The following is a 144,179-nucleotide window of genomic DNA, read 5'->3' on the forward strand; positions in this document are numbered from 1 at the left end:
AAAAGATTAGCCAGGATCTTTTACTGATAGGCAATAAATTTTAGGAAACAACAGAGACAGAAGCCAAATCAAGTCAACATAAAGCAGTAATAAAATATAAAAATAAGACATTATTAAACTATAGTGGATGTTATCCTAGGTCTCAAAAATTTGGAAAATGTCTTTTTAAATTAAAATCTTACTTCATCCAAAAATCCAAAGGGAAAAAGTACTAATTTTAGTAAAGATAGCAACAAATATGTAGATATAGATACACATATGAATAATGCAAAATAGATTTACAAAGCTGGTTTTTTTGGCACTTTTACTTGAATTTTTAAGGAAAGTAAATATAGATATCTTAGCAGACAAATTCTGATTCTGGAGAAGCAGGATGCAGAAATAAAAGGTTCAAGCATCTCCCTTCTTAAAAAGAACATTGAAAGAGATGACTTTACCTGTTAAACCTTCCGGTTGGCAACTTTAATAGATCTGGCTTGATTTCTCAAATTCCACAAGTCTGACAAAGTCATTTTAGTTTCTATCAGTGATACCTGGTCATCTACTTTCAGTACCTGTGCCATTCGGCCAGAAGTTCGTAAATAGTAGTCCTAGGAGAGAAATCTTTAAATTTCTGAAGGGAAATACTGCTCAGTAGATAAAATCTCCTGGAATTTCTTGTAGAAAAGTTTCCTCAAATTTAAATCATTTGGAAATGGCCTTCTGCTCCATTTTCTCTTTTTCAGACTGTCTGCATTGTCCTAAAGTATATGAAAAAACTACAATTAACTCCTCTGTTACAACTGGTTTCCGGTTTCTGAGCATCTGAATTACTCTCGGGCACAGAATCGCCTTCCTGGAGGACCTGGGCTTCTTTGGATGCCCCCTTTCAGCTCGAAGGAAGCTTTCCTGAGCCCTGCTCTGTGCTAGCCAGGGGTATTTCAGACACTTTTCATCAGTGGCTTGATCCTCAGTTTCCTTAACTAAAGGTGTCTTGATGAAGTCAGTAGCTGACTCAGACACAACACACCAGATTCCTCCTCAGAATAATTTAAATTCATTCATCTGTGAGATGCTGAGGAACGTTTCTTGTTTATTATCACCTATGAAAGGTGATATTCCTGTCAGCAGGACATATGTTAACTCTCCAATGCCTCACATATCTGTTGTCATGCTGATAGGATCGTAACTAAGAATCTTTGGAGCCACATACTCAGCAGTGCTCATGATCTCCCGAGCTCTTCCGAGCTCTTCACTGCTCTTCATTATTCCTTTTTTTTGGGGGGGAGGGGGCAATATGGAAGTTCGTTCCCAGGCTAGGGATCAAATCAGAGCTCCAGCTGCCAGTCTACACCACAGCCACCACAATGTGGGATCCAAGCCTCAACTGCTACCTACACCACACCTCACAGCAATGCCAGATCCTTAACCCACTGAGAGAGGCCAGGGATCAAACCTGCATCCTCATGACTACTAGTTGGATTGTTTCCACTGCACCACAGCAGGAACTCCTGTTCTTCATTATTCTTCAGAGACCAAAATCAACTAACTTAATGTCACTCAATGGAGATTCACTTGTCAGCAGAATGTTCTGACACTTCAAATCAAGATGAACTGCATCATGAGTGTGTAAAAAGCGAGCACCTTCGAAGATCTGCCTCATGAGTCTCTGAATTTCTTTTTCCTTAAAGGCTTCTCTGTCTGCAACATGCTGGTCAAAGATTTCAGCCCCAGGGGCATATTACAGAACTAAAATAATTTCTGATGGAGTTTCATAGACTTCATGCAAGTTAATGACCCAAGGATTGTCCTATGCTAGTTCAAGTACAGCAGTGTTGTGAATTACTTCCATCTGACAGTCTTGGCCTTTTCTTCTTTCTCTCATGAACCTTGCCACAAATTCTTTTCCAGAGTCTTTCTTTATACATTTCCTCACCACTGCAAATTTCCCCCTGCCCATCTCCTGACCTGGACTTAAGCTGTAGCTGTCCTGGAAGGGCTTGGTGGGCACCCTGCTGCCAATCTCTGTCAGCAACCCGTGGGCTGGGGTGGTGGCCAGAGCAGCAAGCTCAGACCTTGGCTGGCCGGCTTTTCCAAAGGAATCATGGCCTGGTTAATGTAATTTTGACAAATGTACTGCAGTATATTAAGATCTTTACAATAAGGAAAATTGAGAGAGGAGTGCACATCAACACTGTACTACCTTCGCAACCCCTGTGTAACCAAAAATTACTCCAGGAGTTCCTGTTATGACTCAGTGGAAACAAATCTGACTAGTATCCATGAGGATCCAGGTTCGATCCCTGGCCTCGATCAGCGGGTTAAGAGTCTGGCATTGCCGTGAGCTGTGGTATAGGTCGCAGACATGGCTCAGATCCCGTGTTGCTGTGGCTGTGGCATAGGCCAGCGGCTATAGCTCCGATTTGACCTAGGAACCTCCATATGCTTCATGCTAAAATGACAAAAAAAGACAAAAATTACTCCAAAATTTTAAAATTTCCTAAAATATGGAATTTTCAAAGGAAGGGAAAGAGAGCTAGAGAATATATTAGAAGGAAAGATGGCCCAAAATTGTCCAAATGTGGTAAAAGCTATAAACCAACAGATTGAAGAAACTCAAGAAATCCCAAGCACAAGAAACTATAAAATTACATGTAGGCACGTAATTGAATTGCTAGTGATAAAGTCTTAAAAAGCAACCAGAGAAAAAGACACCTTACAAAGAAAGAGGATGCATCACAAGGCTACAGAAGACTTCTTGTCAGAAACAATGTAAGCCCAGAGATAGTGGAGTAATATCCTTAAGATAAGGCATACCTGAGAGATATTGCAGACTTGGTTCCAGACCACTGCAATGAAGCAAATATTGCAATAAAATGAGTCACGTAATTTTTTTGGTTTCCAGTTTATATAAAGTTTATCTATGTTTACACTAAATTATAATCTATTAAGTGTGGTGTGCAATAGCATTATGTCTAAAAAGCAATGTCTATCTCTTAAATCAGTTGACTCTTCCTTTCACAAATGATTTCTCTGTTCTCTACATTCTCTGTCGCATGCAATGCTGTTTGATAGCATTATATGCACAGAACTTCTTTCAAAATAGAAGTCAGTCTTCTCAAGCCCTGCAGCTGCTTTATCAAATAAGTTCACAAAATATATTAAACTCTTAGACTCTTGTGATTTCAAAAACTTCATAGCACCTTCACCAGAAGTAGAGTCCATCAAGAAACCATTTCTTTTGTTTTTTCTTTCTTTTCTTTTCTTTTTCTTTTTTTTTTCTTTTTTTTTTCTTTTTTTTTTTTTTTTGTGCTTTTTAGAGCTGTGCCTTTGGCATATTGAAGTTCCCTGGCCAGGGATTAAATCAGAGCTACAGCTGCCTGCCTATGCCACAGCCACAGCAACGCCAGATTCAAGCTGTGTCTGCAACCCACACCACAGCTCTCACCAACACTGGATCCTTAACTGGCTGAGTGGGGCCAGGGATCGAACCCGTATCCTCAGGGATACTAGTCGGGTTCGTTTCCGCTGAGCCACAATGGGAACTCCAAGAAACCACTTTCTTTACTCATCCCCAAGAAGCAAGTCTTCATCCATTCAAGTTTTATCATGAAATTGGACCAGTTCAGTCACATCTTCAGGCTTCATTTTGAATTCTAGTTCTCTTACTATTTCCATCACATCTGCTTCCACTTAAGTCTTGAACCACTTCCATTAGGGTTGGAATCGACTTCTTCCAAACTACTGTTAATGTTGATATTTTCACCTCTTCCAATGAATCATGAATTTTCTTCACGGCATCTAGAACACTGAGAATCCTTCCCAGAATGTTTTAAATTTACTTTGCCCAGATCCATCAGAGGAATCCATAATTATGGTAACTACAGCCTTACAAAATATATTTCTTGGAGTTCCCATCATGGCTCAGTGGAAACAAATCTGACCAGCATCCATGAAGATGCAGGTTCCACCCCTGGCCTCACTCAGTGGGTTAAGGATCTGGCATTGCTGTGAGCTGTGGTGTAGGCCAGTGGCTACAGCTCTGATTCAACCCCTAGCCTGGGAACTTCCATATGCTGTGGGTGTGGCCCTAAAAAGAGACTGTATATATTTTTTATAATATATGAAAGATTATTCCTTAAATAATAAGACTTAAAAGTCAAAATTACTCCTTGATTCATAGGCTGCAGAATGGATGTTGGGTTAGCAGGCATGAAAACCATGAATCTTACATCTCCATCAGTGGTCTTGGGTGACAAGGTGTATTGTCAATGAGCAGTAACATTTTGAAAGGAACCTTTTTTTTTCCAATAGATTACAACAGTGGGTTTAAGATATTCAATAAACCATGCTATAAACAGATGTGCTATCTTTCAGGCTTTGCTGTTCCAAATATAGAGTAGGCAGAGTCAATTTAGCATAATTCTTTTTTTTTTTTTTTGGCTTTTTAGGGCTGGACCTGTGACATATGGAAGTTCCCAGGTTAGGGGTCAAATCAGAGCTACAGATACTGGCCATAGCCACAGCAACTCAGAATCCAAGCCGCTTCTGCAACCTACAGCTCATGGCAACGCCTGATCCTTAACCCACTGAGGGATGCCAGGCATTGAACCTACATCCTCATGGATGCTAGTCAGGTTCGTTATCACCAAGCCACAATGGGAACTCCTTGCACTTTGATATTATGGAGACAGTTTCTTTCCTTAAACCTCATGACCCACCTTCTGCTAGCTTCAGACTTTTTTTTTCCTGCGGTTTCCACACCTCTCAGCCTTGTTAGAAATGAAGAGAGGGCCTTGCTTTGGATGAGGCTTTGGTTTAAGGGCTTGTTTTATCTGGACCACTCAGACTTTCTTCATAATAGCAATAAGGTTGTTTTGCTTTCTTACCACTTTCTTACCATTCATGCTTTCACTAGAGCAGCACTTGTAATTTCCTTTAAGACCTCTTCATTTGCATTCAAAACTTGTCCAATTCTTTGATGCAAAAGGCCTAGATCTTGGCCTGTCTTGGCTTTTGACATGCCTTCTCCATTAAGTTTAAACATTTCTTACTCTTGCTTAAAGTGAGAGACAAAGCAATTCTTCCTTTCACTTGAACATTTAGAGGCCATTGTAGAGTTACTAATTACTTACACTAATTTTAATATTGTTTTTAATTTTTTTATTTTAAAATGTTTTTCCATTTTATTGTTTGTTTGTTTTGGCCATGCCATGGGATGCAGAAATTCTGCCATGGGATCAAACCATCAACCCATGGTTGTGCTACAGCTGCAACCTAAGCCACAGCAGTGACAGTGCCAGAACCTTAACCACTGCACCACCAGGGAACTCCCTAATTTCAAAATTGTTGTGCCTCAGGTAATAGGGAGGTCCAAGGAGAGAGAGAGATAAGAGAAGGGTTGGTGGAGCTGTCAGAACACACACAGTTAGCAATTAAATTTTCTATCTTATATGGGTGCAGTGCATGGTGCCCCAAAACTATTACAATAATGTCAAAGATCACTTATCACATAATATATGGAAAAAAGTCATGTATATATATATATATGACTGGGTCACTTTTCTGTACAGCAGAAATTGACACAACATTGTAAATCAACTATACTTTAATAAAAAATAAATTAAAAAAAGATCTCTGGTCACAGATTGCCATAACAAATAATAGTGAAAAAGTTTGAAATATTGTGAGAATTACCAAAATGTGACACAGGTGAACTGAGCAATTCCCGTTGGAAAAATAGTGTCAATAGACTTTATTAATGCAGGTTGGCCACATATCTTCAACTTGTAAAAAACACAATCTCTATAATATCTACAAAGTGCAATAAAATGAGGTATGCCTGTACTGAAGAGAAAAACAATGATCAACCTACAGTTTTATATGCTGTGAATATATTTTTCACTATTAAGGAAAAATAAAGATGTTTTTAGATACCCAAAAGTTGGAAGAATTAATCACCAGTAGATTTATTTGTACTTCAAGAAATACTAAAGGAAGTCCTTTAAGCCAAAAATATTCTGAATCTACCTTAAAAGAAAATGGTTAATCTGAGTACATATACAAGACATTTTTCATAGTTTAAAAATCTCTTTACAATGTAACAAAGCAAAAAATAATAACAGTAATTTATTGTTAAGTTTATAACATACAAAAGTAAAGCATATGATACTAACAGCATTAAGGCCAAGAGGAGAGAAATGCAAGTTTAAGGTTTTTCTACTTTATGTAAAGTGGCATAATATGACTTGTGATAAGTTAAAGATGCATTCTATAAAACTCCACTGTCTGCTATTGTAGCTCCTAGCCACAAGTAGCTCTCGAGCACTTGAAATGTGACTAATTTGAAAGGAAATAGCCTACAAGTGTAAAATGCACATCAGATTTCAAAGACATAATGGAAAAAATAATATAAAATTTCTCATTAAGATTTTAATACTGTTATAGGTTAAAATGATAATTTGGGTATATTGCATTAAATTTTAAAAAATTAAAATTAATTTTGCCTGCTTCTTTTAACTTTATTTAAATGGCTGTTAGAAAAAGTATAAATTATATATGTAGCTGACATTTTATATCTATCAGAGTGTTTCTAGAAACTTTAAAGCAGTAAAAAATTCTAAAATCAGTAAAAAGCTAAACATCAAACAAAACTAAAGAAGCAAATAAATAAAAACAAAATTTATGGCTAATCAGTGAACAAAAGAAGAAAAATGAAGATATTCAATTAACCCAAAGGGAAGCAGAAAATCAGGAAAGAAAGAAAAAAACAGATGAAGAAATAGGAAAAAAAGAAAAAAATAGTAGAATTAAATCCACTATGTCAATATACAATTAAGGGTACATAATCAAAACACCCCCTGAAAAAGGTAGAGATTTTCATATTGAACAAAGAAGCATATCACAATTATCTGCTGTCTATGATAAACCCACTTTAACTATGAAGGATAAAAGTAAAAAAAAAAAGGTATAAAAGTTAAAAATATATATATATGTGTGTATATATATATATACCATGCCAACACTGCTAAATACAGAACCAGAAAGATCTAATGTGATAGAGGTCTGTTAAAACAGACCTAAGAGTATTTGATCATCTAGGTAAATGGTCTTTGATCTCTGATCTAAGATATGTTTTGTTTTGTTTTCTTTCAAATTTAATTTTATGGGAGTACAAAATTGTATACTCTCATAAAATTGTATTAGTTGTATTAGTTTCAGGTGTACAGCAAAGGGAACCAGTCATACATATAAATATCTCCATTCTTTTTTCCCATATAGGTTATTACAAACTACTGAGTAAATTTTTCTATGTTATACAGTAGGTTCTCCTTAATCATCTACTTTATACAGTAGTGTGTATATATTATTCCAACCCTCCCCACAGTTTCACCTATGATAACCATCAGATTGGTTCTGAAATCTTTTGAGTTTGTTTCTGTTTTAAAAATAAGTTCTTTTGCATCATTTTATTAGATTCCACATATAGCTGATAACATTTGGTGTTTGTCTTTCTCTGTCTGCTCAATATCACTAATTATTAGAGAAATGCAAGTCAAAACTACTTGAGGTCTCACCTCACACCAGTCAGAATGGCCATCATCAAAAACTCTACAAACAAGAAATGCTGAAGAGGGTGTAGAGAAAAGGGAACATTCCTACACAGTTGGTGGGAGTGTAAATTGGTGCAGCCACTACAGAGAACAGGATGGAGGGTCCTTAAGATCTGTTTTGAAAGTGTCCTCAGACATGGATCCAGAAAGGAGACTTGTTAGAAGTAAGAGTGTCCACTGAAAGTCTAGATCATATGCTTTAAAGTCCAGTTCCAGGTTCTATATCCCAAGTATTTGGACAGCTGTGAAAGCAGGCACTGTTCCTCTCTGATGGTTGAGTCGTAGCTGCCAGCCTACACCACAGCCACAGCCACACAGGATCCAAGCCGTGTCTGCGACCTACACCACAGCTCACAGCAACGCTGGATCCTTAACCCACTGAGCAAGGCCAGGGATCAAACCTGCAACCTCATGGTTCCTAGTCAGATTCGTTTCCATGGCGCCACAACAGGAACTCCAGTCAAGTCATTTTTGACACACATCATAGCAAGACACTGAACACAAAATTTATTAAAACAGTTCAGAGTCACTAGCAACTAAAATGTCTCTGCCAAAACTTCTGGATGAGAAATGAGATTTCATTGGAATAATTTGCTTTACCATTGGAATCATTTAACTACCAGCCCCACTACCATTCACTACGAACTCAGGTCACTGATCCAGAGAGGAGAAGAGGAGGTAAATCAAAAGAGAAAGGAAAATCAACATGTATAACGCTCTCCTGTGATGTACTCTGTTAAGAACTAAGATGACAGCTCTCTGGGTTGACCTAAAGTGATCCAAACTTCAGAGGAACCAAATGAATATGAAGAAGTGTCTTCAGGGTAGAAATGTGTATTATTCAGGAGTTCCTGCTGTGGCACAACAGGACTGGTTGCCTCTCGGGAGGGCTGGGACGCAGGTTCAATCCCTAGCCCAGTGGGTTAAGGATCTGGTATTGCTTCAGCCGCCACTTAAGTCTCAACTGCAGCTTGGATCTGATCCCTGGCTGCCCTGAGGCCAGGGGCAGCAGCCCCCCCCCCCAAAACAAACAAACAAACAAACAAAAATGTGTATTAGTCACCTTGGGCTGCTATAACAAGATGCTGAGTGGCTTAAACAAAAGAAGTTTATTTTCTCACAGCTCTGGAGGCTGGACGTACCACATGAAGATGCCAGCAGAGTTGGTAACTGCTGAAGGGGGATAAAGCTTTGCCTAGGCCTGTGGTAGGAGTGGCAGACTGGTGATCTCTGAATGGGTCTTTCTTTCCTTTTCTTGAAGCATAGTACGTGTTCACAGCTGAATAGCTCTAGTTTTTGTTCTGTAGAATCCTGGAAGCCTAACAGCCTTTCTTCATTTTATCCCATCTTCCCTGTCTCTGCTTCAGCTGACGGTGTTTCTGCTGGTAGAATCTCATCCTTCTTTGACAGAGATGGCTAATTAAAGCTGTGAGTAAGCTCTGTCTGGAATGATTGTCCTGCTACATGCATGGTGTTCTTTTCCAAACATGCTTTCTCATTTTTTGCAGTATGGATGGGCAAGAATTTCCCAAATCTTCAAGTTCTGATTCCTTTTGGCTTACTAATTCCCTCAATTTATCTCTCTCCTCTTGCGTGTTGCTATAAGCAAGAAGAAGGAACCAGGCTTCACCTTCAAAATTTGCTTAGAAATCTCCTCTGCTCAAGGTCATCCCTAGCAAGTTCAACCTTGCACAAGACACGTTTCAGTGTGTTGTCATTTTGTAACAAGGATTGTCTTTCCTGCAGTTTCCAGTAAAATGTTCCTTGTTTCTGTCTGAAATCTCACCAGAAGCACCCCTAATGTTCTTTTTTCTACCAACATCTTTTTCCTGTGATGTACGTATTCTTCTTTTTTTAATTTATTTTTTATTTTTTTGTCTTTTTGCCTTTTCTAAGGCCGCTTCCTGCGGCATATGGAGGTTCCCAGGCTCGGGGTCTAATTGGAGCTGTAGCCACCGGCCTACGCCACAGCCACAGCAACGCAGGGTCCTTAACCCACTGAGCAAGGCCAGGGATCAAACCTGCAACCTCATGGTTCCTAGTGGGATTCGTTAACCACTGTGCCACGACAGGAACTCCATTCTTCTTTTTTTTAAAGAAGTTCCCAGGCCAGGGACTGAATCTAAGCAATAGCTGCAACCTACACCACACTGTGGCAACACGAGATCCCTTACCTACAGCATCAGGCTGGGGATCGAACCCGGGCCGCCACAGAGACAATGCCAGATCCTTAACCTACTGTGCCACAGCAGGAACTCCAGCCTTGCATTTAACTATTAGCAATAAAGAGAAACCAGGCTGCACCTTCACCTCCTCCAAGTTCTGAATTTTTCTTCTTTTCTTTCTCAGTGCTCTTCACAATCATCTCTAACATCCATGTTTCTACCAACATCCCCTTCAAAGCAATTTAGGATTTTTCTTGTGTGCATCTCAAAACTCTTCTAGCCTTATCCATCAAAGCCATTTCCACATTTTAAAAATACTTATTTAGGGAAATGAACCCAACAGTAACTGTGAGGTTGTGGGTCCGATCCTTATCCTCACTCAGTGGGTTAAGGGTCCAGCGTTGCCGTGAACTGTGGTGTAGGTCACAGACACAGCTCAGATCCTGCATTGCTGTGGCTGTGGCGCAGGCTGGCAACTGTAGCTCTAATTCAGCCCCTAGCCTGGGAACCTCCATGTGCCGTGAGAGTGGCCCTAAAATAAAAGGCCAAAAAAACCCACCTTATTTATTTATTGGCTATGCCCATGGCACACAGAAGTTCTCAGCCCAGGGACCAAGCATGCACTACAGCAGTGATATAAGCCATGTCAGTGACATCTATGGATCCTTTAGCCATAAGGCTACAAGGGAACTCCCATTTCCGCATTTTAAGATATAAGTTATGTCAGCATTCTACTTCACGGTGCTAAAATCTGCATTAATCTGCTTGGATTTCCATAACAAAATAACATTGACTGGTTTAAACAACAGAAATTTATTTTCCATGGTTCTGGAGGCTGGAAGTCAGAGATCAAGGTGCCAGCAGGGTTGGTTTTGGGTGCACCCTCTCTGCTTGGCTAGCAGATGCCACCTTTTCAGTGTCTGCACGTGGCCTTTCCTCTGTGTGCAGGCGAGGAAAAACCTCTGGATGCCTCTTCTCTGCTTATAAGGACAAATCACACTGGTGGTTAGGATTTCAACATATGAATCTAGTGGAGTTCCCAACGTGGCTTAGTGGAAACAAATCTGACTAGTACCCATGAGGACACAGGTTTGATCCCTGGCCTCGCTTAGTGGCTTAAGGATCCAGTGTTGCCATGAGCTGTGGTGTAGGTTGCTGACGCAGTTCAGATCCTGTGTGGCTGTGGCTGTGGTGTAAGCTGACAGCTGTAGCTTCAATTCAACCCCTAGCCTGGGAACCTCCATATGCTGCATGTGTGGCTCTAAAAAGACAAAAAAAAAAAAAAAAGAATGTGGGGGCACACAAACATTCAGTGTGTAATCATTGTAATATATATAGATATACATGTATATATAGTGACTCATATGAGTGTATAAAAACAATGGAAGCATATACATTTTTTTAAAATGGTGGGTAAATAGATAAAAGCAAAATAAACATAAATGATTAATCTCATCCAAAAGCCCCAAACATTGTTGAAAATGTTGAGAGGATATTTTGAAAATGGAATGCTGTTCTGTATTTTAGCCTATTTGTGACAGACTCTTCCCAAACTGCTAGTGCAATTTTCTGTTTCTTTGAAAAGTGTACATTCCTCCAATATTTCGGAAACTATCTTGAATTTTCTTATTTCTTTCTCACTCTCTCTCTCTCTCTCTTTTTTTTTTTTTTTTTTTGGTCACACCCATGGCATGCGGAATTTTCCAGGGCAGGGACCAAACCTGTGCCACAGCAGCCAGCAAAGCTGCTGCAATGTCAACACTGGATTCTCAACCCACTGCACCGCAGGAGAACTCCAAGTCCCTTGAGTTTTCATGGACAAGAACATGCAGCAACTACAGAGGATTGTAACTGTCTTCCTTTATCTACTAAAACCAGCCTTCCCAGGTCCTATTTGGGTTGCAGGACACCTCTGCCATATCCCCTGCTGCATCTCTATTCCTGAGACTCTATTAAATCAGGGGTCGGCTTTGCATGTGTGCCAAATCCCTCAACATAGGGCTGTTCTAATGTGAAAAGTAAGCCAGTAGAAGTTTGGCCTCCAGGAACCTCCTGGAAGAGGTAGTTGCTAGATAGCTCATCTTGGTATGGAAATTCTTCAGCAGAGAGGAGGAAACCAAAGCCACCGAGGTGTCTCAGGGAGGGTCCCATTTACTGCCCCTGGGATAGGCAGGAACTAAGCTATTTGAGTCAATGCAGAGGTATCACATATTAATGTCAAGCATGAGTTTTGTGGCAAATCACAGATCTGTGCCACTTTTCTCAGAACCAACTCTAAGGAAATATAAGCTTCTTGGGAACTAGGGGAGAGTGCTGTTAGAAATTAGTAGTTCCCACTGTAGTGCAGTGGGTTTAGGATCTGGTATTTTCTGTGCAATGACTTAGGTCATTGCAGAGGTTGGGTCTGATTCCCCAGCCCAGCACTGTGGGTTAAGGATCTGGTGTTGCTGTGAGCTGTGGTGCAGGTCAGCAGCTGCAGCTCCGATTTGACTCCTAGCCTGGGAACTTCCATATGCCACAGATGTGGCCCTAAAAAGCAGAAAAGGGGGGGGGGCTTGCTTACTATTTGCTATATCTCCACAGGTAGAGGATGTGCTTAATGAAAGTGTGCTGAGTAAAATGAAAGAAAAATAATAAGTCCATTAAAAACCTAAGAGGCTAGGAATTCCCTGGTGGCTCAGTGGGTTAAGGCTCTGGCATTGTCACTGCTGTGGCTTGGGTTGCTGCTGTGGCATGGGTTTGATCTCTGGCCCAGGAGCTTCCACATGCTACAGGTGCAGCAAAAAAACAAAACAAAAAGCAACAACAACAAAAAAACAAACTTATGAGGCTAGGTCTCTTTCTTGACTAGAGAGTAGTATCTAAAGCAGCATCTTCCATCTGTGAGTATGTGAGCCAGCACCTAGATCTGAAGGAAACCCATCAGCTGGCAGGTGCATTCAAGGTCACCTGAAGACCACTCATATCTAGGACTTATCACCCCTAGCTGCCTAATGCTGTCCTCATCCCCTGAGATGTTCCCTTTGTTATTTCTGAAAGTCACATGGATTGTCTTATGTGTCATCGGAAACACATCTAGCCTTACTGAGGGCCACATTTTTCCTTAAAGGGTCACCACTGCTCTCCAAGATCCTGCTGCTCCAAGCATCTCATTCTTGAGCAGCCCAGTGGCTACTCCACTGGGCACAATGGGCTTTGCCACATGCTCTGAGGTTCTTCAAATTTTGCAGCACCAAAACTTGGTGATCTCTGGCAAATTGGGGTTACCTGTTTCCCCTTTGTAAATTTTTGGGGGAGGGAGGCCACACCCATGGCATATGGAAATTTCCAGGCCAGGGACTGAATCCAAGCCACAGTTGTAACCTATACCACAGCTGCAGCAATGCCAGATCCTTAACCCACTGTGCCACTGTGGGAACTCCATCCCCTTTGTAACTTTCAGAAAGAATGCAGTAGGTGTGTGTGCCTCAGTGTTTTATGGAATGTTCAGTGTGCTCTTTAAGTTTTTACTGAGAACTCTCACTTGGTCCAGGCCCCAGACGTGACTGTATGGGACTGGGCTGGGAAGAGATGTGACAGTCACAAAGCTCTACATACACAGACTCTCTTTCCTCTGATGACTCAGTTCCTTGTGCCTCCCTCCTCCTGCCCTTTGATAAGTTCTCTCCAAGAAGATTCTACAGCCTGCCTTCAATCTAACTTCTCTCAGAGCATTTCCCAGTTTTCCCCAAATGCCTACAGCCCAAGCAGGAAAGGGTGCTCACGCTCTTTCCCATAGGCTTGTCAGGCCCCAGGAAAATAGGCCTGAAGTTCCTAGATGTGCTCGGACAGGCCTGAACCTGCATTAGCTGCAGCCCAGGTTTGCTATCCTGATGCACAAGAAAATCTTCATCAACTCAGCTGTGACAAACCTTCAAATCACATCAAGCCACCCCACACCCTTGGCAATAAAGTCAGCCCGCAGCAGCAGAGGCCATGATGTGTCAGCAAGTGCAATTTAATAATTTTTTTTTCTCTTTATAGCCGCACCTGCAGCATATGGAATTTCCCAGGGTAGGGGTTGAATCGGAGCTGCGCTGCCAGCTACACCACAACCACAGCAACATGGAATCCGAGCCATGTCTGTGATCTACACTGCAGCTTGTGGCAACGCTGGATCCTTAGGCCACTAAGTGAGACCAGGTATCAAACCCACATCCTCACAGACACTATGTCAGGTTCTGAAGCTATAGAGCCACAGCAGGAACACCATGCAAGAACAATTTAAACACCACCAAAGGGAACAAGGAGCCAAACATGACACACAATATTCCACCAAGAGCAGGAAGGAATTTGAGCTTTGAACAACTGTGGAAATTCTTCCACGTCACTCCTCACACTGGGGACCTCCAGTTCCTTGTTAATATATAAATGCATTGACTGGGAGACTATATACACAGCATTAAAATGGTTGTTCTCTGGATGGAATCATGCTGCTTTTTCTGAATAATGCATAGTTTTTGTTTTCACGATGAAAGGACAGGAAATCAAACTGAAGGTTGCTCTCCTTATATATCTGTGAGCCTAACTAAGATCATCAGCACAATAACCTTTTGTTCAAACCAAGAATTCACATTTAAGTCTCTCTAATCCCTTGTTAAGTTTGTGAACGTGTATGTTAAAAGCCATGACAAAGAACAGCAGGAGCTCAGGTCACAAACTCAAAAGTCAAGAATCTCTAAGTCACCTGAAATCCAACAGCACAACCCTTTCTTACATGCTGGGAAGACATTCCTTAATAGCAGAGGCTCCGCCCACTCAAGGCTGTACCTTGTGTCCTGAGTACCTTTGAGGCTCTGGAGATGCCCACTCATGGATCATTTGTTCACAGTGGTTCCTGTTGAAGTGCAAAGTCATTTTCAGAGGCTCTGCTGCTTTGGTCCCTATTTGAGGTCCTGGAATCATCAGCTGGGCTGAGAGTGTGGAAGCGCCAGGCTTCTAACCGCCTGCAGAAAGAAACCACCTCCTCTCAGGGTCCTCCCACCTCTTGCCTTGGAAGCAAGGAAATACTGAGGGACTGGTCACCTATTTAGAATAAATAATTCCCAAAAAAGCCATCAACCTGAATTCCTAGAGAACCTTGATAACGACTCAAGCACATACAATTACAATTAGCACCATGATGCTAAACATAATAAGCCCTTTGTAATCCTAAAGCCATTTCTGCAGATTAAATATAAAGCATGGAATGGTTAAAGTCTTTTCCAATTTACTTATTTATCCTATTTTCAATTACTTTCTGGAAGTGCCCTGGTAGCCTAGTGGTGAAAGACTTGGCACTCAGGTTCCATTCCTGTCCTGGGAACATCCACATGCAGTGGGTGTGGACAACAATAAAAAAATTATCTTCTAATTGTATCTCCTATGAGGGGCCTGAATTAATTTATCATCTGAATATATAAAGTAGCTCAAAACCTTCCCGCAGTTAAGAAAAAAGTTTAACACATTATTTTATTCTAATAAAACCTGTTTATGCTAATAATTTAGAATATTCGAATAATTATTTTATTATAATATAAGTTTATTCTAATATATATTTCTTTTTCTTTTTCTTTTTACAGCCTCAACTGTGGCATATGGAAGTTCCTGGGCTGGAAGTACAATCAGAGCTGCAGCTGCCGGATAATGCCACAGCCATGGCAACACTGGATCCAAGCTGCACCTGTGACCTACAACACTGCTTGCGGTGATGCTGGATCCTTAACCCATGAGCAAGGCCAGGGATCAAACCTGCATCCTACAGACACTATGACAAATTCTTAACCACTGAGCCACAATGGGAAATCCTCTAATATATGTAAAACAGTTCTTAAGTAAGTAAATGCGTATCTTTTAGCTAGGAGCAATATCTTAGTGGTTTTCATATTGTTCTCTTTTATTTCAAAGCTTCTTAAGGATTTAGCTCACTCTGAGCACTCAGATGTGGCAAGGCATTCACCTAGGGCAAGGATAAAGTTACCCACCCACAGCCTCTTGCCCAACCACGTGTGTACACTGGTCTGATTAAAGTGCCACCTGCACTCGGGTCATCCAGGATGGTGACAACAGCACCTGGCAGAGGCTCACTCCCAGCTTTGCCTGATAGGACAAGGTTGCACAAGGGTGGGCCAGCCACCCAACTAGTTCTGTCATAGATGCCTGAGAGCCAGAGAAGGGAGCAAGAAGGGTCCCTTTCCTCTAAAATGAGTCAAAATGAGAAAATTAAGAGGCAAATTCCCCAATAAGTTTATAGATGAGTACAGGGAGGAGAGACAGGAGGAAGAAAAGGAGGCATTGCTAGAATGGTAAAGTTGCTTTGACAACATAGGAATCTTATGGAAAATACATCATCTGATTTTTAAAAATGGAGAGGGAAAGAGAAATAGGAATTCAAGGGGACAGATATAACATAGGACCCTTATGTTAGTGGATGTAAATTTCTCTGTACTTTAACACTGTAAAATGTACTTCAGCACTATCAAATTACATCAACAGTATTTTAATGAAATTGGATATTTAATAGCTGCTAATTTCAAATTCTGAATTGTAGTCATTTGGGAAAGAAATATATCCTACTACATAATCACATCAAATAAACCTATACTGATATAAAATGATAAGGGTAATAACAGCAATTGATCTTAACTTCCTGAAGGAAATAGCCAGTGAAACATATGTGTAAATAATAATTTTAGAAGTGCTTTCATTTAAATGATCTCATTTAATCCTCATGTCAGTTTAAGAAAAAGGCAGCACAAATTTTTTTCCCATCAGTTGCAGGCAGAGGATGGAAGCTTAGACCAGTGTGATGATTTGCTCTAGGTTAGACTCTGGGAAATAGCAAAACTAGGAGGAGGACCCTGGTTTTTGCTTCTCAGTTTATTTATTTATTTATTTGGGCTGCTCTGGCAGCATGTGGAAATTCCTAGGCCAGAGATGGAATCCTCGCCACAGCTGTAACCAGAGCCACAGCAGTGACACTGCCGGATCTTCAACCTTCTGAGCCAGCAGGGAACTCCCTTTCTAGTTTATTTTTATTTCTGATGAAATGATCATTCATAGCTCTGCAGTTTCTGTCACTGAGAACAGCCATTCATTTCCAGAGTTGAATCAGGCTTGTCCACAGGTAGTCATAATCTGCAGTCTTTATTTTTATTGGATTGATACAGTTTGTGGTTGTTCCTTTCCACGTACTGTTTAAATAACACGTGAGTCAAGTAAACAACTGAGCTCCCACCTTTCCTTGGGTTCGCCAAGAGCCTCACTCCTCAGACATGGTTCACCAGCCGATGGCTTAGCATACCAACCCAACTTCCATCTACCCCACCCTTTGACCCAGTTTCTACCAACAGTTGGAACCACAGCTGTTAGATGGCATACAGTGCAGAAGTTTGAGTTTGCTTTCAGCTTGCCTCAGCGAATTTCAACCAGGTGATGTTAGTGCCTCTAGAAAGGGCAGGAGTAGGGAGGCACATATGCCAGGACACTGTCATGTTCATTCTCTTCCCTACCTGCTTCCTAGGTCCATCCCTTTCCATCCAGGCCCAAGAGCAAATGTGCAGATGATTCTGACTACAGTCTCTGCTTGGGTCACATAGATCTTGAGAGGGCCGTGGAATATTTTCAGGATCCCTAGAAATTGTGGAAACTCCATATGTGGTGCAGTTCCATGGAGAACACCCTGTTTCACCTAGAACTTTCTGGTTACCAGGTCCTCTTTAAGATTAGAAAAGGTAAAGAGCAAGAGTACAAATAGAGGCCCACATGTCATCTATCTAAATATTTAAATGGTATAGGTCAGCCTAACAAGCTGTAAATGAAATGTATTCTTTCCTCCTACTGCAATAGCAACCAGCAGCGCATCCATCATAATAACAAAGGCAAAATGCATGTTTATATTTTGTTTTGGTTTGGATTTTTTTTTCTTTTTAGGGCACCACCTGAGGCATATGGAAGTTCCCAGGCTAGGGGTCAAATCAGAGCTGCAGCTGCTGGTCTACACCACAGCCACAGCAACTTGGGATCTGAGCCAGGTCTGCGATCTACACCACAGCTCATGGCAAAGGCAGACCCTTAACCTGCTGAGTGAGGCCAGGGATCAAACCCACGTTCTCATGGATACTAGTTGGGTTTGTAACCCACTGAGCCACAATGGGAACTCCCCAGTGTTCTTATTTTCCTTAGAAAAAGATGACACATTATAATGATTTTAATTAAGATTTTTACATTATTTGGGAGTTCCCGTCGTGGCTCAGTGGTTAATGAATCCGACTAGAAACTATGAGGCTGCGGGTTCGGTCCCTGGCCTTGCTCAGTGGGTTAAGGATCCGACGTTGCTGTGAGCTGTGGTGTAGGTCACAGATGTGGCTTGGATCCCGAGTTGCTGTGGCTCTGGAGAAGGCCAGCGGCTACAGCTCAAATTAGACCCCTGGCCTGGGAACCTCCATATGCCACAGGTGCAGCCCTAAAAAGACAAAAAAAAAAAGAAAGAAAAAAAGATTTTTACATAATTTGTGCTCTATTGACAGTAAAGAGCTAAAGATTTAAAAATTATTTGTAACTATACTCAGGGAGTATAAAATGAATATATTTTCAGTAAAAATTAAACATAAAATTAAAATTATTTTACATATACTTCTCCAAGTTATCCTTTCCAAAATATTCAAATGATATATTAAAATTAAAAGTTGGAGTTCCTGCTGCGGCAGAGTGGGTTAATGATCCAGCTTGTCTCTGTGGAGACACAAGTTCAATCCCCGGCCCACCGCAATGGGTTAGGGATCCGCATTGCTGCAGCTGTGCTATAGGTTGCAGCTCTGGCTTGGATTCTATCCCTAGCGTGGGAACTTCCATATGCTGTGGGGGTGGCCGAAAAAGAAAAAAAGTCAAAATACAAACTCTAATTAATACATGTGAAGATTTTAAATCAAACTTATTTAAATAATGTTGACTTCATTTTTTAAAATTTAATTAAATGTTATTAGACATTTTCATAAAAATTAAACTAGCCATCCACTCCTCGAGAGTGTTATACTAAGTGAAATAAATCAGGAGAAAGATACTATGATCTCTCTTGTACATGGAATCTAAAAAAGAAACAATCCAAAGAAAAAAAAACAGAACAGAACTCATAGAGAACAAATTGATAATTGCCAAAGATGGAGACTTAAGGGTGGACAAAATAGGTGACATTGATCAAAAGGTACAAACATCTGATTGATTATAAAGTAACTAAGCATAAAAAATTCATTCTGGGGCAGTTCCCATTGTTGCTCAGTGGTTAACGAACCTGACTAATATCAGTGAGGATGCAGGTTCCATCCCTGGCCTCATTCAGTGGGTTAAGGATCTAGCATTGCCATGAGCTGTGGTGTAGGTCGCAGACGAGGCTCAGATCTGGCGTTGCTGTGGCTGTGGCTGTGGCCAGCAACTACAGCTCCAATTTGACCCCTAGCCTGGGAACTTCCATAAGCTGCACTTTGGCCCTAAAAAGACAAAAGACAAAAAACAAACAAACAAACAAAAAATGCTGGGAATATAAATTACAGTGGGGTGACTATAGTTAATAATACTTTATTATATATTTGAAAATGGCTAAGAGAGTAGATCTCAAACGTTCTCTCTACAAGAAAAAACTTTGGTACCTATGTGTGCTGATGGATGTCAACTAGACTTGTGGTGACCACAGTATATTCGCAGATCAAATTCATTATACTGTACACTTGAAACTAATAAGTCAATTATATATCCATGAAAAAACAATTATTCACAATTCTAGCATTGAATGTCCATTTAATTATTAATGCAAAGAATCAGGGTCACTCTTTATACATTTAAGGTCTAGATCAGCACTGCTGAATAGAAATATAGTGCAAACCACATGCATAACTTTTAAAAAAATATTCTTTTACCTTTTTAACTGAGTAGAAGTTTCAGCTGAAGCAGAGGTTCTATTTTATTTTATTTTTTGCTTTTTAGGGCTGCACCCATGGCATATTGAAGTTCCCAGGCAAGGGGTAGAATTGGAGCTGCACTGCTGGCCTACATACCACAGCCACAGCCACAACAATGTGGGATCCAAGCCACATCTGCAACCTACACCACAGCTAAAGGCAATGCCAGATCCTTAGCCCACTGAGGATCCACGGGGCTGAAGATCAAACACGCACCCCCATGGATACGAGTCAGGTTCATTACAGCTCAGCCATGACGGGACCTTCCATGTGCATAACTTTTAATTTTTTACATTGAAAGTTTTTCTTCCTTAGAAAACTTTAAAAGTAAACATTTAAAACAGTTAAAATTAATTTTAATATTTTATTTAATCCAACACGTTAGAATATCATTCCAACGTGCAATCAATACAGCAATAGTTAATGAGGACACTTGGCATTCCTTTTTCATACTGTGTGTTCAAAATTGGGCATGTATGTTACACTTACTGCACTTCTCTGTTGGGGAAGCTACATTTCAGGTGCCTCAAAAGCTATGGGTGGCTGAGGCTGCCATATTGGAAAGCCACGCCAGCTGTTACAAATACCATACTGATTGCTGAGGACCTGCAAACCTACAAGTTGAAACATGGATGTGGCACACCTCTGAGAAGGATGTTAAGAGAAGACTTGCCATGTTAACCAATTTGTCCTTCCTTTACGCCAACACTTCTACCACCCTTATTCTGTAAATCTGTGTCCACTTCCAGTGTTGGTAGTTGCACAACCCACAAAACTTCACGGCTGCAGGTGCCTTTTGTTTCAAAGGTCATGGAGTAAGAAGTTTGGAGAAGCCCGTCCCGAAGACTTGTGGACTGAATGGGGTTAGAAACAAGAGTGAATCTTTATGATTACAGATCACACTTTTTTTTCTTTTTAGGGACGCACCTGAGGCACATGGAAGCTCCCAGGCTAGGGGTCAAATCGGAGCTACTGCTGCCAGCCTATGCCACAGCCACAGCAACACTGGGTCACATCAGCAACCCATGTCAGAGCTTGCTGCACGGCCAGGTCCTTAATCCACTGAGCTACAATGGATTTTTTATCCATTTTTCTTTCTTTTTCTTTCTTTCTTTTCTTTCTTTCTTTCTTTCTTTCTTTCTTTCTTTCTTTCTTTCTTTCTTTCTTTCTTTCTTTCTTTCTTTCTCTCTCTCTCTCTCTCTCTCTCTCTCTCTCTCTCTCTTTCTTTCTTTCTTTCTTTCTTTCTTTCTTTCTTTTCTATCTTAAAGGAAGTTAAATGGGCCCCTTTGTGTGAGCATAGTAGCATTCTAAGGATTCTAAGTGTGGCAAGGCCAGGTCTAAGGAGTGCATTGGTTTGGTTGCTGACTGCCCTGACTTGGAAGGCTCATACTCTGTTAAGTGTTACTAATTTTCTGATTTCCTTGAGTAGCGAAATATCTAGATACAAAGATGCAGACTCTCTTAGTGGTTATTATTATTATTGTTCTGACTTAGCACCTGGAGATATTTGTGGCATTGCAGTAAATCGGGCTATTTGCTGATATAAAGCCTCAGCATGCAAACACTTATCAAGCATCTGTTTGATGCATCATGTTTGATGTTCTCCTTGGCCAACGCTGACACAAGGCCAAATCCATAGTCATTGTGGAAGGGGACACACCAGAGCATGGATATTGGGAAGAATGATTCATGGGGCATTCATGTGGCATCTAACACAAGATCATTGAAAACTGTAATGTACCATTTTCATAAATAATTTTTAGAATGGGAGCATATTTTGGAAATTAAATATCAATTAAAGATATCATCAACCTCAGTGCATGGATTTTACTTTCCATACTTAGCATTTGCATTTCATTGAATTCATAGATTTTTTTAAAAAAAACAGCACTGTTATTTCTTTTCTTACATTATTCTACTTCTGGATTTCACCTAATGTAATCATTTAACAATATAATCATAAGAATTATATAGAGAGTCAATGTTTTAGTGCTTTAATATTTTTTCTGTAGTAAAAAAAGTCAAGCATGTTAACAGATCAAGGGAAGGTTACTATTTTCAAAGTATTTTTATGGATGAGGTCCTAATTGTCAAATACTATGTCAAACAAACAAACAACAACAACAAATAACATATATGCCACACAAAACACATCTATAGACTGAATTGGGCCCAAGAGCTATCAGTTTGCAAACCCTGGCTCAAATGAAAAGTAAATGCTAAAATTAGTATTTTAGCAGAAGCCCGATTTTTGCTGCATTGCTAAGTGGTCCAGATTGATCCTGAAAGAATTCAGAATGCTAATGTTTTGCACCATCTGCCATTTTCAAAACAAAATCCTCAATCTAATTTGGAAAAAAAGATCAGCCATACAGCAGACTGTTACAGAATTACATGCATATTCATTACTGATAGGCATAAAATCAGTTTAACTTAAGTTATACAGGTACAAATGCTATTCAAGAAAACATGAACATGAGGCTTTTAGCCAGAATATCTTTAATTTCATGCCAATAGATAAAATTTGGCTAAATCAGGCCTGTTGTATGATAACAGGTAATCACTTTGTGGAGGCAGAAACAGGATGTGTAAGAACCCTCAAAATGATGCTCTGCAGACCAATAACATCAGCATCACCTAGGAACTTATTAGAAATGCAGAATCTCAGGTGCCATACTACAAAATTGGAATCAGCAGTCTACAAGATCCCCAGAGGGTTTGCATGCATATTTAAGTTTGAGAAGCACTGGCCCAGGATACGTTTCTTTTACCAAGAAGTGGTGTCACAGTCAAAGCGTCCAGGAAAGACATGACAGTGAAGCATGAGCATCTGAGGGTATGGACTCTGGTCGCAATGACATATAGAAGTTTGAATTGGCCCCAAAGCCCATGGAAATTTTTGCCCAGGGCCCCATGCAAAAATGTTACACTACTGCTCCTCAAGTAGCTGAGAACTGTTTCCACGTACAGAGTGGTTTTCTGAGAGGACATGCAGCCTCCCTGTAATACTTGCTGTCAATACATTTTGCTCAGAATGACTCCTAAAACTTTCACCCACATTTCATTTTATGAGTCAACCTAGTAGCTTCCCTGAGAGCCTTGGGAAGAGGAGCTCCAGAGCCGCTTTCTGCTTGTCTTTTCAGAGACCTGGTGCCATGTGGTGTTACACAGGTGGTGGCCTTTTCAGTGCCCCAAGCCGAAGGCACATGGCATCCGTCCATCCCTTTATTGGGCATGTTAATGTGATCCTTTTGTCAAGGTACTACCTGCTAGTTTTTCCCTTTGTAACTGATGAGGTCTGTGACCAACCTGCTCCTTAAGAATTCTTTACCCTATAAATTTTAGCATCCATGGATAATCTAGCCAGCATCAATTATTACTACGGCAGTTGGAAAATTATGGCTTTTCTACCCCTTTCATTCCTTCATTCATTGGTGAGCATTTGTGTCAAAAGACACAAAAATGTCACTCAATTACCTTTCCTTTATCAAAGTTGTAGGAATTACATTTTGCTACCTCTGATGTAAGCTACCTTCACTCATATCTCCTTATATGTAATTTAGTTTAAAGCCTGTGGAATAGGAAGTGTCACATTAGAAATCACAAAAGAATGGGTATGTTGTCATTAGCTGCTTATTTCCTTGCTGCTCAACTGCAGTTTTACAGGATACCCACAATTTCTTCTGCATAATATAAATGAGAACAGATGCTATGTTATTCATATTCAGTCAGTGCATATAAAGGATATTTCAGACTTGACACATTTTAAGCAGTCATTGCTTGCTTCTGGTTGTTTGGTTATCATAATTTTTTCTTTCTTTTTTTTTCTTTCTTTTTTTTTTTTTTAGGGTCGAACTTGAGGCATATGGAAGTTCGCAGGCTAGGGGTTGAATTCGAGCTGCAGCTGCAAGCCTACACCACAGCCACAGCAACACCAGATCTGAGCCACACCTGTGACCTATGCCACAGATTGTGGCAATGCTGGATCCTTAACCCACTGAGGTAGGTGAGAGATCAAATCCACATCCTCATGGACTTAATGTCGTGTTCTTAACTCACTGAGCCACAACAAGAACGCTACTTTTTTCCTTCTTATTCTTACTGACTTTGTTTTTGTTCAACTTTACTCTGCAGCCCCCACATTCCTACTCCAAGGACATGTCTTCTTGTTACATCTGTAATGCTACAGGATTTGGAAGAAATGCTTAAGTATTAAGTATGGTGAATAGAGATTTTTATAAATATTTATATGCTATAATCTTTTACTTCCTAGCTAGTCAGTAAAGCTCAGTGCATTGTAAATAATCTCCATGGTGCATTGGGCTTATTTATTTTTGCCAAATGACTATCAGGGGAGTGGAGACTGTTATGGGAAATCAGACAAGAGATAGGGGTGTGTGTGTGTGTGTGTGTGTGTGTGTGTGCGCGCGTGTGCGCGCGCACAAGTGGCAAGCTGTTATTCGTGCCCCCATCCTCAAGCCTGCCAAATTAACAAATTCAAAAGAGATTGTAATACATTTAGTCTATATTTTCTAGATAAATTTCTTATACCTTCTATTCATTCATCCACTCATTCAACATTCACCATCTACACTGACAATCTCCTTGCAGTCAGGCACTGTTCTTATTACCACAGACAGAGATGAATAGGCTACAATACCTACCCTTAAATAACTCTCATTATTGTATAAGAATCAATCCTTCTCTAAGGCCCTCCTCCTTGCTTTCCCAGTTATTTCCTCTAGAACGCAATACCTGCTTGTGTTATTTTCCTCAATGCAGCTGCAAATCAAGGCTCTTTTTTTCTCCCCCGCTGTACAGCATGGGGATCAAGTTATTCTTACGTGTATACATTTTTCACCCACCCTTTGTTCTGTTGCAATATGAGTATCTAGACATAGTTCATTTTTTTTTTTTTTGGTCTGTTTGCCATTTCTTGGGCCGCTCTTGCAGCATATTGAGGTTCCCAGGCGGGGTCCAGTTGGAGCTGTATCCACCAGCCTACGCCAGAGGCACAGCAATGCAGGATCCGAGCCGCGTCTGCAACCTACACCACAGTTCACGGCAACTACGGATCCTTAACCCATTGAGCAAGGCCAGGGACGGAACCCGCAACCTCATGGTTCCTAGTCGGATTCGTTAACCACTACGCCACAACGGGAACTACTAGACATAGTTTTCAATGTTACTCAGCAGGATTTCCTTGTAAATCTATTCTAAGTTGTATCTGATAACTCCAAGCTCCCCATCCCTCCCACTCCCGTTGGGCAGCCACAAGTCTATTCTCCAAGTCCATGATTTTCTTTTCTGTGGAGATGTTCATTTGTGCTGGATATTAGATTCCAGTTGTAAGTGATGTCATATTGTATTTGTCTTTGTCTTTCTGACTCATTTCACTCAGTATGAGAGTCTCTAGTTCCATCCATGTTGCTGCAAATGGCATTATGTCATTCTTTTTTATGGCTGAGTAGTAGTCCATTTTGTGTGTGTGTGTGTGTGTGTGTGTGTGTGTGTGTGTGTGTGTACACATACCACATCTTCCTAATCCAATCATCTGTTGATGGACATTTGGGTTGTTTCCATGTCCTGGCTATTGTGAATAGTGCTGCAATGAACATGCGGGTGCATGTGTCTCTTTTAAGTAGAGTTTTGTCTGGATATATGCCCAAGAGTGGGATTGCAGGGTCATATGGAAGTTCTATGTATAGATTTCTAAGGTATCTGCAAACTGTTCTCCATAGTGGCTGTACCAGTTTACATTCCCACCCACAGTGTAGGCGGGTTCCCTTTTCTCCACACCCCCTACAGCACTTGTTAATTTGTGGACTTATAATGAGGGCCATTCTGACTGGTGTGAGGTGGTATCTCATGGTAGTTTTGATTTGCATTTCTCTTATAATCAGCGATGTTGAGCATTTTTTCATGTGCTTGTTGGCCATCTGTATATCTTTCTTGGAGAACAGTCTATTCAGGTCTTTTGCCCATTTTTCCATTGGTTGATTGGCTTTTTTGCTCTTGAGTTGTATAAGTAGCTTGTATATTCTAGAGATTAAGCCCTTGTCGGTTGCATCATTTGAAACTATATTCTGTAAGTTGTCTTTTTGGTTTCTTTTGGGTTTCCTTTGCTGTGCAAAAGATTTTCAGTTTGATGAGGTCCCATGGATTTATTTTTGCTCTTATTTCTATTGCTTTGGGAGACTGAGCTGAGAAAATATTCATGAGGTTGATGTCAGAGAGTGTTTTGCCTATGTTCTCTTCTAGGAGTTTTATGATGTCCTGTCTTATATTTAAGTCTTTCAGCCATTTTGAGTTTATTTTTGTGCATGTTGTGAGGGTGTGTTCTAATTTCATTGCTTTGCATGCAGCTGTCCAGGTTTCCCAGCAATGCTTGCTGAATAGACTTTATTTTTCCCATTTTATGCTCTTGCCTCCTTTGTCAAAGATTACTTGACCATAGGTGTCAGGGTTTATTTCTGGGTTCTCTATTCTGTTCCATTGGACTGTCTGTCTGTCTGTTTTGATACCAGTACCACACTGTTTTGATGACTGTGGCTTTGTAATATTTCTTGAAGTCTGGGAAAGTTATGCCTCCTGCTTGGTTTTTGTTTCTCAGGATTGCTCTTTTTTTTTAATTAAAAAAAATTTTTGGCCACACCCAAGGCCTGCAGAAGTTTCCAGGCTGGGGATCGAACCCTAATCACACCTGTCACCAGAGCCACAGCAGTGACATTGCTGGATCCTTAACTGACTAAGCCACAAGGGAACTCCCCAAAGCTCTTTTGAGGACTGTTATCCATGTCTGCTTCTTCCAGAAAGCTGAGAATTACTGTCTAGCACTTCTTGGCCTCTCCTTTTTTTCAAATTTAATTTTTGTCTTATATTGGAGTATACTTCACTTACAACGCTGTATTAATTTCAGGTGTACAGCAAAGTGAATCAGTGATACACATACATATATCCTTTACTTTTCAGATTCTTTTCCCATGTAGTTTATTACAGAAGATTAAGTATAGTGCTGTGCTATACCAAGGGTCCTTGTTTCTTATCTCTTTTATTTATAGTAGTGTGTATATGTTAATTGGGCCACTCCTTTTAAGACTACTTGTAGGAGGAATTGTATGTTTCTCTCATCTGCTATGAAGTGACTGGATATACAAGAAATAGAGTCAAGAGAGAAAAGTATTTGTTGTGAGGGAACAGATAAAAATTCTAAAGAAAACGTATATTCTCTTTTCCTTGTATATCCCTCAAGATCTCTGTGAGAGAGAAAATAATGTTTACATAATATCTAATCAAAGGTTATGGTTCATGTTATTCTTTTTAAGAACAATAAAAATAATGAACAATTCTAAGTTATCTAAATTACATTTGTTGTGACCAAATCTATAAATTCCATTCAAATTATCTTGGTATTGTGGTACTGGGGTATGCTTTTCCAACATGAGAATATACTATAGAATACCCAGAGCACTCTAATTTTTTGCCATGGGAAGAAACAGCAATGTTTTTTTCTTTTTTGTACTTAAAAAGTGCAGCTTAGACAATTTAGAACACAATTCAACTATTAATGAAGAGAGATATATCACAATAGTTTTTAAAATTTTTTTGGTTGCACTTGTGACATGTGGAAGTTCCCAGTTCCTGGGCTCGGGATCAAACCTGTGCCAAAGCAGTGACAACACCAGATCCTTAACTTGCTATACCACCAAGGTATTCCCACAATTGTTTTGTTTTTTGTTTGTTTGTTTGTTTTTGTCTTTTCTAAGCCCATGCCCCTGGCATATGGAGGTTCCCAGCTAGGGGCCTAATCGGACCTGTAGCCACTGGCCTACACCAGAGCCACGGCAACGCAGGATCTGAGCCGCGTCTGCAACCTACACCACAGCTCACTGCAACACCGGATCCTTAACCCACTGAGTAAGGGCAGGGACCGAACCCACAACCTCATGGTTCCTAGTCAGATTCATTAACCACTGAGCCACGACGGGAACTCCTGCCCACGATAGCTTTTAAAAAATCTTTTCAGGGAGTTCCCGTCATGGCGCAGTGGTTAATGAATCCAACTAGGAACCATGAGGTTGCCAGTTCGATCCCTGGCCTCGCTCAGTGGGTTAAGGATCTGGCGCTGCCGTGAGCTGTGGTGTAGGTCGTAGACGTGGCTCAGATCTGGTGTTGCTGTGGCTCTGGAGTAGGCCAGTGGCTACAGCTCCCATTAGACCCCTAGCCTGGGAACCACCATATGCCTCAGATGCAGCCCTAGAAACGGCAAAAAAAGACAAAAAAACAAAAAAAAAGACAAAAAACTTTTCAATTTACATTGAAGAACTTAACACTTTTTTTTTTTTTTTATGACCCAAGGTATGAGGAAGTTCCCAACTAGGGACTGAATCCAAGCCACAGCTGCAACCTATACTGCAGCTCAGCAACACCGGATCCTTTTACTCACTGGGCCAGAGATCAGATTCTCAACCCACTGTGCCACAGTAGGAACTTCAGAACCTACTCTCTTTAAATTTACTGGTAAAAATTTCAGTGGTAAAAAATGCCATGCTTTACCTATATTTTAATATCCATTATCTCATTTGACCCACACAACAATTAAATGAAGAAGATAGGAAATGCATTATCTTCATTTATCAGATCAGGGGAACCTAAAAGAGACTAGTGACTTGCTCATGCCCTCACATCTTAGGTCCAGAGATACAAACAGAACTGAGGCCTCCTGATTCCTGGACCAGGATGCTTTTTATTATAACATACTCTCTTCCTAATAGCTTTTAACATCTATGATCTGTGGCTGACAAAGTGCCTAAGGAAAATCCTATCAATAAAAGAGCAAGCTACCAAGTTAGAATCTAACAAAATGTGCTCAAATTACATTGCTTTCCTTTGGTTTTATTCTTATTTATTCCAGGCCAAAAAAAAAAAAAAAGAATAAATAAATGCATACCACCAGAAATTTACCAAGAAGCCAGATATTTCACAGTTTTGTGGATTTTGTGCCCAGTACTAATCCATATATCATCCTTTATTTGCAAATCTTTTATATTACTGGGGATCAAAGTCTTAATCATAAAATAAGAAATGTTGCTGAATCTAACTCATCTTTGGCAACTAAAATTTGTCAGTTTGTGCTCTACCAGACAGGCCTCATTATTTATAGACATGATTTAGTTTTTTGGTAAACTGATCTTTTCAGTAGGGCATAAGAGCACAATATTTCTGTCACTTTCTATTTTGACTTCATAACTAGGGATAATTTTATGATCATTTGGGTCCTATTCACTCCCAAACTCCTGCAATTTAATTCTGTATATGCTCTGGCCAGGACAACACTGCAATTCACAAAGACGTTTTTATTTTGAGCATGCCCATTAGAGGAGTTCTCATTGTGGCTCAGCAGTAATGAGCCCAACTGGATTCCATGAGGACACAGGTTCAATCTCTGGCCTCCCTCCCTGGGTTAGGGATCTGGCATTGCTGTGAGCTGTGGTGCAGATCACAGACACAGCTTGGATCCTGTATTCCCGTGGCTGTGGCTGTGGCCAGCAGCTGGAGCTCCAATTTGACCCCTAGCCTGGGGACTTCCATATGCGGCAGGTGTGGCCCCCCCCCCCCAAAAAAAGAAAAGAATGCCCATTGGCTCCAGATATGAAATTGAATGATGTCAATTATTTAAAAGAAAAAGAAAAGATATAGAAGGCAAAAATGTGATGGGAAAGTAACTTTTGATTTGAATCTCAAAAAATGATGAGATAGTCCTTGTAAAAACTCATTGAATGTTTTTGGAATGAACACATGAATGAGTTTATTGGTGACATATATTTTAGCTATTACCTTTTCTAATAAGCCACTGACATCCCCAGTTGAGATGCTCCCGTTTCCACTGCACCCCACCATACTTGTCTTAATTTGTCACCAATGTTGCTATTGTTGAGATTAATATCATTATTATTACTATATTTACTTAATTGTAAAATAAGAAATGTTGCTGAATCTAATTCATCGAAGGCTGAAGCAGTGAGATTAACTAACTCATCTTCCAAGTCACATAGTAAGGAAAGAGTCATTTGTCATCACTTGCTACTTTTATTATACTCACTTTTTACTTATCTCTCTACTACCCTGTCAATTTTTTGAGAATGGCACCTGAGTCAGAGTCAGATTCAATAATTACCAGAACTGTAGCAACCAAAATTCAATGAATATTTATACTGCTTTAGGTGGCTGACCTCATTTAAATGAGATCCAAGTTGCTGCACCAGTTTAAATTCCCACCAACAGTGCAAAAGTGTTCTGTTTTCTCCATATCCTTGCCAACACTTGTTATTTCTTGTCTCTTTGGTCATAGCCATTTTGGCATATGTGAGGTGATATCATTGTAGTTTTCATTTGCATTTCCCTAACAATGATGTTGAGCTTTTTTTTCATGTGCCTGTTGGCCATCTGCACATGTCCTTTGGAAAGAAATCTATTCAGGTCCTCTGGCCATTTTTTATTTTATTGTTATTATTGTTTTTGGCTGCAGGTTGCAGAGGCTTGATGTGCGATCTCAGGTCCCAGACCAGAGATCAAACACAGCCTGCAATAGTGCAAATGCCAAATCTCAAGAGCTAGACCACCAGGCAACTCCCAGGTTGTTTGCCTTTTTTGTTTTTTAAACACATACTTTAAAAATTTTTGATTTGTGTGTGTGTGTGTTTGCAGTGGCTTAATGTGGGATATCAGTTCTCAGGTTAAAGGTCAAACCTGGGCTTCAGCAGCGAAAGTGCCCATTTTTTAATCAGGTTGTTTGTTTGTTTTTGAGTTCTTTGTATATTTTGGCTATTAACTCCTTATCAGATATATCCTTTGCAAATGCCCTATCTCATTCAGTAGGGTGGCCTTTCATTTTGTTGTGTTTCCTTTGCTGTGCAAAACTTTTTACTTTGAGGTAGTCCCATTTATTTATTTTTGCTTTCATGTCCGTGTCTGAGGAAACAGATTCAAAAAAATATTGCTAAGACCAATGTCAAAGAGTGTACTGGCTATGTTTTCTTCTAGGCCTTACATTTAAGTTTTAATCTGTTTTCGGTTTATTTTTGTTTGTGGTGAGTAGAGTAGTCCAATTTGATTCCTTTGCATGTGGCTGTCCAGTTTTCCCAACACCATTTATTGAAGAGGCTGTTTTTCCCCCATTGTATATTCTTGCCTTCTTTGTCATAGATTAACTGACCATATAAGCATAGGTTCATTTCTGGGCTCTCTATTCTGTTTCATTGATCAGTGTGTCTGTTTTTGTACTAGTACCATACTATTTTGATTATTGTAGCTTTCTAGTACAGTTTGAAATCAGGGTGCATGATACTTCCTGATTTCATAAATTTTAAAAGGATTTTTCATCATTGTTCATGAAGAATGTTGGACTATAAATTTCATTTCTCACAAGTTTTTAGATTTTGATATGAGTTATGCTGATATCACATAATGAATTGGGAAGAGTTATCTTCTTTATATTCTGAAAAAAAACTGTGTAAAATTGGTATTATTTCATTCTTAAATGTTTCATAGAATTTGGCAAAGATGCTATCTAGGCCTGGAGCTTATTGGGTCATTTTAAAATTGTAAATTTAATTTCTTTCATAATTTTAGGGCTATTCAAATTTTACATTTCTTCTTGTTTTGATTTTGATAAGTTACACTTTTCAAGGAAGTACACTGAATCTAATTCATTAATCTTATAGCATAAAGTTATTCATAATATTTCCTTATTATCCCTTTATTGACTGCAGGTCCTATGATAATATCTTCTTTCATTCTCTAATTTTTTTTGACTGGCTAACTCAGGGTTTATCAGTTTTCTTAATCTTTTCAAAGAATATACTGTTGTCCATGCTGATTTTCTCAAATGGCTATTTTCTATTTCCTTTTAAAGTCTCCATTATTTTACTTCTTTTACTTTCTTTCAATTTATGTTTTCTCTCCAGCTCTTTAAGTTAGAAGCTTAGAACATTAATTGTAAATCTTTCCTCTTGTCTAGCAAAAGTATTTTAAGTTATTTATTTTCCTCTAAAGGCTGCTTAGCTGCACCCCACACATTTTAGTGCTTTTCTTCTTCTTTTTTTATGGCCGAACATATGGCATATGGAAGTTCCTGGGCCAGATATTGAATCAGGTATGCTGTGGCAACAAAATATCCTTTAACCCACTCTGCTGGGCTTGGGGTCAAACCTGCACCTCTACAGTGACCTGAGATGCTACAGTGGGATTCTTAACCCATTGCGCCATAGCAGGAACTCCTAGTACGTTCTCCTAGAAGTGTAGATCAGGTTACAGTTTGAAAAACACTATTCTGTAGCCAAGACATGGAAGCAACCTAAATGTCCACTGATGGATGAATGGATAAAGAAGTTGTGGTACATATACACAATGGAATATTAGCCATTAAAAAGAATGAAATAATGCATGTGCAGCAACATGAGTGAAGTCAGACAAAGACAGATATCATATGATATCAACTGCATGTGGAATCTAAAAAAATGATACAAATGAATTTATTTACAAAACAGAAATAGACTCACTGGTATGGAAAACAAACTTATGGAAACCAAAGGGGATAGTGGAGGAGAGATAAATCTGGAGTTGGGGATTAACATATACACACGTATAAAATAGGTAAACAACAAAGACCTATTGTATAGCTCAGGGAGCTATATACTCAACATCTTATAATGGAAAAGAATCTGAAAAAGAATATATGTACATATACAATTGAATTACTTTGCTGTATACTTGAAACAAATAAAATATTGTAAATTAATTATAATTTTTTTTAATAAAAAGGCCATTCTGGTGGAGGTGGTCATGAGTGAGCCTAACTTATCCCCAGCCTACAATATATGCAGTTAAAAATTATTATAATAAATCCAGTGAAACACAAATAGACTGGGAAAATACATTTGCAACATACGTAGCAAACTTTAATAACTTCATTACATAGAATCTCATAAATCAATAAGAAAAATAGACACAACTAATAGTGCAAGGAATACAAAGAGGCAATTCTCAAAAGAAAGAAGCTAAAAGGCCAATAGACGTGATAAACCATTAAGCAATAATAAATATCATTATCTTTCAGATTGGTAATGATTACAAAGTGGAATTAGACTCACCAAGAAGAGGGTGTGGGAAAATGAGCACAGTTTCATAAGTTTTGGAGGAACTGTGAACTGATACATTTCTAGGAGGAAATCAGTCATCATGTATCAAAATGTTTAAATTAAAGCTCCTTGACCCAGAGATTTCTCTTGTAGAAATGTATGCTAAGAGTATAATCAGAGAAGTCCACAAAATTGTGTATACAGGGATACTAATAATCAAATTGACATAATAGCTCAAATTAGAAAAAAATCTAAATTGTGGTGGCTAAATAAGGATATTGCCATAAATGGAATATTACGTAGTTGATATTTTCACATTAAAAAGTGCTCCTGATCTATTGTTGTTTTTAGAAAGCAGATTATAGAATACCATTATAATAGATAACATTTATGTAAAAAAAAGAGTTTATACAGGCATGTAAAAATCTGGAAAAATAAAGAGAGATGGGATTATGAGGGATTTTCACTTCACTGTATTGTTTTTTTCAGTACTCATGAATTATTAGGAGAATCTATACCCACTAAATGTACTAAAAATAATTGTATACAAAGTAACAAAAAGTAAACATCTTAAAATTTTTATTTTATTATTTATTTATTTATTTGGCCATGCCCACAACATGTGGAAGTTCCCAGGTTGGAAATGGAACCCACACCACAGCAGCAACCCAAGCCACTTCAGTGACAGCACCAGATCCTTAACCTGCTGTGCCACAAGGGAACTCCAAAAATTTTTTGAATGAAGATGCCTTAAAGGCAAAGACTGCAATTCCAAATTGGTTAAGAACCTGTATTATGCCATGGGTACTACTTTTTATCTTTATGGAGCAGGAATAGTGAGCAAAATAAAACAGAAGACTGGAACTAATAGAGAGCCATTTGTATTACCATTGATTTTTCTCCATTCTCTGTAAGTATTATCCACTTGGCAAAATTTACTTCTATAACATTTAGGGTCTCTCTACAGCTCTTCTTGATCAAACTACTTCCTTTCACTCCTCATTCAACAGATTCCTAGGCTTACCTTTCTTTGAAAGCACAGGCTGCTGACAAGATGGACAATGTAGAAAGGTGAAAACATCAGGGAAAAAATGGATAGTTTGATTTATGTTGTTAACTCTGTATGGGAAGCCAGACATAACAAAAAAACTTGCTATTTTTATTATAATCATATCCTCTTCTTTACTTTTTATAGTTAACTGTATTGCATTTGTATTCAATCCCCAACTAAGAACTCTGTTCTCAAAACTTTGCACATACCATGGATGCTTGTATTTGATTCTGTTCTGTCACAATGCCATCATGATCTTGGTGAGACAGCTGTCACTCTAGGTGAGTGGACATGCAGGTCTCCTCTCCTTTGCAGAAACTGAGTATGTAGGCTTTGTTTGTGGTCAGCCAATGGAGTTTGTAAACCACTTGTGAACTGAGAACTGGCAGGTCAGTCTCCATGCTGGGTAATAGGACTCCAGAGCAGTAAGTTCTAGCACTCTGGTTCTTGGCGTAGGTCTGGACAGCCCCTAAATGCAAACGTACTATTCTATCCAGTAGGGTGTGGAGGAAACTCAAGTGCCACTCCTGACATACTTGCCATCACTTGTCTAGGATTTTCTTATATGTGGCAGGCGCCCCCTAGTGAACAGATGGACTTCAGTTGGCCTCACTGTAAAAGAGCAGCTGGGGAAATACTCTCAGTAATGGTTTTAAGAATTTCACATTACATTAAACAAGTAAAGATGCGAAGGTTTTGTGTGTGTGAATGGGAGTGAGGGTGGGGATTTGTTCTACATAAAAAGCATCCCGGGTCTCACAATATAGAAGTAGTAATCAATCTGCTAGATGAAGTTCAAACTAATCTGATCCTTGGCTAGGCCATCTACTCAAGTGCATGATCATTACCTGCTCTCCAAATATAGACACTTGACTAGATTTTTTAAAAATATAGTTAATAGTTTTTAGAATATGACTGATACACATAACTTTGGGTTGAGACTTGAAAAACTATAATTTCAATCCAAAAAGCCTTTAAGCTAGTAAATATATTTGATAAATAACATTGTATTTGGTTAATTTCAAAGAAAATAGAGCATTTAATAAAGACTTTGGTTACTTCAGTGATCAAATAAATCAGTTACTTTTAATTATCTCTTCTTTCTGTAAAGTGTCTGCTATTTATAATAGCCATTTTTTAATGCTCTCAAAAATGTTATCCTTTTGACATCATGATAGATATTTATCAATTATTATTTATAGCACTGGGTTAGGTCCTCAACAAAGAACCCAAAATAATTCTTATCCTCTAGGATGCTTCCCCTATGAAATAAAGTCAAAGAACAAATAACCAGTCAACTGGAAAATAAATAAATAACTATGACGAATTATCTTAGTGTCAAAGAGCAGAAGAAATCAACCTGCACTTCCTGGCCTTTAAATGGAGCATCCTAAACCAACAATTGGATAAAAGGTTACACAAAAAGTAGGTGACATGCTTAAATACAAGTAGGCAAAATGTTATCAGGATGTTCTCAAAGCTCTTGCTCTATGTCAGAAACTATCAAATTATGAACCGTTTGTAGCCTAGTGTAGTTTTGTTACTTTTCAGGATTCACTTTTCAAGGGTAGGATTATCTTGCTGCTTCCCCTCCTCTTATTATTATCCAAATACCTTTTTTTCGGTTTTTTTTTTTTTTTTTTTTTTTTTTTGGTCTTTTGAAGGCCACACCTGGGGACATGGAAGTTCCCGGGCTAGGGGTTAAACCCCAGCTGCAGACGCTGGCCTGTGCCACAGCCAGAGCAACACAGAATCTGAGCGCTTCTGAAAACTACAACACAACTCACCACACCACAGCTCAAGCAACCCACTGAGTGAGGCCAGGGATAGAACCCGAGTCCTCACGGACACTAGTAGGGTTCTGTACCGCTGATCCACGACGGGAACTCTCAAACACTTTTTTTTAATTAAAAAAATATTTCCCCTCTTTCGCCTAGAGTATCTCGTTTCCTGAGCAGATAATGTCAGATTCACCACAACCCCTTCAGGTGCAAGCAGACTTTAACTGTAAGGCCTCTCTCTTCTTTGAACTCCTAATGACTTTATTTAACAAACATGGCTTTGACTATTTTCCACCTTAACAGGGGCTGCTGAACTCATGCAACATTCATCAAATTATTTGCTAATTTGTACATGAGTGGACCCCAAAGTCCATTCTCCATCACTGTTGCTTGAAAATAAATATCCCCTTACCAATTTTAAGGGATAACTTGTGTTACTTCCTTTCATGGTGACAAGCCCGTGCAGGTGTAATGGAAGGAGGCAGAACCCAAGGAAAATTGACGTGAACTACAGGTAAGGCCCAAAGCACGTCGCTACCCTCTTCTGGCCCACAAAACACATTTTCCTGTCCAGTTCCCTAGGACGCATCCCAGGCGGATGCGAGGTCACCAGTGGGAAAGCGAAGGGTTCCTCCGCAGGGGCCTGCTGGGAGAGGGAGGCGGGGAAGGGGCCTGGGGTGACCCGGGGGAGATGACAAGGGGCAGCCGCCGGGTCTCGATCTGCGCTCCCGCGAAAGCAGGGGTGGATCAGGAAGAAGGGTGCGGGGCGGCCTGCGCCTGCGCAGCCCTGGCTCCCGTCGCCCCCCTACCCCCGCCCCCTGTTCCCCAAGCTGCAGCATCCCTGCGCAAGAGTCCCCGCACGCGGGCGGGAGGAGGGGCGCGCCGGCCCTCCGCCCCGCGCGCGGCCACGTGACGCCGGCGGAGGAGATTGGAGCGGCGGCGGCGCGCGGCGGCAGACTGGTGCAGCGCCTGGCGCTCACGGAGGGATCTCTTCCTCCTCCTCCTCCGCCACTCCCCCCACCCCCCTCCTGCTCCTCCTTCTGGAGCTTTGACGGTACCTTCTCCTCTGCCCGCATCGCCGCCGCCGCATCCCCCAGCACCGCGGCGCGCAGAGGAGGAGGGGAAGACGCAGCTGGGCCTCCACCGTTAGAGGGGTCCCCGGCTGCCGCTCGGTCGGTCGACCGGCGCCTCCGAGATCACCCTCCAGCGGGGTCTCCACTCCCTCCTCCCAACGCCGCCGGCGCCCGCTGGCCGCAGCGATGGGGCTCCTGGACTCGGAGCCGTGCAGCGTCCTGAACGTAGTGTCCACGGCGCTCAACGACACTGTGGAGTTCTACCGCTGGACCTGGTCCATCGCAGGTAAAGCCGCTGGCTTCCCATCCTCGCCCGGCCCTGCGGGAGACAGGAGTACCCGGCCCGGCAGCCCCCTGCCTCCTGCGGCTGTTGGGATGCTGCGGATCAGAAGAGGTGCAGGGCGCGGGGACCATGATCGGGAGCTGGTTAATCGGATCCGAACGTTAAGGCTTCCCCCTCCCCCCGACGCTTGCACGGTTTTCCCCTGCGCTTCCACCATCTCCGATCAGATTCTCGGATGCAGGAGCTGACATGTCAGATGGAGCCTGTGCTGCTGCTGAGAGCTAGTCGCGGGCCCGCCCCACCCTGTAGTCCCACATCTCCGGAGCTCATCTGACAGTTCTAACTTACGCACTGGGATGGGTTTTAACCTTTAGTAATGTTCCCTACAGTGGCTCGGGGAGAGAAAAGGGCCCAGGGGTCGCTGTCCTTTAGCTTCTTTGGCCTCCTGGTTGCTTTGCCGCACCTGCTAGTATTTTCTTGTGTAGCTCATCTATCTGTAGTATGATTTGGAATGAAAAGTAAAAAGCCATTGTTTGGCTCCTGGAACCTTGGAGAAGCTTAGTTTCTGAGGCTTTTTTCAACAGCCAGTATGTTTGAAGTGATTGTGATGGCTTTGCGCAGTGCAGTGCAGTCGTGGGGAGGGGGGAGGCTAAAACACCGGGAAAGAAATGGGGAGTCTTTGGGAAGGGGGTCTCTACAGCATCACCTAGAGGTTGTCCCAGAAACCTACATGTGAGCAGTTTTCTTAAATGGGCAAACTTTTCCCTTTAGCCTTTGCAGTTGGACAGGGATGGTCAATTGGTTGAACTCTGCAGCTCTTCTCAGGGGTAGCAATGTGATACTATTTTTATATGGTACCGTTTGTTTTCTTCATTTGCTTTAGTTACTTTGGGTCAAAGCCTTTACACTTTTTTGAGATAAACAATTAGTTAACAGGATTTTGATTTTATGATTTACCCTTTTCTGGTCCTTTTGCCTTGCATCCTAGCACGGGAGGAGATTAACATTTACACGTTATGACTGTGTTTCCCTTCCTCAGAAATGGAAATCTATTTCTATAGTTTTGTGTTTGTTAAGAGTAAATGGGACCATGATGACAGCATGTATACAGTACGATACATGGGATAGAGGTTGTGGAAAAAAATATGTACTGGAGTTATTTCTGTGTGAGACAAAAGGATTCTTTGGCATTGCTGTGGCTTTAACTTCTTTAGAAAAGTGTCTTCTTTTTCAGAGGATCTCAAGTTTGACACTGAGAAATAAGCTAATTAAGCCTTTGCACTTGAAAAAGTGGCTAAAAGGTTGGAGTTCCCATCACTGCTCAGCGGAAATGAACCCGACTAGTATCCATGAGGACTCAGGTTAGATCCCTGGCCTTGCTCAGTGGGTTAAGGATCCCACCTTGAGGTGAGCTGTGGTGTAGGTCACAGAGGAGGCTCGGATCTAGTATTGCTGTGGCTGTGGTATAGGCCGACAGCTTCGGCTCCCATTCGACCCCTAGCCTGGGAACTTCCATATGCCTCAGGTTCTGCCCTAAAAAGACAAAAAAAGGAAAGAAAGAAAGAAAGAAAGAGAAGGTAATTAAAAGGCAGTTTCTAATGGAGTGGTTCCTTTTTAAGTCTTTCTTCTATGGAGTGTACGCCGAGGTTATGTGGTACCTACAAAAACTGGGGAAGATATATATGCTTCCCTTCTCTCTGTGATTTTGGTTATTTAAACATTGCGTCAAGGTTTCCCATTACACAACTGTGCAGAGCTTAACATCAGACAAGTTCTTCAACAGATAATTCACTGCATTTTGCATACTTAAGAATTCAGACATTGTCAAGGTCCTCCAATCTCCATATAGCCAGCCACACCCGGGAATTCTCATTCCTATCTGTCTTCCCTCACAGCTTTCCCACCTCTGGAGCCTCAGGAAGAATAATGGAGGCCAAAGGTAGAATACACCTTTCTGTGATGGTTAATTCCTTCCTAATGATGCTGGTGTTAAATAAGTCACAAATGAAATAGGGAACTTTGTGCCTCATGTGAAAACTTTCTACTAGCCTGTGAAGGGCAAATAAAAGATGTAATATCATGGGCCAGGCCTGAGAAGTGAGAGTAGCCACTGAAACGCAGGTGATCTCTCACTAGCAGGCCAGGGGGTAGGTATTCGCTCATACTCTGGCTATCCATTTAAGAAACCTGAGATTGCTTCCTCGTTTTCAGTAATGAACTACCTAATGTAGGTAGAGATAGTATTTCTTAACCAACTGAGAGGCTGAGTGGGCTAGATTCTGTTCTGCCTTGCAGCTGTGTGAGGAGGAATATTTCAGACTCAGGCAGAATAGGTGTGAACCCTATGGTGCTCCATTTCCTTTCACACCACCCGCCTCCCTGGCAAGCTCTGCCCTCCTCTCTGGTTCATTCACACTAAGGATCTCCTTCCTGTAATTTCATCAAAATTTGTGTGAAGGAGTTTCAGAGTGGAAATGTAGCTTATTAGATGAAGCTAAAGGAAAAATTGATGAGTCAGATGTTTGGAAAGGGGAGAAATAAAACTGGGCAGAGAGAAGGATGGTCTTGAGAAATAATGATGAGTGTGGTGAGAGGAAACAAATCATTCAGGGAGCAGAAAATGGGCCAAGTCTCTGTGCCCTGAGTGCTTCCATCTCCACGCTTAGTTGTGTGCTTCTTTCTATTCTATCAGTTCACTAAGTATTTCTCTGTGCTGAAGTTTTTTCCGAACCAAAGCTATTTTGGTCTGTCCTAACGGGAGTAGTTACAAATTTGTAGAGTGTATTTGACAATCCCAAACATTTTTGCCCTAGGGCAGTTTCTGGGAAAATGTCATTTTTGTGCTGTTATAGCAAATGGTGTGATTTAATAAAACATGTCCAAAGCAATGTAGCAAAGCTGGGCTTTTCCAAAACAGATCCAACAAATGCAGACTATGTCCCATATATTATATGAACACAGAAAATGTTCCTTGTACTAGATCATCCACACTTTATACAATAGAACTGAAACTTTGAAAGAGCTGTACTTTTAGAAAAACAGCAAAAATAATTTTTCCCTTCTAAAATATTTTTTGATGTTTTGAATAAGTAAGTGAATCTTGTTTTAGAATATATAGGAAAGTATAGATTGATACAGGACTTTTTTTTAACGTTTACTAGGATAACTTTTATGTTAAACAGAACGAAACAAGAAGTACTCACAAAAAATGATGTGTGTTTTCCATATACATGGAAATAAATGCGTAATTTAAAAATCTAGATAGCTACAGAACAGACTGGATACAGGACTTTTTTATACCACTTGGTGGCCTAAGAGTAGGTACTCCGATGTTGTGTGTTTTTCCTTCTATTCTTTCATTTTATGAGTCCATTAAAAATTATTAAGGCTGGGATCCTAGGCTCAGTGTATATACCTAATCAAGAAACATTGTATATAAAATTTGAAAACTGTTGTCTTTTTTTCCCTTTTATTTTTATTTTTTATTTTTTAATGATTTTTGTTTTTTTCCATTATAGTTGGTTTACAGTGGAAAACTGGTGAGTCTTAATATCCCTCAACTTACAAATGCCCTGATTGTTTACATTATCCATTGCATGTATCATTTTACTTTTTATTTATTTTCATCTTTTAATTTTTTTAAGATTTTTATTTCTTAATCACAGTTGATTTACAATGCTCTGTCAATTTCTGCTGTACAGCAAGGTGACTCAGTCATACAAATATATGTATGTGTGTGTATATATACATATGTATATATGTATTCTTTTCTCACATTATCCTCCATCATGGTCCGTCACAAGTTGCATGTATTATTTTAATAAATACTAATTGGTAGCATTTTGTATAGCTGACAGTGACATAGAAGCATCCCAGAATGGTAATAGCCCACATTCCCACAATAAGGCCACATGTCCCTTGAGCTTCAGTATTTCTTTTTGGCCATGCGTTTTTTTAAAAAAGAGCTATCCTTCACGAAGTATGCATGCCCCTGTGTGTGTGTTGGGAGGAGGCGGTGAAAAACTTGTGTCTGCCTGGGAGTTCAAGCTAGAGCCTGAAAGCCCAGTCTGGCTGCTTTCCCCTCCCTTTGCAGGGCGAAAGGCAGAAGGGAGGACTCCTGTGGGGTGATGGTGAACTTTGGAAGCTAGGCTTCTATACTCCTCTCTTCTTAGCTCATCATGTGCCATGGGCAGGCGAGGGGCTGGGCCCTGGGGAGAGAACCAGAATGCCTGGTCCCTGTCCCACGGCAGTGCAGGGGTCACGGCCACTCCTTCCTGGTGTCATGATCTGAAGGCCATGTGCTCAGAGTCAATCAGGCCTTGCTGGGCCCAGGGAAGGTCAGGAAAGCCCTCCTCCACTCTTCTGTCTCCACTTCTGTTTGCCCTGCAGTCTTGAGCCATGAGAGGAGGATACGGGAGCTGTCTTTAGAGGATCTCTATTCTTTCACCTTGTGGAGCTGGTGGAGGGAATTTGATAGGTTGGCCAAGGCAAGGGGCATTAGACCCAACAGTCCATGGAAACTGGGAACGTGTTTAAGGGCCAGCAAGTCAGCCTGGTCTGCTGAAACGGGGTGAGGGGTTGTCGCAGGGGACATTATCTCAGCTCAGATAGGCTGAGGCCTATCCCAGGGATTGCTAGGCCCCAGAGGAGCATGGTCTTAAACATTATCTGTTAGTTACATTGGTTTCATTATTTGTCACAGGTAATGTGTGGGTTTTTTTTAATCTATGTTATTATCTAAAATAGGTTTTGTTTGGCCTAGCCTGGGAACTCACTTATCATTTTCAATGTTCCTTTAAGAAAAGACATTCTCAGTTCTAGGCAGTTAATTAAAGACAAACATGTGGACTGTTTCCATCTTCTAACGTGGGATCTTCCTTTGCCAGTGTTTTTAATGAGGTCCTAGTCCTCCCCTACCCTCATAATATCCCTGAAGCCTCTAGGAGGTCAATACCATTTTAGGTTTTGTTTTGTTTTGTTTTTTGTTTTGTTTTTTGTCTTTTTTAGGGCTTCATTTGTGGCATGTGGAAGTTCCTAGTCTAGGAGTAGAACGAGAGCTGCAGCTGCCGGCCTACACCACAGCCACAGCAATGTGGGATCCCAGCCGCTTCTGTGACCTATACCATAGCTCGTGGCAGTGCCAGATCCTTAACCCACTGAGTGAGGCCAGGGATCAAACCTGCATCCTTATGGATCCTAGTTGGGTTCATTTTTCCACTGCACCACAGCAGGAACTCATGTTTGATTCTTGTTGCTTTTTCCCTCACCACTGGTTTTTTTGTTTGTTTTTTCACCACTGGTTTTGATGGCAGACTTCTGGACTTGAATGTCTGATGCTTTTGTCCATTCCTCAGCAGCACGTAGTGAAACATCCAATCACAGATGGAATTCCAGGAGTGGAAACAAGGCAAATTCTAAAACCAGTGTCAGGACGCAGTTGTGTACAATTAGATTCTTTGGCTTAGGGAGACAAGGTTTTCAGGATTACATAGACAACAAACAATGATGTTCTGCTATAGAGCACAGGGAACTATACCCATTGTCTTGTGATGGAACATGATGAAAGATAATATGAGAAAAAGAATGTATGCGTGTGTGTGTGTGTGTGTGTGTGTGTGTGTGTGTACACATGACTGAGTCACTTTGCTGTATAGCAGAAATTGACATAACACAGTAAATCAACTATAATTTTAAATTTTTTAAAAAAAGATGTCAAAGAATTACATACACAATTATATTACACAGTGCTTTTGAGCCACCAAAGAAGTTGGTCCTCCTTTTACAATTCAAAGTTTTATTTTTTTTCTTAAGTCATATGATAATGTCATTAGTGAATGATTTAATGTTATTAACCTAAGTATTAGGTTAGATGTACTGAGTCACTTATCATTTCGAGTTCGGTAACAGAATCTGTTTTTTCTCATATCAGATGGCTCTTTTTTTTTTCATTCTCGGGACGTTTTTCCTGTTAAGGTGCTGTTGTTTTATTTTCCCTTGGAATGAGAATGGATTAGAATATATGTTTTAAGAAGTCATCTGGGTTTTGGCTTTTAGAAAAGAGAAGGGAGGAAATACATGGCCTTTCAAACCAAGTTTCTATCTTTCCTTTCTAATCTGGTCAGTCAGCATTTCCCAGCCCACAGACCTGCAGCTCCAGCCAAGTTGGTCACTCAGCCTTGATTAACACGTGTGCACAACCTCCTTGATGCTCTTATTGTGCTCTTCCTCTTGGCTCTGCTGCCCTTCCCTGTGGCTGCCTCTCCACATACCCTTCAGCAGACCTGGCTCAGTCTCCCTCCCACAAAAAGCCTTTCTTGCTGTGGTACCCAGAGTGGTTCCTTGCTCCATCTGATCCATCACCCTCAGTGATGCTCATATATTTCCTTGTGCTGTTCCTTCTGGGACTCTCATCTTGCAGCTTTAACCTTCATTATATTTATCTCACCTTGTTTTTTCTACCCAATTTTAGTGCCCATACATTTTATTGATTTGATATGACCCCCTCCCTCTCACATAATTTCAAAGAGTGATATATTCTGGTTGCTAAATACTGATAAGGTTTGGGGCCACCCTCAATTACAGAAAGTTTTAAAAATGACCTTTCTCATTAGTTAGTCATCAATTCAATTCATGCTGACTATGTTTAATGAAGGCATCAAACTCTTAAATCATTTATTAGCACAAAACACTTAACTTTCAAAAGGGATAAAGTCAGATATCCTTATTCCTCTGCCTTCATTGTCTGTGCTGAAGCATTGTGGTGTATGTGGAAGGCTTGGTATAGGAAATGGGAAGAATGCTGGACTGGGATTTAGATTTATCCCAGTCTGCTGCTGTTTGCTGAGACAGTTTGGACTGGCCCTTTGCTTTTCCAACTCACCTTTTTTATTTATTTATTTATTTTTTATTTATTTTTTTATTTTATTTTTTGTCTTTTGTTGTTGTTGTTATTGTTGTTGTTGTTGCTATTTCTTGGGCCGCTCCCTCGGCATATGGAGCTTCCCTGGCTAGGGGTCGAATTGGAGCTGCAGCCACCGGCCTCCACCAGAGCCACAGCAACGCGGGATCCAAGCCTCGTCTGCAACCTACACCACAGCTCACGGCAATGCCGGATCGTTAACCCACTGAGCAAGGGCAGGGACCGAACCCGAAACCTCATGGTTCCTAGTCGGATTCGTTAACCACTGCGCCACAACGGGAACTCCCAACTCACCTTTTTTATTTGCAAACTGAGCTGAATTAGGTCATCTCTAAGGTCTTATCTGGCTCTTAAATTCTGGCTATAGATGCAATTTTTAAAAAATTCTATAAATAAGTAAAGCGATTTCAAATAAACATATATTAATCCCGGAAAAACCTCATTCTATGCAATAACTCCAGTCATTTCCAAGAAAACTGTTATTAGTGCTGCCCAAGTAGTAGAAATAATAGACTCATATTTAGTCCTTTTTACTTTCTCTTATCTGCTCCATAAGAAATAGGTAAGGAAGTAGAAAAACAAAGGAATACAGATATTTAAGCACCTGTTTTGACATGGCACTGTGTTTGTTGCTGTCATACTTTACCTATTTAATTATCCAGCTTTTCCTTGAACAACCTGGTGTTAAGTATTTTGTCAAAAATAGTAGCAGTAACATTAAAGAATAAGTTTATTTTTCTGAGGATGGCATTTTATGTGGTCTTGGACAAGTTATTTCTGATTGTTTGGTCTTACATTTCTGTAGGTACAATGGGAAAGTTTCAAACTACATGCTCTCTAAGGCCATTTTATTGACTCATAGTATCTCCTGAAGCAATGGCTTAGGTAGTCTAAACTTAATCTTACTTTATATTTTTCTATAGAACACATAGATTTTATTATACATTATTAAAGAAGCTTTTCAATTATAGGCACTTTATCTTTGAGCATTTCTAACAAATTTGGAAGTATGGCTTAAAATTTTTGTAAAATTGCTACAAATATGTAGGTTTTAGCATATGGGGAAAACAAAAGAAATTAAATGATTTTGCTATTAATTAAAAAAATCTTTTGTTGTATATTTTTCTCCATGTAATATTATCAGTATTAAACCTATGCCTCAATATGCTACATTTTTATTTTGTGATCACATTTTAATTAGAAAAAAATATTGGAATTTGAAGGCAAACACATTAATCCACTGAAGGAATCAGTTATTCACTATCCAGTGTGATCAAATAAAGGCATTTGTGATTTTGAACTAGAGTATTTGAAGGAATAGGCTTCTCTGTTCTCATTTTATTTGTTTATCAAATGAAAACTTAGGCACAGGTATGTATCATTAAAGAATTCCATGTTTCTGTCCACACACCCATGTCCATAGCAGCACGAGTCACAATAGCCAAGAGGTGGAAGCAATCCAAATATCCACTGATGGGTGAGTTGCTAAACAAAATGTGATATTTACATATAGTGGAATATTATTCACCCCCAAAAAGGAAGGAATTCTGACACAAGCTACAATGTGGATGAATCTTGAGGACTTTATGCTAAGTAAAATAAGCCAGTCACCAAGAGACAAATTCTGATGGTTCCACTTATGTGAGGCCTCTAAAGTGGTTAAATTCATAGAAACAGAGGGCAGAGTGTGGTTGCCAGGGGCTAGAGGGGGAGTTAGGGAGTCTTTTAATGGATCCAGAGTTTCAGTTTTGCAAGATGAGAAAGTTCTGGAGATTGGTTGCACAACAATGTGGATATATGTAGCACTTATGAAGTAACACTAATGAAATGTATACTTAAAAATGGATGAGGTGATAGAGTTTATGTGTTTTTTACTACAATTTAAAAAAAAAAGACTTCACATGTTATAAAATTAATGTAGTACCTCTAGAAATGATCTCTCTTCAGTGTTCAATACTTTTAGGAGTTGATTGTTCTATTTTGTTTTTTCAGTGTATGCTAAAATAGCTTTAAAAAGAGAATGTGTAGCTGTTGCTTAAAAAAAAAAAAAAAGTAGGGTGTTCCTATTGTGACTTGGCTTTAAGGAACCCACTAGTATCCATGAGGCCAATTCCTGGCCTCTCTCAAGTGTGTTAAGGATCTGGCATTGCCTGGAGCTGTAGCTCCAATTCTGCCCTTAGCCAGGGAACTTACTTTACATATGCTCTGGTGGTGCAGCCCTAAAAAGGAAAAAAATGGGGAAGGAAAAAAAAAAAAAAAACCAAATGGCTAGAAAGTAGCAAATAACAAGGATAGCAGCCTTGCTTTTGTATTTTGCTTTACAATGTTGCCAAGAATGTAGAAACAACTCAGGTTAATAGGCCTGGCAGGCAGCCATAGTTCCCTATATTGGGGCATCCCCAGTATCAGAAGTTTGTAGTGAAAATGGGTCCAAATAGGTTGTTTTGTCTCCCAGCCTGGTGTCCTTGCCTCCCATAGCACTAGCCCAATAGGAGAGCAAAGTCCTCTGACCTACATTTCTTCTCTTATTTTACCTTATCTTATACTTGTCTCTTGTCAACATGGTATTAGGATTTAGAATGCTAAATCTGAACAAATTTGTAACACCACCAGAGGTCATCTAAAGAAGAGCATCTGAATGCTTAATGGTACTTGAAGAGCTGTTGTATGAGATTAAACTAAAAAGTAATATTTACTTATATACATTTATATATTTATACCATAATATGAATAGAACCTAAAATATAAAAAGTAGTATTTAGCCTGAGAAGGTGAAGTTGACTTGTAATTATGGACCAGCTAGGACTGTTGAAAAAAAAAAAAAAAAAGGTATATTCAAAGTGAAATGTGAAAGTGTTTGTCAAAGTTCGTAATACAAGAACCAGAAATAATTGTTAATTAGTGAAAAGGAATTATTGATTCAGAACCAACCATGGATATTCAGTTATAGAACGGTTAGCAAGAGAAGATTTTGGCCAGAGTTCCCATTAAAGCACACACACTGCACACACTTACTCCAGTAGTATCTTTCACCTTTTTTTGCTAAAGGGAAACCATTTCGATTTTCTTAAAGCCTTGAGAACATTGGCAGCACAAAGGGATGTGGAACTCCCAGGTTAGTACAGGGAAGGTTTTATGACAGCTTTTTCTGAGAAGCCCAGCAAAATGTGAAAATGGGATGAGAAGGAAACTATCTGCTTTCTCTCTTGCTTCCAGGCATCATTCTTCTATGTCAGTTATCTATATTTGAGTCTATTTCTTCATCATAGAGCATTGATAAATAATTACTACCTTATAAGGATGCTGTGAACATTAATAACATAAGGTGTATAAAAATAATGATCCTATACTAGAGGCTTGGTAAATAGCAGTGAGATTCCACCATGTGCAGATAACAACTCAATTTATGGTTAAAATATATGTGTATATATTACACACGCACACACATGCACATGAATGTGTACACATACACACACTTCTCATTACCCTACATCTCTCCCCCCTCCCCCCCCACTCCACCCTAGGCATTATTTCCCTTCCCTGTGACCTGGCTTTTATGAATGTGTCATTTTTTTAAGCATGAGTATAGATAGCACCTGCACATGGTAAAACTCTCTGCTGTTTATTGAGCTTCTGTTATAGGACCATTATGAACTATAAAATGCTATGATATGAATTTTATGCACCTTGTGTCATTTAATGTTTATTAGTGTCCTTATAAGGTAAGTATGATTTAACCGTTCTACGATGAAGATATAGACTTTTTTTTTTTTTTTTAAATACATCTGGAAAGTAACAGAGCTGGGATGGAGTCAAGATCTTTCACCATTCACATCAATGACCATTGCATAAAGCAGTGCAGCTGCCCTGCTCATCCAGCAAAGACTGTTTTATTGCCTATTCATCACATGGAGCATTTTTGAATGCTTACTGAGTGCCAGGCGCTGTGTCCGGTGCTTTGTATGTACTGTCACATTTAATGCTCACACTCCTTTGGGTTAGGTACTGTTGCTATTCTCGTTTTCCAAGTGAATTTACTGACTTTCTGGATCTCATCCATCTAGAACTAACCTTCCCCACTCCCACCCCCGATTTTCTGATCTCTCTCACTTTCTATATCATGTTCTCTGTTCAGGTAAGCTTGGAACCAAAATTATTTTTTTCTTTTACTTTCCAACTCCTCTCTCCCTTCTTTCAGGCCCTTGGAGGATTGTTATACAACTGAGTTGATAAAACTATTCTCTGGCCCCTTGCTCCTTCACACCCCGCAGCTCCTTCCACTCCCACCTGTCTTCCCATTGCACTCTGACCTCTTGATCTGTTTCACCTCAGCCTCTGCTGGTCCACATCTGATTTCTCCAACAGCTGGCCTTTCCTTCCATTCATCAGGCATTCTTCCAAACTCAAACTACCACCCTCTTCCCCGAGTTCATGGGAGTTAAAGCAGACATCCCCCTGCTTACCACCCTGGCCCAGTGGGGAACTTACCCCTTCTTCCTCCACCACCTTCAGAATCTATTTCATTTCTGGAGTACATCCCAGATTGTCTCCTGCCCCATTTGTTCAGTTATATGAAGACCCTTCTCCTCTGCTTCTGCCATTGTACCTCACTGATGTCCAGCTCTTCCTGGGCTTGGAGAATATATTAAAGCATCATAATTTAGACCAGAACCTAGAAGAGGTGTTAGGTTCTCTTATTTAGTTTATCCTTGTCGTGGAGATAAGATCTCTCTCAAACTCTTCTTGACAGCAATTATCTATGTTTTTCATGAACAACTTCTGTCACCACATGTTTGAAGGCATTGTTCTAGAGCTCCCTCTGTCTATCCAGGAATAAGGGCTGTGGCCCTGGCTGCCATGATACATATAATAAATGGAGGAAGACATTGACCACTTCCTTAAGAAAGACACTGCACTTTCTCTTTGGGCTGCTTTTAGCATGCAGCATGACATGGAGTAACCCTTATTTCTGTGTAGTCAATAAAAGCACACGTATTTATAACAGCACCACCTGAATATTTGTGATTAGCTTCCAGGTGTAAAAAAATGGAGTTGAATCGCAACTGTTGGCTCTAACTTATTAGGGGTGAATAATATATAGTCCATACTTTTTTTGGGCGGCCACACCCTTGGTATTTGGAGGTTCTTTGGCCAGGGATTAAACGCACAGCACAACAGCAACCCGAGCCGCTGCGGTGACAATGCCAGATCCTTAACTTCCTGTGCCGCCAAGGAACTCCTAATCTATACTTCTTGATATCTTGACTACTCCTGAAGCTACTCAGTATCTCTAGTTGGTTGTCAGACTTGTGTTTTTCTTTTGTTTGTGGCAAGTTAAAAATATATGTAGATGTTGTTAGAAGAAAAAGAAGTGGCTGTTTTATTCAGATAGGCACTAAGAACAAATAAATCAAATTTATATGACCTGATTATATATTATATAAAGTAGGCCCACATTTCTGAGCAAACTGGAGCAGTTTTTCTTAGACTTTAATGTGTTAATCACCTGGAACTCTAGTTAAAATACATACAGATTTTGGCTTAATAGGTCTGGAATGAGGCCTCAGGTTCTATATTTCACATAAGCTTCCAAGAGGTGTTTTTCTGTGGTACATGGACCACACTTTAGAGAGGGAATGGGGTTTTCTTAATGTTCTTGATAATCTGCTACTATGTACTATGATGAAAAAAGAAGAATGTTAAAATATTCTTAAGCTACCAATTTTAAAATTTATTTAAGAAAAGTAAACAGTGGAATGGATTTTTATAGAACAGTTAGGGTTTGGATTTTTTGTTGTTATTGTGTTTTTTGGCATTTGGGGTGGAATATGGAAGTTCCAGTCTAGGGGTTGAATTGGAGCTGCAGCTGCCAGTCTACACCACAGCCACAGCAATGCCAGATCTGAGCTATGTCTGTGACCTATACCACAATCCATGGCAACACCAGATCCTTAACCCACTGAGCGAGACCAGGGATCAAACCCATGTCCTCATGGATACTAGTCACGTTGCTTTCCTCTGAGCCACAGAGGGAACTCCAATTTCGTTTTCTTTTGTTTTTTGACCCCAACAGGAACTTTGTATTTCGACCCCAACAGGAACTTTGTATTTCTTTTAGAACAATATTGACCAATAACTGGTACTCATTTCATCTGAATCAAAAGGGCGGTTTAGGAATTTCCATTGTGCTCAGTGGATTAGGAACCCAGCTAGCATCCATGAGGATTTGGATTCAGTTCCTGGCCTGGCCCACTGGGTTGAGGATCTGGCGTTGCCGTGAGCTGCAGTGTGGGTTGCAGATTCCGCTTGGACCCTATGTTGCTGTGGCTGTGACACAGGCCTGATTCAACCCCTACCTGGGAGCTTCCATGTGCCACAGGAGCAGCAATAAAAAGAAAAAAAAAGGGGGAATTTTAGAAATGTCTTGAATGACTATTCTTGCAATAACAGTAGCCACAATAATAGTAGTTATTTTCTAACTACTTTGGGGCCTATGGCATGCTAGGTAGGTCCCAGCCATTTGCTAGGTGCATCTACTGTGAGAGCCTTTGTGGCTGTAGAGACGAAGCCCCTGCTCTGTCTGGTGTGGGACACAGTTAAGCAGACACTGACAGGACAGGCAATCACAATGTGCTTTAAAAGTTTAAAAAGGAGTTCCCATCGTGGCTCAGCGGAAACAAATCCGGCTAGTAGGCTGCGAGTTTGATCCCTGGCCTCAATCAGTGGGTGAAGGATCTGGTGCTGCCATACTGTGGTGTAGGTCACAGATGCAGCTCGGATCCCACATGGCTGTGGCTGTGGCTGTGGTGTCGGCTGGCAGCTGTAGCTTCAATTTGACCCATAGTCTGGGAGCTACAATATGCCTCTGGTGTGGCCCTAAAAAAGTTAAAAAAAAAAACATATTAATATTTTTAAGTGCAAAGAGAGTTAACGTTGGAGAGTTTTCCTGTAGAGAGTTTTCAATTTGAGCCTCAAAGCAACTCTGTGACTTGGGCAATCTTATTATCACCTCCACTTTACAGAGGAGGAAATTGTGGCTCAGAGTTTCAGATTCGTGGTCCTGGCACTAGAAAACAACCTAGATCTGGAATCTAGTTGTCGTAATTCAATTCCTGTCCCCTGCCTAGTGCCACACTCCCTCTACATCTATGACTTCCCAAAGCCAACACCCAACTGGGATCATTTCTGCCTGTGATCTTGTGCCCTTTCTGGTTCATTCTAGGAATTTGAGTGTTGTAAAAATTTTAATTTTTACTAATTTTTCTTTGGGAGATGATGACCAGCTTAGGCTACTTGGGGAAAAAGATTCAGTATGACTGGTACAAATCCTGAATTTGAAAATGTTTTGAAAGAAACCAGCCTTTCAAAGAAAGAGAAGGCCAATTAGGGATTTTTTTTTTTTTTTCTTTTTAGGGCCGAACCTGCGGCATATGGAGGTTCCCAGGCTAGGGGTCTAATCAGAGCTGCAGCTGCTGGTCTACACCACTGCCACAGCAACATCAGACGCTAGCCGCGTCTGTGACCTACACCACAGCTCAGGCAACACTGGATCTTTAACCCACTAAGCAAGGCCAGGGATTGAACCTGCAACCTCATGGTTCCTAGTCGGATTCATTTCTGCTGCTCCATGATGGGGGAACTCCCAGTTAGGGATTTTTAAGGAAGTTGCTTTCATATGATAGTTTGTTGTCAGAATTTTTTTACAGTTGTTTATATATAAGTAGAAGTTTCTAAGGACTTGGGTTACTGCAAAACTTTTGGATTAAAAATATTTTGTTTAGGAGTTCCCGTCGTGGTGCAGTAGGTAACGAATCTGACTAGGAACCATGAGGTTACAGGTTCGATTCCTGGCCTTGCTCAGTGGGTTAACGATCCGGCGGTGAGCTGTGGTGTGGGTTGCAGACGCTGCTCAGATCCCGTGTTGCTGTGGCTCTGGCATAGGTCAGTGGCTACAGTTCCAGTTCAACCCCATATGGAGAAGGAACCTCTGTATGCTGCGGGAGTGGCTCTAGAAAATGCAAAAAAGACAAAAAAAAATTTGTTTGTTAAAATCCAGTTCACATTTTCTCAAAAAAAGAGGTGTTTTTTATTTTTAAAAAACTTCCCTAAGTAATTAAAAATTTAAATTTAGACCTGTTGTGTATGTGCTCTCCTGAATAAATTACAAAAGGTGCTGTATTCTCAGTATAAAAGTTATAAAATATTCTATTTTCTCAGTTTAAACTCTTCTCCTAAGATTAGTTACTGATGGTATTTTTTTTTTAATTTGGTTTACCTCTTCTCTTGGAAGAGAGAATTATTAATTAATTTATTTATTATTTAATTTATTTATTTTTTGGCCATGCCTGCAGCATGCTCAAGTCTTGGGCCAGGGATCGAACCTGTTCCACAGCAGTGACAGTGCCAGATCCATAATCCATCAAGCCATCAGGGAACTCCAAGGGGAGGGTTTATTGGTTTGATTGTTGTCAGTAATAATGGCAATGCCGATGCACATTGAGCTCATGTTCTGTGTTCTAAATCAGGCCTGGATGATTTGGAAAGGCTTGCCTTGTGGTGGGCAGGGCTCAGGTTACCCTTGGCACAGGACACCCCTGTGTGGAGGTGTTGCGCCGTGAAGAGGTACAGGGTACAGTAGGAGGAGCAACATTCAACCGTCTTGCATCCACCCTGTAAGATGGAGATAATTCCTTGTTAAAAAGAGAAGGAAAGCCCAGTTGATGCTCCATCTACAGAGTCTGTTGCCTGCCCCATCATTTTGGAAACACCTCACGCTCTCAGTCCTCACACACATAATCTTCTCTTCCTTTCTTTCTGCCATTTATCCCACCCTTCCCTTAAGTGTTCCCCAGGGCTCTGACTTTGTTCATTTTGCTCTCTCATTCTCTGTGCTCTTTCCCTTGTGACCTGAAATTATTGATAGTCATTGCCAGTGACACCCCCCCCCCACCACCATGGTTATGCAGCCCTGGTCGTTACCTGCAGCTCCAGAGCCTACGAGATACCTCCACCTGGCTGTCTCATGAGTGCTCCAGATACAGGATGCTTCACAGTGCACCTGATCGTCTCTTTCCCAGTCTGCTTTTGTGCTCTGTCCACAGCTTCACCATCTCTGCCACCAGGCAAAGCCAGAAATCTGGGGATAATCCTGAACTTGCCTTTCACTCTCGCCTCTCACATCCATATCAGTCACCAAGTCTGCAGGTTTCACTCCTACACCTTTCCTATTTGCCTGCCTTTTCTATTACAGTGCAGCCCCCAAATCCAGGTTTCCTTCATTTCTTGCATTGTAGCGGTCCCCAAGGCTGGCTGCCCATTAGCATCGCCAGGGGAACTTTGAGATTGTAGTGCTGCTCCTGTCCTCCAGGGCTGTTGGATGAGTAGATTTGGGTTGGGGCTGGAGTCTGCATTGTTAACGAGCAGATGACTCTTATGTGGGCAGCCTAGCAACAGCCAGATACTTGAGAACTGCTGCTCCAGCTGGGTTCCCTGCCTTCCCCCTTCAGAATGTCTCCCACAGCCTCCACTGATCTGTTAAGAGCCAAACGTGAGCTCCAATTTCTAACCCACAGGCTAGCTCTCCATTGTCTACAGGATAAGCTCCAGCCTCTGCAGCACAGTTGGTGAGGCCCTCTCAGGCCTACTCTGACCAATAAATCCAGTCATTTACTGCCCTCTTTGCTTGTATGTATTCTCTACCCCAAGCCTGCTTCGTTTACAAAATAAGTGTTTGAGTTTTTGCTTTGGAGCTCTTAGTACATACAGTTCATTTGTTCCTCTCTGCAAGAAGGCCCTCCTCCCTCCCTGACTAGCTGGCAGAGTCCTCTTCTTTCTTTGAGAAACAGTTGGGATGTTCACCTCATTGCCACTCTCCTGTCCTACCACTGTTCTTAGACTGGCCTCTGACATTGCATCCATCATCCTGCAAAGCAATTAATTTTTCATGTCCACCTCCTCAAATAGATAATGAGTTTTGAGAAGTCAAGGACCAAATCACCTGCCCCAAGTCACTTAGCTCAGAAAGTTTGGGGGTCTGACTTGAAAGTCTCTTTTGTCTACCATGCTGTGTGATTCTAAGATACAAATCAGGGAGCTCCCTGGTGGCTCAGCTGGTTAAGGATCCAGTGTTGTCACTGCTGTGGCTCAGGTTGCAGCTGTGGTGCGAGCCTAGTCCCTGGCCTGGGAACCTTTGCATACTGCTGGCATGGCCAAAAAGGGTGGGGGGGAAAGACACAAATCAGGTTAAGAATGGAAACTGTTGGTCGAGAATATTAAAGGACACCCTAATTCAGATGGACCATTCTTCCCTCCCGTTTTTCATGAAGGTATCATTTACATATAATAAAATTAACTCTCTGGGAGTTCCCGTCATGGCGCAGTGGTTAACGAATCCAACTAGGAACCATGAGGTTGCAGGTTCCGTCCCTGGCCTTGCTCAGTGGGTTAAGGATCCGGCGTTGCCGTGAGCTGTGGTGTAGGTCGCAGACGCGGCTCGGATCCCGCATTGCTATGGCTCTGGTGTAGGCTGGTGGCTACAGCTCCGATTCAACCCCTAGCCTGGGAACCTCCATATGCTAAGGGAGCGGCCCTAGAAAAGGCAAAAAGACAAAAAAATAAAAAATAAAATAAAAAATAAAAATAAAATTAACTCTTTCCATTGAACAGTTTGTGCATCCTGACAAACACATACAGTTGTGTAACCATTGCATGGCCTTTTAATATAGATAAAACTGTATGATTGCCAGCCAAACCACTGTTTATCAATGTATCAGTCCCACCTGGCCTGAACTTTATGAAACAGTCAAAGTGTTCTAAATGGAAATGATTTCCTGAGAAAGAGCTAACCCTTACGGTTAAGGTAATGTGTCTTAATTATTATTATTATTATTAAAGTTTTAGAGTTCCAGTTGTGGCTCGGTGGTAAGGAACCTACCTAGTATCCATGAGTATGTGGGTTCTATCCCTGGCCTCAATCATTGGGTTAAGGATTAGGCATTGCCATGAGCTGTGGTGTAGGTTGCAGATGCAGCTCCGAACCCATGTTGCTGTGGCTGTGGTGTAGGCGGGCAGCTATGTCTCTGATTCAACTCCAAGCCTGGGAATTTCCATGTGCCATGGGTGTGGCCCTAAAAAGGCCCCCCCAAAAAATAATTAATAAAGTTTCTTGCTCCTGAACTTTATTTGCTGTTTTATTTAGCCTTAGGGTCACTTCACTTGAATTTAAAACTAGGATAGGGAACTCATGACCAAAGGAGGCAGCTCTTTCTACTTAATAAAGGAAGACCTAATTTTCTGAATTAAGGTGTCGTTTTCCTCCCCAGAGTTATTCTCACTGGTGCTCTGGAAATAGAGAATAATTCTGACCTCTCTTTCAGCCTTTCTCCAGGCTTAACGTCCTGGTCCTTCCCCACCAGCCTGTGTCATGTCTCCAGAGCATCAGGGTCCTGGACCAGGTCTGCTAGGTGCAGCAAATGAGACAGGGCAAGACTTGGTTGGCTTATCTCTTGTCCTTCTTTCTGTAGAGGGAACTTGTGTAGGTCTCTCTTATTTTCTTTCCCTTGAAGGAACGTGGATGAGAGTCACAATTCTGTGTGAAAATATTCTTGGGAGTTCCCACTGTGGCACAGCAGAAACAAATCTGATTAGGATCCATAAGGATGTGGGTTCGATCCCTGGTCTCGCTCAGTGGCTTAAGGATCCAGTGTTGCCGTGAACTGTGGCATAAGTCACAGACCCAGCTCAGATCTGGCATTGCTGTGGCTGTGGTGTAGGCTGGCAGCTGTAGCTACAATTCAAACCCTTGCTTGGGAACTTCTATATGCTTCGGGTGTGGCCCTAAAAAAGCAAAACAAAACAAAACAAACAAACAAAAACACAAAACAAAAAACCCAAAAAACAAAACAAAACAAAACTTTGTATTTATAACCTAGGAAGAAACTGATGAGAAAATTTCTCCCTTAAAGGGAATGGGTAGAGTTCCCTGGTGGCACAGTGGATTAAGGATATGGCATTTTCACTGCAGCGTCTAGGGTTACTGCTGTAGCTTGAGTTCAGTCCTTGGCCTGGGAACTTCTACATGCCATGGGCACAGCCAAAAAGAAAAAGAAAATAAATTTTTTTTTTTAAGTGAATGGGTGTGGTGACTGAGTGTTCCTGGACTATGGAAGTCTCTTGCCCTGTCTTCTCCAGCACGTCTCAACCTCTTTGAGTCTCCTTTTTAAGATAAAGGGACCATTTCTAAATCTAAACTTGTGCATATCTAGTTTAGTTCAAGGCTTACATGCAACGTGAAAGGCTTTTAAGACTGTTAATAAATAGTCTCAGAGTAAGAACAAAATCACATAATGGCATAAAAATATTAACATATTAATTATATAAAATACAAAAATGAGACAATTTGACAAGCAAATCAACTAAAGTCCAATTTATATTTGACAAGCAAATCAACTTAAGTCCATATTGACCCCCTTCCCCCAATAAGCTTTTCAAAGAGATAACTCCCAATGTTACATAAAACCCCTTTGAATCTTGGTATTCCTTGATGGTAGAATTTGTCTTCAGCAGTGGCAGGAAGGATAGGGTTTCAGTACAGTTTGTTTTCTTTATTTTTTCCCTAACAAATTCATGGTATGGAGTCCTGCCCATAACTATGTAGATTAGGGCATTGAGGAAACCAGAAATATATCTGCTTTTACTCTAATAAGCATAATCTTAATTTGGATTCAGTGTATCTCAGATGAATAGAGGATTTAAGGTACTTTCAGAAGGTTATTCAAACAAACAAACTAACACCAAACTCAGAAAAAGAGGTCAGACTTGTGGTTACCAGAGGTGGAGGGTGGTGGGGAATGGAGAAGTGGAGGAAGGTAGGTACAGCCTTCCAGTTATGAGATAAATAAGCACTAGGGATGTGATGTATGCATGAAGACTATGGCTAACACCATTGTGTGGCATCTAGGAAAGTTGTTTTGTTTTGGTTTTTTTGTTTTGGTTTTTGTTTTGTTTTGTCTTTTTAGGGCCACACTCACTGCATATGGAGGTTCCCAGGCTAGGGGTCAAATCAGCTACAGCTACCAGCCTACACCACAGCCACAGCAACACGGGATCCAAGCAGCATCTGTGACCTACGCCACAGCTCACAGCGACACCAGATCCTTAACCCACTCAGCGAGGCCAGGGGTTGAACCTGAGTCCTCATGGATACCAGTTGGAATTTGTTAACCACGACAGGAACTCCTAGGAAAATTGTTAAGAGAGTCAATCCAAGAGTTCTCATTACAAGGAGAAAAAATTTGTCCCTCCTTTTCTTATTTTCTTTTTATTGTGTCTCTATAAGATGGATGTCAGCTGAACCTGTTGGGATTATCCTTTCACAATCTATATAAATCAAACCGTCATGCTGTATGCCTAAACTTTATCCAGTGATATATGTCAGTTATTTCTCAATAAAACTGGGGAAAAAAAGTGAAAAAAAAGTAAGCAAACACACACCTTTCTAAGAAGAAAGGTAAGATAAAAAATATTGTTTAAACATTTGAGTTAATAGAAAGCTGGATAATTCATCATTTTATATAAAATGATTCGTTATAGAAAATGGGTAAAGCTTCAGGTACCTCAATGCTTTTTATTTACTGTTCTGATCCCCATCATTTGTTTTGGTTCAGGACTTGGGGGTACTATTAGTAATGGTGATTTGTTGGTTTTTTTTTTACTTTTTCCTTTTTAGGGCTGCACCTGCTGCATATAGAAATTCCCAGGCTAGGGGTTGAATCAGAGCTGCAGTTGCCAGCCTACACCACAGCCACAGCAACTTGGGGTCTGAGCTGCATCAGTGACCTATGTCACAGCTCAGAGCAACACTGGATCCTTAACCCACTGAGTGAGGCCAGGGATCAAACCTGAGTCCTCATGGATGCTAGTCAAGTTCATTTCTGCTGCACCACAACAGGAACTCCAGTAGTGGTGAATTTTGGTAGCACTGTTTTATAATACTGTGATGTACTCAGTCCTTCTCTGTAGTGGAGAAGGGAAGGAGATCTTGTCAGGTCAACCTGAAGGAAACACGAATGCACATAAATCCAGAAAGATGCAAATGACCACAGAGACATGGAGACTTTGTCCTCGCCATTACCACAGGTGGCAGTTGCTTTTATGCTGTGTTCAGGTTGCTGACAGTTACTGTAGTACTCATTGGAGGTGGAATTTGGAGGAGCCTCCTGACCCCTGTGCACTGGAGAGCTGATTTAAGAAGGATATAGTGTGACATGTGGCCTTTGAGAAGCTGAAAGTAGGGTTCTGTTCAGTGGCATGACTTGCATCGTTGGGCAAGGAAGTAAGGGTGTTGGGCATTTTCCCTGGAGAAAGCATTGAAGTCCACCATGAGCCCCATGGAGTGCACGTGCACCCCCTCAGTCCTGGGGTGAAGGTTAGAGCTGGGGACCAACGTATGGGGAAGGGTTGCTGGATGATGAAGAAGCCTGGACTCTCACTAGGTGGACTGTTGGGTTTCACTGGAGGGATAGAGAATGAAGGGCTAATGGGAGAAAGACCTACTCCTCACTTAGTCATCAAGTAGATGTCCTCGGTGGCCTTGTAATGAGGAGGTGGTCTGCAGGGAGGTGGCAGTTTAAGAAAGGTCACAGGACCATGTGACAAGCCCCGTGAGGGAGCATGTGTTCGGGGACTCTGGCTGTGAGAAACGGTTCCCTCTGCCGGGAAATCTGCCTGTTTTCTTTTTTCTTTCTTTCTTTTTAAACTCAATGAATTTTATGACATTTATAGTTGTACAGCGATCATCACAACCTAATTTTACAGCATTTTCATCCTAGACCCCCAGCCCATCCTCCCAAACCCCAACCTGTCTCCTTTGGAAACCCTAAGTTTCTCAAAGTCTGTGAGTCAGTATCTGTTCTGCAGAGAAGTTCATTGTGTCCTTTTTTTTTTAGATTCCACATGTAAGTGATAGCATATGACATTGGTGTCTCACTGTCAGCCATCAAAAGGAATGAAATAATGGCATTTGCAGAAAGATGGATGGACCTAGAAATGATCGTGCTAAGTGAAGTTAGTCAGACACTGCCTGTTTCTTGATTCAGTTTTCCTCACCTTCAGTTCCAGTTTTCCTCCTAATTGTTACTTTCAAAAGTAACAATCTTCAGGGAGTTCCTGTCCAGGCTCAGCCGTAATGAACCTGACTAGTATCCATGAGGATGCTGGTTTGATCCCTGGCCTCACTCAGTGGGTTAAGGATCTGAGATTGTCCTGAGCAGTGGTGTAGGTTGCAGACGCGGCTAGGATCCTGTGTTGCTGTGGCTGTGGTGTAGGCCTGCAGCTACAGCTCTGATTCAGCTCCTAGCCAAGGAACTTCCATATGCTGCAGGTGCAGTCCTAAAAAAGAAAAAGAAAAACAAAACAAAACAAAAAGCTACTCCCAGGAATTGGTCTTGTTTCTTTATATCATGTATTTTTTGTTGGGACTGCAAGAATCCCAGTTTGATCAAATTAGGAAAAACTAAGTTGAAATGTTATACTTCCTAATACATGAATATATTTATTACTTTAATGGATTTCATGTTCTTTCTGTAGATAAACGCGTGGAGAATTGGCCTCTGATGCATTCTCCATGGACTACACTTTGTATAAGCACTCTTTATCTCCTGTTTGTGTGGCTGGGTCCCAAATGGATGAAGGACCGAGAACCTTTCCAGATGCGTTCAGTGCTCATTATCTATAATTTTGGGATGGTTTTGCTTAACCTTTTTATCTTCAGAGAGGTAGGTTTACTTTATAATTTCCCAGTTCCATTGACAATTTAAAATGGGAATGTATAGGTGTTCCTGCTGTGGTATAGAGGATGAAGAGTCTGACTGCAGCAGCTCATGTCACTGTGAGGTGAAGGTTCAATCCACGGCCTGGTGTGTAGGTTAAGGATCCAGTGTAGCCACAGCACAGGTCACAGCTGTGGCTCAGTTTCAGTCCCTGGCCTAGGAATGTCCATATGCCACAGGTGCAGCCATAAAATTAAAAGAAAAACAAAAGTGAGAATGTGTAGAACTATCATTGTAATTTTGTACCCTAAGATTAACTTTTAGCTACTCTAAAGTACATTTTATATTATTGACAGTTTTCATTTTTGGATAACAGAAATATGAAATATAAGTAAAGTGTAAGACAGTTGTTTAACAAGTGGAGTTTTGAAGCATACAGACAGAAGTCTAAAAATAACCCTTATTAGATTTGCTGACATTGGAAGATTACTTATTAAACTTTTTTGAAACTCATTTTCCCCATCTGTAAAATGGGCATAATACCTACACTATCTTCTAGGGTATCAGAGATAAATGACATAATTTTTGCATGGTGTTTAGAACATATTAAGCACTCAGTAAATAGTTGTAGCTATTCATTTAGAATTCTTATTCAGCAGTTTCAGGTTTGCTAACTGATGAAAATATGGAGATGTTAAATACCAATTTCAAGTTTAAATTCTGTTACGTTATTTTATTTTATTATTTATTTAAGTTGCACCCATGGCATATGGAAGTTCCCAAGTCAGGAATCAAACCTAAGCTGAAGCTGCAACCTGTGCCACCAGTACAGCAACACCAGATCCTTAACTCACTGCACAGGGGCGGGGATCAAACTTCAGAGACAACATCAGGTCCTCAACCCACTGTGCCACAGCAGGCACTCACATGTAATTGTATTTTAGGTTGGAACTAAAATGAGTTAACTGTTAGACAACTGTTGCTTCTTAATCATCGTACTTTCATGGGCACCAACATATCCTCTGTAACATTTGTGAAAGGAAATCCAAAAGGCTAAAGTGACACAGCCATATTTTAAGTTATAAGAGTGAAAGGAAGAAGAGACTCCTCATTAAGATTCTTTATGAACCCAGAGAACTGGACTGGTGATTTTAGGAAAATAAACTGTTATGTTCCTTTAAAAAAAATCTTCCTTTAATAGACAACTCAGCCTACAGAAGCTCAACTTCACAAAAAACTCTATTTGGGTACTTTACCTAATTTGTTAGATGCAAACCGCTCTGGTTCAAAACTAGAAAATCAGTACCATTCTTAGATCTGTGACATGGTTAATCACCATTTCTCTTAATATTATGAGGTATATGGAGTCTCTGTCTCAGTCCAAATGGTACGTGTCATTTTAAATTTAGACTTCAATTTTAAAATAAATGGACAGTAACTTTTAGGAATTTCAACATATTAAATATTTAATGCATTTGAATTTTTTTGGACAATTTTGCTTTTTAAAATGTTTTGGAAGGATGCCTATTACATTTAGTGCTGCCATATCTACTAAAACTTTACTTCAAATATTATTCCCTTTTTCCAGTTATTCATGGGATCATATAATGCAGGATATAGCTATATTTGCCAGAGTGTGGATTATTCTGATAATGTTAATGAAGTCAGGGTAAGTACATTTAAAATGCTGTTAATCAGTAGTGGTTGGTTTAACTTTATAGTCCCTAGTCGTGAAAAGTATGCTTCGTGGTAAAAGTGTGCTGGATTGATTTGAGTCAGTAACACTGTGTTATTCTTTTAAAGTACATAATTGAAAATCTGTTTCTATACCTCCCAGTAGCTTCTCTCATTTGGTAATGTGGGAGTGAATATGTGTTGGGTTACTAAAATGAAGTACTCAAAAACAAAAGTTCCATGTTTAGTATAAAGATGATATAGATTTTTGGGTTTTTGTCACAAAAGATTACTTATTACTCTTTATGAATCATGCTAATTTACAGGCCCAGATTGGGGAAACTTTCTCTTTTCCTTTCTAAAGTTTCCTGCACCAAAAATGTTCTACTTTATTTTAAAGTGAAATAAAGTTATATTCTATTTTAAACATAATAATATAAAAAATAGTGTGGGAGTTCACGTCATGGCGCAGCTGAAATGAATCCAACTAGGAACCACGAGGTTGCAGGTTCGATCCCTGGCCTCACTTAGTGGGTTAAGGATAAAGCATTGCCATGAGCTGTGGTGTGGGTCGCAGACGCGGCTCGGATCTGGCATTGTCGTGGCTCTGGTGTAGGCTGGCAGCAACAGCTCTGATTAGACCCCTGGCCTGGGAACCTCCATATGCTGCGGGTACAGCCCTAAAAAGACAAAAGACCCAAAAATAAATAAATAAATAAATAAATAAATAAATAAATAAATAAATAAATAAATAAAGTATGGCTGTGATTGTTAACCATTTCAAGCCTCTTTACAATCCACTTTATCATTTTTGACATTATCATGACTGAAGCAAATTCACTAAACAGTTCTCACTTTGTAAATATGAGACATTATTTTCTCTTTGGCTTCTCTCTTTTTTCCTTGCCTAGAAAAAGGATATTGTAATGTTGTTTCTCAAATACCAGTTATTATAGATAATAACCAATCAAAAGCAAAAAACCAGATGCAAACGAACAAAACCCCACGACACCCAGCAGGTGCAGATCTCAGATGAGGAAGAGCTCTGTCTGCTTTGAACACCTAAGCCCAGCTGTGATGGCGTCTGCAGAGGGTTATGAGCAGTTTCAGTTGTAGAATGTCACCTTTGCCATCTGTACATTGGACATGTGTCCTAGAAAATACTTGATGTAAAAAAAGATCAGCTCAAGTTACTATTACAGAAGGATTCTTGTAAAATATTTGAAAACATTCACGCAGAGGTCACCTCTCCTTGGATCCTTGGATCCTTAATCTCAGCATGTAATGTAATCTTTCAGCACCATCTGGTGTCTTAATTAGGGCCCAGAAAAAGAAAGTACTTATTCATGTAAGCAGGATTATATTTCTGTCCTAGGAAATATTTGTTGTTTTTGTTTGTTTCAGTTTATCACTTTAAAGATTTTGCTGCCTAGTAAAAGCTACCTGTGATGATATAATTTTGTTGCACATGTTAAAGTGAGAGACAGACACAGAGACCAGTTGCTACACAATCAGGCATATCTGAGGTATGATATAGGCCAGGCATGAACAACCAAAATACCTTTACAAGGTAAATACCTTTGCTTTTTTCAGTTATCAGATTGATAGCAATTTGGAAGCGTTTATAGCTCTGCATTTAGCAGTTTGATACCTGTGACATCCACTGTGGAACAGACTGAAAATTGTCTCCGAATTGTTGGCACTTTGCAGAAATGGATTTGGACTTTTTCACCCCTGTTATTTTCCCCACGAATAGGTGCCTGGGTTTCACATCCATTTAGGCAAAAATGATCCCATGCATGCCTTGTACATTGTGTGCAGTGAAGATTATTTAGGACTTAGAAGAAAACCACGTGCTAATGTCATCTTGGTGTTTATGACATGCTTTTCCTTTCTTTTTGCAGATAGCAGCTGCTCTGTGGTGGTACTTCGTATCTAAAGGTATTGAGTATTTAGACACGGTGTTTTTTATCCTGAGGAAGAAAAACAACCAAGTCTCTTTCCTTCATGTATATCATCACTGTACAATGTTTACGTTGTGGTGGATTGGAATTAAGTGGGTCCCAGGGGGACAGGGTGAGTGTTTACAGGATGTGTTAAATCATATAAATGGGTCAGGTGGGAGGTAGCGAGAGTTTGGCTCGGTCTGTAATTTAACTTACTTTCATGGTGAATTATTCCTGTGTTAATTTCATTTTAAAGGAATTTGGAGAAAGTAAAGCGTTAGCTTTTTCTAAATCTGTGACTATGTTCACACCTCAAGATTGACCCCAGAGATAAGTATAAACCAGTCATAAATGTAGCAGATAATACTTTGATGAGGAGCAATCCTAATGGTTCTGACCCAGAGGATGCCAGGATTTAACTTCTCAGTCTGAAGGCTGGGTCTCCAGTCCAAGCCCAGAGCCGCCTCCTGCTCCAAGTAGGCCCACATGTATCTGTTGGTTGTTACCAAAGGAACCTGTATGTAGCCTTCTTAATGTTGAAGAGAATCTGAATTCACAGTTTGGCCAAGATCTTCCTCCAGCTTTTTAGATGCCTGTAGATTGGAGATGAGTCATATCCCTGAGCTGGAAACAAACCGTTCCAGTGATGGGGATTCAGAATACAAGACATAATAGTGCAGTTCACCTGGCTGCTTTCCATTCAGACTATTTAGAAACCTCAGAAATAAGTACTGTTTTGTTGTAGCTATGGATATTGGCACATGTAAGGGCAATAATGAGACCTTTACAAATCTGTCTAAACAACCGTATATACCATGACTTTTTCCCCCAAGAATAATAGAATGAAAAGTAATATTGGCAAAGTTCTGTATTAGAGCCTACTTAAGCCATGGGGGTAATCCCCTTTGGACACTCTCACCACTTTAAAAATCCTTTGCATTTGAAGAACACCCATTTTTATTTACATGGTAAAGCCGGAGTCCAAACTTTAACAATTCTTAGCATGATCTGAAGAGAAGTCTTTTCCATTAGAGCTATTTTATAACTTTTATTCCTAATCTGTACTCATGATTAAGTGTTAGGGAATAATGTAGATTCATTTACTTTATGTCCAAATGGATTATCACCTAATAAAGGTTTGTGTGTCTTCTAACTACCTCTGTTTTTCTAAAGCATTTTTCGGAGCCCAGCTGAATTCCTTCATCCATGTGATCATGTACTCATACTATGGGCTAACTGCCTTTGGGCCATGGATTCAGAAGTATCTTTGGTGGAAACGATACCTGACCATGTTGCAGCTGGTGAGTTAAACGCTTCTAAAGTTCTTTTCTGGTGAAATGCTGAAAATGTTTGTATCTTATTAGCTGTAAAGGCTGAGTCATTTTCAACAATTTTCTGTTACCAAGTTGACCTTCCCTGTGCTCCACCTGTGGGAGTTGAGGCTGTTTCAAAGCTCTGAGCTACCTGTTCTTAGACCTGGTGGTCGCAGCTACTCGCTCCTTAAATGTCCTTAAAAGACCAGACGCAGCACTTGCCTCTCTAAGGGAAGTATCCTTTAAACATATCCATGAAGTGGTTGAGTATGGAGTTAGACACACCACAAAGAACACAGACTCATTTGGATCAGAGAAATCATCTAACTTCCTTCTTAGGTTCTTTTCATGTTTACTTAAAATGTTCTTATTACGTCTCTTCATCTGACCTTGCTTACCTTTTCTGTTTTCTATTCCATTTTCTGTCCTTGTTAATGGATCCCATATATTTAGAATGTAAAAATTATAGGGACGGCACAGAGCCAAGGAAGGGGTGGGGTAAAGGAAGGGTACAGGACAGAGTCCTAATCCTCTCACATTCAGTCCTTAAAGAAGAGCAGCTCTGTGTTTTCAAATGCAAGTCGTTATAGCAGCCAGTTTGCAGCACATACCCCGCCTGCATTTCTTGTAGCATCTGGGTGCATCGGTGCAATGTTCAGAGCTGAGCCCTAGCCTAGTAATCAAACTGGAAAACCCAAACAAACTTGGTAGCCATTCCTCACGCCTTGGAGTTTATTATAATTTGCTTTAATCATAGCATGTACAAAGCTTTATCAGTGGAATCACATTTGGAAATATTCATCTCTGCTGTAAGTTGCTAAACAGCTGTCCAACCAAACAGGAAGCACAACTCTTGGGGAATGCTGGGTGTGAAGGATTCGTATGTGACTAAAATGCTACAGGGAGCTTCCGCCAGTTTTTGTATGAGCTGTTTACACAGTTTGTGTAATTCATGGCTCTCTGTAATTAGTAAATGGTCTCGAGAAAATGAGGAGATGACAAAAATCAAGTGAACTCTATATCCATATCGCTGGAGCTGCACTTGACTCTCTCCCTGAGTGATGCTGCTCAGTCCCACCCATGTACACACCCTTTCTCAGGAATGCAGGTTCTAAGAACCATTGTGAAATCAAAAGTTCTTAAAATCTGGACTTTGCCATGGAAGACTTCCAAAGTTTTTTAGTCTGATAGAAGTTTGGGGCTTACATGGGACAAACTATTTTAATAAAATTTAATATAATAATTAATATTGATAATGCTCTCCTTAAAAGAGAAACCACAATTGCCCATTCCAAATAGGATGATCACCTTGGGAAGGGTAGCACATTTCCAAGCCAGACGTTCTCACAGCAGTTAATCACATGAAGTTAATCTTGTGAAAAGTTAACCCTTGTTAATACCATGGAATTCAAAATTCTTATATTGAGACCTAGTCTCTCTTTTTACACTTATTCTCAAATTAGTTTTATCCAAATACATTTTATCCAAATTTTATTCTCTACTGAATTTCATCTGAAATCTTTGTTTTTAGTTCCAATGCATATTTCCCTGTCTGGTATTCTTATGAAACAGATAATGAACCGTTCTGATAAGTTCGTTCTTAAAAAGTACATTTATCAACTTGCTGGCAGCTTTGTGGAAAGCAGTCAGTCTAAAATATGGGAAGAAGACAAAACTCGAAGAGCCTAGCGCACTTTTGCTTTACTCTCTTAGACCACCAATATTCCTTCTCATTAGATAACCCCATTCAGCATGATCCAAAAAGTAATTCACTGAGTCCAGACCCTGTGCCAAGGACTCAGGAATCGTGGGAAACAGCGCCAAGCCCCACCCTCGGGTTGTACACAGGTGGAGAGATGCACAACCAGAGCCAACAGATGCACAAGGCATAATTCGTCTGAAGGACACCCCACCCCATGCTCTCCCACCCCCCACCACAAAACAGAAGCCCTTGGGTAAAAGGGTTGAGGGACCTCTTGAGTCCCAGGCTGCAGGAGGCCCTGGCAGCAACCTGAATGAGAAGGAGCCAGAGGACTGTTAAGTCTTAGACAGCAAGGCAGAGTGTGGGGCCTGCCTTAGGGAGGGAGGAGGCTGAGGTCATGCCCAGCTGTCTGGTCCTTGCAGTAAAGGTACTCGGCGCTGGTTTGTTTTGCAGGTTCAGTTCCATGTGACCATCGGACACACGGCACTGTCCCTTTACACCGACTGCCCCTTCCCCAAATGGATGCACTGGGCTCTCATCGCTTATGCCATCAGCTTCATCTTCCTCTTCCTCAACTTCTATGTTCGGACATACAACGAGCCCAAGAAAGCAAAAACTGGAAAAATGGCGGTGAATGGTGTCTCGGCCAATGGTGTGAATACATCGGAAAAACACCTAGTGGTAGAAAATGGAAAAAAGCAGAAAAATGGAAAAGCAAAAGGAGAGTAAATAGAACTGGGCCTTAACTGTTGTTGACAGTGAGGAAGCTCCCATTTCATGTAAGATTTCAGGGAAAACAGAAGCAAAGGAGGGTTTGGGGTTGGGGAGAAGGAGGCAAATGTGCTCTCTGTATTAGTAACCTTTAGATTGAGTAAACTGTTAAATACCACACCCAGATGTTTTATTTATGATGTTTTAATTTTCAACATTTTTTTTATTAGCCTTGACATTGTCAGACCAAAGCAATCATCACGTGACTTTGAAGGCTCCCTCCCTCCCTCTGTTCACATCTGTGTGTCTGATGCATGCAATTTTTCATGTATCTTCATTCTTCATTGTGATGATCACAGAAACACGGTCTTTATACATTTGGGGCCTTGGGGGGGGGGGCAGGGAGGTGTGGGGGGGAGCTAAATTGCTAAGTACCTACTGATGAAAACCAGTTACCTTACATCTTCTGGCCCCAGGCTGGAAATGTGGAGACTTTAAATGTGCACATTTGAATCCATTTCCTGGCTGGAATAGTCAAATCTCTCCGCCTCTAGTCTGAAAATACCCTTTTTGGTTGTAATTAAATTTTAAAAATCTGATGATCTCTGTAGACCCTTAGAGGTTTGATGATGATGGTGTCAGTGAAAACAAGAATTACAGTAAAATTCTTTCTGGCAACTGGAAGCTCACCATGACTTGCAGCACAAATCAGTGTGGGGAACAATTTTTGTGATGAAAAGGCAGCCTTTCAATACTCCTGTTACTACCAGAAAAATATGAAAATTAAGATTGTTGTCTGATTGGAACATGAAACAACTCCTGTCTGTATTAGTAACATCCTAAAATAGTTAACACTTATGTGCTGTTAGAAGAGAGTATGTTAATTTTTATCAGGCTTTCCTTGTTTTGATTTGTGGCTATTACTGATTTTTCATATGTGGAAATATACCTACCTCTTCTGTTGGAAAGAACATTTAAAATGAAATAAATTTTAATTTTAAAAAAAATCAAGGAGTCCTCTAATGTAAATTTTAATATTAACTTTCAAATTCACTAGCATTGTTTTGTATTCTTTACAAATATCATACACCAAACTTTTCTGTGAAAGTATCCTTCTCTTTCAATGTGTTTCATTTGGAGTGATCTTTTCTTTGTGACAAAATTGCAAGATCTTATTTTTAACTAAATTTGAAGTGAAAATCCATTTTGGTGTGATATTCTTGACTCCTTGGTGCTAAAGATCATTAAATTCACTTGTTACAAGGTGTCAATTGCTAAGGCATGAAAGGAATAAAAGTGAGAATAGCTAGAATGAGAAAGTTAAATTTGCTCTTTGTAAATGAAGTATTTCAGGAGTTCCCATAATGGCTCATCAGTAATAAACCTGACTAGTATCCATGAAGATTTGGGTTCCGTCCCTGGCCTTGCTCAGTGGGTTACGGATCCTGTGTTGCTCTGGCTGTGGTGTAGGCCGGCAGCTACAGCTCCCATTCAACCCCTAGTCCAGGCACTTTCATATGCAGCCTAGGAAGACAAAGAGAAAAAAAGAAAAGACAAGTATTTCATTAGTAAAAAAAAAAAAGAAAAAAAACCTGGAAATTCACTAGGAAAGAACTGGTACCATGTCTTATTACATAGGTTAAATTGCTAGAGGATATTGTACAGGGATCATTAGAGAAAGAGACAATGTGACCAAAAAAAAAAAAAAAAGCATGGCTATTTCTAAGCATCTTTAACACATCAGAACTGCATGTGCAGGATATAATGCTGTTTGTGCAGGTTATTTCAGAATATTTTGTAAACTATAAAATATTCATTGTGTATCAAAATGACACCCCTCCCAAGGCGTGCAGTCCTGAGATTTACAGAAAATTGCAACGCATATAATAATTTTGTCTAAGAGGATTCAGTACCTTTGTTTTTGCTGCTCAGTGTGTATTGACTAGAGATTTGTAAATCTTTGTGAACATTCTGTATAGTTCCCCAGAGCTCTTCATTCCCTGCCACCTGATTTCATCACAATAAACATGCTACTGCTGTGAGAAAAGATGATTTTTTTTTTTGGTTAATCAGTTTACTATACTGTAAATTATCTGCTACATGTTTGTTTATTTGACTCCATTGTTAATATTCTAAATTTTTCCCGGCTGCCGATTTCTGATGTTGGAAACAATATGAAACTAGAAGTTGGGTGTCAACAGTTTCTGGTAAAAAGCTTATTTTTTTATGGTAGCCTATTTTTACTTTAAAAACTAGTTGCCTTTGGAAGAGCTTTTGGATCAAGACCTAAAACACATCATTTTCTTCTAAATTCTTCTTAAGTCTGTCATTTCAGATGTAAGCTTTGACACTTTTTAAGGCTGTACCTTTTTTTTTTGTTCCAAAAATAAAGTTGGTAAGCTCTCATGTTCTGATATTTAAATTATTCAGTCCTTACTATACTAAGTTTCTTTCCTGCCCCCGCAAAATTTTTTAAGCCACACCTGTGGCATGCAAAGATTCCCGGGCCAGGGATCTAACCCACACCACAGCACTGACAACGCCAGATCCTTAACCCACTGAGCCACCAGGGAACTCCCCAAAGATGATTTTAAGATTTGATAAATACAGTCTTTTCTGGTAACTTTCGTAATTTCTCTATCATCACACTAGATACTCATGCCTCATATATAGGAATCAGTTGAGGAGTGCATTCTCCCTCTTTTTGATAAAACTTTGTCACTAAGGAAAGAAACATTTTCTTATGTAGAAAACAGAATTTATTAGATATTTGTAGTGAGCAGAAATAGCTGGAGCATGTAGTAGTGCATTTTCCAGTAGCATCGATAACTGTGGCTCTTCTTTTTTCTCTTTTTTGTGTTGGCTCTGTCTTGCCGGTGGCTGCTGACAGGTGATTGGTTTCAGTTTTAGCATTATTCATTTAGTCATTCTCTTTTTCTCCCTTTCCATACACACACTATAGGCTTGAAAAAATATTTTCCTATGGATTATTCAGATTTTAGAACATGGAATCCAGTAGTGTTTTGTTGTTTACCAGGAATATTTTAATTTACAAGTGTGCTCCATATATGCAACTCAGAGACCCCATAAATGAGAATGAGAACCCAGAGTTTCCGTTGTTGTGATTCAGCAGGTTAAGAACCCAACATAGGGTCCGTGAGGATGCAGGTTCGATCTATGGCCTCGCTCAGGGGGTTAAGGATCCAGCATTGCTGTGGCTGTTGTGTAGGCTGGCAGCTGCGGCCCTGATTTGACCCCTAGCCTGAGAACTTCCAAATGCTGCAGGTGCAGCCCTAAAAAGAAAGGAAAAAAAGAACCCAGAGAGGGAGGTGATCTTCAATGTCATATCAATCTGATAATAAATTTAGGCATCATGTATTGGCTCTAGGGGGGCAGAACTCACTTTCAGTACAAAGTGACATCACACTGAGCTTTTCCACAATATAGCCTTAATCTCAAGTCAGCTGAATTCATAAGGCTGTTCTTCCTGAGAAGATGACTGCAGACGTACAGGATGAAAGTAGGGTGCTGAGCACAGATCTGGGACTCAGGCTTAGGATCATGCTGGATGGTAAACAGGGTTCCAGAGCCAAGAAGCACGAGATGTTGGGCTACATGCATCAGAGCATCTGAGCCAGCTTAATGACTGGTCATCTGTCATTCGTCACCTGCCACTCAGCATGCAAGCAATTTTGGCAGGTAATCTTGGAAAGCAAGTCCTTCATGGTGTATTTTAGAATCCATCCTTAAATTAAACTTAGGTATTTCAGGCAGATGACATCTGAACCAGAAGAAATAGTTGTGAATAGGGAGAGATGTCGAAATAGATCCCTTGTTTCAAAACGCTACAAATCATGTAAGTATTAAAAGTTGGTTTTTCTGATACAAATTACAGAGGGAAGGCAGAGCTATGAATTGAAAGGCATAGCTTTTTTTTTTAAGTTTTTAAAATAGAAGGATGTAACATAACTACATTCGTGAAGGAGATTCAGAGGTCTAAATTAAAAATTATAATTGACAGAGCAAATACTGGATGAAGGCTAGAATAGATCAGTAAAAGAACATTGTGATATGTGAAGAGGTGGTAATAGCTGGGTTTATTTTATTTACTTATTTATTTATTTATTTTTGCCCTTTTTTTAGGGCCACACCTGCAACATATGGAGGTTCCCAGCTAGGGGTCCAGTCGGAGCTATAGCCACTGGCCTATGTCACAGCCATAGCAATGCCAGATGCAAACCGTGTCTGTGACCTACACCACAGCTCACGGCAACACCAGATCCTTAACCCACTCAACAAGGTCAGGGTTTGAATCCACTACCTCATGGTTCCTAGTCAGATTCATTTTCACTGCACCATGACAGGAACTCCCTGTAATAGTTGTGTTTAGATGTTGATTATTTATCAGGAATTTTAGGTGGCAAGGGATGATCAGAGTTCTCTCTTGGCATTCTTTTAGACTTATAGAAATTATAAGTCAATCTTGCTATATCCTTTGAGAAATTAAACTTTTTCAACCTGTTTTTTTTTTTTTTTTTTAAAAGCTCAGAACTTAGGTCTCCTTTTCTCTTTGTCTTTTTCATTTTACCACCTAAAGACATGTTTACATGTCCACATGTGAGCAACATTCGCCTTCATACCTTTGTTCCTTGGAGATCTAGCTGGTCTGAAATTGAAATTCTGCTAGAATCTTTTTGATTTTTTCCCCCCCATTCTCATAGGTTAGTTTTCCCCAGGGAGTGTGTCCTTAAAGTAATTATTTCCTTTAAGAATAAATGCATGCTGAAACACATCGCTTGATATCTATCTACCTAATTATCCTAATCTAATGCAGCTATGAGAAGGTCACATTGTAATTCAACATCTGCACAAAGAATAAGTCCAAATTTAAAGCCATTCTACAACTCAAAAATCTTTGAAGTTTCAAATAATACAGCCGTTCCTAAAAAGACAGGGTCTTGAAATCATTGGGTATCCAGCCCACTTTAAATACAAGACCTGGGTGTTAAAGAGTATCTTTCAATCCACAGGCATGTTCCTTATACTCTCAGTCTCCCTGTACCCTTGAATCTCTTTTCTGCAATTTTATTTATTTATTTATTTGTTTTTTAGGGCTGAACACATGGCATGTGGAGGTTCCCAGCTAGGGGTCGAAATGGAGCTGCAGCTGCCAGCCTACATCACAGCCACAGCAACGCTGGACTGAGCCACATCTGTGATCTACATCACAGCTCACGGCAATGCCGGATCCTTAACCCACTGAGCAAGGCCAGGGGTGGAACCCACATCCTCATGGATGCTAGTTGGGTCCATTAGTGCTAAGCGATGATGGCAACTCCCGGTCCTTTCTGCAGTTTTAGAGAAGCCGGTTAGGTGGTGCCTTTCCTCTGTTTAAATTTTTTTTCTTTGAATTTGCCATGGGGAGAAAGGAAAGCAGTTGAAATTCTTTGTCATCCATTGGTGACAGCAAGTTTAAACCGAGCTTTTGCTCCCCATGAGGAAGCTTTCCTCAGAACCAGTCTTTCAAGAATAATGATTACCAAGCTATTTTGTAATGAGAGGGTGGGGAGCTTACGAGACTTGCACAGTAGGTAGCATTATGTTAGTGACAGTCACACCTCACCTTTGAATGTGACTTGTGTTCTGATTTCACTAATAAACCTAGGCATAAAATACAGCTTTAAAATTGTTCTAAGCAGACGATTTAAGCAAATTATTGAAAATTATATTTTCTAAGCAGATTAGGCAAATTTTTCTAAGCAAAAGTTATCAGCTATACACATACCACTGGATTTCAAATATTTTCCAAGTTCTGTTCTCATAGTGAATTTTTTTTTCACAGTCTGCTTACTTATTTTTTTGTCCAGACTGCATAAGGAAGTTCCTGGGCCAGAGAGCAAAACTGTGCCACAGCAGTAACCAGAGCCACAGCCATGACAATGCCAGATCCTTAACCTGCTGAGCCACCAGGGGACTCCTCATAATGAAAATTGAATAAATATGTTACATGGTCACAAAAGGACAGATGACAGCTCATCAAAGCTGTATTGATTCAAAACATTTACATGTTTTCATTATGCTTCTATTGTTACTGCCAGCCCTTGTAAAAGTGATCTCTGGTCTTTTTGCCAAAAGGGGGAAAAAACGTATGGGAGCTTGTGAAGCCAAAGAACAAACAGATGAATTTGGGAACGAATTTCTAATCTATCCTTGGAGTTGAGATTTGGAGTTTACATCCTAGAGTCTTTCCTATGTATTAACAACTTCAGAAATCCAGCACCATCTTTGGGTTCGTATGCTAGATGTTGATGGGCCCTTTGAATCCATCCCTAACTCCTTGACATATTCTCCCTCCTTCCCTTTCCTGGTATTACAGTCTTGAGGACTAAAAATTACGTTTCTTGGAGTTCCCATTGCGGATCAGTGGGTTGCAAACCTGACATAGTCTCTATGAGGATGTGGGTTCAATCCCTGGCCTCACTAAGTGGGTTAAGGATCTGGTGTCGCTGCAAGCCGCAGCATAGGTCACAGATGCAGCTCGGATCTGGTGTTGCTGTGGCTTGTGGTGTATGCCACAGCTCCAGCTCTGACTTGACCCCTAGCCCGAGAACTTCCATATGCTGCAGGTGTGGCTATAAGAAGAAAAAAAAATTATGTTTCTCAGACTCCCTCTTAAATTTAGGTTTTGTCGGTGTGAGGCACTCATGAAATTTTTGGAAGGCAAAAGGGAGGTGGATGCCATCCTTTTGTAATAATGCAATTATATAAATAGACTCCTTACAGACCAAAGTGTTAACATAAGCTGAACTACATGTTCATTCCACTATCTTGGTACCAATTTTGTGGAGGCAGGCAGTGGTAATGGTGACAGCAATCGTGGCAGATGTGGTCATGTGAATTTGAAGTCAAAGACTTGGGAGGTGGCCTCTGGAATTTCATTCCTCCAAGTTACCAGTAATCTTAACAAGCATCTAATCCTTTGAATTAAAGCTCTTTCTGCTGGCATTACCTTGAGTGGTATCTATTTCATGCAGTGCCCCTGACCTAATTAAATATTTAGCACCAAAATATAATCAGGAAATGAACTGCCTAGTTTAAGAATATGAAATTGGTTATCTGATCTCGTTGAGTTTACAGGCAGTAATATCTTCATGGCCAGTGGGAAAGGCAACACTGTTTTCCACATAGCAAATAGTTGACTTTTCCCCTTTGGCCACCTAGAATGAAATAACTATTGAAAGCTAAGTCTCTGGCAGATCAAGTGGCTGCTGCATTGTAGCATTGTGATGAAAATGGGGCATATGAAGATTTGAGTGAGATGGCTGCTTCTGATTGCCCTGCAGAGCTTCCAGAAAGAAAATTAGCTCATTTTTGGCTGCCCTAAGAGCCCTTTTCTCTCTTGCAGCTACAACTTTGAAACGTCTTAAAACAAGATCCTAAGTTTGATCCAAAGTGGGTTGCAGAATTACAGCCGAAATTCACAGCCTCAATACGTGAAAGTTGTGGTAGGAACAGGGAAAGAGTGGGACCCAAAGAATTGGAATGGGAGCATTTGGATGGATTTGGATGAATCTGAGAACTTGAATCTCTAAACCCCATTGAAAATTTCTGTTCAAGGAAAGCAGTACTTTCTTTCTTGTTAGATATTAATCCTTTGTTGCTGGAGATCTGGTAATGACCTCAATCAAAGTAGTTACCTTCCAAAGGGTTACTGCTCATCCTTGTGTCTACTTTCTATTCTTTCAATTCCATTAGGTCTGTAAGAATTAGATCACAGCGTGCTCCAGGGAGATAAGTAAAGAATCTATCCTGGGAAGAGATAGCTTAGAATTACAGAATTTGGCTAATTCCTCCCCACCCCCCGCAGAAATGTGTAAGAATAGATTTATGAGTGCTGAGCAAAGCAGAAGATAACATACCTTAATATAGGCGCACTTACAAGAAATTCTTAATTTGAGGACATAGCTCAACAGTAAGGAGTGGCTTTAATGATTCTTTAGGTGTAGAAAACTTGGAATTATAAGTGACCCACCTCAAAATGAAATATATGCTGAAAATTCATTGCAATGCCATGGAGAAGAGCATCCAAAGGTTTAGGGAGTTAGGAGATGGTTGGAGGGACGTTGGAGATGGTTTATCACGTGCTGCCCACTGACCTCACTGTACTTGAGAAATGCGTTGGTAAATGTTCACGGGTGAGGTGGCCTTGAAAATGTCTATAGTGGCTGCTTTCTGTAGGTTGGAGGTTATATGGAGGAAACCTTTTCCTCTACCCTCTTAGATTTGTGACTGAGACCTACAATGAAGCAGATAAAAGATAAACGTTTTACAACTTTTATTGGTATTGATACTTTTAATTTTACATTCATAGATGCTTCCTGGAAAAGAAGTGAAAAACCCAAAGAAGTGGTTAGACTAGGGGTTCCTACACCATTTTAACAAAAGATGATAAATTGTGGAGGCATGACTTGATAAAGGGAAGGGCATCTGGGTTTCCAGGGCAGATGCATTGTGGGAAAGCAACTGGAAACATATGGGGAAAACTAGTGATAGATAAGGGTTATTTTATAAGGTTTGTCCATTTTCAGTGATATGGACTATTCTTCTCCTGATGTGGGAGTGGAGGACAGATTCACAAGGGAAATTTACGCCCTGCCATTAGGCAGAGGGAAGGCAGAGAGCTCTTCCTATGTCGGCTTTTTCTCAGTTGTCTTCAGCTCAAAATAATCCTTAACCACAGAGCCACCTTTGGGAGTGACATACTCTGATCACCTCCAGGATGGTGAGGGAGGGAGGTGCTGTCTCTTAAATGCATGCCCCAGACTTCAGTAGGAAAGATGGTATGACAGATTGCCAGAGGCCAAATGCCAATACTTAAATGACAGAGACAAAATGGACAAGGTTACAGCAGTTGGCAGCTGAGTCAGAGTAATTAGAATGTCTTTGTCCACGAGTGTCTATGGTAGCTAATTTGTTATGCTGTCCCTAGGACTGAAATAGGCAGGCAATCTAATAAAGGCCTATGTTATTTCTCTTCCTGACTCTTTAAGTTAGTGAACACAGGCCTGGCTTGAGTCACCAGGATAGAGACACACAGCCCCCTCACCAATTTCCATACCTGTGTCAGTTCATGGACCCAAAGCTTCCTAAGTGAATTTTGGGTTCCCATGAGAAAAGTCCTTGTGACAATGTCAGAAGGAGATACTGTAAATTCTACCAGCTCTCACTAAAAGGGAAGGGAAATAAGCAAACTTTGAGGGGACTACTGAGATACTGAGCTGATACTGATCATCGGGCACTCCAATTGTTACTGTGGTCATCAGTCAAAATTGGGGGTTAGAGGAGGCTAGATGGTAAAGGTAGTTTTGGTCAGAGTCCAACTCACAGTGGACCCCAAACTTACCTTCTCTGGTTCCTAACTGTATAATTGGGTTAGACATACTCAACCTCCAACTCAGTCTTGACATCGGCTCCCTATCTCACGGAATGAGGGCTAACACAAAGGCCCATTTCAAAGCTCCTAAAATACTCCTTGCTTCTTGAAACAATGGACAGGAAGCAATGCCACATTTCTGAGTCAATGTCAGAGGTTCACGCCTGCATCAAAGGCATGGGAGATTCAGGAGTGATGACTTGTATCATAACATGCATTTAACTCTCCTGTTGGACCTGACCATGAATTAGAGAGTCATGGAGAATGACAGTGGATTATCACTCATTTAATCATGCCATTCCAAGTTGAGTGGCTATTCCCAATGTAGTTAATTAACTGAAGCAAAACAGCGTAATTTTGGCATTTGATATTTAGCAATCAACCTATGAATCTTTTTCTTTTCCTTTGCAATAAAGCAATAACAGAGTAGTTTTTCACCTGTATTCCTTTGTGGTCTTACTCGTAGGATAATGTCAATTATTCAGTATTCTGTGATAATCTAGGAAAACTTTTTGTCTCATCATGCCATAAGATATTGCTTTGGGAGTTCCTATTGTGGCTTAGTAGGTTAAGGACCAGATGTTGTCTCTCTGAGGATGCAGGTTCAATCCCTGGCCTTGCTCAGTGGGTTAAGGATCCAGAGTTGGGAGTTTCCATCATGGCTCAGAGGAAATGAATCTGGCAAGTAACCATGAGGACGAAGGTACGATCCCTGGCCTCACTCAGGGGGTTAAGGATCCAGTGTTGCCATGAGCTATGGTGTAGGTCGCAGATGAGGCTCAGATCCTGCCTTGCTGTGGCTGAGGTGTAGGCTAGTGGCTACAGCTCTGATTGGACCCCTAGCCTGGCAACTTCCATATGCCATGGGTGCAGCCCTAAAAAGAAAAAAAGGGGGGGAGGGAATCCGGAGTTGCCGCAAGCTGCCATCTAGGTCACAGATGTGGCTCAGATCTGGTGTTGCCATGGCTGTGGGGCGGGCCTCAGCTGAAGCTCTGGTTCGACTCCTAGCCCAGGGACTTCCATATGCCACAAGTGAAGCTGTAAAAAAAAAAGAAAGACATTATTTTGGTCCAGTGTACTGACTGGATGTGGTGAGCAGGAGGTAAAAAGTACCATGGTTCTTTGGTAAGGAGCATGTGTGCCCAGGGGTGGGAGAGGGAAAAGCATGTATATCCAATGGCCATGACATCAATGGTTTGGGGCAGTCCAGCGGCCTGTAGCAGGTTGAGGTTTTTTTCTCCTCAGTGAAAGACAATTTTTATACTTTTGTCACCCAAAAAGTTAAAGAGGTGAATTTCTGAGACTGGTTTTTTCATTGGACTTTTTTAATTCGCCCCACAGTATATAGAGTTCCCCGGGGCCAGGGATCGAGTCTGAGCTGAAATTGCAATCCATGACATAGTTGCAGTAATGCTGGATCCTTAACCCACTGTGTTAGGCCAGAGATTGAACCCGTATCCCTGCCTCTTCAGAGACACCACTGATCCTGTTGTGCCACAGAAGGAGCGCCCCATTGGACTTTTGAACAACGTACACATTTGAGGGAGCTACTTTGACCCACTTATCAAGTAACCCGTAAGGCTGCATTTCAGTTCTGGAAAGGGGCCAGAGTAAGAGATAGCTTTGTTCCTACTGTGGACTGCCATACCAGGTAGTCTGCTACTTGAACCTTAACCTGATGTACAGCACAGAGAACTCTACCCAATATTCTTTGATAATCTATGTGGGTAAAAAATCTGAAAGAGAATGGATGTATGTGCATGTATAACAGATTTGTTTTGTTGTACAGCAGAAATTATCACAACCTTGTGAATCAAATATACTTCAATAAAACTTTTTAAAAAATCCAATAGATTAAATGGTGAAGAATCTGACAGAAAGCAGTCCTGTGGGGGCCTCTGGCCAGCCTTGATTTAGAATGACAGTGTGGTCTTCTAGGGTTGTAGGGCAAAGCCACGACCTAGTCTCCAGATAACTTTTCTTTTAAGCAACAGACCCTGGACCACTTCTGAACCATGGTAGAAATTTGTGTATCTGACCATGGACTGCCACGTGATATGTATGCTGAGCTGCCTGCCAGGGACTGGGTTTTACCCAACTCACCACGTCATAAACTGGGGCAGCACAGCAGCATCCCTTCATTAAGTAAAAGGTTGTATAGGCATAGGTAAGTGGCTGTGCAGGTGTCTCAGACTCCCACCACATCACTCGTGCTGCATTGTCATTTTTCCATCAACTCACATGTTTGACCTCTTGAAAGTTCCCAAGAAATGTAGGCTGATGGTGTTTGCACACCTCTGACCCATTCTGCCTTGTTTTGTGTCCTAGGAGACTGTCCTATACGAACAGTGCATCACCTTGGCTCCCTTGCCAGCTGGCTTCCAACTGGGTCTAATCAAGAGAAAGCCAGCAGGTGGATGAGTAGAGTAGGTAGGACATGAATTCTCCCTACTTGGGTGTTTCATCTCTGACTAGCTACCTCCCCCAACAACTGCAGGCCCTGCTGGGAAGCCTTTTACCCATGGAACTCCAGAAATTCTCATTGAGCTCCAGGAACACTCTTTTCTTCCCTTGTTTCTTTGCTTCTAGGGGTGATAATGGCATCACATTCTTGTTGATGTCTGGGTACCTCACCATCCTTTGCTCCACTCACCTTGCATTCACCTCTATATAAGCAATCTCTTTATTAAAGGCTCCTCACTTAAACTAACTTGGATAAATTTTTATTTATGCTGGAACCCTGATTGAGAAACTGGAAGAAAAAAAAAAGAAAACGTAATGGAGCCCAGTTTACAAACTATTCCACAAGTATGCAAATACAAGCCAGAAATGGACAGTGGCAATGTTACTTTGCAGTGGCCCTGAAAGATGTGTGGAAGAACAACCCTCCAAATGAAAGGACTTTGGGCATTATGTCTAGTAGTCCACTGTTCCTAGAAGGAAAAATTACCAGAATTATAAATTTACATTGGCTTTGGGGTAGTTGATAAGGGTTTGGCCAGATGTTCAAGAACTTGTAAGGAATAAAATTGAGGATGGATGACAAGAAATTCTGATGAGTTCTGAGTATGACTTTATGTGTGTTTCATGGAAATGTTTACCAAAGGCACCCACTGTAGAAGAGGCTCTTAATACACAGGGGGACGGGGGGACCTGTTCTATGGATATTGTCAGCATCTTTTCCTAGCCCCCCATGTTTGCTCAGTTCATTTATAAACAAAATAAGCAAGGTGGAATGTAATGAATTGAATGGTGGCCCCAAAGACATCAGGGCTGAATCCCTGGAAGCTATAAAATTACCCTATTTGAGAAAAAGGTCTTTGTAGATGTGATTAAGTTAAGGACCTGGAGGTGAGGAAATAGCCCTGCATTACCTAGGTGGTCCTTAAATGCCATGACAAGTGTTCTGATAACAGGGAGATGTGACACACAGGAAGGGGAGAATGTGCTGTGAAGATGCAGGCAGAGATTGGGGGCATGCCAGTCTGGAATCCCGGCAACCACTAGAAGCCGGGAAAGGCCAGGAATAGATTCCTTCTAGAGACTCCAGAGGGAACATGGCCTCACTGACACCTTGATTTCAGGCTTCTGTCCTCTAGCACTGAGAAAATACACTCCTGTTGTTTTAAGCAAATAATACTGTGGTAATTCATTACAGCATCCACAGGAAACCCATACATATAGGAGGGAAAATTATACAGGGGTTTAGACAGGGTGGAGTTCTCAGCAAGGCTCAACTGGCTAGGCCCACTGCTGAGTGCACGACCTGCCAACGACAGAGACCAGCGCTAACCCTGTAACATGGAGCCATACTTGGAATAGGAGGTGACTCTTCTGCTGGGGACCCTCCGATGCCAGATTGGGGAGGACTGTATTTTGAGGCACCAACACCTGTATTATCTGTATTAGTTCTCATCATAATTTTTTTTTTCAGGAGCTAAACTTTCCTTTTTTTCAATGAAGGCATAAGAAGTGAAGGTTGGTGCTGTAATACTATGAATTTTATGGATGAGCATGGTAGAGGGGAATGGAGTTTTTGACTGTTCCATAGATATGCTTTCCAAACCCTCCTTTTTCAACTCAACTTTTCATACCCTACCTCTATCAGTGTGACATTTTCTGGGGGTTATGGAGGGAAAGACAGCTCCCTCCTTCACTATCGCCACCTCCCCCCCCCCCGCCCCCCCGTGACTTGGTGACAGTTTCTACTCTGCCTCATGCTCCAATAATTTAACCACCTGCTTTCCATCTTCCAAAAAATTATTAAAGCCTCTCAACGTGTTGTAGCCCCTTCATATTCTCCCCGCAATTGTGGTCTTAGACATTTTCTTTCTTTATTTTTTTAGGGTCACACCTGCAGCATATGGAAATTCCCAAGTTAGGGGTCGAATCAGACCTGTAGCCACCAGCCTACACCACAGCCACAGCAATGCCAGATAAGAGCTGCGCCTGCAATTTACACCACAGCTCACAGCAATGCCGGACCCTTAACCCACTGAGCAAGGCCAGGGACGGAACTTGCGTCCTCATGGTTCCTAGTCAGATTCATTTCCGCTGAGCCACAACAGGAACTCCTAGGGTTTTTTTTTTTCTAATTGCAGCTTACCCACAGTCTGTTTTTATGTTCATCTCCAAAAGCGATAATTGTTCCCTCCCCAAAGAAACTATTCATTACTTATTTAAGACAGTTCATGATTTTCTTAGTTTTTCTTCATAGCTTAAAAACTGCTTCTGACATCACTTTGCTGTAGTTAGAAACTAGTAAAAACTTCCTTGTGAATTGATTATATTTATGCATTTTAAAGATAATACAGGGGCACTGTGTATACTAACTGCTTAGTAAAGGATTCTGTGTACTGACAATTATAAAGCATAGCTAGTATATTATGATTTATCAGAAACCAGTTATAATGATGCTCTGAATTTCAGACCTCCTTAGGAAATATTTATACTGAAATGGAAATAAAATCTTCAGTGCAGAGGGAAATCTTCCAATTAAAAATTTATTGGGGTGTTATTTATATCTCTGCTATCCTGATATTGTTGATTGTGGACTAATATACTGTAATTTGAATTCAGGCAAAAGAATATCACGAAAGGAAACAGCATGATTTCTTAATCAAGCACTGAAGCACTTTGAAGTTTATTTGATAGCACCATAAATTCCAAGAACTTTCTATATTAGCTTTTATTGTTTTATATTAGGAATTAATTTGCGCTTGTTGTAAGACAGTTCTGAGATAGCTCTGGTTAGCATAGCAGGAGAGATAATCAGATTAAGGGCTCATGGTCAGGCACTGTGACAATAATAGAAATTAATGACTTCAAATCCAGAGGGGCCTGCCATGGATTCCTGGATTAAGGGACGTTACTAATGCCATATCTGTCCCTGTATACATCAATAAGTCTCCTACAGTTTGAAAAAAAAAAAACGTGATTATGAATAAAGCTGTTATAAACATCCAGTGTCCAAGTTTTGTGTGGACATAATTTTCCAATTGCTTTGCGTAAATACCCAGAAGCAAATTGCTGGTTCATGGGTAGGAGTTATATTTGCTTGTGTAAGAAACCACCCAGCTTCTTCCACAGTGGTTCTACCATTTTGCATTCCTACCAGCAATGAATGAAACTTCCTGCTGCTCAGTCCCAGCCAGCATTTGGTTTTGTCAGTGCTTTAGAGTCTGGCCATTCTAACAGGTGTGTAGTATTATTTCATTGTTGTTTCCAATTTACATGTGATGTGGAGCACATTTTCATGTCCTTATTTGCTACCTGTCTGTCTTCTTTGGTGAAGTGTCTGTTCAGATCTTTTGTCCATTTTAAAATTGGGTTGTTTATTTTCCTACTGTTGAGTATTGAGTCCTTTGTATACTTTGTTTTATTTTATTTATTCTTATTTTGGGGGGAGAGAGCCACAGCCATGGCATGCAGAAGTTCCTGAGGCAGGAATCGAACCCACACCACAGCAGTGACCTGAGCCACAGCAGTGACAACACTGGGTCCTTAAGCCACTGATCACCAGGAACTCCGGGAGTGCTTTGTATATTTTAGGTAACAGTCTTTTTTCAGATATGTCTTTTGCAGATATTTTCTCTTAGTCTGTGGCTTGTCTTCTGCTGTCTTTATAAATCATATTTTTGGATTAATTTATCCTTTAGGGCATACAAATTGGAGCAAATTCCAGAGTTATTTCATTCTTGCTTATTAAGACATAAATTTTGATTTTTTTTTAATATATTACATCCTAAGAGTCAGAGGCTATTATGAAGGCAACACTACTTGCTTCTTGGAATAATCAGTCAGAGACATTTAAAGTTAATCACTTATATTTCTCATTAATACAGTTAGTTTCATTTAGATATTTTTGAATGAATCACCACTTTTTTTGGCCATCACTGTGCTATACCCTGGCCCGGGAAGGGGAAGAAGGAATTCTTTTTTTTTTTGGGCCAAACCCACGGCATTCAGAAGTTCCCAGGCCAGGGGTCAAATCGGAGCTATGGCCACCGGCCTACACCACAGCCACAGAAATGCAGGATCCTCAACCCACTGAGCAAGGCCAGGGATCAAACCTGCATCCTCATGATGCTAGTCAGATTCTTTTCCACTGAGTCATGACGGAACTCCCAAGAAGGAATTCTTTTTTTCCAATAAGAATTTGAAATAGCTTAGCTATTCCATAATTTATCTGCATATTTAAAAATCCTATCCTCTCTCAATTGAGTGGTTCAGTTTTAGAGAGAAGAGCATTTAGCCTAGGGCATGGTACATACTAAATGTTCAATAAAGAGTCAGTATTATCACAGGGTTTCCATAGTATTATTGCCACTGAAGTAATTATAGCACCTTATTGTTCCTGTCATATAGTTGTAATATTACATAATAGTTATTTTGACTAATAACTCATCTCATTTTGATTTATATTTATCAACAATCTTGAGAAGCAGCGTTTACCTGCTATGGACTTCACAGTGCCACGTGACCAGCTCAGTCTAGGAAAGTGATTGCCTTCATTACACACTAGGCTGGGAGCGTATTTTAGGCAGTAGCAACAGGGACAATTAATAAACATATTACATGCAGGTCGGAGTTCCCATTGTGGCTCAGTGGGTTAAGAACATGACACAGTATCCATGAGGATGCAGATTTGATCCCTGGCCTCACTCAGTAGCTTAAGGATCCACTGTTGCTGGAAGCTGTGGTGTAGGTCTCAGATGTGGCTTGAATCCAGCATTGCTGTGGCTGTGGTGTAGGCTGCAGCTGCAGCTCCTTTTTAACCCCTTGCCCAGGAACTTCCATATCCTGTAGGTGCAGCTATAACAACTAAATAAATAAAACGTATTATGTGCAACTAGAAGAAAGTCAGATTTACTTATTCATGGATTTGTAGGAAGTGGGTTACCATGACCTAATGGGACTTCTTATCATTGTCGGTGTGTAATATTAACTATTTTCTGGTGAGTGAAGAGCCAAGAGTGACATGGAGAACAGTGAAAAAATAAGGCAGATATGCAGATTTTAAAATATTTTTCTCATGGTTTACTAAATTTACATAAATTACTAAATATTTAGTATAAATTAATGCATTGCTTTTTTGTCCGCCAGTTTTGTTTATATGTAGATAAATCTTGATATGAAAGTTTCATTTATTTGTATATATAAAATTATGGTGTGGATTTTCCAATGTGGCACAGCAGGTTAAGGATCTGGCATTTTTTCCTACCCTGGCTCAGGTTGCTGCTAAGGCACAGGTTAGATACCTGGGCATTGGGTTAAGGGATCTGTCAGTGCCACAGCTGCAGCACAGGTCACAGCTGTACCTTGGATTCTATTCCTAGCCAAAGAATTTCCATATGCAATGGGCACAGCCAAAAACAATAAAATAAAATAAAATAGGTGTAAGTTCTTCTTAAGATACCTCGACAGGGCTATGGAATTACTACCAACTGAAATTAACTGTCTTTCAAAAATTTAATTTTGAACATCTCCATTGATGATTAAAATGACCACAATTTATAAAGGTTGTAAAGGTTGTGATAAGGTTAAAATTCCAACAATTTCAACAATTTATGTAATCTTTACCCTTTTTAATTCAGATTTTAAGTCAGAGGTTTCCTAATTGTCACCATAATTTATATGAGCACTTGGAAGACAGTACTGTAGTTATGGGAATAAGATATTCCCCAGTCAAGAAGTAGTGTGATAATGTCAGAATTTAGATAACACAAAGATAGTTTGCTTATGATTTTATGGTAATCATACTTTATACTCTCAGAATACTGTTGAATATACTCATTTGACAAATATTTAGCTAATTCTTTACATGTGCCAATTATTGTGTTAGACTAAGGAAGATAATAACTTATACACCCTAAGCTTTTTTTTTTAATGTCTTTTTAGGGCTACACCCACAGCATACGAAAATTATCAGGCTAGGGGCTGAATGGGAGCTTCAGCTGCGGCCTACACCACAGCCACAGCAATGCCGGGTCCTTAATGCACTGAACAGGGCCAGGGATCAAACCCGTATCCTCATGGATACTAGTCGGGTTCATTAATGCTGAGCCACAAGGGGAATTCCCCATCTAAGCTTTTGAAGAAGCCAATGACTTGTGCAAAAGATAGGCAGAGAAAACAAATAATTATGTTATAAAAAGTGCTAAAATCGAGATCCAAAGATGAAATAGAGAAAGTTAGAACCATTTCATAAAAGCTTGCTTCTAATTTATTTTTTATTTTGTAATATTATGTTCTTTTTGGGGGGGACTGTGCCTACCTCATACTAAAACTTTCCAGGCCTGGGATTGAACCCACACCTCGGAAGTGACAATGCCAAGCCCTTAAGTGCTAGCACAAAGGAAATCCAAAAGCTCACTTCTAATCTACAAAGAGCTTTTTGAATAATATTTTCATGCCTAGACAGGCATAGATTTGTGTTTAGTATTTATGATGGCCAATGTACTCTTAGATATGACATATACCAGAAACTTTAATTGAACTATTTTTGACCTACAATATTATATTAGTTTCATGTGCAAAACATGGTGATCTGACATTTGCATGTACTGTGGAATGTTACCACAATAAGTTTAGTCACCATCTGTCACCATACAAAGTCAACACAATGTAATTGATTGTATTTCCCATGCTGTACATTATACCTCTGCAACTGATTTATTTTACAACTAGAAGTTTGTACCTCTTGATCCCATTTATCCTCCTCCCCCCTGGCCACCACTTTTTGTTTTCTGTGTCTATGATGGGTTCTGTTTAGTTTCATTTGCTTTGTTTTTTAGATTCTACATGTAAGTGAAATCACACAGTATTTGTATTTTTCTGTCTGACTTATTTCACTTAGCATAATGCCTCCAAGGTCCATTCATGTTATCACAGATGGATTCGTTTCTGCTGAGCCATGACAGGAACTCTTGGGCTCTCTATTCTGTTCCACTGACCTAGGTGCCTGTTTTTATATGAATACCTTACTTTTCTGATTAATATAGCTCTGGACTATAGTTTAAATCAGGTATTGTGATACCTCTGGCTTTGTTCTTCTTTCTCAAGTTTGCTTTGGCTATTTGGGATCTTTTGTGTTCCATACAAATTTGAGTATTATTTGTTCTAGTTTTGTGAAAAGTGACATTGGAATTTGATAGAGATTGAACTGAATATATGTAGTATATTGCATATATTGGAAACTTTTATTAATATAAATTCTTCCAATCCATGAGTAAAAAAATATTTTTCCAGAGCTCCTATTGTGGCTCAGTGGGTAACGAACCTGACTAGTATCCACGAGGAGGCAGGTTTGATCCCTGGCCTCGCTCAGTGAGTTAAAGATCTGGCATTGCTACAAGCTGTGGTGTAGGTCGCAGACAGCGCTCAGATCCTGCATTGCTTGCTGTGGCTATGGCATAGGCTGGCAGCTGCAGCTCTGATTCAACCCCTAGCCTGGGAACTTCTGTATGCCACAGGTGCTGCCCTAAAAAAAAGCAAAAAATATTTTTCCATTTATTTGTGTCTTTAATTTCTTTCATCAATATCTTACAGTTTTCAGTGTATAGGTCTTTCACCTCTTTGGTTAAATTTGCTCCTAGATATTTTGTTCTTTTTGATGCAATTGTAAATGGGATTTTTTTAAATTCATCTTTCTGATACTTTATTATAATTGTATAGAAATGCAACTGATTTTTTTCTTTTTTTGGCTGCTCCTACAGCATATGGAAATTCCTGGTCCAGGAATTGAATCTGAGCCACAGCTGCAAACTACACCACAGCTGTGGCAATGCCAAATCCTTAACCCACTGTGCTGAGCCGAGGATCGAACCTGTGCTTCAGCAGTGACCCAAGCTACCACAGTGACAATGCCAGATCCTTAACCCACGGGGGGAACTCCAAATGCAGCAAATTTTTGTAATTTTGTATCCTATAACTTTAATAAATTTATGTACTAGTTCCAGCAATTTTTTTGGTGGCATCTTTAGAATTTTCTATTAATAGTATCATGTCATCTGCAAATAATGACAGTTTTACTTCTTCCTTCCAGGGATGCAAATATGGTTCAATATCTGCCAATCAATATGATACACCATATTAACAAATGAAGGATAAAAATCATATGATCATCATGTGATCATCTCAATAGATGCAGAAAAAGCATTTGACCAAATTCAATATCCATTTATGTTAAAAAGCTCTCAGAAAAGTAGGTATAAAGGGATTGGTATCTCAGCATAATAAAGGTCATATATGACAAACCCACACCTTATGTCACACCAAACTGAAAGCTTTTTCTCTAAGATCATGAATAAGACAATTGCCACTTCTATTTGGTACACAATTAGAAGTCCTAGCCACAGCAGTTAGACAATAAAAGAAATAAAAGTAACCCAAATTGGAAAGGAAGAAGTAAAACTTCTAATTTTATTGATTTGAGTCCTCTCTCTTTTTTTCTTGATGAGTGTGGCTAAGGGTTTATCAGTTTTGTTGTTCTTTTTCTTTTTTCCTTTTTTTTTTGTCTTTGTCCTTTTTTAGGGCCACACCCGCAGTCTATGGAGGTTCCCAGACAAGAGGTCTAATTGGAGCTGTAGCTGCCAGCCTACACCACAGCCACAGCAACTCGAGATCCGAGCCACGTCTGTGCCCTACACCATAGTTCACGGCAATGCCAGATCCTTAACCCACTGAGTGAGGCCAGGGATCAAACCTGAAACCTCATGATTCCTAGTCGGATTCATTTCCACTGCCCCACGACGGGAACTCCTGATCTTTTCAAAGAACCAGTTTTTAGTTTCATTGATCTTTTCTATGGCTTTCTTCATTTCTGTTTCATTGATTTCTGCTCTGATCTTTCTGATTTTTTTCCTTCTGCTGATTTCAGGTTTTGTCTGTTCTTCTTTCTCTAGTTGCTTTAGGTGTAAAGTTGGGTTGTTTATTTGAGATTTTTCTTGTTTCCTGAGGTAGGCTTGTATTGCTATAAACTTACCTTTTACAACTGCTTTTGCCGCATCCCATACATTTTGGATTGTTGAGTCTTTGTTGCCATTTGCTTCTAGGTATATTTTAATTTCCTCTTTGATTTCCTCATTGATCCATTGGTTGTTTAGTAGCATGTTCTTAAGTCTCCACATGTTGGTGTTTTTTTGCAGTTTTTTCCTGTTGTTGATATCCAGACATATGACATTGTGGTTGGAAAAGATGCTTGATATGATTTTGATTTTCTTTTCTTTCTTTCTTTTTCTTTCTTTCTTTTTTTTTTTTCTTTTAAGGGCCACACCCTGAGGCATATGGAGGTTCCCAGAATAGGAGTCAAATTGGAGCTGTAGCTGCCTGCCTATGCCACAGCCACAGCAACACCAGATCCAAGCCATATCTGCAACCTACACCACAACTCATGGAAATGCTGGATCCTTAACCCACTGAGAAAGGCCAGGGATCAAACCCATGTCCTCATGGATATTAGTCAGGTTCATTACCACTGAGCAACAACAGGAATTCCTGATATGATTTCAGTTTTCTTAAATTTACTGACACTTGATTTGTGGCCCAGAATATGATCTGTCCTAGAGAATGTTCTGTGTGCACTTGAGAAGAATGTGTATTCTGCTACTTTGGGATGGAATATTCCATAAATATCTGTTAAGTCTCTCTGTTATAATGCATCATTTAAGGCCTTTGTTTCCTTGTTGATTTTCAGCATGGGTAATCTACCATTGCTGTAAGTGGGGTGTTCAAGTCGCCCCTCCTATGATTGTGTTATTGTAAATTTCTCCTTTTTAAGATTGTTAGCAGTTGCCTTACATATTGAGGTGACTCCATGTTGGGTGCATATAAATTTACAATTGCTACATCTTCTTCTTTGATTGGGCCTTTGATCATTAGGTAATGCCCTTCTTTGTCTCTTGTACTATTCTTTAAGGTCTATTTTGTCTAAATGAGTATTGCTACTCCAGCTTTCTTTTGATTTCTGTTTGCATGGAATATTTTCTTCCATCTCTCACTTTCAATTTTTTGTCTGGAAGGAATAGCCTTTTGTGAAGACTTTGTTCAAGGGATGCAGAAGTGCATTTCCCCCTAGAAACTAGAGTCAGGAGCTCAAGAATTGTCCTTTGTGTGAGCTCCACATGCCTGCTGGGCATGGAGGGACTTCAGCTACAGTATGGGTGAGTGAGTTGTGGCCAGGCTCTGGCACAGGTTGGGTAGATCACAACCACTGGTGCTAGCAGATTAGAAGGAGAGTGTCAAAATGATACCCATAAGGTTGATGTCAGAGAATGTTTTGCCTATGTTCTCCTCTAGGAATTTGATGGTGTCTTGTCTTATATTTAAGTTTTTTTCAGCCATTTTGAGTTTATTTTCATGCATGGTGTGAGGATGTGTTCTAGTTTCACTGATTTGCATGCAGCTGTCCAGGTTTCCAAGAAATTCTTGCTGAATAGACTTTCCTTTTCCCATTTTATGCTCTTGCCTCCTTTGTCAAAGATTAATTGACCATAGGTGTCTGGGTTTATTTCTGGGTTCTCTATTCTGTTGCATTGGTCTGTCTGTTTTGGTACCAGTACCATACTGTCTTGATGACTGTGGCTTTGTAATATTGCCTGAAGTCTGGGAGAGTTATGCTTCCTGCTTGGTTTTTGTTTCTCAGGATTGCTTTGGCAATTCTGGGTCATTTGTATGGTTCCGTATGAATTTTTGGATTGTTTGTTCTAGTTCTGTGAAAAATGTCATGGGTCATTTGATAGGGATTGCATTGAATCTGTAGATTGCTTTGGGTAGTATAGCCATTTTTACAATATTAATTTTTCCAATCCAGGAGCGTGGAATATCTTTCCATTTCTTTACATCTTCTTTAATCTCATTGATTAATGTTTTATAGTTCTTGGCATATAAGTCCTTTACCTCCTTGGTCAGGTATATTCCCAGGTATTTGATTTTGTGAGGTGCAATTTGAAAAGGTATTGTATTTTTGTATTCCTTTTCTAATATTTCATTGTTAGTATACAGAAACACAACTGATTTCTGACTATTAATCTTAAATCCTGCTACTTTCCTCAATTTGTTGATCAGTTCAGGTAGTTTTTGGTTTGAGTCCTTAGGGTTTTCTATATATAGTATCATGTCATCTGCATACAGTGACAGTTTTACCTCTTCTCTTCCTATTTGGATGCCTTTTATTTCTTTTGTTTGTCTGATTGCTGTGACTAGGATTTCCAGTACTATGTTGAATAAGAGTGGTGAGCATGGGCGTCCTTGTCTTGTTCCAGATTTTAGTGGGAAGGCTTTCAGCTTTTCTCCATTGAGTATTACATTTGCTGTGGGTTTGTTGTGAATGGCTTTAATTACGTTAAGGTATGTTTCCTCTATAACCACTTTGGTAAGAGTTTTTATCATGAATGGATGTTGTACTTTGGTTTTGCATGGCAAAGGAAACCAAAAAGAAGACAAAAAGACAGCTTACAGAATGGGAGAAAATAGTTTCAAATGATGCAACTGACAAGAGCTTAATCTCTAGAATATACAAGCAACTTATACAATTCAACAGCAAAAAAGCAAACCACCCAATGGAAAAATGGGCAAAAGACCTGAATATATTATTCTCCAAGGAAGATATACAGGTGGCCAACAAGCACATGAAACAATGCTCAACATCCCTGGTTATTAGAGAAATGCAAATCAAAACTACCACGAGATACCACCTCACACCAGTCAGAATGGCCATCATTAATAAGTCCACAAATAACAAATGCTAGAGAGGGTATGGAGAAAAGGGAACCCTCGTGCACTGTTGGTGGGAATGTAAACTGGTACAGCCACTATGGAGAACAGTATGGAGGTACCTTAGAAATCTATACGTAAAACTACCATATGACCCAGGAATCCCACTCTTGGGCATATATCCAGACAAAACTTTCCTTAAAAAAGACACAGCAGCACTATTCACAATAGCTAAGAAATGGAAACAACCCAAATGTCCATCGACAGATGATTGGATTAGGAAGAAGTGGTATATATACACAATGGAATACTACTCAGCCATAATAAAGATGTATTTGTTTTTAATAATAAATTAAGATACACACACACACACACACACACACACACACACACACAATGGAATACTACTCAGCCATAAAAAAGAAAAAAATAATGCCATTTGCAGCAACATGGATGGAACTAGAGACTCTCATACTGAGTGAAGTAAGTCAGAACGAGAAAGACAAGTACCATATGATATCACTTGTATCTGGAATCAGATGTGTAGCACTGGGAACTCTGTTTAGTCACTTATGATGGAGCTTGATAATGTGAGAAAATAGAATGTGTACATGTATGTGTAACTAGGTCACCATACTGTACAGTAGAAAAAACATTGTATTGGGGAAAGAACAGTTAAAAAAAAAAAAAAAGAAAAAAACAAAAATGATATCCACCAGCAGCAGCATTAGCAAGGTAGATGAGATTGCAAAAATGGTGCCCACCAGCCCCTCCATCCCTGGAAAAGGTCCCAGCACATTCCTGTCTCTCCGGCAGATGATTTAAGATGAGCACATGGGTCTCCTTCACCTAATAGTCTAGGTGCTTTTCAACCTGTTGTTTTTGCACTGAGTCTTGGAGCAAGTTAAGTCTGTACATGAGCCCTTTAAGAGTGAGTCCTCCATTCTCTACAGTTTGATGTTTCTCCTGAAAGTAATCCCATTAGTTTTCAAAGCCAGATATTTGGGGGGCTTGTTTCTATGTTGCCCTACCCAAGGGCTGGAATGCCTGATGTGGGGCACAAATTCCTCAGTGAAAATTCCACATTTTTGAGATTCCTTTCAATTGTGGGTCACCTTGCCTGGGTGAGGTTTTGGAGAGAGTATGTCACTACTTATCCTACCCGTATTGCTGTGGCCCTTTACTTCTTTGCTGTGGAGGTGCCGTTCATCTAGTATTCAGATCTTTTTCAGAGGAGATTAGTTCATGTGTAGCTGTAGATTTGGTGTATCTGTGGGAGAAGGTGAGTTCAGGTTCTTCCTACTGCCTCTTAGAAAAACTCTTGATGGTGTAAATGGAACATACCACTTCTTCATAAACTGATTGACAAATTCATTGACTGAAACATGTGCTTATGGAAACATGAATCTGGGAGGATATTGAAATTACACATCACCTATTTGACTATATATGTAAAGAATAATCAGGATACAAACTAGAAAAATTTGACCAAGTTCTGTAGCCAGCCAGAACCTGAGCTAGAAGCCATGTTTCCTGTTTCCTAGTCTATACTTTTATCTTTAACATAAAAAAATTGGTATATATGAACAAGGTTGATAAAATAATAATCTCAAAGAAGTAGGTATTTTTTCAGTTTATAATGAGGTCATGGTTTAATGTAAGAACTCAGTACAATTTAAATAAATATTTAAAACAAGTACAATACAATGTTTACTAGTGTTAACATTGTAGAAATAAGATATTTGATGTGGTTCTGGAGTATGTAAATTTTCATTAATTCCTTTAGCAGGTGGGTGAGGTAAAATGGCCAAATGCCAGCATATCACTGCAAGAGAATATGTAGTAAATGTTCATGAACATTAAGGAAAAATTTAAATATATTAAAAATAAGACCTCGTTTTTACCAGGTTGAACAAGATTATGTTGTAATTTTTAATTTATGCAATAGTAACTAACCAAGTGTTTATAAAGGATGATGACAGAGTTTGCCTTGCTAAGCAAGTTTGGGTTCATTGCTGTTAGTTTAAGTTGAAACTGTGGGAATGTTCCCCAGGCATAGTGATATTACGCAATGTATCTAACATCTATATCAGTAGTCTCCTAATTATCCTTGGGTTGTATTTCAAAAATTTGTTGGTCTTTTATTTATTTGGCCCTCTAGCTGAATCAATGTCATAAATAAGTATTAAATTCCAGGCCTACCCTCAAGGCCTAATGAATCTAAAATTCATCTGAAATTAAAAGTTAGGGTTCCTGCTATGATGCAGTGGGTTAAGGAGGTGGCATTGACTCTGTGGTGGTACAGGTTTGATCCCCGGCCTGGTACAGTGGGTTAAGGATCTGGCATTGCTGCACCTATGGTGTAGTTGCAGCTGCAGTTCAGATTTGATCCCTGGCCCGGGAACTTCCATATGCTGCAGGTGCGGTGGCCAAAAAAGAAAAAAAAAATTGTGCTTGAGGAGTTCCCTGATGGCTCAGCAGGTTAAATATCTGGTATTGTTACTGCTTTGGCATGGGTCACTGCTGTAATGCAGGTCCAATCCCTGGCCTGGGAACTTCTGCATGCCATAGGCATGGCCAGGAAGAAAGAAAGAAAGGAAAGAAAGAAAAGAAAGAGAGAAACAAAGAAAAGTTGTATTTGAAACTTAACCATCAAGAAAATCAACAGCATTTCTCTGGGAAAAGACTTTGAGGCTTCTAACTGGAGGTGCCTGTCCCACAATCGATATCCCCACCACAGTGGAACCAGGAACCCACAGAGCTCCAAACCACTGCTGACTTAGAGCAGGATGATCACAGGTCAAGGTCTGGGTATAGGGGATGGTAAGGCAGGGAGGAAATTGACCAGGGTAAATAAACACCTTCCTAGCTTAGAAGCTTCCTATCGGATTGGGAATCCTTTGAGGGCTGAGACAGTATCTTATTGTTTTTGAAAGGATGTTTTAAGCCTTAGGGTTTGGCAAGAGCAGCTTTCTAAAAATGGCTGCTGTGATTTGTCGAATAATGGCTAAAGTCATTGATATACAATTCACCCCAGAAGTAAACTAATAGCTTGGACTACACCCATGGACTAAAAAAAAAAAAAAAAAAAAAAGTCAGTGTCCATTTTTAGAAAGCTTTAGATCTTAGAAATAAAAATCAACTGTCCCTGAAATATAATTATTATTATTACTACTATCATTAACTATTATTAAACACTAACTGCTGTTATTACTTCTATTGACTAAATACCTATTATTGCCTTCTCAACACTGCCTCACTATTCTGTTGATCCCAGCAATTTCAAATTATCTCTGTTATCAGCATTTTTATTTATTTTTTTAATTAAAAAATTTTTGTTGTCTTTTTTTTTCTTAGGGCTGCACCCGTGGCATATGGAAGTTCCCAGGCAAGGGGTCAAATCAGAGCTCTAGCTGCCAGCCTACACCACAGCCACACAATGCTGGATCCTTAACCCACTGAGCAAGGGTTCAAACCCACATCCTCATGGATACTAGTCTGGTTTGTTAATCACTGAGCCATAATTGGAAGTCCCAGCATTTTATAAATATTCTCAATTAAATAAAATTTTATTTCAGATCAGTAAATATTTATTGTGCATGTCATTGGTATAGGATGTTATCCTAGGAAACTAGTATGTTCAGCCAGTGAAACTCAAACTGCTGATTCAGGAAAAAAATGTTTGGCTCCAAGAAGAAACACAATTAATATAGTTTAAATTAATAACTTTTTTCTTTTCTTACATAATCAGAAGTCTAGAAGCAGAGAATACAGATTTGGTGCGTTAGTCATTTTTTAACAGGTTGAAGAATATATTCACGTAATTCTTTTTTTGTTTTTTTAATGATTTTTATTTTTTCCACTGTAGTTGGTTTACAGTGTTCTGTCAATTTTCTACTGTACAGCAAAGTGACCCAGTCACACATACACTGCCTCACTATTCTGTTTATCCCAGCAATTTCAAATTATCCCTGTAAGTTATCGACATTTTTATTTATATATTTATTTAATTAAAAAAATTTTTTTGTCTTTTTTTTTCTTAGGGCTGCATATGTAATTTCCCAGGCAAAGGGTCGAATCCGAGCTATAGCTGCCGGCCTACACCACAACCACAGCAACCTGGGATCTTAGCTGCGTCTGCAAACTACACTACAGTTCACAGCAACCTGGATCTTTTTGTTTGTTTGTTTGTTTGTTTAGGGCCACACCCATGGCGTGTGGAAATTCCCAAGCGAGGGGTCAAATCCGAGCTACAACTGCCAGCTTACACCACAGCCACAGCAACGCAGATCCCAGCCACATCTGCGACCTACACCACAGCTCACGGCCACACCAGATCCTTAACCCACTGATTGAATCCACATCCTCATGGATGCTAATTGGGGTTGTTAACTGCTGAGCCACAATGTAACTTCTTGATTACATTTTTAAAAACACATCCTCCTAAATTTTGTTCCAGAAGCAAAGACCTCACTTGCCTTACCCTAGTCCTGGTCCTGCTACCAATTATGATAACAATTCTTGTTCAACACATGTACATTAATTATTTTTGAATCTATTCCTTATTTTTGAAGGTTCTGAAGCTTCAGAACAAGGGAAGATATTTCAGAAGCGAAAAAAACCAAACAGGTTAGAGTTTGTGTTTTCAGCTATTGGAAATAGAAGTAAAGGGGCCAACCTTCTTTAAGCTGTTATATACTGGAATGCCATAATATGTAGTTGCAGGAAATAGGGACTCTTCACTCAAAGCCTGGCTCTTGGCCCTGGCTTCCCCCTTTAGAATCTGTGAGCCAAGGAGCAAATTGAAAATCCTCCTCTGGCCTCAGTTTCTTCGCCCCTCAAATGAAGGTATTAACATCTGCCTTGTCTATCCCTCAAAGATCTAATGAGATCAAGAGAGTGAAAAAAACATGTTTTAAAATATAAAGGTATAAAAGAGCTTTGTGAACTATAATGTAGCCCTTGAAGAAGTGAGCTGGGGACAGTGTGAAAGTGATCAACTGAAGAGCCAGCATTGGAGTTCCTGTCAGGGTGCAGTGGATTAAGTGTCTGACTGTGCAGTGGTCACTGTGCAGTTTGATCCCTGGCGGGTGCAGTGCATTAAAATTTCCAGTGTTGCCACAGCCGTGATGTAGGTCGAAGCTGCAGCTCGGATTCTATCCCTAGCCTGGGAACCTCCATGTGCTGCAGATACAGCCATTAAAAAAAAAAAAAGATTCAGCGTTAGAACATTTTAGCCATAGTTAAGGCCAGCCCTCTCATTCTGACGGTGCAGAAAGTGAGGGCAGGGCCTCATACCTCTCCACTTCTTCAGGTGGATAAAAGTGGTAGAGATGGCCTGCTGAGTCTGGTCCATGTCCTGCACTCTTTTTTTATTTTATTTTATTTTATTATTTTATTTTTTCTTTTTAGAGCCATATCTGTTGGCATATGGAAGTCCCTAGGCTAGGGACTGAATTGGAGCTGCAGCTACCGGCTTACACAATAGCCACAACAACGCAAGATCCGAGCCGTATCTGTGACTCCTGTTGCACACAGCTTGCAGCAACACCAGATCCTTAAACCCACTGAGCAAGGCCAGAGATCGAACCTACATCCTTGTGGATACTAGTCGGGTTCCTAATCCGCTGAGTCACAACAGGAACTCCTCTTTTTATTTTTTATACAATTTTCCAAGGCTACACTCCACTTATGGTTACTAGAGAATATAGGCTCTATTCCCCATGGTACACAGCACATCCTTGTAGCCTACACCACACTCAATACTATTTACCTCCCACTCCCTACCCCTATATTGCTGAACTCCTCCTCTAATTCAGATCTTGGGGGCATCAGATTTAGAGTAGAATCAGAATAGGTTCTTCTAGAAGAGGAGAGACAGATTCACATCCTTAATGAGAGAGGAAAATACAACGTGGCCAAGGAGAGAGAAAAGAGATGGGAAATTGAGAGTCTTTGTTTTTGTTTTTTTTGTCCTTTTCTAGGGCCACATCCTCAGCATATGGAGGTTCCCAGGCTAGGGGGTCTAATCAGAGCTGAAGCTGCCAGCCTACGCCAGAGCCAAGCAGCGCCTGCAACCTACACCAGAGGTCATAGCAACGCCAGATCCTTAACCCACTGAGGGAGGCCAGGGATTGAACCCGTAACCTCATGGTTCCTTGTCAGATTCGTTAATCACTAAGCCATGACGGGAACTCCGAGAGGCTCTGTTTCTGAGACATGGATCATTTTGCCAAGGAATAGCATAACTGGCATTTCCCAGCTCCCACCGTGAGGCGTGGCCACACAGATGATCACAATGAGTTAGGCTGACCAGGTTTTTTCATTTCCATTGGTTTTGTCTGTGCATGGACACCAGCTTAACAAAGAGTCAAGGATGAATACAGGAAAACATGATGTAAGAACTAGTCATTCATGTTTACAAATAAACTATCTTTGAAAAAAAATTGACATTCAAATGATATGACTCATATAAGAATATATTTTAGAAACTGAAGAAAAGCTCTTGGAAAAGGCTCTTTTTATTTTTGGTAGTAAACTAAATTCCTTCTCTAAATTTCTTCATTCTCATGAAATTAAAAATTTTGCTAAGCTCTACCCAATTCCTTATTGCTGTAGCTGACTCATCAGCCTAATTATTAGATCTTTCATAATACAATATGTGCTCTGATGGCCTGACAGGTGAGAGCATGTGTATGGACATAGTCTTAGATGGAAAAAAATTATAAAAGTTAAGAGTAAGCTACCCAAAATTTGGTTTAATAACCATGTATACAACACCCAAATAGTTCAAAAATTAAAGGCAAAGCATCTTTCATTTATAGTAAGCAATGATTTTTAAGGGAACAAGATTATCTACATGTCCTCTAAAGTCATTTCTGAAGTCTCACTGACTTTTTTTTTTTTTCCTTTTAGGGCTGCACCTGTGGCATATGGATGTTCCCAGGCTGGGGGTCCGAGTGGAGTTACAGCTGCCAACCTACACCACAGCCACAGCAACGCAGGATCTGAGTGTTGTATCCTATGCTGCAGGTCAACGGGAGATCCTGAAAGAGGGACGTCGAGGCATATAAAACACAGGAGACTCTTTTACATTTTAAAAGTGGGGGACCAGGAGGGACTCTGTTTCTCTGATCAAAGGCCCCTAGGCTTTAGCCCACAGGACTTTTATCTGGGAATGTGACATGTTTAGGTTAGTGAGCAAAAGTAGGCATAGGGAGTGTCAAAGCTATCTCAGTGAGATTTAGGGAAACTACTAGCAATAAAAGTCTTGGGTGTATACATCTTGGATATAGTGCAGTTGCCTAAAGAGCAACATAGTTAATGTATAAGCCCCTTATTTTATTTTGACAGGAGACCCTGCACTTTAGAACTCTGCGTCAGCAAACATGCTTATCTGGCTTTCACCATCACAAGGATTCCTTGGCTTATCCTGCTTTTGCACTACCAAGTTTGCTTTCTGCAGAGTTCAGCAGTTTAGTGGTCTCCCACATCCGAGCCACATTTGTGGCCTACACCACAGCTCACGGCAATGCCAGATCCTTAACCCACTGAGTGAGGCCACAGCAAGGTAACCTATTCACACATATGAATATACATTCTTTTTTCTCACATTATCATGCTACATCATAAAAGACCAGACATAGTTCTCAGTTTTGTTTTGTTTTTTTTTTTCTTAAATAGAGTGGATTTACAGTGTTGGGCCAATTTCTGCTGTACAGTGATCCAGTCATATATATATAAATACATTCTTTATATGCACACACACACACACACATATATGCACACACATTTTTTTTCATACTATCTTCCATCATAGTCTATCCCAGCTGATTTAATTACTGTGGGTTTATAATGTTCAGTGTCATGTAGTACAAGTCCCTCTTTTTGAATCTTTTCTTCCCTGTTTTATTTGTTTATTTTATTTTTTAGATCCACTCACAAGTGATAGCATACAGTATTTGGCTTTCTCTGCCTGACTTACTTTACTAAGTATCATACCCTCTAGGTCTGTCCATGTTATTGCAATTTTTATGGCTGAGTAATATTCCATTCCATATATACATACAAATATATCACATTTTCTTTATTCATTTTTCTGTTGATGGACACTTAGGTTGCTTCCATATCTTGGCTGTTGTAAATAATGCTGATATGGACACTGCGGTGCATGTATGTTTTCAAATTAGTGTTTTTGTTTTCTTCAGCATGGAATTGCTAGGTCATTTGAGAGCTCTATTTTAGTTTGTTGAAGAACCTCCGTACTGTTTCCCATAGTGGCTGCACCAATTTACATTCCCACCAACAGTGTACAAGTGTTCCCTTTCCTCTGCATCCTCTCCAACATTTGTTGTTTGTGTCCTTTTTAATGATGGCTGTTCTGACAGATGTGAAGTGCTACTTCATTGTGGTTCTGATTTGCATCTCCCTGATGATGAGTGATGAGTGATGTTAAGCATCTTTTCATGGCCTGCGGGCCATCTGTATGTCTTCTTTGGAAAAATGTCTATTCATGTCTTCATTCTTTTTTTTTTTTTTTCTTTTTAGGGCCACACGTGCAGTATATGGAAGTTCCCAGCCTCGAGGTTGAATCAGAGCTACAGTTGCCAGCCTATGCCACAGCCCCGGCAATACCAGCTCCAAGCCATGTCTGCGACATACACCACAGCTCACAGAAATGCCAGATCCTTAACCCATGAGCGAGGCCAGCGATCAAAACTGCATCCTCATGGATCCTAGTTGGGTTCATTACCACTGAGCCATGATGGAAACTCCTCTTCTGCCCATTTTTTAATTGGGCTGTTTCTTTCTGATATTGAGCATATTCCAGCAGCACACTCCCTCTGGTTTCCAGGGCTATACTTTCTAGGGATGCCTCTCTATGTTGTCTGTATGGGTCTTTCTGTTGTGATGGGCTGACTATTGTGGGCAGTCCGGTACATATAGCTGTCCCTCAGTCCAGCTGGTTGCCAGGCCCTGCCTTGCATGGAGGCTGCTGGTTGGTAGCTGGCTGAGGAAGCCCAGGGGATCTTCAGGGCTAGTGCTGACTCCACTGTTGGGCAAAGCTTGGTTCTGGTGTTTGCAGGGCCAGGGTTCCTGAATCTCCTTTCAGCCTGTTGGTGAGTGGGCTCCATTCCTGACATGGCTGGCTGTGGTTTCTGGGATATCTCATGCTGGTGCTGGCCTGTTGGTGGGTGGGGCTGGATGCTGGGGCTGCTGGCTAAGGGACCCAATATGTCTCAGAGCTGTGTTGGTCTGCAGGAGGGTGTGGCCGAGGCCCACAGGTTCTGGGGGCTGGTGTCTGCCTGATGGTGTGTATAGCTGGGGCTCAGGAGATCTTGAAGATGGTATGTGGGGCAAGGTCCTGGGCCCCTGGTAGACAGGGCTATGTCCCAAGGTGGCTGTGAGTTCAAAGGGTCTTACGGCAGCAGGCCTACTGGTGGTGGGTATATATCCCTGCCCAGCTGGCTGCTCCACCCAAGATATAGTGGTACCAGTGCCAAATAGGCTGGTGGGCAGGGCCAGGTCCTGGTGCTAATAAGGTAGAGGAAGGACTCCAGAATGGCACTTGCCAACACCAGCATCCACATGGTAGAATAAGCTCCCCCAAATGGCTTCCACCAGTGTCAGTGTCCCCAGGAGGAGGTCCAGTTGCTTCCTGTCTCTTTGGGAAGTACCCCAAAATCAGCAGGTGGGTCTGAGCCAGAGCCCTGTCAAATACTGTTTCTGACCTGGGTCCCAAAGCATGTGAGATTTTTTTGTTCCTTTGCAGAGTATAGTCTCTATTTCCTATAGGCCTCTGGGTCTCCTGAAATTAAGTCCTACTGGCCTTCAAAGACAAGCATTCTGGGGGCTTGTCTTCCTGGTGTAGGACCTGTGGGCTGGGGAGCCTGATGTCGGGCTCAGACTCCTCACTTCCTTGGGGAGAACCTCTGCAACTGCAGTCATTTTGTTTGTGGGTCTCCTACCCAAGGGTGTTTATCTTGACCACACTTTGACTCTGACCTTCCGACCCATCTCTTTATGCTTCCTTATTTATATCTTTAGTTGCAAAAAGATCTTTTTTGCTAGATTCTTGTCTTTCTCATCAATAGTTGCTCTGTAGATAGTTGTAATTTTGCTATGCCTGTAAGTGTTGGTGAGCCCAGAGTCTTCCTACTCTACCATATTGGCCTGAACTTCTCATAATCCCTCCTTATTAACTCTCTAAAAAATAAATGGTTTCTCTTTACTCATTTACCATGTTCTCTTACTGCAGTATTTAGAATTTTTTATTATATCCAATTTCTCAACAATATGCAATTGTAGTGACAACTTCTATTTCAACCTGCAGTTTGAGTGATTTTAGATCCCTAGAAGTGGCTGTTTTTGTGCTGTTGTTAAATGTTTTGTTATTAACTTCTGCTTTTTTGAATTGTCGTAGAGAGTGTGGTCCAAGCAACTTCGTGCATTGGACTTTTTTTATAAAATTGTTATGCTATATTAAAATTATGTACTTTCTCCAGAGTATAAAATTAAAGATTCAGACTTTTAATTATATTATTTAAATTTTTAAAATCCTTGTTTATCATTTGTTTATTACCTCTAAATCCTATTTAGCTTTTCTAATTGTTGAACCCTATATTAACTCCACCTGGTTTTGCTACATCTTCTTTTCCTTTTTTAATTTTTCTTCACACATCCTGAAATGTTTGAGCATTATTGTTTTTAAATATATCTTTCTGAAATGGCATTTACTTACATCTGGTATTCTGATTCAGTCAGAAAGCCTTTCATTTTTAATAAAATATTTTAATCCATTTCCATTTATTACAAGTTATAAAAAATATCAAAACTGCTATTTGTTGTCCATTTTAGTAATTTTCATATTTTATACTTTTTTCTATTTTTATTTTCCTTGCTCTTTTAAATATTATTTTATAGCTTTAAAATTCTAATATTTTGAAAAATGTGCTGCATATATTACTTTGTTAGCGATTAGTTTCCAATTTAAAAAAACTTACTCCTATTTTATTGAAGTTTTTAATTTCAAGTATGAGACATAGTTAATTTATATTTTAGTTCAAAAAAGAACAATTTTAGGTTTAACATATTTTCATTCCCTCAAAACACTGAATGCCAGATCCTTAACCCACTGTGCTGGGCCAGAGCTTGAACCTGCACCTCCCCAGTGACCTGAGCCACTGCAGTTGGATACTTACCTATCGCACCACAGCAGGAACTCCCCCAAGAGAAATATATATATATATATATATTTTTTTTTTGGTCTTTTTGTCTTTTTTGTCTTTTGGGGCCGCACCTGAGGCATATGTAAGTTCCCAGGCTAGGAGTCTAATTGGAGTTGTAGCCAGCCTATGCCAGAGCCACAGCAATGTAGGATCTGAGCCACATCTGTGACCTACACCACAGCTCACGGCAATGCCAGATCCTTAACCCAATAAGTGAGGCCAGGGATTGAACCTATGCCCTCATGGATGCTAGTCCAGTTCATTAACTACTGAGCCATGACGGGAACTCCGAGAAAGCTTAACTTTAACATCCTCTGCTTGTTACTCAACAATTTTGAGTCACACATCAATTTCAACTCTTGTCAATTTTTAAAAATTATAGTTGCTTTACAAGGTTGTGCCAATTTTTGCTGTACAGCAAAGCAACTCAGTTATACATACATATATATACATTCTTTTTTTTAATATTGCTTTTTTCCATCATGATCTATCTCAGGAGACTGGATTAGTTCCCTGTACTATGTAGTAGAACATTGTTGTTTATCCATTATAAATGTCATAGTTTTTTTGTTTGTTTGTTTGTTTCCTGGCACAAATGCCATGTGGAAGTTCTCTGAACCAGGGACTGAACCCATACTGTAGTTGCATCTTACACCACACCTGTGGCAACTCCAGATCCTTAACCCACTGTGCCACACATGAACTTCCTAAAAATTTTTTTCTTAAGCTCAACCCAGCTGATAGCTCAAGGAGGACTCAGCTTCTGGCAAGTTACATGCATGGGAAAATCAAATTATTACTTAATAAGAGTTTCTGGAGTTCTGTTCATGGCTCAGTGGTAACGAACCCAACTAGTATCCATGATGTTTGATCCCTGGCCCCACTCTCTGGGTTAAGGATCCAGCATTGCCATGAGCTGTGGTGTAGGTCACAGATGTAGATCAGATCCTGCATTGCTGTGGCTGTGGCATAGGCTGGCAGCTATAGCTATGATTCGACCCCTGGCCTGGGAACTTCCATATGCCTCAGGTGCAGCCCTAAAAAGACAAAAAATAAAGAGTGTCCACTTTCTAAGCAGTTGCTAAGCTCAATGAACTGAGGCAAGTACTTATAAGCATTATGGGGAGGGGTACTGATTGGAAGGCCCAGTAGTACATGCATATTGTTAAATAAAGGGACCACAGGCCCAAAACGGAGTCACTTGTGCTAAAACCATGTCACCAAACTAAGATGTGATACCTAACCTAATTGCAACTTCAGCTTCCCCCAAGAATCTAATCACTAATCAGTTTTGAATTTCCTGGTCGGTGCTATTGAAGTAATCCAGCTGATAGACCCCTTTTTTTCCTAAAGGAAGGTGACATTTCCTGAAATGATCTGTTCTTTCCTGTCCTTCCTCCCTTTCTGTTTATAAAGTCTTCCATTTTATACAGCTCCTTGAATGGTTTTTCTTTTTGCTAGATGGAATGCTGCCTGATTCATGAAGCATTAAAGAAAGCCAATTAGGGAGTTCCTGTCGTGGCACAGTGGTTAACGAAACCGACTAGGAACCATGAGGTTGCAGGTTCGATTCCTGGCCTTGCTCAGTGGGTTAAGGATCCGGCATTGCCATGAGGTGTGGTGTAGGTTGCAGACATGGCTCGGATCTTGTGTTGCTGTGGCTCTGGTGTAGGCCAGCGGCCTCAGCTCTGATTAGACCCCTAGCCTGGGAACCTCCATATGCCGCGGGAAGCAGCCCTAGAAAAAGGCAAAAAGACAAAAAAAAAAAGAGCCAATTAGATCTTTAAAGTCATTCAGTTGAATTATGTATTTTAACAGATTTAATGGCAGTGTCAGGATTCAAAGTGAATTTCTGATGGTTTCAGGAACAATGAGGAAACACAGATATGCCATCTGAGAACCCTTTAGAGTTTCTCTGTCTTCCTTACCATTTCCCATGGCTGTGGGTAAGTTCCTCTCACTTCTGAGCTTTACTCTCTTTGCATCAAATTCCTGATATAATGACTTTCCATTCAGTTCCCCATTTGATTAGAATCCCTAGTTGCACTTTGGGAACTGCTGATAGTTAGGTACACAATTCCTCATTTTATTGGAAAACCCCAGTCCTTGGTTCTGTACCCATAGTCCACATAGGGACCTGCTGGTGGCAGCTGCAATTCTATTCATTTGGAATCAGTTCACAGTCCCCATTTTTGGGGGGGTTGCTTTCTCAGGGTTCAGTACTTTCCCCAGGTCCAAGTTCCACATTCATTGAGAATTGGTGATGGTCTTCTCTTGAACAGACTGCAGTGACCTCTCTTGGTTACTGCTGGTATGTTACAGAGCACATTTGTTTGTCTTATTTGTGTAGATAAAGGTCATTGCTAATAGGAATCTTGAAAACAAAAAAGCTGCAAAACCAATGGACATGAGTCAAGTATTTAAAAGCTCTTAGAGGAAGTTCCCATCATGGCTCAGCAGAAATGACTCTTATTAGTGTCCATGAGGACACAGGTTCAATTTCTGGCCTTGCTCAGTGGGTTAAGGATCCGATGTTGCTGTGAGCTGTGGTGTAGGTCTCAAACTCAGCTCGGATCTGGCGTTGCTATGGCTGTATGTCACAGATGCAGTTTGGATCCCCATTTGCTGTGGCTGTGGTGTAGGCTGGCAGCTGCAGCTCTGATTTGACCCCAAGCCTGGAAACTTCAATATGCCATGGCTGCAGCCCTAAAAAGACAGGAAAAAAAAAAAAAAAAAAAAAGCTGTTGGAGTGTTTGCCACCTATCCCAAAGACTCCTGTGTTAGGATAAGTTCATAATGGAATGGGTTAGATTGACCAAGAATACACTCCAAACTCCAGAAAATGTCCATGCCAGGAGACATATTTTAAGATACCACAAAGTTGTCAACCCCACATCCCTCTTTTGGTATTAATCTGGCTCCAAGAGACCCAAAAGACTTAGCCAAAAGAAATGGTGTTTGTTTGTTTGTTTGTTTGTTTGGAGTTCCTGTTATGGCACAGCAGAAATGAATCTGACCAGGAACCATGAAGTTGCAAGTTTGATCCCTGGCCTCACTCAGTGGGTTAAGGATCCAGCGTTGCCGTGAGCTGTGCTGTAGGTCGCAGACATGGCTCAGATCCCACATTGCTGTGGCTGTGCTATCTATAGGCCAGCAGCTGTAGCTCCAATTCAACCCCTAGCCTAGGAATCTCCATATGCTGTAGGTGTAGCCCTAAAAAGCAAAAAAAAAAAAAAAAAAAAAAGGATTTTTAAATTCTAAAAGGTTAAGCATGTCATTTTCCAGCACACCTGCCTATTTGATATTTTAAAATGTCTTTCTGAAAGCTCTAGATATAAAATGGCAAAATCTTACTACAGTAAAAACCCTAGCATTAGACAAAATTGTTGTTTTGGCCCTGAGATCTTAGCTTAGTAATTGTCAAGTCAGGGGCCTCCAGATATGGCTGATCATTAATGTGGGCTGAACTCCATTTGCAGCTAGGGTCTTACCAGTTCTCTCAGGGAATTACAATGGCTATGGTGAGGAATGTTCCAATTAAAAAAACTCATTTAAGAAGTGCGCTTAAGGAGTTTACATTGTGGTTCATTGGGATTGGTGGTATCTCTGCAACTCCAGGACTCAGGTTTGATCCCTGTCACAGCACAGTGGGTTAAAAGGATTTGATGGTGCTGCAACTGTAGCATAGGTTGCAACTGCAGCTTGGATCTGATCCCTGGCCCAGAAACTCCTTAGGCCATGAGATGGCCAAAAAGAAAATAATAAAGAGGTGCACTTGAAGTAGTTTCCAAATTACACAAATAGAATGAGATATATGTTTTAATTGGTATGCAGAGACCCCCCCAAGTCTTCAAGATTCCAAAGTAGGGAGTTCCTATCGTGGCTCAGTGGAAACGAATCTGACTAGCATCCATGAGAACGAAGGTTCAATCCCTGGCCTTGCTCAGTAGGTTAAGGATCCAGCATTGTCATGACCTGTGGTGTAGATCACAGATACAGCTTGGATCCCCAGTTGCTATGGCTGTGGTGTAGGCCGGCTGTTGTAGCTCTGATTCAATCCCTAGCCTAGGAACCCCCATATGCTGTGGGTGCAGCCCTAAAAAGATTAAAAAAAAAAAAAAGATTCCAAAGTGGCTTCATTGAGAGATTCTTTGCAAAAAGGCTAATGAACAATTTAAGACATAAGAGGTACCTAAAGCAAAAGACTCTAAGACCAGTGCAACTCCTCCGGCTTCCCTCTGTGCTCCTTTATTTGAGCACTTGTTCTACTAAGCACTCATTCTACCAATGCTCAGTCTGAACTGTCCTCCCACTCTGAAGAGATTACACAACTGTAAACAAAAGTTCACCAAGTTGGGGGTGTTGCAGATGCCCCCTTTTCTGTCCTTGAAGGAGGACTCCTGTGTGGGCCTCTCCCAAAGTTGATGGGACTCTGTGGGATTTTCTGGTAAAGTGCTATGTTATTCCTTTAAACAGTCAGAGAAAAATGAAAATTAAAATTAATTGGAAAACCTTGCCATATTCTGGTAGATACGGGAGCTCCAGAAGTGGGATGATGGGAAACCTGACAAAAGCTAGCTAAAGGTGAAAATTCCTACCAAGGTCAGCTCTCCCAAGTCTTTGTCTGTAGTAGCTAGTAGAGAAAGGAATATAAAATATCTTTTGTACCCTCTTTGAGGACGCCTGTTCGATATTGCCAGAAATATTTATTGTTTGTCCTGGCTGAAACCTGACAAGATATTTAAAAGGATTTTTTTTTTTTTTTTTTAAGTAACTCTGTGGTCAGCTGTTGGTCAGAAATTGGAAGCTGATCTTCAGAGCCTGATAGGAATTTTTTTAGGCTTCCTCTCCCAAGCTAAAATAAACCTATGTACCCAGGGGGGAAGGAAAACTTTCTAAAGCCTTTGTGAAAGGATTTACTAAAACATTCCAAAGACAAACTCTAAATCCAGAACATAGATACTTTCATTTATTTATTTATTTTTGCTTTTTAGGGCCACATCCTTGGCATGTGGAAGTTCCCAGGCAAGGGGTCAAATCAGAGCTGCAGCTGCCAGCCTTTGTCACAGCCACAGCAACGCCAGATCCTTGAAACCACTGAGTGAGGTCAAGAATTGAACCTGTATCTTCCGGGATCCTAGGTCAGGTTGGTTACCACTGAACCACAATGGGGACTTTCAGAACATGATAATCTTTTGATTTCTATCTCAGTTAGACATCTCCCTGATATTAAAAACAACAACAACAAATTAAGGATAATGTAGTTGGATGGGTGGATCAGCCTATGATATCATTTAGGCTGCAATCCATTCTTCAAGGAATTGAGAGCAACTGTCCTTATCTTACAAATCTTTGCAAAACTAGAAATGCAACTCTAGAAGCAATCCATAATCTATGTATTCCTTTTTATTAATCCCAAACCTCCCCTATTTATCTCAAAAGGCTTACAAGCGTTGTGAAAATTCTGCCTTAGGAAACCAAAGTCCTTCTTGGAGGAAATTGAAATTTTTTTTTCTGTAACTTTGAAATGTAAAAGCCCTACAAACTTCAGGAGGTAACTCTTATCAGAAGAAAACTAGAAGAGGAAAGGCCATTTGAAACTTAGGTGAATAAAAAAATCTTTTAAATGTCTCCTCCACAAATATGAGTGAAGAGCTTTAACTGTATGAGCAGGTAACATTAACTTATTCAATCTACCAAAAAAAAAAACCAAATTAAATCCAATTTATTTTATAACTAGTGAGTTTTGTATTACTGTACCTGATTCACAGCAGTAATTTTTATTTTTTATTTTATTTTATTTATTTATTTATTTATTATTATTATTTTTTTTTGCTATTTCTTTGGGCCGCTCCCACGGCATATGGAGGTTCCCAGGCTAGGGGTCGAATCAGAGTTGTAGCCACTGGCCTACACCAGAGCCACAGCAACGCGGGATCCGAGCCGCGTCTGCAACCTACACCACAGCTCACGGCAACGCCGGATTGTTAACCCACTGAGCAAGGGCAGGGACCGAACCCGCAACCTCATGGTTCCGAGTCGGATTCGCTAACCACTGCGCCACGACGGGAACTCCTTATTTTATTTTTTGATTATAGTTGATTTACAATGTTGTGCTAATTTTCATGGCAGTAATTTTTTTTTTGCCTTTTTTTTAGGGCTGCTCCCATGGCATATGGAGTTTACCAAACTAGGGATCTAATCAGAGCCACAGCCACAACCACAGTGACACCCAGATCTGAGCCTCATCTGCGACCTACACCACAGCTCACCTCAATGCTGAATCATCAACCGGCCCAGCAAGGCCAGGGATCTAACCCGAAACCTCATGGTTCCTAGTTGGATTCGTTTCAGATGTGCCACCATGGGAACTCCTCATGACAGTAATTTTTAAATGGAAGCTATATCTTTGTCCATCTCTCTCTCTGTCTAATAGAAGTGTGATATGTGATATTTCTACCTCTGGATAGTATTATCAAAAATAATTTGTAAAAGAGCTCTATTTAATTAGCTGAAAGAAAATTAAGGACCTATTTATAAAATTCTTAGACATAAAAATTAACCCAAATGCTTTTCAAGTCATGTGATCTGAGATAATATTTGATAATTAAGATCGAGTTTAAGTTCATTGATTTAATTAAAACAGACATCTCTTTAGAGTTATTCACATTAAAAAAATGCAAACACACCACTTTATGCTACCTGGGTTTACTACTCAAATGAGTTCATGTCATGTCTGCTACACAATTTGTCAGCAAGATAACTTGGTATGATACAATTTTCATAAGTAATCTAAACATAATTCTTGAAAACAAAAGAATTAAATACATGTGAGTGGGATAAAAGGTTTTAGATGAATTTTTTTTTACGTTTCCTCAACTCTTTTTTGGTAACCTGAAACCTTAAAGTTTTGCTAAGTCAAATTAAATGATGGATAGTCATTAAATATCTAGATCATTTCCAAAGAGGATAAATTCAACATTAATTACCGAACATAGGTTTATCCACTTTTGGCTTTCTTATATAGAACTAAATATATCTGAGTCTATTAGTAATCATATTTGTGCCATGCTGAGAAATTTACAATGAGAAAGTGCACATTTCCAGAAATTATAGAAAGTATTTATAAGTCTGCCAATTCACCGAATGTGAATGTAATTAACAAAATTCACAGAATGTAAGAAATAGTTCATAATTGCTTACTTCCTCATTTTTATCAGAATTAAGATTTTTGAGGGTTAAACTTCTAGTATATGTAATTTAAACCACTAAGGTTGTAGAAAAGGAATCTTTGGTAAGGAATTTTATACATGGTCAGGACTATCGAATATTGGAATGAGTTTAACTGAGTGAATGAGGTTTTTTGGGAGGGATTTTTTACCTTTTTTTTTTTTAGGGCCACACCTGCAGCATATGGAGTTCCCAGGCTAGGGGTCTAATTGGAACCATAGCTGTCGGCCTACTCCACATTCACATGGAACGCTAGATCTGAGAGCCACATCTTCGACCTACACCACCGGTCACGGCAACACAGGAGCCTTAACCCACTAAGCAAGGCCAGGGATTGAACCCGAAACCTCATGGTTCCCATTTGGATTCGTTTTCTGCTTCTCCATGACAGGGACTCCTGAGTGAATGAGTTTTAATATGAAAAGTAAACTCATGCAAAATTAGAATTTGGTTTTCTTTCTGTTAAAGGGATAAAATTTTCTTAGACTACTGATTTGCTCTTGATAAGAAGATATACAGATGGCCAACAAACACATGAAAAAATGCTCAACATCGCTGGTTATAAGAGAAATGCAAATCAAAACTACCATGAGATATCACCTCACACCAGTCAGAATGGCCATCATTAATAAATCCACAAATAACAAGTGGTGGAGGGGCTGTGGAGAAAAGGGAACCCTCCTGCACTGCTGGTGGGAATGTAAACTAGTACAACCACTATGGAGAACAGTTTGGAGATACCTTAGAAATCTATACATAGAACTTCCATATGACCCCCGCAATCCCACTCTTGGGCATCTATCCGGACAAAACTCTCCTTAAAAGAGACACGTGCACCCGCATGTTCATTGCAGCACTATTCACAATAGCCAGGACATGGAAACAACCCAAATGTCCATCGACAGATGATTGGATTCAGAAGAAGTGGTATATATACACAATGGAATACTACTCAGCCATAAAAAAGAATGACATAATGCCATTTGCAGCAACATGGATGGAGCTAGAGAATCTCATACTGAGTGAAATGAGCCAGAAAGACAAAGACAAATACCATACGATATCACTCATAACTGGAATCTAATATCCAGCACAAATGAACATCTCCTTAGAAAAGAAAATCATGGACTTGGAAAAGAGACTTGTGGCTGCCTGATGGGAGGGGGAGGGAGTGGGAGGGATCGAGAGCTTGGGCTTATCAGAGACAACTTAGAATAGATTTACAAGGAGATCCTGCTGAATAGCATTGAGAACTATGTCTAGATACTCATGTTGCAACAGAAGAAAGGCTGGGGGAAAAAATGTAATTGTAATGTATACATGTAAGGATAACCTGACCCCCTTGCTGTACAGTGGGGAAAAAAAAAAAAAAAAAAAAAAAGCAAAACCACACACACAGACACACAAAAAAGAGATTGTAAAAGTTTATCTTTACCTTTAAAATAATCTGCCTAAAAAACAAAATTCTGTGTTTTGTCACACTAATTTCCTGTGTTGTCTTTAACAGGTCTTTGGTTACTTAAGAAAGATGAATATTCTCTATTTAAAGAGCTAAGTTAAAAAAAAAAACAACTATTTAACTTTCTCTACTTGCCTGTGAAGTCTTTAATTGTTACAATGGTTAGATGGATAATTAGATGTTTTTTCATAGCACCTATGATCCTATTACCTTTTATTTTTTGGACAAACTTTCTCAACTCAAATCCTAAATGAAGGGGTTTTTTTTTTGGTTTTTGTTTTTTTGTTTTGTTTTGGAGTTCCTGGGCCAGGGAAACAAACCTGAGCCATAGCAGCAACTCGAGCCACAGCAGTGACAATGCCAGATCCTTAAACTACTAAGCCACCAGGGAACTCCCTGAAGTCTTTTTGACTTATAATTAAGTCTGGGATTTTCCTAATGGTCACTGGAACATTTCAAAAAATTTGTTCTCCCCTCCTAATAGAAGGGGAGATGTTAAACAAATTAGACTTATTTGACGTTTTAAATTACATGGGATGTACTGTCAAATAAGAAGTAATATTAAGCCTTCTTTACATTGTATTTGTATGTTTTAAATGTTCCAGGAGTTGTATAAAATTCCCAAAGTCTGATATGTCCTGGTATAATGTTACCATCATAATTCCAGAAACCATTTTATTTTTTTTCCTTTTTTATTACTCAATGAATTTATTACATTTGTAGTTGTGCAATTATCATCACAATTCAATTTTATAGGATTTCCATCCCACAACCCCAGCGCATTCCCCCACCCCCCAAACTGTCTCCTTTGGAGACCATAAGTTTTTCAAAGTCTGTGAGTCAGTATCTGTTCTGCAAAGAAGCAGAAATCATTTTAAAGTGCTGTGCATCATGAAATAACCGAATTTCCTCATTAATTCCATGGTAATGAACTGTAATCAGGCACTTTAGGAAGTCTTTGTAATTTACAGACAGTCATTGTCTTACTCAGACACTTTTTGCAAAAGTGTTACTGTAAAAGTGTGTCCTATTTAAGGAGATTCATAGAAAGGACTTTGACAAGTATAGGTTTCTGATAACTTTAAGATTATAAAACTAAACTGGGTTAGAATTTTCAGAACTAATGGAAAAACTGGATTTGAGCAGAATAAAAGTTACTTTGGGACTGAATGAACTGAGGAGGATGAGTATAATTTTTGTGACTTTTATTTGAAATATTGCTGGTTTCTTTTTATTATTATTTTTTACTTTAATGATTTTTATTTTTTTTCCATTATAGCTGGTTTCTGTCAATTTTCTACTGTACAACAACATGACAGAGAAAGACAAATACCATAAGATACCACTTATATCTGGAATCTAATATATGGCACAAATGAACCTTTCCACAGGTCCAAGAAACTCATGGACTTGGAGAAAAGACTTGTGGTTGCCAAGGAGGAGGGGGAGGGAGTGAGATGGACTGGGAATTTGGGGTTAATAGGTGCGAAATAATGCTAGTTTCTTAATGTTTTATTTTTCTACACTTAAGGAAATTGCTTCTTTTAAGTTATCTATCACAGTTTCAATATGAGTCTGTTTTCCTTGTAACAGGACACAACTGGAAACCTTGGCTTTGACCAAGACTTTGCCTAAAATGTCCTATTTGAGAGAGGTGTAGATATGACCAGACTTATTTAAGGAATCCCTTGGAAAAATCAACCTGGTACTTTGTTTATAAGGTTCCAGCAAAGTAGTCTTTTTTAAAAAATTTTGTATGGTTATTCACTTCTCATTGTACCCATACAAATAATCAGACTTCAATGCAACAAATGAGTTTTACTATGAGTATCTTTTGTTTAAAAAAATGATGGTAATTGTAGAGAGAAAAATTAAATTTGTATCTTTGTCTATATTAGATTTTAATCCTGTCAATTGTCTTTGAGGTTTTGTTATATACTTGAAACTGAAGTGAGTCCTGAATTCTTCTAGTTTCCCCAAATAGCTTGCTATAAGTCTTCTAGTTTTCCTAAATATCTTGCTATTTTGTTATCTCCAAACTAACCTTTCCAATTTTCTCCCACCCTTCTGATTTGGAATCCCTAAGAACAAAAACTACCCTTCAGTCTCCTTTGGAAGGGACTATACCAGGCCCTCTTCACTACCCAGGTGACGGCCAAACTTTGGGGACTTGAACCTTAGATATGTATCTCATATCAAGTCCTATAGGCCAGCTGGAGATCTCTAAATCAAATTGACTAGGAAGAGAAGTCATCAACATCGAGGTAGACAGCATCCTCCAAAGATGCTGGATTGAGGTTTTATACTTTAAACTTAAATCTATCTCTTTTCTTGACTCTGGCCTTGGCCTGGAAATTCTATCATTTGTGTCTCCCAAACCATTGCTAGGGGAGTGACTTTTCAGAGTGCTGGATCTCTCATCAAAAAACCCATATCTGTCCATGCTGCCGGAGATCCCTGGCCCATTTACCTGTCTCCAGTTAACAACCCCAAACTTGGGGAACATTGCATCTAGACCCCATGCAAAAAGAAAAAAAAAAGACACAAAATAAGGAGTATACAGAATAAAATGGCCTATCTGGTCCACAGATGCTTAAAATTTTACTGGTAACCTTCCAGTCCTGAGCCACAAATTCAAATGGGAATTGTCAGGAGGCATTTATAATCCAGGATTTTGCTTCCTTTGTCAGGACCCTACTTTTCTGGCCAACACAAGCTGCTGCCAATAGATGAATTCTTCTGGGGAAGTTGAGACTCTATTACATAAGATCACTGATCAAGTCACTGAGTTTAAAAAGGTGACTCCTTCAATGGGGTCTTCCTTTGATGCATTTGATTTTGATTGGCTTGGATCTTGGGGGCCAAGCCTCCAGAGTGCACTCCAGACATTGGGAATTATCCCACTTATAATACTCATAGTAATCTCCCTAATGCACTATATTCTCTCAAAAACTTTAATTGCATGTTCACAGCCACTAACCACCAAGAAAATGATCTCCCTAAGACCGAGACATCATGAAAAGAATGCCCAACTTAAACATCATAAGCTTATGAGTTCCCGCTGTAGCTCAGTGGGTTAAGGATCCAGTGTTGCTGTGGCGTAGGCCACAGCTGCAGCTTGGATTTGACCCCTGGCCTGGGAACATCCATATGCCACAGGTGTGGTGATAGAAAAAAATTGTGAATTGAAGTCATGGCCTGTGACTATCACAGAGATTAAGCAAAAAACGTCATGAGATATGCATACAACACAAAGTATCAACAAAGACTTTAAGAACTTCAGAGCAGTAGCTGAGTACTAATGCCTTAAATTTTTATCACTATCACTCAGTTAAGCTAAGAGTCTGATCAAAGAAGATGATTGGTTAAAAAATGGTCATGGGCCCCAAATGGAATCACTTGTGCTAAGCCTATGTCACCACACTGAGACTTAATACCAAAACTATTGCAGTTGCAACCTTCCCCAAGTATGTAATCTTAATTGATCAGTCTGGAATTTCCTGGTCAGCACTAGTGAGAAAACCCACCTGATAGACCTCTTTTGTCCCCTACAGAATGACCTTGCCTGAAATGATCTGCTCTTTCCTTATTCTTCCCTGGTTTCTGCACAGAAAATTCTTCCATTTTGTTCAGCTCTTCAGAACTCCTTTCTATTTGTTAGATGAGATGCTGCCCAATTCATGAACTGCTGAAAAAAGTCAATTCGATCTTGACATTTATTCAGTCGAATTTTGTGTTTTAACAATGTCCATGAAAAAAAAAAAGTCCATGAACACACAAGTTGCCATGATGAACTTGAGTCTCATACTCAAATCTGTCTGACTAGAGCCCATGCTCTTAGTTCTATACTTGTATATTTTGACTCCTTATTAAAATATTTTAAAGACAGATGAATTTGATTAAATGAATAGAAGAAGATAATAAAAGAGACTAGTGTCTGTATCTACTTACTGATATTCATTAATGTATTTACAGCTCTAGCTCAGTGTCTAGCCTGTACAAGGAGCTTAAGCAATCTATATTGAACAGAAATTTGATTGAATGACAGTGAAGAGTTTTACACGGCAAGTATAGAAACAATGGAACAAAAGATGAAGAAAGCATGAAACAACATAGTCTCTTTACTGCCAGCAGGAGAAGAAAAATCAGATCATTCCTTGGAATTTCTGGAATTATTCTGAGAGCTATTTCATCATGAAATTATTCCATGTTGGCTTATGGAATTAGGGAACCAGTCGCCTTGGCTGGGCTGGAATGTCATAATTTCCATGATTTGTTGCCGCTCTGTTGCTACACAATGTTGTTGCAGCAGGTGTTAGTCAGGCATACTTACACAATCTTGATTTTCCCAAAGGAGAAAAACCTGTTAGTCATGTATCAACTACTCACTTGCCCAGCCAATAGATTTCTCTTGGGGTATTTAAGCAGAAGACATGTCAGCATATAAACAGAGATTTTATAAGGAAAGAAATACAGAGAAGATGTAAAAAATCATTTTCTAGGTAGTTTATTCAATTACAAGAGGCAAATTGCTAATGTGATAATATCATCTTCACAGGGAAGTGCACAGGTGTATTTAGATGAGTTTCTCACATCAAGATAAGATAATGAAGTATATGTATTGTGGGTGATGATTAAGAAGGAAATAGTAATTATTTAAGAGTATGAATGGCGCAAATAGCCGAGAAATAGCATTGAGGGGCCTATGAATTAAATAATTAGGAAAAGCAAAAGGTGGTAACAAGAAAAGGAAGGAATATTTAGTCAAAGGACTTGAAAGTATCCTTTTTTTGGTTCTAATGGTAAATCTAACCAGGTGACTATGTGATTCAATAAAACAGGGTTCAAAGACACCCCTTTATTTCCTTTCAAAGAATTGGACTTCTTGTAGCTGATGACATTCAAAATGAGGAATGCGGAGTTCTGGTTGTGGCACTGGAAACAAATCTGACTAGTATCCATGAGGATGTGGGTTTGATCCCCAGCCTCGCTTAGTGGGTTGGGGATCTGGTGTTGCCCTGAGCTGTGGTGTGGGCTGACAGCTGTAGCTCTGATTCCACCCCCTAGCCTGGGAACATTGATATTCCACGGGTGCAGCCCTAAAAAACCAAAAGAGAGAGAAAGAAAGAAAAAGAAAGAAAGAAAGAAAGAAAGAAAGAAAGAAAGAAAGAGAGAGAGAGAGAGAGAGAGAGAGAGAGAGAGAGAAAGAAAGAAAGAAAGAAAGAAAGGAAGGAAAGAAAGAGAAAGAAAGAAAGAAAATAAATCAAATTTCTAAAAAAAAACCCCAACAACAACAAAAAGAGGTATTCTGACACCCTTCCCACTCATGGGTCCAATAATGTAAAGCCAGCATGCATAGTGACCTTTTTCACAGTGGGAACAGATCTATAATCTACTTCATTTTACTTATTGACTCATTTTTAAAAATTTTTTTGAAAATTTATGGAAATATTCTTTTTTAACATTCTCTTCCATTATAGGTTATTAAAAGATATTGAGTATAGTTCCCTGTGCTATACGGTAGATCCCTGTTGGTTATCTAATATAGTAGTGTGTATCGGCTAATTTATCCCTCTTCCCCTCCCCTGTGGTAACCATGTTTGCTTTCAATGTCTCTGAGATTATTTCTGCTTTGGAAATAAGTTCTTTTGCATCATCTGCTTATTTATTTATTTTTTAAAATGATGTTTATTTTTTCCATTATAGTTGGTTTTGTTTTATTTTTATTTTTATTTTTTGGCTGTGCCCAGGGCATGTTGAAGTTCCCAGGCCAGGGATTGAACCCATGCCACAGCAGCGACCTGAGCCACTGCAGTGACAATGCTGGGTCCTTAACCTACTATGCCACAAGGGAACTCCTGTATCATTTTTTTTAGACTCCACATATAAGTGATATCATATGATATTTGTCTTTGTCTTTGACTTATTTCACTTAGTATGATATCTCTAGATCCATCCATGTTGCTGCAAATGTCATTATTTCATTCTTTTTTGTGGCTGAGTAATATTCCAATGTTTATATGTAACACATCTTCTTTATCCATTCCTCTGTTGATGGACATTTAGGTTGCTATCCATGTCTTGGCTACTGTAAATAGTGCTTCTATGAATATTGGGGTGCAACTTACATTGACTTAATTTACTCAGACTCTTTCCAAACAGAATTTGAGGTGTGATACACACTAAGATTAATGAAATGGAGGGACTCCCACGCATCCTATTCACAGCTCTTAGTATAGCCTGAAGCATAGTAAGCACTTAAAAAAGGGCATGTTTAAGGAATGAATATAGGCTCTAAGTGGCTAAAGGAAAATCTGGTTAAAACAGTCATTACTATATTTTAGTTCCAAAATCATTCTTTTTATGAAGTTAAAAATTCTTTAGAAAGTATGCAGTTTCTACCCCATATAGCCTTTTATGATCTAGTATCAAGGGGAATTATTGGATTTAAGGGATTTATAGTTCCATTGTGGCTGTGCTACAAGTTGCCATTTCTAGTGAAATGACGTTGAAAACACACCAGAACTTCCACATACCAATACTGCTGTCTAGAAATGCACCAGTTCAATCACAAAGTGCCTTATAGAATTTAGAAGAATAATGACCACTTAGAGAACATCACATCCCCTGAGTTTCAAATTTGCTGTGCCTACCACAAATGCAGATTCCTGGGCCCCTCTCCAGACTTGAGATCAGAATACTCAGGCAGTGGTGAGGCATGAGGCATTTTAAAAACTACGAAAATGTGAGTTCCCGTCGTGGCTCAGCGGTTAACGAATCTGACAACTATCCTTGATGACACAGGTTAGATCCCTGGCCTCTCTCAGTGGATTAAGGATCTGGTGTTGTAGTGAGCTGTGGTGTAGGTCTCAGACATGGCTCAAATCCTGAGTTGCTGTGGCTGTAGTGTAGGCTGGCAGCTGCAGCTCCAATTCAACCCCTAGCCTGGGAACCTCCATATGCCGTGGGTGCAGCCCTAAAAGCAAATAAATAAATAAATAAATAAAATAAAATAAAATAAAATAAAATAATTAAATAAATAAAAACTAACAAAAATGTTCAGAACCACTTCCCTTTACTTTGCTACCTAAAGAAACTTAGGCCTAGAGGGTGGAGCTGATGAGACCCAGGCTGGAGCGCTCAGAGTTCCAGGCAGGTAGGGTAGATCCCCTCCTCTGCCTCTCTCCCATCCATCACCCAGTTGACCCATCCACATTTTCCCTCAATGCTTACTTCTCAATTTCTAGCATCCATTCCTTAATTTCCTCCTTCTAAGTATACAGTGGTCTCCTCAGGTACTCAAGTACCAGTGCTGATCCTTGGGAAGAGATGAAATAGGCAGGTGTGGGGTTGCATCTTAGCACTTTCTGAGTGACCTTGGCTGAGTTGCTCTGCTTCTTTAACCTGCTATTACCCATCTATAAACACGTGGACTTTAACAAATACCCAACTGTGTTACTGTGTGCTCTCGACTGAGTGTTTGGGTCCCCTCCCAAACCCATAGGATCAAGACCTGGCCCTCAGTGTAATGGTATTTGGAGGTGGGGCCCTTGGGAGGTAATTAGGCTTAGATGATGTCATGAGGGTGGAGCCTCCATGTCTGGGACAGTGCTCTTAAAAGGCAGGGAGGATGCCTCCAAGCCAGGAAGAGGACCCTAAACAAGAACCTGGCACCCTGATCTTGGATTTCTGGCCTGCAGAACTGTGAGAAATAGGAGTTCCTGTTGTGGCTCAGCAGGTTACAAACCCAACTAGAATCCATGAGAATGCTGGTTTGATCCCTAGCCTGGCTCAGTGGGTTAAGGATCCAGTGTTGCTGTGAGCTGTGGTATAGGTTGCAGACATGGCTTGGATCCCCTGTCACTGTGGCGATGGGTAGGCCGGCAGCTGTAGCTCCGAATTGACCCCTAGGCTGGGGTCATATGCCACAGGTGCAGCCCCAAAAAGAAAAGAAAAATAAATAAATAACTGTGAGAAATAAACTTCTGTTGTAATAGCCTGAGCTGACTGATACACCATGAAGTTCGCATAAGGTCACAAGAGATAGTGCCTGGCACATGTTAGATGCTCGATAATTATTATTATCTTGCTTATGAATTATTCTAAAAAGGGTGAGTACTTGATGTCTAAATTTCCTGTGCAAATACCCACAACCTTCCTCTGTGAGATGATGGACCAGGACTAAGATGGGTATTAAGAGGCAAAAGTCCAGCATATTTGCGTAGCAGTGCTTTGAGAAAGGCAGTTTGGTGAGAAGGGGATGCTTCTAGGGGAGCTGTCTCAACAATCCAAAGCAAGATGGTTGCTTTTGCTTGAATTCTGTGCTCTGAAGGTCAGCCTTGTCCCCAGTCACCCCTTAGTACTGCCATTGATGGTAGGTGCCCCTGACACCAGACTTCTGTCCTTAAAGTCTCTACCTGTCTGGTCTTGACTCCACTAAAGCCAGTGAGTGTGCTCTGTGACAGGTCATCGTTGGTATGGAAATGCTTGTGATGCATACAGGTTCATTTATTCATTCAACAAGCAATCATGAGGCACCCGTATTGAAGAAACAGTCCTTCAAGGAATTCAGGGTGTAGTCTGGAAGTCACCTCTGGATTCTAGAACCCAGGCTCTGGCTCCATTCCACTATCCTGGACATTATCCTTGTTTCATGAAACATTACAAGCTGTGTGCTTAGCATCCTTTAGTGCTGACCTGACTCCAGCCTTCAATTTACTATGTTAAGAGTAGAACTGAAATCCTTAAGACCCGATTCCACAGTCGTTGCTGAGGGTAAGTAGTTCTTCTTTCTCCTCTCCTGATACAACAGTTGTTCTCTGAGGGTAAGATGGGTTTCTTCTTTATTTTTAATTCCAAGCCACTAGTGGATGTCAATGTCACTTCATTTAAACATATTTATTGAGTGCCGAGCACATTATAGATAAGCGTCTCCACCTTCGCCCTCCTTGAGCTTGCTGTTTCAATGAACACACCTTGATAAATCACTTGGGGTCAGTGGGGAGAAGGGCTTGGATTTCTGCCCAGCAGTAGATGACAATATCAATCTAGCAGCCATCATTTTCTGAGTGAGCAGCAGCCCAAAGTTAGACCGCCACCATCAGCTTAGGCTGTTCCAGACCGGTACACTTCCAGGGTACTTTTAACTGCAACAAGGGAGTCGTCGCATCTGCTACAGGGAACAGGGCCACTTTCTTGTGCAAAGGCCCCAGGGGAAATGGAACTAAGTTTTGCCATCTTTCTACTCAAGAGGCCCCTTCCTGCAGGACCACCCTGAGAATGTGGTCTCTGAGCCTCCTTCCCTAAGCCCGCATCCCGCTCGCCGGGTGTGATGTCCCTGTTGGCCGCTAGAGGGCCATCTGCTGCTGGGCAGCCGAGGTGACTGAGCAGCCCACTTCCCATTTCCCCTCCCCTGGCCCAGAAGTTGCTCCTGTGGGTTTAGAATGCCCTGAAAAACAGAAGCATGAAAACACTTTAATCAAAGATCGGATTGCCAGACAAAATACAAGACCCCTGTTAAATCTGAATTTCAGGCAAACAACAGATGAATATTAAATCATTCATTGTCTGAAATTCAGATTTAACCGGATGCCTTGTACTTTTCTTTGCTAAATCTGGCAACCCTAACTGAAGGTCGAAGGGACCTGGGAAGCCTGAAGGCCTTTCAAGGGGGTGGGGAAACAAGAGAGTTTTTACTACCTTCCTTTTACTTCAATCTAGAACAAAGCCTTGCATCCTTCAGATGAGAGGACTTGTTCTCTCCACGGTTGGCAGAAAAGCAGAGATGCAGCCTGTGGCCTTGCCTAGGAGAGGCAAGAGTAGTTCTCTACCTCGCACACCTCCATCATCTTCTCCAAGGCCAAATGCATCATTCCTTCAAATTGGCCCCTAGGGGGCCGGTCCTGGAGCAAGCCCTTTCCCCCATATCCTCTGCTTTAGCTCCTCTCTGAAGTATAACGTGCATTTTGTTGGAGGTTTACAGGAACATCGTCCCCTGACCTCTGTGGACAGCTGCAAGAACAAAGAATTCCCATGCCAGATTGCAACAACCAACACAACCTTCCCCACGCCTTATCTTTAAAAATGCTTTGCAATTTTGGTTTGGGGAATTGGGGATATTTTTGAGGCACGAGCCACCTATCTCCTTGCATGGCCCTGCCATAAACCTTTTTTCTGCTCCAAACTCCAACGTTTTGATCTGTTTGGCCTCACTATGCGTCAGGCACACAGACTTGTGCTAACACTATTTTCAGGATTTCTCCACAAGATGTAAAAAGAATGTCTTAACTCAGGCTGCCATAACAAAATACCACAGACTGAGTGATTTAAACAGCAGAGATTTATTTCGCACTGTTCTGAAGCCCAGAAGTCAGAGATCAGGGTGCCAGCAGGGCTGGGTTCTCGGTGATGGCTCTTTGCCTGGTTTGCCACAGCCACCTTCTTACTGTGTCCTCCTGTCAGGGAGAGAGAGCCATGTGCTGTATGTCCTCTTATAAAGGTGCCAGTCCCATCATGGGGGCTCCTCCTTCATGATCTCATAGAAACCTAATCTGCTGCCAAAGACACATATCCGAGAACCATCATATTGGGGTTAAGGCTTCAACATATGCATTTGGGAAGGACACAGACTCACAGGGAGTCAATATCAAAACCAGTACAGCAACTAAGGTCTCATGACCCTCAAGTCAAAGAAAAGCTCATCAAAGAATATGAGTGATTTTAGACTCTACTTTTATTTCTAAACCTAGGTTTCAGCTTCATTCAGACCCAAAATATATGCAGTTTCACCCTTACTCTTACATTTCCTCCATTTTTAGTGGCACGCCAACAATCTCAAGAAAACTCACCAATTTGCACGGCAAAATTAGAGCTAGATTGGGTTTAGGGATTTGGTCTATAGCAGAGGAAAAGGACAGAAGCTTTGTCCATGAACTTCCCCAAAGATTGCTTGGCAAACTGTTGGAAATCAGTACCAGACCAGGAAAAGATAGATTTAAAAGCCCAAATTGAGGAGTTCCCACTGTGGCACAATAGGATTGGCTGTGTCTCTGTAGCATCAGGACACAGGTTCCATCCCCAGCACAACACAGTGGTTTAAAGGATCTGGCATTACTGCAGCTGTGGTACAGCTCAAATTCAATCCCTGGCCAAGAATTTCCATATGCCACTGGTGCAGCCATAAAAAAAGAAGAAAAAGGAGAGGGAAAGGGAGAAGAGGAAGAGGAAGAAGGGAAGAGAAAGAAGAAGAACTAGAAGAAAAGAAAAGACAAAACCAAAACCCAAAACCTTAACTCTTGTTAAATACATAAATATGAAGACTGAGAGGCCATAGGCAAAGGCAGGAATAAGGAGTCAAGATAAAAATGATGGGCCCAGAAGAGGGGGGCTGGTATTACAGTTGATCATTTTGTCCAGGGCTAGAGTCCTTTGGGAGGGTGCATTTAGAATTTGAATCAGTGGCTCATATCAAGTTAACAATGACTTCTGAGCCCCAGATCGCATGGCTGTGATTGCTGTTCATCAGTGATAATAGTCTTCCTACGCTGAATAAACTCAATCAATTTCAAGGAGCATTTTTATTCCTCTGGGTAGCTGGAGCAGTGTTCCCATGTCCTTTGCGTCCTAATAAAGTCAAAAGTAATCACAGAGGGCTCGTGCTCACCGTCAGTCAGCCTGTCTCTCTAAGCTTTATGTCTTGCTCATGTTTCCTCTTCAGAGTCGACAAAGCTACATGGAATACTGAGAAAGATTTTAGGACAGAGGTCTCTGCAAGAGTCACAAAGGAAGCATTTCTTCTTTACTTCCTTTTGTTCCAAGATCACTATCAAGCAGAGTTCCTAATTGCTGGGAGAGGCTTGGCATCTGAGAGGATGTCTAAGTGACTGAGCTTGAAGTCACTGCATCATCCTGCAATCCTGGAGGCTGAAGATTTTTTCCCCTAAAATTGTTAAGCTGATGAAGTAAATATAAAATTAAATCAGCAGGGGGCACAATTTCTTCACAATGTATTAGGCTTTTGTTTTTGTTTTGTTTTGTTTTTTTAAATTAGAAAGAAATACACCTAAGCTGTTTCTTTGTGCTGTTCTGAATTGGTCTTATCTGATAATCCAAATCTCAAAATGTCATGCACATATGCATTTTCCACAGAGAAAGGCAAACTAAACCATCGAAAGGGTAGGAGGATTTACTAATAAGGATATCATTTCGATACCAATAATTCTTTATTTTTACAAAATAAACAATCATAGAAGAGACATGTTCAGAACTACATGCAAGCCCTACAGGGGGACATTTTGCCCATATTTATTTAAAGTTTCTTCCTAGAAACTCCCACCCTGATGGTGAAGTCCATTTTCTGAGCCTCTAGAAAATCAGAAGAAAGATTTCAAACTATTGATTTCATCAAGATTTGTGCTCTGTGGTTTGTGGCTGCCTTGCACATTTTGAATCAGTTTGTGTGTTTATAATACTGCCAAATCAGATTTGTTATATTCTCTTTTTGATTTGCTAAAAAGAATAGGGATTGGAGTTCCCTTGTGGTATAGTAGGTTAAGGATCCTGTGTTGCTACTGCAGTGGGTCTGGTAGCTGCTGTGTCACGGGTTCGATCCCTGGCCTGGGAACTTCCACATGCCATGGCTAAGGTCTACCTTCCTCCAAAAAACAACACAACAACAAAACAGGGAAAAAGAATAGGAATTAATGCACTTGACTCATGGCCATTCCTATATGTGTGGCCTGAAATGATATGGCAGTGCCCAGCTGTCAGCTCCTGCATTTGTACTTGGCCCTGACTCAGTGCTGTCTCAAATTAATCACATTATTTCTCTTGGTATTTATTTTATCATCTTTGAGAACAGACACAGCTTATATTTATCACACAGGAATATTGAAAAGATTCCAAAAATCTCATCACTAAAGAGTTACTGAAAGATCTTTAAATTATTGTTATGAAATATAATACTAATAACAGCCCAAACTTGCACAGAACTTACTCTTTTTGGGGCTTAATTTTTTTTTCTTTTATCAGCTCATCAGATTCCTCTTCAAAGAGGTTAGGGAACTTGCCCCAATTCAGTAATGTAGTTAGAGGTGAGGAAGCAATACAAAGACACACAATTCTAAAAACTATGTTCCAGATGTAGGCTTTTCAAAATAGTTAATTTTTAGAATAAGTAATAATTCACAGATACTTGTTTTATTGTTTATTTTTATGGCTATGCCCATAGCATATGAAATTCCCAGCACAGGGACTAAAATCTGAGCTGCAGCTGCAACCTGTGTCAACACCAGATCCTTTAACCCATGGTGCCTAAGATGGGGATTGAACCCTCACTTCCACAGCGACCCAAGCAGCTGATTTTTTTTTTTTGTCTTTTTCTAGGGCTGCACCCACAGCATATGGAAGTTCACAGGCTAGGGGTCTAATCAGAGCTGTAGCTGCTGGCCTACACCAGGGCCACAGCAACGTGGGATCCGAGCCGCATCTGTGACTTACACCACAGCTCACAGCAACGCTGGATCCTCAACCCACTAGGCGAGGCCAGGGATCAAACCTACAACCCCATGGTTCCTAGTTGGATTCGTTAACCACTGTGCCACGAGGGGAACTCCCCAAGCAGCTGATTCTTAACCCACTGGGCCACAGCCGGAACTCCAACTCACAGGTTTTAAAAGCAAAGATGGTATACAGTAAGAAGTTTTGCCTTCTACTCTATCCACCCTGTTCACCCGGTTACTCCCTCCCCTTGCAGTATACACATCCAGTATTTTCCGCAGTTAGAAGCAAAAAACAAGAGTTCCCATTGTGGCTCAGCATTTAACAAAACCGACTAGCATCCATGAGGATGCAGGTTCTATCCCTGCCCTTGCTCAGTGGATTAATGATCCAGCATTGCCGTGCTTGAGCTGTGGTGTAGGTCACAGACACGGCTCAGATCCAGCGTTGCTGCGGCTCTGGCTTAGGTGGGCGTCTATAGCTCTGGTTCAACCCCAGCCTGGGAACCTCCATATGCCATGCATGCCGCCCTAGAAAGACGAAAGAAAGAAAGAAAAGAAGGAAGGAAGGAGGTACAAAATTTTATCCTCTCCTTCATGACACCAAAAGGATCACATTGTGGTCACTAGGCTGAACCTTGCTTTCCCACTGAGCCACCTGTCCTAGGGTACCTTCCTGGAGCACAACAGAGAAGGTGTCCTTTCCATGTCCAGAGGCACAGTGTCCCATTATGAGGATATACCATAGTTTACTTAGCCATCGTCCACCTACAGAATTGGGCGGCTTTTCATTTTACACTATTAGTTAATTCCACAACCCATCCCTTGTCAGTGTAGAGATTTCTGTAAGATAAGTTTCCAGAGGTAGAACTGGATTCAAGGGTGAAAGTAGTTGTAATATTACACATTGTCCCCTCTAAAGATTTGCACACCCCCTCCCCTGAAATGCTAAGCTTGCTCACTTCCCAGCGGTCTCAAGACCAGAATATATTGTTGAACTTTTGGATTTTTGCCAATATGTTAAGGGAGCATTAGCATTTAAAACTTATGGGTAAGGTTGAGCATTTTCACATTGTTTTTAAGGATCATTTATACTTCTTTTTATATGATTTGTCTGCGCATATTTGTTTTCTGGCTTGATCTTTTTATCTCAAATTTAGAAATTTATATATATTATAAAAATAAACCATATTCATATGATAAGAATTGCAAATATTTTTCTTTGTCTGCATTTGCTTTTTATTTTGAAATCATGAGAGCATTTTATGTACTTGTGTGCCCAAATTAAGATATAGGACTTTATTAGACAGAGAAAGACAAATACTGCATGAGCCCACTAATACGTGGAATCTACAAAATACAACAAGCTTATGGAGTCAGCTACTGACTAGTCTTCGGGAGCTGGGAAAGCTGGGACTTGTCACATTGGTTCAAGAGCAGACACAGATGTTGCCCACCCCACCCACCCTCCCCTCTGTTCACCACTGAGTTCCTGTCTGGTTCAGAGAGGCAAGGAGACCTGCCCAGGGGTGAATTCTGACCAATCTGGTCTAAGCTAGGCTAATCATGCCAATCTAGTTCCTCTCTTTCCAAACTGGATCTCTGACATCCCTTGAAATTCGGGGCCAATAATGCACTAGGGGAAGTCTGCTGGTGGGTTTCTGTGAAAGCCATTGCTTTCCTAAAAAAGCAGGCAGATAGCTGGTGCCTGCCTTCACTGCTTCTCCCTGCCTTGAATGCAGATGTGATGTCTACCCCTGCAGCAGCCATTCTGTGACCAAGAAGCTTGCAGAATTTTGGAGGGACGTCCGCCCTGACATCGTGTTGCTGACTTAACACAGCGATTGCCTACATCCAGACTTCTTGGCATGTGAGGAAAAGAAACACCCTTCCTCGCTTAAGCTACTGTCAGTCAGGTGAGCCATCACTGACTAAGCAGTAAAGTCATCGCTGAGCAGCAGCATAGCGGCCACTTAGACCATGACAAGGTTGGCTCGCCACACTTCTAAGGAGACAACAAGCCCAGGTGGGTTTAGACAATCTATCATGTATACAGACAGCATTAGCAAGATCAGTACGTATCAGCTACCCATGTCAAGTGTCCCACAGGACCACACCAAACCCAAAGGGTATGATAACCATGGTAACACGAACAGTGGGACTCTGTTCCTGAGGACTCCAGCCAAGCAGAAGTATCTGTTTCTGAAGGCAGGGGACATGTCGAAAGTGCCCTACCACCTGAGAACCAGGGGAACTGATCAGAAACTGCCTTGTGGCATCTCCCATAGGTAGGGCAGCAGATGAGACATGGCTGAGGACATGTCCTCTTGAGACTGCCTCTCTTACTGGTTCCTGAGCGTATGCCTGGTGATCACCCAGACATGTCAGGTTGTGGCTGGGCCTTGCCTCAATAGCCTGGTGGGGGACCTGGTATGAGGGGGCTGTGGCCGAACTGGCCTCTACAGATTGCAGTTCAAAGCCTTTCTGATGGAGAGAGTTCTCACCCCATGAGGGGAAAGATGTAAGCTTGTTAAAGGACATGAGTCTTTCAGAGCAAGACAGGCCAGGACCTGGGATCTGGGACACTTAGCTCCAGTGCCTTCAATGCTTACACCTGGACAAACATTTCCTTGATCAACAAAATACAATGAAACTCTAAAGGACTGAAAATAACTGTGGGCTTGTGCAGTTCGGGCAAATTATGCACAAGAAGATACAAAATAAAAATAAAAACTGCCATTTCTGAATAGCTGAGAGCAAAAGCAGGGTGTCAGGAGCAAAAGCAGGGTGTCAGGAGCAAAAGCAGGAAATACACATGCACACAATAGCACTAAAGGGGTGGTCAGACCACTTAAGCCACCCCTGGACCTGCCCCTACCCTTGCCCCACATAAGGAATCAGCTTGCCCCCCGACCCCCACCCCTGAGAGCAAGCAAAGGAAATAGTTGTTGGTTTTTACACCTGCAGCTGCAGCAGGCGCTCCACTAAAGCCTTGCCAGAATTTTCCTATCTGGCTCCTTATCAATTTCTACTGATTGAGAAGGCCAGGAGCCTGGGACAGTAACAAGAAGAATAATATATTCTTTTTTTTTTTTTTTGTCTTTTGTTGTTGCTATTTCTTGGGCCGCTTCTGTGGCATATGGAGGTTCCCAGGATCGGAGCTGTAGCCACCGGCCTACGCCAGAGCCACAGCAACGCGGGATCCGAGCCGCGTCTGCAACCTATACCACAGCTCACAGCAACGCCGGATCGTCAACCCACTGAGCAAGGGCAGGGACCGAACCTGCAACCTCATGGTTCCTAGTCGGATTCGTTAACCACTGCGCCACGACGGGAGCTCCAATATATTCTGCTTATAGTTTCATCTTTGGCTGAAACATTTCCCAGCATCTCCTAAGACTAATTACAAGGACATTTGTCTGCATGCGAAGGTAGTGTTGAAGTATATCCATCCCCAGGCATTCGAAAGGACTGATTCCAAGGTTGCGCATGTATGTGTGTGTAAACGTGTGTGCAAGCAAAACATTGGCAAGGTACCTCACAGACCCCCAGCACACTGCATCACACTGATTCCTGCAGCTGACCTCCAGAAGTGATGTGGCTAATTACACATTCAAATTCAGCCCCAGCTGCATGAACTGGCTTGCCTCACTCTTATTTCTTCAATATATAACGCAGATTTTGAAACATGACATTCCAATCTTAGCAAGCTTTAAAAGAAACATTTTTACAGCCATTGCCTTTTCATGCCTGAAAGAAAAGCTCAAATTCCTGCAAAAGTAGAGCACAGGTAACGACTTGTTCATTTGTCACCCAAACTAACACTGCTTATTCATCTGTCACAGTTACCACATCAGGAGGGAGATGTTACTGTTACTCCATATTCAAAGTATTCAGATATATCACCTTAGCCTCCTGAAGGAATATTTATGGCATCTGTGTATGACTCATCCTAGCTCTCCACAGGGAGAAAAATGACATGGGCTGATGATTGTGGAGTGGAACAGAGGCTCTTTGAGTTGGAAGTGAACTACAGAGCTGAACCTCAACACCCCCCAGTGTTACTGGTTGAGGCAAAGTAATTTACCCAAACACCACAACCCTGTGGGCCCATGATGAGGGCATACAGGTGTCACCAGGCTGCCTTCAATCCTGCCACATAGAGCACCTTGTGAACTTGCATGTGAAACTGTCATAGTACCAAACCTTGTGCAACCAAACTATAATTTATAACCCCTTTTTAGCGCTGTCTTCCAAAGGGGATATAAGAAAAAGGTTCTTCAGGTCTGCTTTGCAACCTTTTATTTTATTTTATTTTTTTCTTTTTACAGCTGCACCTGCAGGATATAGACGTTCCAAGGCTAGGAGTCAAGTCAGAGCTGCAGCTCCCAGCCTATACCACAGCCACAGCAAAACCGGGTCTGAGCTGCATCTGCGACCTAAGTTGCAGCTTGAGGCAACACCAGATCCTCAACCCACTGAGCAAGGCCAGGGATGGAACCCATCTCCTCATGGATACTAGTTGGGTCCTTAACCCACTGAACCACAATGGGAACTCCTGTAACATTTTAAAAACTAACATACTGAGAGTACCCATTGTGGTGCAGCAGAAAAGAATCCAATTAGTATCCATGAGAATGCTGGTTCAATCCCTGGCCCTCAATCCGATTTTGCCACAAGCTGTGGTGTAGTTTGTAGACGCAGCTCAGATCCTGCATTGCAGTGGCTGCAGTGTAGGCTGGCAGTTCCAGCTCCAATTCGACCCCTAGCCTGGGAAGCTCCATATGCTGTGAGTAGGGCCCTAAAAAGCAAAAAATAAAATAAAATAAAATAAATAAATAACATCGGACTGAGCAGGCTATTCACTGTGAATTTTAAAATTTGCTGGGTAGACTGGGTGAACTTTCTGGCGTTCCCACAGAAGGAAGGGACTCAAGAACACCAGGCTCAGGGACGTGGGGTCAGGGAGGCCAGAGACCTGAAGCAAGAGGCCTGGGTAAAAGTCCATGGGTCCAGTGGTGAGCCCCGTCCCCAGCACCAGGCTCAACTCTCTACCCAGAACACTGGGAACCTGGCTCATTCTCTCCTCTCTGGAGAAACAGATGTACAGACACCAATGAGCCACCTTTGCCCACATGCCCACAGTGAGGTTCACCAGGGCACAAGGGTCAGCCCCACACAGGGCTTCCCGGCTTCCCTAGCTCAAATGGACAAGGGAGAAGAGCTGAGGACGGGTGGGGGCTGAAGGATGCAGCAGACATGAAAGGCAGAGACAAAAGAGTAAAGATGGGAAGTTCCCATTGTAGCTCAGTGGTGACAAGTCTGACTAGTATCCATGAGAACGTGAGTTCAATCCCTGGCCTCGCCCAGTGGGTTGAGGATCTGGCATTGCCTAAAGCTGCAGCATAGGTCACAGATGGGGCTCTAATTTGACCCCTAGCCTGGGAACTTCCATATGCTGCAGGTGCGACCCTAAAAAAGAAAAAAATAAATAAATAAGAATGCATCTCAGGATCTTAGAGTTAAAACACATGCTGAGTACTGTTTCTGGAGCACATATTTGGGGCAGGAGGAACTCTCAGCCTTACGCTCTAAGATCTCAATAAAAGAATACCTATACAAGACAGGGTTCTCAGAGAATTTGTTGACATGCAATATTTCTATGAGTCCTAAATTAAACACATAAGCCAAATCACCCAAGTAAGATTATGGGACAAAGAAGGAGGTGAAACAGTAGAGAAAAACCCAGGAGGCTGCCCAGAGGAAGCTCAGGGCACTCCCAATCACTATCTTAGCACTGAAACACACACAGGGCCAAACAGACCCTTCCCTCATGGAGCCTGTGCTCTAAGAGAGAGGACACTGAATAAGCAAACACATGTTACTTACCTATTTCAAAAACACACTCTGACTACCGGCCGTATTCTGTTCCCAGGGCTTAAAGGGGAACCCATGTAATCCAACAATCCTAAAAAGTTGGCACCATTAATTTTTCTACTTTTCAGAAGAGGAAACTGAGGCAGAGAAAAAGAAGCGCCTGCCCAAGGTCCCACAGCTGACAAGTCACAGGTATAGGCTGCACGTGAAGGCTGCAGCCTCCAGGTTGCAGCCTTCCCAGTGGCCAGAGTGAAGGGCTGGGGAGTCACATGGGATCCATGCAAACTCTGGACGAGAGTGTCAGAGGGAACATGTTGGCATGGCTCTCCATGGGCTTTGCAGCTCAAAAGTTCTCTGCAACATACCAGGGTGGGGAGGGGGCAGTCCTTTCTCCCTTTCCATCCTCATGATTAATTTGAAAAGAAATAAGACATTTCTTCAGATATCGAGCCACAGACATAGAAAACCAACTTATGATTACCAAAGGGGAAAGGTGAGGAGGGATAAATTAGGATTTGGAGATTAGCATATATACACTACTGCACATAAAATAGATAAATAACAAGGACCTACTGTATAGCACAGGGAACTCTACTCAATATTGTTTTTCTTTTTACAGCTTCACCTGTGGCATATGAAAGTTCCCAGGCTAGGGGTTGAATCAGAGCTGCAGCTTTGACCTACACCACAGTCACGACAACACTGGATTGAGCCTCATCTAAGATCTATGCCACAATTTGTGGCAATGCCGAGTTCTTAACCCACTAAGTCAGGCCAGGGATCGAACCCACATTCTTTCAGAGACTGTGTCTGGTCCTTAACCTACTGAGGTACAATGGGAAGTGCTCATTATTTTTTAATAGCCCATAAGGGAAAAGAGTCTGAAAAAGAATAGATGTATATGTATGTATAATTGAATCACTTTTCCCTACATGTGAAATTAACACAACATTGTGAATCAATAAAAATTTTTTAAAAAGAAAGAAATGGGAAGTTTCTTGTTTAGCAAGTATGTCAAACTCAGTAAACTACTCAAAGCCACAGTTGCCAAGTACAGTGTCCACAATCCCCCTGCCAGGAACGGTTTGCCTTGGTTTCTTGGGAATTTTTTTCCTTCCATGACTATAAATTAGATATTGCAAATGACATAATTCCCACCCATTTCAAGTATGTGATACACATCTTGGCTGCTTCTTAAGATGTGAATGCTTTATCACTGTGACTGTTTCTGTGCTCACATTTGCACTCCCTATTTGGATTTTTAAAAAAAAAAATTTTGGTGGGGGGTTTAGGGCCACACCTGTGACAGATGGAGGTTCCCAGGCTAGGGGTCAAATCAGAGCTGTAGCCACTGGCCTACACCATAGCCATAGCAATGCCAGATCCAAGCCGCGTCTGCAACTTACACCACAGTTCATGGCAATGCTGGATCCTTAACCCATGGAGCAAGGCCAGGGATTGAAACTGCGTCCTCATGGATACTAGTCAGATTCCTTTCTGCTGAGCCAAAACAGGAACTCCAATTTGGATTTTTTTTTTAATAGTTGCTATTAAACGTCATATCTGTAGGACTCCAGAAGATTATCATAGGTTTATCTACCCAGATAGATTAAGCAAAATTTTCACCTTCCCTTTACTTTGGCCTCTACATTTCATCTGTATAGGTCTTCATGAGGCTTATTTGTGTCTAAACTTTATTTACATGTCTTAGTAAGGAAACTGCAGAACAAAAATGCCCAACCTTTCCTCGGTCCTACTGTGCTTTCTGCAATTCAGAGGGTCTTAAAATGCACTTTAAGAGCAAGTATGAGGAAAGTCTTTCCAGGAAGTGGTGTGTGCACAGCTGTGGCAGCTGGCAGCCCCTTATAAACTTACTCTTCACTGTTAAATGATGTATATTTTCATTAGGAACTCAACTCATATTTAAATTTCATTTCCTCAACATTAATGAACAGTGGAGTGGGGTGACATTTATGACACTGCCACTTGGCTCTGTGGTTGGACACAGACTGTTTAGAGGTTTGGCTCCAGGCTAGCAGTGACACCAACATCTTCTTCTTTTTTTTTTTTTTTTTGCCTTTTCTAGGTCCACACCCTAGGCATATGGAGGTTCCCAGGTGGGGTCCAATTGGAGCTGTAGCCACCAGCCTACACCACAGCCACAGCAACGTGGGATCCGAGCCTCATCTGCAACCTACAACACAGCTCACGGCAACGCCCGATCCTTAACCCCCTGAGCAAGACCAGGGATTAAACCCGCAACCTCATGGTCCCTAGTCGGATTCATTAACCACTGAGCACGATGGGAACTCCACCACCATCTTCTAAAAGGCAGTCATGGTCATTACAAAACTTGCGATAAGAATAATAAACAATGGGAGTTCCTTCTGTGGTGCAGTGGGTTAAGGATCCAGAGCTGCAGCTGCTGTGGTGTAGGTTGCAGCTGTGGCTTGGATTTGATCCTTGGCCTAGGAACTCCCGTATGCCACAGGTGCAGCCCCAAAAAATTAAATTTTAAAAATAAAAAAAATTCTTGTTGTTCAAACTACATCTCCCTTAGCAGTAGCATCATGTAGTTGGTAGACGTGGGAGGAGTTTTATTCTGTGCCAGGCTCCAAACCCAAGGCTGGGAGGATGAGAGGGGCTTCTGGGAGGATGAAGAAATTAAGATAATCAAGAGTTGGGAGATAATGGGAAAAGATAAAAGCCACAGAACCTAAGTGTGTTAGGGTTTTTCACAAGGGTTAAATACGGTCTTTTAAGAGATCAACATATGAACTCTGTCTTTTTAAAGTTTTAGTCAATTTGATGGTCAAAAAGCATATGAAAAGATTCCCAACATCATAACCTATTAGAGATGTACAAATCAAAATGACAATGAGGTATCATCTCAAACCAGTCGGAATGGACATCATCAAAAAGTCTACAAACAATGCTGGAGATGGTATGGAGAAAAGAGAACCCGTGTACAGTTTTGGGTTGGTGGGAATGTAAGCTGGTACAACCAGTATGGAGAAAAGTATGGAGGTTCCTTCAAAAACTAAATATAGAACTACTATATGACCCAGAAATCCCCCTGCTGGGCATATATCTTGCCCAAAACCATAATTTGAAAAGATAACGTACCCCAATTTTCACTGCAGCATTATTTACAACAGCCAAGACATGGAAGCAACCTAAATGTCTGTAAACATAGGATTGGATAAAGAAGATGTGGTGCATATACACAATGAAATATTACTCATCCATAAAAAGAATGAAATAATGCCATTTGCAGCAATGAAACTAAAAATTATCATACTAAGTGAAGTCAGAGAAATACACTTATCATATGAAATCACTAATATGTAAACTCTAATAAAAAAGTTACAATAGAACTTACAAAACAGAAACAGACTTAGAGATTTAGAAACCAAACTTATGGTTATCAAAGGGGAAATGCTGGGGGAAGGGATAAACTAGGAGAATGGGAATGACATACACTACCGTATATAAAAATAGACGAGTAACAAGGACCTACTGTATAGCACGGGGAAATCTACTCAATTACTGTGTAACAACCTATATGGGAAAAAAATCTGAAAAGGAATAGATTTATGGATATGTATCATCAATGATTATGCTATAACTGCCTTATAACAGAGGCATTTGGGGGATGCTGAGGTAATGGTGACTCCAGATATTGTCAGCAGAGGAGCAAGAAGGATCATAAGTACGGTCAACCGTTTCCAAGAATATTTCTTCCATTCCTCAGTCTGCAAAAGCCAAGGAATAATGGAAGGTACTTGAACAATCCCCCAAACACACCCATGGACACTGTGTTACCAAGCAGCCTTTCCCAGCTACCTACAACATCCATGAACAGGAAAGAAAACAAAGACCTAGAAGAAACAGAAGAAAACAGAAGAATTCAAGACTGCCTCTATACTTACCACAGGAGTGATAAAAAAAAAATCTGAAAAGGAATGGATTGTATTTTTTCTTTTTTAATTGAAGTATGGTTGATTTACAATGTTATGTTAGTTTCATGTGTACAGCAAAATGATTCAGTTATACTTATACATATACACATATATATTCTTTTTTCAGATTATTTTCCCTTGTAGGATATTACAAAATATTAACTCTAGTTGACTGTACTATACAGTAGGTCCTTGTTGGTTATCTATTTTATATATTGTAATGTGCATATGTTAATTCCAAACTCCTAATTTATCCCTCCCTTCTGCCCCTTTGGTAAACATATTATTTTCTGTCTACAGGTCTATTTCTGTTTTGCAAATGAGTTCATTTGTATAATTTTTTTAGATTCCACATATAAGTGATAACCTATAGTATTTGTCTTTATCTGTCTGACTTACCTCACTTAGCATGATAATCTCCAGATCCATTCATCCATGTTGCTCCAAGTGGCATGATTTTATCCTTTTTTATGTGTACTGATCTCTCTTGATCAAGGTCACATGCTTCAGTTTGTGGTCCTTCTGCTCCTGCTAAAACTTTATCTGTTTGTTTAACTTGAGCAGATCCCGGAAGACTTATTTCTAGGGGCACTTCTTTCTGTACTCACTGATGTTGCTCTTTCACCATGAGATGCCTAGGTACATCTTTCCAGCCAGGTCTCCTAACCTCAGGGACGTTTTCATGGCTGCAGTAAGACATGAAGAGCAGGGTAAGGAGAGTACATATTATTAAGTAGAAAATATAGAATCCAATGTGTGGGATCCTTTCCTGTCTTCCAGATCACATAGTAGGTCTTGGCATTTGGGGGCTTCAAGAATGCCTGCCAAACACTTTGTTTGCTTTCAGCACCTTCTCCTGGATGTTGTACATTGCAGACCCCCAAGCACATGTGTCTCTTCCTGTCATCTGAACCTCAGTGAACCAGCAGCACTAACAGTAGTCTATGCCTGTGATAGCAGCTGGGGCTTTAAGCACCCCACATGCCAAGGCCTCAGAAGACCACATGAGATCATCTTATTAGATCTTTTTCCTTCTTTTAAAAAAATTTTATTAGAGTATAATTGGTTTACAATGCTGTGCCAACTTCTGAAAATGCGTGCACACACACACACACACACACACACACTTTCCTTTTCTTATATTATCTTCCATCATAGTCCATCCCAAGAGATTGGATATAGTTCCCTGTGCTATACAGAAGGACCTCATTGTTTATCCATTCTAAATGTAATAGTTTTCTTCTACCAACCCCAAAGTTCCAGTTCTTCCCACTCCTTCTCCCTCCCCCTTGACAACCATAAGTCTGTTCTCTATGTCTGTGAGTCTGTTTCTGTTCTGTAGATAGGCTCATTCGTGTCATATTTTAGATTCCACACAAAAGTGATATCATATGGCATTTGCCTTTCTCTTTCTGATTTACTTCCCTTAGTATCATAATCTCTAAGTCCATCTATGTTGTTGCAAATGGCATTATTTCATTCTTTTTTATGGCTGAGTAGTATTCCATTGTATATGTGTACTACATCTTCTTTACCCATTCATCTGGTGATGGACATTTAGATTGCTTGGCCTTTTCCCCCGTTGACGTCCTTTTTTCTATGGGAACCGGATCCAAAGTGCATATCTACAACAATCACCTCCATTAAGAGGGATTCTCCTAAGATTTCACACTTAACCTAAGACTGACCTCTGGTTTACCTGCCTGCTCCCATCCAACCCTGCTTCTCTCACAGTCTTTCCCATCCTGATAAAGATAGTCAGCCCCCAATACCTATGAGTTTTCATCTATGGATTCAACTAACCAAGGCTTGAAAATACTCAGAAAAAGAAATTCCAGAGAGTTCCCCAAAGCAAAACTTGAGCTTGCCACACTCTGGCAACTATTTACATAGCATTTACATTCCATTCTGAATTTTAAGTAATCTAGAAATGATTTAAAGTGTATAGGAGGATGTGTGTAGAATATATGCAAATGTTATGCCATTTTATATAAGGGATTTGAGCATCCTCGGAATTTGGTATCCATGCTGGGGGGCGGGAGCAGAACAGATTCGCTACCCCCCTCCCCCGGAAAGAGGGACCACCATAATCCTACTCAATTGAGGAGGGTTCTTAACCAGAGTTATCCCTGGGTTATTCTCTTTTGTTCTCACCCCATATCCAGCTCAGCTAGAAATCCTCTCTCTGGTCCGCAGCAGCCATCTCTGCAGAGGATTTCTGTAATAATCCCCTAAGTGGTTTTCCCATTTCTATTTTTAGCCTCTTCCCCTGCCTCTACACACACATAGTTTAACTTCCTTTCTTCCTCCCTTCCTCTCTCCCTCCCTCTCTCTCTTTCTCTTTCTTTTCTTTCTTTCTTTCTTTCTTTTTCTTTCCTTCTTTCCTTCTTTCTTTCTTTCTTTTTTCTTTCCTTCTTTCCTTCTTTCCTTCTTTCTTTCTTTCTTTCTTTCTTTCTTTCTTTCTTTCTTTCTTTCTTTCTTTCTTTCTTCTCTTTCTTTCCTTTTCTTTCTTTCTTCTTCTTTTTCTTTCTTTCTTCTTTTGTGGCCACACCTGTGGCAGATGGAAGTTCCTGGGCTAGGGGTCAAATTACAGGTGCAACTTCAGCCTATGTCAGTGCTTTCAGCAACACCAGATCGTTAACTCCTTAATCCACTGAGTGAGGCCAGGGATCAAACCCACATCCTCAGAGACAATGTTGGGTCCTTAACCCACCGAGCCCCAATGGGAACTTTGAATTTAGTGTTTAAACTACAGCCAGAGGATCATTTTTTTTTTTTGTCTTTTGTCCTTTTTAGGGCCGCACCCACGGCATATGGACATTCCCAGGCTAGGGGTCTAATCGGAGCTGTAGCTGCCAGCCTATGCCAGAGCCACAGCAACGAGGGATCTGAGCCTCATCTGCAGCCTACACCACAGCTCACAGCAACACCGGATCCTTAACCCATTGAGCAAGGCCAGGGATCAAACCCACAACCTCATGGTTCTTAGTTGCATTCGTTAACCACTGAGAACTCCCAGAGGATCCTTTCAAAAGGCAATCTTGATTGTGTCACTCTTTTGCCACAACCCTCTAAATGCACAACCAACCCCAAGTCTTCCCTGGGGCCTCCACACCCTGTGTGACTCTGTCACTGTGTGTCTTACTGCCACAATTGACACATGGACCCTGTGTTCACTCCACTCCACTGACTTCCAGGCTGGTCCTTGCATGTCCCCTGACTGCATTTACTCTTGTACGGGCCTGGCCCCCAGTCTTTTGCACTTGCTGTTCCCTCAGCCTGGAGCCTCTTCCTCTAGGCAGCCCAAGGTTGGCTCCTCAGTTCACCCAATCTTCTGCCCAGAGATGCTTTGCCAATTGACAACACTATCAAAAATATCACCTCCATCACTTCATCCGTCTTTATTTTTTATCTTTTCTTCTTTTTCAGCTGCACCTGCAGCATATGGAAGTTCCCAGGCTAGGGGTAGAATCAGAGCTGCAGCTGCTGCTCTGCACCACAGCCACAGCAATACCAGAGCTGAGTAGCATCTGTGACCTATGCTGCAGCTTGTGGCAATGCCAAATCCTTAACCCACTGAGCAAGGCTAGGGATCAAACCTGCATCCTCACAGAGACAATGTCAGGTCCTTAACCCACTGAACCACAATGGGAACTCCTCCAGGGAGTTTCAATGACAGACTCCTCACTTACTTCCAGAGCTGCACGCCTAACTCCAACAGCCCCTGAGACCAACTGGGTAACATCTGGCCATAAATCTCTCCTCACTGAATGAAGAAACTGTCAGGACTCATATTTACCCCGTGTAATAGCAAATGGAGGAGAACATTTATTATTTCCTTACTTTGGTTACTTTAGCTTATTAAAATGGTTCTAGATGAATGATAAACCTCTACCAAATATCTTAGATTAAACCCCAAATGTTGTGACAGTTAGAAAACTTAGATTTGTTTCCAGCACATGTGAAAACTTATGAAAGGAGCTTGCTTTCCTTCTGCTTCTTACTATAGTAGGGGGTAATGGAATTGAAATTCTCCCCCTTGGCCAGCATTTTCAGGAAATAATAAGTACCATATCCTCTCCCTTTACAGGAAAAGACATAGACAACTTAAAATATAAGTGGAAAACATTTGTGGGGCAAGATTTGACTGTCTACAAATGCATATGTAGAATAGGAAGTTTCTCTAAAATTCTGTTTTTCTGTATTTCTAAGTTGTCTGCATTTCTTTATGCATTTAGTCCGCAAATATTTACTGAGCATCTGTTATGTTCCACACCACATACTTTGCTAAGTAGAGCTAGCAATATGCAAGGCATGGGACAGATATGGATGTAAACATGTATTCCTTTTATAATTAAGTTAGAAGAATATATTCTCTCTGATCAAAATAGTCTCAAGTTTCCTAAAAGTTTGAGGGTAAAAAAAATAATAGAACTGTCAGAACTTCAGGAAAAGTCTTATAAGCCAACGACTAAAATGAATAGAATTGTTGGGTTGCATCTCCATGGCTCTGGAAGAACTGGATGTCAGAAGGTCAGAAAAATATTCGTAGCTTTTGAAACTGGTCTCTGATATCATTATACTCATATTTAGTTTAGCTCCTTTTTTTGTTGTTTTGTTGTAAATCTCTTCTATGAGGTTATGTGAACCTAGTGACCTCCCCACTGTCAATGACCAGGACTCCAGTGTCCAGAACAGGGACCAGCTGCCCAGGAGTGGGGAGGCCAGGGCTCTCATGCCTTCTGAGGCATTTTGCAAACTGCCCACTGTGCATTTTCGGAAAGCAATTTGGAAAAATGCATTCTCTATATCACGTGACATGTGTGGAAAGATATACTTTAGGTCTGGCCTTTAAAAATTGGAGAAGGTAGTTCCCATTGTGGCTCAGTAGGTTACGAACCTGACTAGTATCCACATGGATGTGGGTTCGATCCCTGGCCTTCTCAGCGGGTTAAGGATCCGGCATTGCCATGAGCTGTGGTGCAGGTCACAGACACGGCTCAGATCCCGAGTTGCTGTAGCTATGGTGTAGGCCCCAGCTGCAGCTCCAATTCAAACCCTAGCCTGGGAACTTCCATATGCTGTGGGTGCGGCCCTAAAGAGAGAGGGAAAAAAAAGGAGAAGACATTGATCACACAGTCTCTAATTCACCTCTATTCACCTTTCTGTACCTTTCTCCTTCTTAAAGATAACCTCTTCAGTTTCCTGGCCCCTCACACACTTTGTCCACAAGCAACCCAGCTTCTGATAGTCATTCACATCAAAGTTCAAAGGTCCCATGTGACTTTCTTCTTTTCCATAGGCAGATATGCTAACAGGACTTACCACTTGAGGCTCCCCACGGTGGCGCAACAAAATCAGCGGTGTCTCTGCAGCACCAGGATGGAGATTCAATCCCCAACCCAGGACACTGGGTTAAAGGATCCCACTAGCTGCGGCATAGGTCACAACAGTGGTTCATATCTGATCCCTGGCCAGAGAACTCCAGATGCCACAGGGCAGCCAAAATAAAATAAAATAAAATAAGACTCATCACTTTAATCAAGAGAAATTACTTCTGAATTTCCTACTTTGCCATCTCTTAATTAAAGGCTTAGACTGACTTTCAGTTTTGATGTTCTGTGCGTCTAAACGTGTAGCAACATATTTGTATTAAGGGGTAAGGGAGGAGGTAAAGTTGGCAGTAAAATTCTTTAGAAAGAGACTATTATCCTGATAAGTAACAAAATACCTGACAGCATTTTAACCAGTAAATTCATTGACTGACATAAGTAACAAGAAGTCTAAAGGTGGGAGTTTCAAGAGTGTGCCAGCAGCTCAACATGGCCCAGCCACTGAACAGTTCTCTGATTGACTCGTATTCCCACTGTGGCTCCCTTAAGGTCTGCTGTATCTCCAGGAACCATATCCTTTCAAAAGCATCCAAAGAAGGAAGGGGAAGGGGTAGGGACCGGATGAACTTGGAGCCCTTTCTCCCTTCGTCTGGGAGGAAACTCTTTTCTGGAGCCCCCAGCAAATCCCTCTACATGACATTGGCCAGGACTCAGTCATGCCACAACCTCTAGTAGCAAAAAGTTGACAAGGACTAATCCCAAGTTGTATCCTAGAGTAAGGCACATTGTGAACTGAGCAAAATCGAGCTTTTGCTGGCAAGGAAGCCAAGGAAAGTGCTGCTGGAAGGCAGTCCAACAGGAGGGTGTCTGCCACAACCTTGGAACCGCATCACCAAGGAGCTGCTCTGAGCAGGTCTCTGGACAGCCTAGAAAACAGCTGAGTCAGACACCCAAACTTGCTCCAATCCCCCCACTTTCCAGTTCCTTTCTTGCACATATTCAGGCAAAGAGGGGAGGAGAGCATGACAGAGAATGGATAGTGATGTTCTAAATTAAAAGAGAATTGGGATGGAGTTCCTGTTGTGGCTCAGCGGGTTAACAAACCCGACTAGTATCCACAAGGATGTGAGTTTGATCCCTCTACTTGCTCAGTGGGTTAAGGATCTATCTGGCAGTGCCCTGAGCTGTGGCAGAGGTCGAAGATGTGGCTCAGATCCCACGTGGCTGTGGCTGTGGCTGTGGCATAGGCACACCCCTAGCCTGGGAATTTCCATATGCTACAGGTGCAGCCATAAAAGGGGGGGGAAGAAAGAGAGAGAGAGAGAGAAAAGGGATGTAGCACTGAGTTCAATTTGCCTGTTCTTATATTGTCTTGCTCTTTAAATTCTTTAAATTGAATTTATTCTACTAAACATCATCTTCAATCACATCTGTAGACTTGGTAGAAAAAGCAGTAGTTTTTTGGGGGGAAGCTACTGAAATGGTCCAGAAAGGATTATATTCAGTTTTATTTTCAAAATCTCCACTTATCAGATGTTAGCACACAAAGAAAACAGATGGTTTGATCTAAGGCATCTTTTGTGGTACACAGGTTAATGTTTTGAACATCATGCCAAGATTTGCTTTGAAATTTTAAAACTGTTGTTTTCCCAGACTGAGCTTGGGGGTACTAGCAAAAATCCTCAGATGGTCTTCATGAGGGAAAAGCAAAATTTTTGCTTAGGGGCTAATTCAAGAAAACTAAGAATATTTTAAGCAACACATATTCCCAATCAAATAAAAATAGTTTTATAAATTCCAATGGAAAAAAAGACTATTTTTAAGAACATATGATACTTAATGCATTCAACAGAAGAATATCAGTTTACAAACTCTCACTTCTTTATTAGCCATTAAAATACTGGTATATGAGCATCACTGTAAAGAAGAAAACTTAGATTCATCTTTCTAATCTCTCATCTTTTATAGCTGGGTAGAGTTTTGAGTTCATGAACTTTGTTTATACACATGACTTCAGGTTATCTCTCAATCAACCTGCCAAAAATATTATTTTTCCCACTTACAGATGAGAAAACTGAGATTCAGTAAATAAATAAATAAGTTACCTAAGGTCACAGAATGTTAGCTGTGGAGTTAAAGCTAAAATGAGGTTGTTTTACCCATTGCAACTCTTACTAGTGCCTGTCATATGTCAAGCACCATCTGACATAAAATAACCATAATCAGGAGTTCCCGTTGTGTCTCAGTGATTAATGAACCCAACCAATATCCATGAGGTTGCGGGTTCAATTCCTGGTCTCGCTTAGTGGGTTAAGGATCCAGTGTTGCTATGAGCTGTGGTGTAGGTAGCAGATGCAGCTAGGAACTGGTGTTTCTGTGGCTGTAGTGTAGGCCAGCAGCTGCAGCTCCGATTCAACCCCTACCCTGGGAACCTCCATATGCTGAGAGTGCAGCCCTAAAAGACAAAAATAAATAAATAAATAAATAAATAAATAAAGTAAAATAAAATAATGATAATCAAATCTAAAATTTATTGAGCACTGGGTGCCAGGCACTGTCCTAAATATGCATTACTTCATTTAATCCTCTCAAAAATCTATGAAATTGGAATTATTAAAATTCTAATTTTGAGAGTTTCCATGTGGCTCAGTGTGTTAAGGATGTGACATTGTTTCTGTGAGGATACAGTTTCAATCCCTGGCCTCACTCAGTGGGTTAAGGATCAGCCATGGCATAGGTTGCAGGTGAAGTTCAGATCTGATGTTGCTGTAGCTGTGGTGTAGGCTGGCAGCTGCAGCTCCAATTTGACCCCTGACCTGTGAACTTCCATATGACATGGGCGGGCCCTAAAAATAAATAAAAAATTAAAAAAGATAGCTCCACAATTAAGTCATTAAATAATGACAAACAGAGGCTATGATGTGAGCAAAACCCAACTGACATTTTAGGGTCTAACAGCACCTTGGGGAGAAACTTGTTACTTTCCCAGGCAGGCACCTCATTGCTTGAGGATTCAGAACCTCTCTGGCAGTGGATTTCAATTCAACAATTTCATGGTTTTTATGTGAAAAGACAGTCTGACATTTAATAGAGATGCCTGAGAGTCTGACAGTCTTTGCTAGCAAAGTATAGTGAGAGCAGCTCTGGTTACATTAACATATTTTTAGCACCAGTGTTGTGAAGCTGTAAGAGTTTGTTTTGTTTTGTTTGTTCCAAACTTAAGTGATTTCTCATGGGTCAAAGTAAGGTTTTCTCTGGAATATAGTTATACCACCTCTGCTAGCAGGCCCAGCAGGTTCTTCAGAGCCATGGACTGTGTGGAGGTGGTAAGACTGTCTAAAGATGGGTGAAAGAGGCTGTACTTGTGAGCAGAACCAGCTGCCCTGTTCAGGGCAGGCCAACCCCTAAACCACCATACCAAGAGCCTCATGTATTTATCCTGGGATCACCAATTCTCTGCCCCTAATCTTCCCAAATACTATCTCACCAGTCATCATTGGCCAGGGAAGCTTCTGATATTTCAAGGCTGGGGTAACAGACTCACAGTTTCATCTGCTATAGCGTTCTCCCTGGCTTAAGCAGCTTCTGAATTTTAGACTCTCCATGGACACTTCCATCCTCCTTGGCTCTTTATTGTTCCTTGTTTGGTCTGCAGTTATGCTTCTTTGATAGCTGTCAGGTGTCTTTGCTGGACCCACGTATTCCTGCCCTTCCCTTCAGCTCCCTCTTGCCTAGGTATCTTTCTTTGTTGGGTTAAATAGCAAAGACCTAAGGAAAAGAAGAGCCCTGGAGCATCAGAAGAAGATATGGTTGTACCAAAGCCGCTCTGGCTGAGAATGGGCAATCCTTGCCTTATGATTTTTCTTCTTGTGTTGATTTCCCTTGTGTCTCTATTTTCTTCCCCAACCTTCACTCATTCTCTGTTTTCTGCCTCTTCTTTTATCTCTCTTGCTTCATCTTCTAGACCTAAAACCAAGACACCTTTAGAGAACTTCTCTTATCAGGAAAGCTAACAGCCTGCTCAATTCATTTTAAATTTGATTATCGTTTGCTCATTTAAAACCACACCCTCTTTGGGAGGAGAAAAGGGAACCCTCCTACACTGTTGGTGGGAATGTAAATTGGTAAAACCACTGTGGAAAACTGTATGGGTTCCTCAGAAAACTAAATATAGAACTACCATATGATCTAGCAATCCCACTCCTGGCATATATCCAAACAAAACTATAGCTCGAAAAGGTACATGCATCCCAATTTTCATTGCAGCACTATTTACAATAGTCAGAACTTGGAAGCAACCTAAATGTCCATCAGCAGATGAATAGATAAAGAAGATGTGGTACATACACAGTGGAATACTACTCAGCCATGAAAAAGAACAAAATAATGCCATTTGTCACAACATGGATTCACTAGAGATTATCATAGTAAGTGAGGTTGGTCAGAAAGAGGACAAATACCATATGATATCACATATGTGGAATCTAAAATATGGCACAAATGAACCTGTCCATAGAACAGAAGTCAACTCACAGACATACAGAACTGACTTGTGGTTGTGAAGGGGGAGGGGGAGGGAGTGGGATGGACTCAGAGTTTGGGGTTAGATGCAAACTATTACATTTAAAATGGATAAGCAATGAGGTCCTACTGTAGAACATAGGGAACTATATACAGTCTTTTGTGATATCTGTGATGGAAGAATATAAGAAAGGGTATGTATACCTATGTATGACTGGGTCACTTGGCTATACAGCAGAAACCAGAACAACATTGTGAATCAACTATACTTTAATAAAAGATGTATTCATTAAAAGAAAAATCATCACAGATTTCTCAGCAAGGGACTCAAGGGCTTTC

At 40.7% G+C, this 144,179-nt stretch overlaps 1 protein-coding gene and 1 pseudogene across 2 annotated transcripts; one reads left to right on the forward strand and one right to left on the reverse strand.

Annotated features, from left to right (window-relative positions):
• Nucleotides 1–630: 630 nt before the first annotated feature.
• Nucleotides 631–32,966, reverse strand: LOC125120661 (serine/threonine-protein kinase 17A-like; annotated as a pseudogene).
• Nucleotides 32,967–36,612: 3,646 nt separating this feature from the next.
• Nucleotides 36,613–68,291, forward strand: ELOVL4 (ELOVL fatty acid elongase 4). Of its 2 annotated transcripts, none has more exons than XM_047763385.1 (6): nt 36,613–37,058; nt 59,560–59,747; nt 61,330–61,410; nt 63,320–63,491; nt 64,535–64,662; nt 66,830–68,291. In XM_047763385.1, the coding sequence occupies exons 1-6, from the start codon at nt 36,959–36,961 to the stop codon at nt 67,103–67,105; spliced, it is 945 nt and encodes a 314-aa protein (XP_047619341.1). In that variant the 5' UTR covers nt 36,613–36,958; the 3' UTR covers nt 67,106–68,291. The 2 variants fall into 2 exon arrangements, with proteins under 2 accessions (XP_047619341.1, XP_047619350.1); XM_047763394.1 differs by having other exon boundaries at nt 63,320–63,356.
• Nucleotides 68,292–144,179: the final 75,888 nt, after the last annotated feature.

Source organism: Phacochoerus africanus, chromosome 2 (assembly GCF_016906955.1).
Source record: "Phacochoerus africanus isolate WHEZ1 chromosome 2, ROS_Pafr_v1, whole genome shotgun sequence".
Classification (NCBI taxonomy): Eukaryota; Metazoa; Chordata; class Mammalia; order Artiodactyla; family Suidae; genus Phacochoerus; species Phacochoerus africanus.

Excerpts from the sequence above, each read along its gene's own strand:
- ELOVL4 (XM_047763385.1), top strand. The coding sequence starts at position 36,959 with ATGGGGCTCCTGGACTCGGAGCCGTGCAGCGTCCTGAACGTAGTGTCC. Across the intron at positions 37,059-59,559 it reads CTGGACCTGGTCCATCGCAG|ATAAACGCGTGGAGAATTGG; the intron begins GTAAAGCCGCTG and ends TTCTTTCTGTAG. Across the intron at positions 63,492-64,534 it reads GTGGGTCCCAGGGGGACAGG|CATTTTTCGGAGCCCAGCTG; the intron begins GTGAGTGTTTAC and ends GTTTTTCTAAAG.